This window comes from Aricia agestis, chromosome 2 (genome assembly GCF_905147365.1).
Source record: "Aricia agestis chromosome 2, ilAriAges1.1, whole genome shotgun sequence".
Taxonomy (NCBI): domain Eukaryota; kingdom Metazoa; phylum Arthropoda; class Insecta; order Lepidoptera; family Lycaenidae; genus Aricia; species Aricia agestis.
In genome coordinates this window covers 10,219,892-10,364,070 of record NC_056407.1, presented here as the reverse complement: position 1 = coordinate 10,364,070, position 144,179 = coordinate 10,219,892, and the positions used below count along the sequence as shown (strand labels likewise).

Here is a 144,179-nt window from a genome sequence, read left to right as displayed (position 1 = left end):
CCGATTTCACTCCAAAACTTCAGCAACAACTTTATCAACAAAAATTGTCACTTTTCTCATTGTATATGTACATTGTTAATAAATATTAAATACCTTTGTAATTTCTGTAATTACCTTTGTTTAAAAATTTTTTTATGAGCGGACCGCGAAGGTCATTTCATTCCTTAAAATGGACCCCGAGTGAAACTAATTGGTAACCCCTGGTGTAGACCATTTTAATTTTGCCACCCCTATGTACGAACTCTACCGCCATTCTAGGACGCTGCACCGCCCATAGGCCATGGCCTATGGCCTGATAACTCTCTGTCTACCTCATGATCAGCGTTGCCAGACGTCCTGATTTGGCGGGACGTCCTGATTTTTTCATCAAAATTAAATGTCCCGCGCGGGACACGCTCAGTCCCGCTTTTCGGGGAAAGCCCGAACGTACGTGCAGCGTGCTGAGAAAGAAAGGAGCGTAATGAAGATAAGAGTGGGAGGTAGAGGCGTGGATTTTCTTTGGCTACTTTTGCTATCTTTTGTCCTGTAAACATTATTTAATGCAAATAAAATGATAAAAATTAAAAAAAAAAACTTTCGATTTTATACCTTTTTTTTACTTTGTACTGGAGAATCCCGCTTTTTCACTCAAAAAGTTCCAAAGTCTCGACTTGGCACAAAAAAATCTGGCAACACTGCTCAAGATTGTCCTGGTCCACCCGAGGATTTTAATATTATAGGGCTTCAAAGACTCAACTTTACTGGCCAACGCATCTGACTCAGATGATCTGAGGGCTAGAAAATGTCTCTACAATTACATACGCCATGCGCAGAGCCTTCGCGCCGCGCTGTCTGCCGATGTCGCTAGAGCTTGGTAGTAAAATAGTTCTTTAGAGTGAAAACTACCTTAGCGTCAATGTGCACTTTTTTGAGATTTTTTGATCACCGACCTGATTGAAGAATTGTATAGGTCTACTAAAATCTGATGGCAAAAAGTGAGAAAATAAATTGACTCTAGCAATACCGGGGTAATTGGAATAAAACATTTCGATTTTTTTTTCTTATAGCGGTTGATTATGTGTGTTAAACATGCAAATATAAAAAAAAACATCCAATGATCAAGGATATTTTTTGAAAATCTGCTGTCAAAAATTGCTATCAGATTCTGGTAGACCTATAACGGCCGTTCCCAATATTTGATCTATCTCTGGTTTTGCCCTACTAGAGATAGGAATAGCTCACAATTGACATAAAATATATTATGTCAATAGAGAGTACGTACGGTGCGCGGCGTATGAAAGGCGTAAAGAAAATGTTTCGTTCTGTTTCGTTTTCACTAGAGATGTGCCGACTAGTCGCTGACTAGTCGGTAAAGCCGACTATCCGGCCACTTTTGTAGTCGGCGAATAGTCGGCAAAAAGCGCCGACTAATCGGCATTTTACTTTTTTGCTATTATTGAAATTATATTAAAGAAAAAACTTGATTATTATTTAAGTATAATGTGTTCAGATCACACTCAATCAGTGTTGCACATTTTAAAATTAAATGAAGTGTTTCTGAAATTACTTGCTAGTAAAGAAATTATTTTTGTAAATATAATTTTAACAACAAATTAAGTATGTATTATTAAATCGAGATTTCATGTACATGGAATATTTAAATATAGGAAACCATCAACTGTAGCTAAACAAAATAAAGTAACGTACGCGAAGTAAACATACTTAACACGATTCGACACGTTTGCAGGTGGCGTGTGCGACGCGAAACAGCAGTAAAAAAGCGTTACGGAAACTTCCGAAACCATGATCGGCTTGGCCGACTAGTCGGCCGATTAGTCGGCTTCTTTGCAGCCGACTAATCGGCTAGTCGGCTAGTCGGCCAAAGTCATGATCGGCACATCTCTAGACTTTTCATTTTTGCGGTCCACCTAAAGTGCAACCCGTTGTAAACAACGGGTTAGATTAAATAAATTTTAAAATTAGATTAAATAAATTTAATCTTAAAAATTCCCAACACACTAAAGTTTAACTTCAAAAACATTGGCAAAGCTAAGAAATTACGTCGACATCTGTGCCGGACTCCCACGTCCGGAGGCGAAAAGTGAAAAAATAATTAGTCCTCATTGGACAGCTGCCTGCTTCACCTCACTCAGGGTTCCGTGAGTATGTATTTCCTTATAATCCTGTTTAAATTAGGGTTACGCAATACGAAATCCTCATTTACTTTTATTTGTTTCAAAAGATGTTATTTTTCTTGGGTATCGAATATCGATATCATAATCATTATTTGCTTTGCGTTTGCTAATATAGTAGCTTATTTTGCTAATGTAGTAGCTTTTATTAATATTATAGGGTTATTCTTAGCAGAAAAAGATTTGGTGAAATAAATAATACGTCGGGTACGGTATTAAGTAAGGAACATACACAAAAAACTTGATGTAATTTGTAAAAGACTGTTATTAAAATTTTTAGTTCCTTCCAAATTACTTCTTCAACAACTCTCAGGCAAAAATTATGAAACTGCAGTCTCTGTTAGTATTTTTTTTTCTGTAAAATGTTTAATCTCACTAGAGTGCATTGTGCAGCCTCCGCCGTGAATTCAAAACTTCTAAAGCCTGTATTTAAAGTTAAGTTTACCTATAGGCAACCGTAATTTCTATTTCTTATTCCAGTTAGACTACTTTTTAAAGTTTAGACTATTGCTTTCTCTTACGTTCATAAGTCATAACCTATACTTTGTTTTCTATTATTAGCACCATATTTTCAAAGCTTTTCTTAAAATTTTTGCTAGAATAAGACCAAAAGAAGCGAAAAACCCAGAATATCTTATATATAAAGTTCTCGTGTCACAATGTCAGGCCGCGTACTCCTCCGAAACGGCTTTACTGATTTTAGCCAAATTGTATATGCATATTCAGTGGGTCTGAGAATCGGCTACTGGGTACTTATTATATTGGTAAGTGCATTTGTTGAATAAATAATAGTAAATTATTACGACTCGAGGCTGACGGCGACCATTGTTTGTGCGACGGGATAGCGATGGATACTTTTTAAGTCACTTCAATAAAATAATACGGGCGAAATACTTTATATGGCAAAAAAACGTTTGCCGGGACAGCTAGTGCCTGATAAATAGCTTCGAGCTCCTAATAAAAACAAATGAGGTCGTGAGTCACGTGAAAATTCTTATAATTATCGTCGAAGTTTAACTTTCGTCGTAAAATACCTATTTAATAAGATAAAAGCTCATATGGAGATAACCGTGGGTTGAAGTTATCCAACAAAGCCTGTAATTGGAGCTGGTACGGCCACTGATAGCGACTTTTCGACCTTAGGGCTTGGGAATAAGGTTTATGAGTGGTCGCATTTGTATCCTCCTCGATAAGGAACTCCGAAGATAAATATGCAACGTTTTAATTTGTATATTAATGTGCCTTATCCATGTAACGGTGAAGGTATCTAAGTCTTAAATCGACGCGAATATCTTGTTAATATACTGTTTATGACTCGGGGCAAATGTCTTATACTGGTAGGGGTGAGCCGTGAGTCCAAACGAACGTAATTTTTGAGTAGCAGGCTCATAATTTTACTGGCAATTTCTGCCGCTTTTAGTTTACAATTTTGGTAAGCCGTAAATATAATATTATAAATTCGAAAGTGTGTCTGTATACTCTGTCTATCTGTAACCTCTTCACGCCCAAACCACTGAACCGATTTTGCAGGTATGGAAAGGTATAGAAACGACAGAATACTTTTTATCCCGGAAAAATGCACGGTTCCTGCGCGATATACGAATTTTGACGCAAGGGAGTTGCGGGCGTCAACTAGTATAATATGCGACCGAAATCTGCGACTCTCGACTTAGAAAATTGCGATCGTTTGGCTTCATCCTGATTGTAATTTGTAGCGCACTTCCGCTATAGAAAGATAATGCTACTATGCTGATAAGTAGGTTGTACGCTACCTTAACTACCATATATATTTGCTACATAGAGTAAATAGTTCTTTCCCACTACACAATGTTACTGCTACGTAAGTAGATATCTACCTACCTAACTACAGCGTCCACCTACGTAGCAGTATCTATGTACTTAATGGTACTTAGGGTCAATTTATACTAACGCAGAGTCGAAGCGAAGCAAAGCGAATTCCCAAACACTGAACACAGTAAATTCAACCTTAACACTAGAGCGTAACGCATACATTACTTATGCGAGGCTAGTCAGCGTTGGTCGGGCGTATTCGCGCGAATCCGCGCGGATGCGCGCGCCTTTTTAAATTCTCAGAAGTAATAAAGTTCCTTAACGCTTTGGAGTTAAGGTTGAATTTCTTATGTTCAGTTTTAATATTTCGCTTCTCGCGACTCTGCGCTAGCATAAATTGACCCTTAGTAGTAATATTTTGAAGCGGCCACGCGGCATAGTGACTATAATAGTGGAAATAACAATAATAATCAATTAATTATTATTATTTCAACAGCGTTACTTTGTAAAAATCCACCAAAAAATTAATTTACTTTAAATAGACGCCAAGACTCAAGAGTCAAGACTTTAGAACATCGCACCGTCTCTATAGAATAAAATTCGACACAACATCAACTGTGAAATATCTTGAGGGAATATTAAAAAGAAAGGTATCAAATTAATTTTTAACAAAGCTGCGTAAATATCCCAGCTTTTCTTTTGTGATGCGTTACAATGAAAATTCGTTTTAAAAGAACGTTAAGCCTCTATCGCATGGAAAAATAATGATTTATTTATGTCAATGGCTGCGCCGAGGGCGGTATTTCGCTTCTCAAATTGGTTATTGTTCAAATAAACTCCTTTTATTACGTCATTGTTAGTAAGATGAGCAGGTAGGTCTTTTTTCAATTACCCTCCCACTCTAGATAATAGAGATGGAATCGGTAATCCGATTTTTTGGAATAACGACCTTTATAATTCAGCTATTACATAATAAATTCCATCATTGCTTTTGTATTTTTTTTCGATAAAGTTTCAAAGTTTACACATTAAATTATTAAATGTATGAAGTTATTAAATATTCAATTATAGATTTACTTATATCATTTAAATTATTATACTTATTTAACTGTAGTTTGACTAAGCTATTAGTAATAAGTAATAACTTATAAAGTATTCATCAATTTTTTTATATTATGTAGTTACACCAGCTGAACAGTAATCAAACTTTGGAGACATTATAGTTGGGTGTAGGCGTGAAAATTGCGTGTAAAGCTTCTCGAACATTCTCATTTTATATTTCGAAAGAAGATTAATAAAATGAAATGAAAACGTAACGTCTGAGTAATAAAACCGTTTTCTAATAAAACACCTGTACAATGTTTTTCTTCAATCAAGGCGACAACAAGCCGGAATTTTTATTAATACGACATATTTCGACGTCTAGACTAGCATGTGTGAACACAGCTAGTCCCACAAACAACACTAAAACGTAAATCATAAAACTAATACGCGAATAAACAAAGAAAATTACTTCGTATTACAAGAATGGATATGAGATGTGATATACTGTGATATTGGTAGTTTGGGAACTTTTCTATTTAACTTACAACATTATATTACGTTTTTTATGGAACTTAGCTCACTTGAGCATAAGGTCCTGTGCGCTCGTTATGTTATTGGTCGTAAAAGTCGTCCAGATTAGCCTCAAAATTAAGACGTTAATCACTTCTCTTTGTATTAGAAAAGTAGCTGTGTTCTGCCATTATATTATAAAGATGTTCTTGGACTTAATGATGCTTATCGTTTATGTTATATTATGAACATGTGTTTCTTGTTATTATTTGTAGTTGTGCAAATTTTTAATCTTAACATACTAGATATACTTACATGATAAGTAGAGATTTTTTTTTTATTAAATAAGGGGGCAATAAATTACAGTGCTCCCAAAGTGATAATGCGAAGAAATTTTTGTTATTTTTCGACAACGGTCGTATTTCCCGAGCGTCGGAACTCGGAAGATGTCGCTGGCTAACTATAAGAAAAACACCGCTTTGCGGCGACGTAGAGATGCCAGACGTTGCTTGGACGTTACCATGGTAACGTCGTGGCTTCTTTGCAGCCGACTAATCGGCTAGTCGGCTAGTCGGCCAAAGTCATGATCGGCACATTTCTATTAATAAGTAATAACTATTAAGGTAACCTACTTAAAGGCAATTTATTTAAGAAGGACAGTTTTGATCATTCGCAAATCGCAAAAGAACTGGTATACTTAATCTGATTTACTTACTGGTATAAATGAGTTCATTTGCGATGGTCGACGATGGTTTCAAACGCGAAACAATCCATTGTTAATTTTAACGCGTACGTGAATATTAACTTTTCTGCTCTAGTTGAATGAAACATCAAAAAACATGGGAAGGCTTATCAAGTACAAATCAACGTTTGCGTTTTGGACATGAATGGTATTGTGATGACATGAAAATATACTTGTATGAATATAGAAATAGTTGCAGCACGAACATTTTGTTAATAGCTCTTGACGTTTTGTTATGATAAAAATGACAGATGACTGTCTCACAGTGCTAAACAGTTTTGCAAGTAAATCAAAGATAAAGATTGAAATCAAAGAAATATAAACCTTATATTATCTTGCAGCCTTTAGATACAGTAACGGCCGTTCCCAATATTCAATCTATCTCTGGTTTGACATACAACCGATCGCAGCTAGCATTGAATTGACATAAAATATATGTTTCTAATGTCTAATGTGAGCTATTCCTATCTCTAGTAGGGCAAAACCAGAGATAGATCAAATATTCGGAACGTCCGTTAGACAATACATATAAGGTTTAATCCAAAAAACGTCGAGAAACAGTATGTACTCGTACTAGCATTACTCTAGTCGAATAAGTCGCGTTAAGTCCCGATTAATAAGTTTTAATTACATAATCCATACTTACTAATATTATTATTGATGCGATAGTGTATCTGTCCAAATGTCTGTTACCTCTTTACGCTTAAACCACCGAATTGATTTTGATAAAATTTGGTATGGAAATACTTTGAGTTTCGAATACCTTTAGCTTCGGAAAAATGTATGGTTATGGCACAATTAACGGATTTTGGGCACAACGGAGTTGCGGGTGTCATCTTACGGCGGTTCCCAATATTTGATCTATCTCTGGTTTGGCCCTACTAGAGATAGGAATAGCTCACATTAGACATTAGAGACATATATTTTATGTCAATTGTGAGCTATTACTATCTCTAGTAGGGCAAAACCAGAGATTGATTAAATATTGGGAACGGCCGTTAGTATCTTACAAACTTTTTACTGCCTATCGATATATAGTTTCTATAGCCCTCCGTGCACCACGTGGGGTCTGACGAACCCCAGACGTGCAGAAACTTTCATAACTTTTTACAAATTCGTGTGATTTTATTGACGCTTTAAGTAGCTGGAGTTAAGACTTTGCCCTACCGTTTGATGGCAGTGGTTTAGCATTTGTGTCGCCGATGCAAAGAACAGACGTGCACAAAGTGCGCTGGGGTCCCACAAACCCCACGTAGTTCAGGACGTCGTCAAAAAGTTACATAGTCATAGTATTGTGGAATTTGAAAAAATCTGTATTTCAGTAATATTTGAATTTGTTTCGACTTAATTAGCATTTCTGGTCAGGTTTAAGTACAAATTAGGTATGACTTCGATAGAAGAAGATTTAAAAATCGCAAAGATATAATCCATGTATAGTGAGAGGTTCCCATAAACACCTTCACGAATTTCATGGCAAAACAGCCCCTGGACCACCAAAAAGATTATCAAGATCAATAAAGAAGTAAGTATTTAAATTGTATCAGGAATATAAATTGAAAACTCAAATACGGTTGTGGGCACAATAATGTACCTATTTGCTTACACATACCGTGCCACTTTCATTGTAAAAAATGTACTGATTTCAACTTGCCTGAATATCGTGTAGACTGATTATATTAAGTTATTATTATTAAATTTATATTCTTTATAAAGTTAATTTTTAAAGTTAAAGCACAGTGGGAAATAAAAGATAACTTTTTCATTGTAGGATATGATCCAAAAAAGAGTCTATGTTTTACTTGGTAAAAGATTACTAAATTTACATTTTTGGCTGTAAAATAAAAAAATGGGAGATATTTAACTTGGTATCGTTTTGTATTACAATTAAATAGACAAATAATAGTCATTTCAAATAAAATAAAAAAATAAATACAAATTACGCATTCCTTGGCCAGATAAATTTCGGGGTTTGACAAACCCCACGTGGTGCGCGGTGTAACTTTTATCCACGTGGTGCACGGAGGGATAGATCGCATATAAAGTATGAACTGGTTCACGGATTGAAACGATCGATCGCAGCGAGTGGACGCAACTAAAGTAATGACAACAGACAAACAACACGATATCTCTATTCCCACAACGAAAGTGCCATCAGAAAAAGTTAAGGTGTTAACAGTAAGTGGTTATTTAAGTGGTACCAGTAAATAACACTTGAGGGACGCTTAGAGTAAACCTCTGAGCGGGACTTAGCCGGCTTAGCGCTTGTAATGGTCATCTTAGCGATATAAATGGCGAATCCGTGACTGCGGCTCTTTCATACATCGAGGTTATTTATTCATCTATACGTTTAAATATTACGATCTTTGCGCTATTAATTACCTTTGATACACCATTAAGTCTGCGATTAAAGCGTTAGATTTAAGTACTTATATCATTTTCCTATGGAATATTATAATAATTGGGATTACTTATTAAAAAAAATACCGTTCTTAGTTTTACCTAATAACGTTTTTGCGACAGGTGTTCATTTGTTATTCTGATGTTTTGTACTTTATTTTACTCCATTTTGTACTTTAAAAAGTGTCAGTCTTATAATAAGCTGTCAAAATATATGGATAGATACATATTTTAGTACGCGACAAATATATTTTCAGCTTGCTTGATACTTGGAATATATTTTGCAAGACGAAACTCATAAATATTATATGAGGAAATGACGAAATATTATGAAAAATTTATGAAAATGTTTGTTAAAAAAGCAATTTTGTAGCAGCGATGTTCAATTTTAAAATAAATAAATACTTACATATATCGCTGCATTACTTGATAATATCTAGATTAATACTTTGGGTACCGATAGATAGGTAGATAAAAGATATAACTAGATATATTTAAGACATATTTTAATCTGGAATAATGTGCCCAACTTATTGTTCTTTCTATTTAAGGGTTACATTACACGACATTCAAGAAATGTAAGCTCTGATATTGAGCTTTTCTCATAAACGTATTTGCACGTTTATGAGAAAAGCTCAATATCTGACAGAGCAATAATATAATAAATTCATTTATTTTATCGTTAATCCTTTGTGTCTCATTACCACGAATGCGCCTGTATTATACATTCTCAGTATCACCCTATGGTTGGTTGGTAGAGAATGCTACAAGGCATTAAGCCCGCCTTTGTAAATTTGCATAAAGTGTTAATAAATAAATAAATAATATAACATCCGCATACACACTGTACATCTTAGTATTTGTAAATTAATATTATTAAAAAAAAGAGATAATTATAGCCTTATAGATCTTTCGACTCTCCAAAAAGTTTTCGTATGTGACTATAAATGTATTATTGTATACAACATTGTAAACGTTCGCCGTCAGATGGCGCTACACTAATGACGGCGCGCCGACGTCGTGCCACTAAATTATTTTTACGACCTACCCTCGCGCAATCTACCGCAACCTCCCAAGATATAGCGCACTATTTTATACTTTGTACCCGTTAAACAGTATTGTTGTGATTTGTTGCGACTAAATACACTTGCTGTTGGCTAATAACTTCATTTTAAGTTGAAATTATATGAAAGTTTGAGTTTTATAACGTGTCTAAACTAAATTAAAATATATGTAGTTTTGCGGGATATATTTTCTAATTTCTACCTTGATACTTCTACTTTCCAGTTCGAAGACATTAGTTATATTAATATGAAACATTTTTTTTATGAAATAAGGGGGCAAACGAGCAAACGGGTCACCTGATGGAAAGCAACTTCCGTCGCCCATGGACACTCGCAGAATCAGAAGAGCTGCAGGTGCGTTGCCGCCCTTTTAAGAGGGAATAGGGTAATAGGGGAGGGTAGGGATGGGAAGGGAATAGGGTAGGGGATTGGGCCTCCGGTAAACTCACTCACTCGGCGAAACACAGCGCAAGCGCTATTTCACGCCGGTTTTCTGTGAGAACGTGGTATTTCTCCGGTCGAGCCGGTCCATTCGTGCCGAAGCATGTCTCTCCCACGCTTAAACTAACTAACTATAACTACTACTGCATATTTTAAGCACGACAGAAAGTATCTTATTTCCTTTCCCCGTAGTCTATTCTAATTTCTATATCTGTCGGACTGTATCATATAAATCAAATTAATTCATCAAGATTGGTCTAAGAGTTTTGAAGCCTTTTCCATGCAAACAAACTAATAAACCTTTCCTCTTTCAAATTTTAATCGGTTTTAGAGGATTTAACAATACGGCATACAACCTTAATATTCATGGTACTTAGCCACACAATTTAGTTCTAGCAGATAGTCAAATGTAAAAAAGTATATGTAATAGTGTAGATTTTGGATTTCAGACAATGGACATGCTATATATATATATATATATTGTCTGTCCCCACTTTTTAATGCTTTTAAGGTTTTTTAGTGCAGCGGCCGCACCCGTATCGGAGGCGACAAGTAACAGCATTAAAACGTCCGTAAACCATCCTCAGTCTAGACTCCGTTTAAACACCTCGCCAAATAGCGTCACAACTCACATACGAACATAACTCGCTAAGTGAACGTAAAGATATTATATTACACACATCATTATCAACACTGGTTTTCTTTTCTTTTAATATTACAAATATTACATCATAATGCTAGTTAATACGCAACGAGTATACGAATCGTCCCCATAAAATATGGAGAACGGAACAACATATTTTTAAGCTTTGTAGATTTGTAGTTTCTATATAATATTTTGAAGCTGTTGTGATTTTAATTGATTTTTTGGGTTTATAAAAAATAATGTTAGCATCGATAAAATCTTTGAGTTACACCTATCACTACTAGCACATTACATACTATCCTGCTGTATTGCCGCTTTATATTGATGTTGCAGGTGCCTAATCCAATAGATAGAGCTGTTATTTTGTATTCTTAACGAACAGCTATATACGCACAGAACAATTATTATATTTTGCTTTTACTGTTATTTATTTATTTATTATGAAGGCGTGTAAGGCTCTATCCAAAATTAATGTGTATCTCTTTCCGATTTAGATAGAGATTTTGCCCAACGCTATAATATTTCTGAGGAAATAAAAATATTTTAGAGTCTAAAATACAATTTATAACATGGTACTGATTTTCATAGCGACCGTGCTCACCTGGGCCCATAACCTAATATTATATTAAGCTAAATAACTATAAATAGTGGAAAGGGGTAGAAAGTTGCGGTGCAGCCTAATTAGCTTCACAAATGCCAGCTCGCTACAATATAAGGCTGCTTAATAATTATGATACGAATAAATTAGGACACGGTTACTTGGGAGCGGGTAATAATATCTAAGACATAATATCACAGACAAGACAAGGTAATAATATCTACACAGCAGTTTATCACTAATTCACTATACCTACACTGTAGTTATATCTATAAGCTACACTACAGTATTGGATTTAGATTTTACATTAGCTCTACAGTAAAACCTCTGAACTATTATTTATGTATATAACATATTTAATGCAAAATTTTTGGCAAAACTGATTAATCAAAGCTCAGCTCGAAAACTTACAGCTTAAATTTTATTTTGTCAAGATTGTGGAATCTTTAAAATATCATAATTACATATCTAAGTAGTTAATTAAAGGATTAATGTTAGAATGCCATCAGAGAGAAAAAACCGCAAGAAAACGCTAGTCGCTTTCAAATAGTCCAAGAACCATAAAGTATGATTTTTACTTGAAATTTAGAACTTGTAGATTTTATACTATAATGAAAACCCAGGTTATAAGAAGCCTGCTTTTACAAGCGAATAGAACAAAGTGCACGCTAAATAATTTGCACATTGGTGAATTTGCATATAATTCTTTGACTTTTAATATTAAAGAGACACTAAATTCTCATAGAGATCGACAGTGGAAATGACGATGATGAACAAATTGTAACAATAAAAAGCATTTGTGATATCAAAAATCGCAACACAAATAATTAACAATTTCCCAAGAAACGCAAAACAATAGTTATTTTGTAACGCAGCATAGACAATTTAGAAAATTTCTCACCAAGCGTAAACGCCTGGAGGCTTTCTTTGAACAGAATATGTAAGATTGCATACTTTGACACTGCTTATTTATATAGTTTTCAAGCAATATATTCAAAAAATCTTTATTAATTTCTCCCACAATACAAAAAAAAAAACACATATACAATCATTATGATGCTTAGTTAAAAATTATAGTAGGAGACTGCAGGTGCCCTTACTAGGTTGCCCTGTGTTAAGGGGTCACCAGGCCCCCCCTCAGAAGGTATTATTGAATCGTGTCTAACATCATTTATATTTTAGAGGTAAGTCACTAGTTGTGAGAGCATCTTCTAATGATATCTAATCATAAATCGTGTGTGTGTGTGCGTGTGTGTGCGTGCGTGCGTGTGTGTGTGTGTGTGTGTGTGTGTGTGTGTGTGTGTGTGTGTGTGTGTGTGTGTGTGTGTGTGTGTGTGTGTGTGCGTGCGTGCCCTACGACCCATATTATGTACCTATTACACGAAATACGGAATAAATACAATGTTACGTTGTAAACTATATTTTCAACACTTACGTGTATCATTTCCACACAATGTACTAACGACATCTTAAAACTTGCTTTATTTTACAAGATACAGAATACTCATGGGAGTTTTCTACTTCAAATGTTAATTCAATTTACTTGGTATTAAACGAGAGAAGTAGCGTCGTGGCGTAGGTAAGTCTAGGGTTTTTATTTCACGTTGATAAAACCAATAATCCCTAGACATCTCGTAAAACTACGGTAATATCTGCCATAAAGTGAGTTATTAAGTAGAAAACAGCTGTGTCCAGCTTTACGTACTTACGTGATCAACTTTAATGGTAATTAGACTTTCACGCCCATCCCTTTTAACATCGGACAGTATGGCGACGAAGGACGGTCTGACGTGAAAGAACAAAATATGACTGAATGAACGACGAACTGGAAAACCTAAGTGCTGCTCTCTCAACACTGGGCCGGGAATGCTTATGTTGAAAAATAAATAACATGTATATTTAAATAAATAAATAAACCAATTATTCGTGACTTTCTCCCTCTCGAAAACTCATTTATCGTGCGGGATCCGTACATTTTTCCGGGACAAAAAGTATCCTATGTCCTTTCTTGGGACTCAAAGTATCTCCATGCCAAGTTTCAGCAAAATCGGTTCAGCGGTTTTCGCGTGTAGAGGTAACAGACAGACAGACACACTTTCGCATTTATAATATTATGGATATGGATGGATGGATAAAATTCGAATCAAAGATCAACAGAACTTAAAAACTGCAGCAGCTGCTATTCGACTTTTTTCCAACCTTGTGCTCAAGTTTAGGGTTCAAAGGATCGGAATTCAGTTCTCCGCAACCTTTATAGCGCAATGAAAGTGTAATTAACGAAGTAATGTCGTGTTTGGGACGGTCGGTCGTAAGACTGCAGGAGTGCAATAAGACGACAATGGCGCTGCGCCACGAGATAATCGCAGCAATAACAACAAGTCCTGCAATCTAATTACAGCGAATTCAAATACCAGTTGAAGTTCACCGTCTGTGGCGCCACAGAGGTAGAGACAATACGAGAAAGCCGAAGTTCTCTGTTGTACAAATATGTACCATCAGAGAAATTAATGCATATTATACTATGAACTAATTCAAATAATATGAATGTCAAAAAGTCTAGAGGGATAGCTAAGTTCTTTGGTCGGATTATGACAATATCAGTCGAGAAATTATGTCGGATGCCGTTGACATATCCCTACCCAATGACGCGTAGGTCCACCCAATACAACATTTTTTTAAATAAATAAGTACCTAATAGAAATATTTTTCACGGTATGTTGGTACTCTGTGATCATTTAACTTATTAGCTGAATGTACTTCAGTAGGTAATAAATACTTCAGGCGGAAATCGGAACGCTTTATCGTTGAAAATTGTATTCCAATTTTTTGCTCCGACCAAGAACACGTGCAAATCATCACTCATAAAACAGCCTTGAACCTTGCTACACCGTCCACAGATATTTTACCTCCCCCAGGACCTTCCTGCCTACGAAATAAAGACCACCTTAATAGGAAACTCTGACCGGACTATACAAATCACGAATTGGAAACCTATTATTATATACGAAGCTTAAACGCGGAAATCATCCATAGCTTACCATCACATGCCAATAGATGTCGAAACAAGAGGTTCGTACTCTAATTATAAGTTGTAACAATGATACGAGATGTAAATATAATCTATTATAATTATACGGTACGTTATAAAAAGGTGGCGGCTTAATAGGTTTAAGGTTATTAAAATGGAGTCATTAGTGGTCTGCCCATAGAGTTCTTAAGCGGATTTATTAAGCACATTATAAGTACTAGTAGTAGAAGTCATATATATCATGTTGTGAATAATTGTGATTTTATTGAACAGCTATTAAAAGAAAGATTATAACAAAATCTCGGAATTATTTTTACTCAAGAATTTAGGATTGTTTTCCGGCCACATAATATTAGTACTTACTGAAAATTTAATATATTTTTTTTTTATGAAATAAGGGGGCAAACGAGCAAACGGGTCACCTGATAGAATGCAACTTCCATCGCCCGTGGACACTCGCAGCATCAGAAGAGCTGCAAGTGCGTTGCCGACCTTTTAAGAGGGAATAGGGTAATAGGGGAGGGTAGGGAAGGGAAGGGAAGGGAATAGTTGAAGGTAGGGAAGGGAATAGGGTAAGGGTTAGGGGATTGGGCCTCCGGTAAACTCACTCACTCGGCGAAACACAGCGCAAGCGCTGTTTCACGCCGGTTTATATTTAATTATATTTATCTGAAAAATTATATTCAATCTGAAAAATACGGCAAATAATGACATTGTTGTCCTTTCTTAGAGATGCTGAATGCTGATTGTGATGATGATGGTGAAACATGATATCAAAATAGTTTAATTCAATAAACAGTAATAATTACATAAAAATTGTAACATCAATCTTACAACTTGATCAGACGCACCGTGTACACATAACTATCATGCTTATGGTTATAAGCATAGAGCAGAAATTGCTTAATTGATTTGCTTATCATAAAATCAGTAAGCGGTAGGTCTTTTGTCTAATGATGATGTCAAAAATACGGTACGCTCTGTTATGTTCGCGTGTAATGTGATATGGTCAATATGGTTGACTACATTGATTTGGTTCGCTATTGAATTACTTAGCCGATTCTGGCTTAGGCAACGTTCACACCGAACTTCTGTTTGCCGACAAATGTGCGCAGCAGATTTGAGCTAGCGAATAGAACAGGGTTTCCCAATCTTTTTCAGCCTGCGGCGCAGTTGCTTATTATATTGCAACTGCGCCGCAGTACTCCAGTTAAATAAACTCCTGATTATAGTTAGGTTATGCAGGTAAATAATAAAAAACAAATATTTTCATCTACCTGCTTCACCAGAATTAATAATATAATATTATTTTTTTGATATTTGTGGTTTCGGATAAGGATGGAGGATCGACTCACGGCGCCCCACTTGCCTTTCCACGGCGCACCAGGGCACCACGGCGCACAATTTGGGAGCCCCTGGAATAGAGTAATTGCGTATATATTAACAAAAATGTGAATCAAATATAATATGATGATACTAGGTAACGCTCGCAACTTATTTGCGCCAAAATTAGTTTATCGCTGTGGAACATATTTCCGGGAAAAATGTATCCTATGTCCTTTCCCGGAAATTAAAGTATCTCCATACCAACTTTCAGCAAAATCGGTTCAACGTTTTGGGTGTGAAAAAGTAACAGATAGACGCACTTTCACATTTACAATATTAGTATAGAGACAGAATACATGATATTAGTATAAGGTATGAATGGAAAAACAGTGAAGTCCTGCGTTCGGCGTCTGTCAGTATGTTTGTTGTGAACGCAGCGTTAGATCTCTTCATATAAGGTAGGTCTAACTTGTTTAACGAGCATAAGCAATTAGCACACTTCACTTTTGGAAAGCTTGATTAGCTAGCAGCAATGCATATAAAAAAGTACTGAGATTAATAACTAATCAATCAAACATCAGCTATTTTAGGACACCTTAGATCCTAACTGACCTATCTGTAAACATACTCAATGCATAATTCAAAACAAACGCAAGGGACAGGAGTTCAAAAGTAAGCAGTGAAAATATTAGCTCTTAATTATTTAATTGTTTTTATTAGCAAATACCAATCCCCAAACTATCCATAGATCCATGGTGGTAAACTGTACAAGTATCGTCTATATGTACTATAATATTATTTTATATCCTGTATATGGAAAAATGTACGGTTCCCACACGATATTTCTGCGCTAAGGAGTCGCGTGCATCGACTACTTTTTTTTTTTTTTTTTCTTATTATTCTTAACAACTGTTGCTATTTTATATTGCAACAACTTTGCATCTCTACATTTGTTTGAATACAATATTTAAATAATTAAATACTATCCTAAATTATATTATTACAAACTAATACAAGGTAATACTACACTACACTACACTATACTACACTACACTATTACTTTTAACTAATATAGAAACTAATAATTAACACATGCATCGACTAGTTAAAGTATAATGCACGATCGTAATATTTTTTCATCCACGTCTCCTCAGCTCGCGGCGTCTACCAAGTTTTTATCGGTACACGTGGGCGCCACATTTTATATAAGTAATTACTCCCAAAATTCTCATAAAGGAAAATTCAGAGCATGTCGCTAATGATGGCCCTCCGTCATAAGATTGTGTAACTCCGCTCCTTTGTTCTGTACGATCATTTATTACTTGTTTTACTATACATTTTATTACTTGTTAAACATGTATATGTCGCAGCCGACTGGTTTAAATAGCCGTTCAATCAAACAGCTAGCCCTTTGACTGAACAACGCCATTCAATCACACGTCTAGCTTTTATATTGAATATTTTAGTCGCTCAAAACGTTCAACACTACAGCTGATTCAAAAGCCGCCGTCTAATTGAAGTAGTTCAGCGAGCACCGCTGCGGCGCTAGGTGCGTTTTATTTACAATATGGCGTCAACTGGCAGGTGTTTGTTGGTGTTTGTGGTTGTTTTTCGGAAAGAAAGTAGTTAATAAAAGTTACAGGTCTTATTAAAGAGACAAAAATTGTTGACGCACATACGAGTGAATTGAAATTTCAACAAATATTCGAGGAGAAATTACGGGATTACGAAATGGATGGACGCAGCCTCCAAAACAAGAACAAACACAATCCAGAAAGTCCAAAAGTTGGTTAGGTTAGGTTAGAACTTAGACCACAACACAGAGGGAGCCGAGCGAGCGCAGCGAGCGTGATGCGGCATCAGCCGGCGACCGCCGCCAAATAAAAGGGGGGCTCGGGGGCAGCCCCCCCCCCCCCCCCCCCCCCCCCCCCCAAAACAAAAATAAACCAGTTGGCTAAGCGTCGTCTAGCTGTAGTGTTGAACGTTGTAGTCAACAAGTCGGCTAAGCGACGTATAGGATTGAACGGCTATTTAAACCAGTCGGCTGCGACATATATTTGACGATAATATTAATTACAATATTGGAGCCCGCGGCGATGCGAAGACAATTTTTCTCTCGCGTTGTGGGCGTAACTAGGAATGGCAGCTACCATTTTTCTTGAGCTGATGGCATTCGATAACTTCGCGAAAAACTCTCAAGGTCTGAAGACGGAGTTTTGAAGGTGCTATTTCATTTAGTGTAGTTTATTTTATTGTACAATGTACCATCGAGGAAGTTGATTCCTATGCAATTGACAGACCAACGTTATTTGGTCGAATGTGTAAATTCAATGTTAATTGTGATCTGTCGGCTGGGTTTGATGTAACGCAACCAAACTACTTAGGTCCCCGATTTGCATAGGAATCAACTTCTCTGATATCCTATGTAATTTTCAGAGACTAAAATTTTCAGTTCCGCCATTTTGTTGTGGTTGATGCAATATTATGTAACGATAATATTGCATAAACCCCAGCAAAAAAACAAGGGGTGGGGATCCTGGGGGTCCGGATCCGGGTTTGGCTGCTGCAGAACCCTTCATGGTCGAGGCCAACTCGCACTTGGCCGCCATTACGTTACCTGGGCTTTTAGCAAAGCTATACAACGTGACATTTCAGTGGTTATTTTCCCGCAGCAGAACGATTGACAGTAGTATTTATACGTGGGAGAGCCATGCTTCGGCAAGAATGGGCCGGCTCGACCGGATAAATACCACGTTCTCACAGAAAACCGGCGTAAAACAGCGCTTGCGCTGTGTTTCGCCGAGTGAGCGAGTTTACCGGAGGCCCAATCCCCTAACCCCTACCTTATTTCCTTCCCTACCCTCAACTATTCCCTTCCCTTCCCTTCCCTACCCTCCCCTATTACCCTATTCCCTCTTAAAAGGCCGGCAACGCACTTGCAGCTCTTCTGATGCTGCGAGTGTCCATGGGCGACGGAAGTTGCTTTCCATCAGGTGACCCGTTTGCTCGTTTGCCCCCTTATTTCATAAAAAAAATAAAAATAGTACTACCGAATCATGCAAGTTATTTACGTACGTACGAGTACTATGACAACTTTATGCCGATAGGCGCGAGCGGCTATGACCCGGCCGAATTTTATTATTAGGCCCGGCCGGCCTAATTTTTGAATAAAAAAAAACTTCAGAAATCTATAATTGTACTGCATATAGAATTATTTTACTGCGGGAAAACAACCTTTAAAATTTCACGCAGTTTATACGCCCGCGACGACACCACACGCCTATCTGTAACAATGAACATTATTTTTCTAAAATGATAACATTGTACAACAAATAGGCATGACTTAAGCTTTTGCTCATAGAATTCTATTAAAATCTTTATGAGAAACACCTACGTGTCGACCTCAATCGGCTTATCTCTCGACGCTGGTCGCTGTGGTCTCCTCTTTACCACAAATATAATTATAAGAATAGTAGTGATTTCATTTCAACAATATTCTGTATCCAATGACATATCACTAAAGTGAGATTATTTTTGTTAGTCAGTTTTAACTAAATCTCATTCCTCTTTTCGGTCGAAGACGGAATCAGGTCACACCTTTTATTTCTCAAGAGATAAAATCGATAAGTGCCTTAGCCCTTAGCTTTAACGTCTTGAACTGTATGTTCAGTGACTCTTGTTTGTATTTGAATTTCGGCTCACACTGGTTAGGTTAATTTACTTAGCGAAACTTATTTCTACCGTAAAGTCTCGCCTCCCGATCAACCCAACCGCATCTTACCTTTCCTTGACCTTTACAATTTAAGGGTCGATAATATTTGATTAAACTAAGAAGTAAATCTAAATTGTAATGGTTTGGTAGATAGTATGGTATGAAGTTTTAAGCAGGTGAGATGCTTTATAAAGCTTATTAGTGTGTATAGTGCGACTACGTTTTTAGTTATTTTCGTAGACATGGTATTCTACATAGCTTAGGTAAGTGCATATTTCTATAGAAAGAATTACGAATAGATTTTATCGTAAAATAAAAAAAAAGAAAGTAATCGAATCAATGTATTGAAATAAAATTGAGCGGTAAAATAATAAAAAGCTAATATTCGTAGTCGGCGAGGCGCAGAATTCAATCCGTTAAGAGGGCCAGTCTGTATGAAGTATGAATGTGTGATGGGACTGCAATCATTCTAATGGCCCCGCCGTATCAACTTGCAGACCGAATTAGTTCTTTTCAAACCTCCATCATTGAATTGAAAACCCAGACACATGCTATCACATTATTAGATCTAACTATTGTGAAAAGTAACAGTCATTAAGGGTGTGTACATACTAGCTTGTGAGTGCATTGAGTAATGACTTCTTTTAGCGCCTTTTTTTTACTCTATTAGCTTTTACTAAGTGGGTATGTATTTAAATTGTATCTTAAAGTATACTGTATACCACAATAACATCTTGAATAACATCTTAAATAGCATTTTTATTAAAAAAGAATAGATAGGTCACCAAATGGCAAGCAAGAGGCTCCAAGTTCCAACCATGAACACTCTTAACTCTTAATTTACTACAGTCAATTCAAATTTTGCATGAAATAACCTCTTTTTTTGAAGTCGGTTAAAATGAATCGAATCGCCTAGTCTCGTCGATTAATTATTGTGTGCTGTCAACCAGACCCCTTAGTTACTAACCTAAATGTATTACGTAACGGACCAATTTTTAGGACTGCTTCGAGCCAGCTAAGTCGAAGGACTAAAAGATAATTAGCGAAACACTCAGGTCTTAGGTATTTATGATTTACCACAGAAAAGTTTATACCCAAGTCGAATCGAATTCTCAAAGGAGTTCCCTAATTGAAACCTTGTGATCAGAAAGACTAAAGATACTGCGGTGTAATATTATTTAGTCTGGCGCAAGGACGATCAATAATAGCATAATTTACTTTAAGTTCACTCCGCTTTTCCTAGAAACGAGCAATGGACTGTAGTTTGATAGGGTTGTGAAATAAAATCAGGTTTATGATACTGTTTTTATAATCGACCACCTTCGTATAGCTCGCTAAACACTAATTTCAAAACGATGTTGTGAAAAATCTTTTCAGTCCATATTTTTTCGTCTTTCAGATTATTCTACAAGTACCGTACCTAAGAGGCTATTTGCTCTGATTTTAGCACGAAATATTATTTTTAATTCAATGAAGGCACAATAAAATCTTTTCTTTATTAAAAACTTCTTATGAACCAACTTTTTAAAGGAAAGTTTGAAAATACTATGCAAAATTTAGTATCTCATGATGTTGTTCAATGATTCAACAGCCAATCTAAGTTGGAAATGCATTTGGTTATGCAATAGTGGCTCAATTTCAAGCGAGCAGTCGATAGCGCTCGCAAGGAGGTGTTTACATGAATTTTATGCCGGGAACACCGATTTTTAAGTAAAGAGAGGTGTTGAGGACACGGCGAAAGCAAAAGTAAAGCAACAGTGAATGTTGACAGCCTTTTAATGTGTATCTGATATCAGATGTATTATTTTGCTCTATGTTAATGCGGTATAGAGCTATTATAGGCTATACTCTATAGCTGTGGTTCTTAACCTTTTAGTCATGACGGACCAACTTACTAAATGTTTGTCTTGCTGGGGACCACCCTGTTGGTTTGATAAATTAGCACTGATTTTACATTTGCCAAAAATCTTAAAGATACAAATTTGATTGTGACTGCATAGAGCATACATTTCACTAACTTCTGAATTCTCACGAATTATTAGGATGGCTTCGCACCACCGGTTAAGAACCACTGCTCTATAGGATAGGGCATAGGCTCTATAATTTTAGTCAGAGAAATTATAGTGCAGCTACGCTATACTTTTAATATTATTTTGAAAATCGTTACAGTGAGTGCATGGTGACTGAATCTCACACGAAATTATCACGAAGTGTTTGCCTTTTATCGCGGGCTTTGAGCGCGGCGACCGAATCAAGACATTCCGTAACGAAAAACACCTAATATTCGTCTAACGTCGTTGGCTCGGTGTAGCTCGGGGTGTGGTAGGTATTTGCCGCACCATTGTGCCGATCGGTGCGACGTTGCCAGACTTCGGCACGGTGTTTGTGTGCGTGCGACTAGACTCATGGTAATTACAATTGCATAAGATGATAAAAAATGTTATGCATTAGCTTTACCGCGGCAGTCTCCTAGTGCCACACGTGTTTTTTTTTTTTGGTTTTCATAAGTAGACGGATTTGGGGCACTGGTGTTTAGTAGAATATTTACCCACGCAATGCCCTGTCCTTACGCCAATAACTTGCAGCGATGCGGCACTCTCTTATCAGGCACATTCGCCCCCGCAGGCGTCGTCAACCTTTGGAAAATATTCGCGATGTTATTCCCCGTACTTTATGTGCGACTTTAACTGCAGGTGAAAATTGAAAAAGTTTATGTTACGACTACACTTAACATCCCTAAAATGTGTTCCAATGTAATTTGTTTATAAGGCGCAGTTAGAGCTCCGGTCAGTTACTGGAGTTTGCATATTTTATGACGCTTCTACTGCTAGTACAATTTTAATATTTTATTTTGAATTTCGTTACTTATAAACCTACATGAGAATTTTATTTAAAGTAATAAAAGTTTTTTTTTTTAACAAAATAATATATCCTGATACGACAGCTTATAACTAAACCTTAAACTAAAATAGCAATATTTAAAGTAACTAACGAAACTTTATTTATAATATATATAAATCTAGTTTGAAAATTTCGATTTGTATAATAGTAATTATATAGCATAAAATTTATTTAAAACTTCGTCCATATGCTGTTCGATTGTCAACAAAAAAGTAAAGTAAGTAATTTAATAAGGCATAGACAGCACAAACACATTGAAAACATAAAACAATAAGCCAAACGCTCAATACTTATACAAACTACGCTCTAAAACGTTCCACATTGATATAAAATTATCGTATCATTGCCGACGATATATTATACAAAAGCTGAAAATTCCAGCACATTGGGTTGTTACCATAAAGGAGGACGATAATGCCGCTATTAGAACAATTTCTAAGGCGGAGTCGCAGACGCATCAGACGCGAGTCGCTCGTAAAAGTGAATTATTATAAAGCTGAGAGTTTGAACTATCGCCGGCTAAAGTTAGTTCCATCGTTAGCTATTTCGATATAGCCTCTATATGCTATGCGATAACGATGTTTTGAGTAGCTCTTATGTAGGAAATACCGGAGTTCGTTAAGACTCTACGTAAGAAGATGTAGCAAAGACACTCAGAATTTTTTGCCTTTCCACACCTTCGAGGTTTCTTGCGTCTTGTAGCAAATTAAAAAAAGAGACAGTTATAATGTGTCATATTGAGATTAGTGTTTATCGCATTATACCAAAAATTTTAACCTCAGTTGGTACTACTAATAATATAATATATTTTCTGTGCCTCAGTCAAAAAATTAACTTACCAAGGTACAGCTACAACTTTCTATTCAAAATTTCAAACCATCAAAATTGTCAATAGTAAACACACCACCGTACGAAATTGCACCTCCGATATTGAAATATTAAAGTACGTTCGGTCCCAAAAGTGTAGTACGCTTTTAGGTTTAAAATAGAAAGCAATAAGACAGCTCCCAACTTTAAGCTGTTTTCCGCCCGTTTGTTTATGTATTTAGTTCACAAACTGTGGAAAACTTCATCAAGAAATAAAACGGGAGAGTGTGAGGTGTAATCTGAAGCTTTTATCTGGAAAATGGCGCTCTAACAATTACTAAACAAAATGTGTTCTGAAGATACCTGTAGCGGGTATATTCTCACACTGAAATGTTTTTTATATTCTTTTCATTATAACGTTTATGCTCGGCTTAAAAAATTCAAGTAGGTATTAAAATTTACATTTATAAATGTATATTAGCTATAGCAAGAAGATTTGAAGGTTTTTATAGCATAAAATCCATTTACGAGTCACTCCCCGGAACGGAAAACGAATTTTCTTCACAATAAAGCACAGGTACGGTGATATTAAAAAGTTGAACAATTTCCTTCTTTAATTAATTTACGCTGGATTTCCTGATTACTAAATAAACGTAATTAAAACTTTGCGAATGAGATTTCTTTTTTAATTTGGAGCGGACTTGGCTAATTTCGTCAGCGCAACGGGGGATGACACACCCTCTATTCGGAGACCTATTTTTAAAAAACAATGAAGGGGTAACAGATATTACTTTTAGAGAGATTTAAAAACATTCTAAAGAATTTTAAAAATATAGAGACTATTGTAGAGAGACGGGGAATGCTTTTGAATATATTTTTTTAAATTCGATTGTTGGTTAGTGGAAGTAATTATTATTTTCTACATTAATTACTATTGGACTTATTAAAACATTTTAATATGTCGTGTGTTTTCACTCCTGTCCACCTATACATAATCCGTACTTATAATGAGAATTGAAAAATCCATGGTTGTATAACTTTTATCTCCACAAAGAGGTATACAATATACACTTAATGGTCTATATCAGGGGTGACCAAATGGCGGACCGCGATCCGCATCCGGACCTCCGGGCGCCGACCCATGGTGTGCGGACTGTGGACCAAGCATTTTCAAAGATGAACTTCGTTGAAATAAATATCGGTCTCGACTTACTGATCAACCTCTCCAGGATTTGTTTAATATTTTTTTATCAAATGTGCGGACCGCGAAGGTCATTTCATTTCTTAAAATGGACCCCGAGCGAAACTAATTGGTGACCCCTGGTCTATATACACCATGTTTATACCGATTCAGTGGCTTTACGAGAACTGACCGATGCATCATAAAAACTTTATAGACAAGTAGGGTTGATCAGGACGCGGGGTTTGCGGGCAGTTTCGTTCCCTGGTTTTATTGAGCGTCACGCGCCATAAAAATAGAGCACTTTTAACGATTATGTAAAGATTAATTTGCCGATTATATTAAACGGGTGTAAGTAAACATTTATTACTGTAGAGTCAGGCGTTACCCAGCGGAAATCCATGGCATAAAATTTTGCATGCATCCGTCCATTTGCTTACAGGCTGTAGTTATTTTTGCAGCTATAAATTATATTGTACTAATTACTATAATACTATGAGAATTTATGATTATCGCACTATAATTTCAATGCTTGATATTTAATTTTCAATGCTTGACGCAAATAACCAAGTTTACTTACGTACTAAAAATTACTAATGTGCTTACAACACGTATGACGTTTCATATTGTAGTTTAATGCAAGTTCTTTGTTCAAAATTCATAATGTCAGCATATTTATAATCTACCCTTGACATAATTTGCGAATACTGAACACTTCCTTTAGCACTGTATGTATATTTAATATAATTTCTTGCTTTAATAAAGAGTTTTAAGTCAATTAATAGAAGTAACGGTCTCGGTAACGAACCGAAAATATTAATAATAAGTCTCTCATATTTTGTGTGGAACAGACTGAAAAACTTGTAGGGTTAATTTCGCTAACTGAAAAAGTTAAATTTTCTAGAAGTTACGACGTATTTAGAAGAGTAACTGTAAATTTACAGAAATTTCTCATTTAAGATCTTTACTGAAAAAAAAAAGATAAAAGTGCTGAGAAATTTAATGAAAGCAAAAGATGTGAAGTTTTTGGGAGTTTCTTACGCAAGTTGAACCTTTACTTGTAATAATATTTATTAATTACGAAAATATTAAATACTTCAATTTATACGTACACAAAGGTAAACTCTACCTTTAAGAAAACTATAGAGTGATAAACATATCCAACGAAAAATAATAAAAATGTATCCACATAAAAACAGCACGAATTCAATCAAGTAAGTAAACATGACCGATGGCCAGTGCATAAAACGTTAATACACTCTACAACAAATGCGTAACTACGACCTTATTGCTATGAAAATAAGGGTCGAATGCGAGACTTACGTTCACGGCTGTGCATAGTAGTGTACGCAGTAAACGCGTTTACGTGCTCGCTAAGCCCGGGTAAAACAGTCCAAGGTGTCCCGTGTTTTATCACCGGTAGCCTAATGTAAATAATAGACAGTACTCCATATTAATGCTCGAAGCACGCACACATTAGCGTAATATCAGCTGACAACTTTAACTACTGCAGTCTCCTGCTAATACTACTATTACTAATTTATTTTCGGTCCCAAGACAGCTTTATCATGTCCCTCGGGCTCCCTGAGATCATGTCAAAGGGTTTTCGTGGTTGGAAAACGCTATTGATCACGGCGACACAGGAGATCCAGTGGTGGGAAAGTGTGATGAACCAAAGCTCGTTACAAAACACAAAATAGTTACAAATTTTAGGTAGAAACATTAAATGTACCGCAAGCCCGTTTTACTTATCTCTCTAATTAAAAATTTTAAGAATACGACCAAGTTACCCTACTGTATGATATTTATACTGTGGCGTGCTTTATGGTGCACAAATTTCTATACACCCCGCCTTTATTATTCATAAACGGGCAAATATCGGTGTCCACCGAATATCCACGCACTATATTTGATCCCATAATAAACTGAAAATACGGTAAATAAGTTCGGTTTTTATTTCCATTGAAATTGTAGAGCTTCGTATAAGCTCATTGATGTTGTTTCTACAAATCAGACTTTTATTTTGTTTGTACTCATTATTTTCGCGCTTTATGTAGCTTTGATCATCGTAAAATATTTTTGTGGCAGCTCGGGTATTATAGCTTACTTATATTAAGTCCATTTCTATTAATAAGTATAAAATTGCGAAAGTGAAATTATTTTCCGGATTTTTCAATATTTACGGTTCCCACGCTATACAAATTCCTTTAAAAACGAACGTAATAATGGAAAATTTATCGTAATAATTATTTTATAATCGTTATCTAGTTATTAATAACTAGTTAGATGACGCCCGCATTTCCGTTACGACAATACGTTTATCGCATGGAAGTATACTGTTTAACTTTATCCCGTAAAATGTACGGTAGTTTTCGGGATAAAGTTAAACAGTGTCCTATGTCCTTGCCCGGGAGTATCTCCATTCTCCATCTCCATCCAGGTAACAGACGTGGGAGAGCCATGCTTCGGCACGAATGGGCCGGCTCGACCGGAGAAATACCACGTTCTCACAGAAAACCAGCGTGAAACAGCGCTTGCGCTGTGTTTCGCCGAGTGAGTGAGTTTACCGGAGGCCCAACCCCTACCCTATTCATTTCCCTACTCTCCCCTATTACCCTATTCTCTCTTGAAAGGCCGGCAACGCAGCATTTCTGATGCTGCGAGTGTCCATGGGCGACGGAAGTTGCTTTCCATCAGGTGACCCGTTTGCTCGTTTGCCCCCTGATTTTCAAAAAAAAAGACAGTAATACACACTTTCGCATTTATAATAATATAAGTATGGAAGTACGGATTGTTAATTAGAAAAATATTTATTAGATGTTTAAAACGTTTACGTCTATTAAATTATCTTCGAGTGACGTCGTAAAATTATTATCACTGAAGTTTAATAGCGAAGTATTATCACTGAGAGTTTTCATAAAATTTTAATTAAGTGCACAGTTATTAGAGCCCATTAATCGTGTCTCAAGTCACTATCGAGGATGTTAACGACCGACCGTTTATGACCGCTATCCCCAACCTGCGGCCCGCGGGCCGGGACTTTTTCAGTGGCCCGCGTGTAGTTAAACCATTCAGAATTTCACCCCCACCAGCAAAATAGTGTATGTCGCGAAAGTCATGAAAATTTTGTCACTCTTTAATCGCTAATTTTCATCTTATAGCCCTAAAAAGTTTTGGTTGGTACGGCCCGCTACGCCAAGATCAAAACGCGTTTGTGGCGCCTGTAAAAAAGGTTGAGGACCACTGTTTTATAAAGTATTTTGGTGGGAATTTATTTCTCAGCACTTGTCACACGCAGACAGCTATAAACGTGATTAATCTACACTAATATTAGGAATGCGAAAATCTGTCTCTTCTTTACCAGTTCTAAATTGGTGAAAATATTACTTTTACCACTTCTAATTAAGTGAAACTATTGTTTTTAAGTGATAAAACGATTTAAATGAATTGAGCAACGGGATAGACTCAAGACTCACGATAAAAAGTATACGATATGTTAAGGCTACGGAACAAAATAAACCTAAGCTCAAAATAAATGTATACTAACCTATACTTACAGTACATAATGTACACTATATATTATACGAGCTTTTGCCCCCGGCTTCGCTCGCGTTAAGAAGTATTATTATATACAAACTTTCATCCCTTATTTGAACCTCTCGGGGTTGGAATTTATCAAAATCCTTTCTTAGCGGATGCCTACGTCATAACATCTACCTGCATGCCAAATTTCAGCCCGATCCGTCCAGTGGTTTGGGCTGTGCGTTGATAGAGCACTATGTCAATCAGTCAGTCACCTTTGAGTTTTATATAATATAGATTTGTTTGTTTTGCCTGTTTTCCTGCTTTTCTCTTGAAGTTTTCTGTGATTTTTTTGCTATAAACCTCACGGAGCCCGTCACCTTTCCAACGTATGCAAAACCGTGGAAATCGGTTCGTGCGTTCTGGAGTTATAGCGTAATGGCCTATAGACAAGTGGCAATGCGCTAACGCTAACGCTAGCGCTACAAAATGTATGCGATTTGACATAAATCATCGCTTCGCTAGCGAATACTAATGTCAAATCCATACATTTTGTAGCGCTAGCGTTAGCGTTAGCGTTTTGCCACTTGTCTACGGGGGCAGGAAGGAAAACCCGACTCATTTTTATATTATATTAGATTAAACAGGTCTACCAACCAATACCATCGAGGAAACCAACCAATTTCCTCGATGGTACTTAAATTATAGAATTTAAGTACGGTACCAACATTGAGGGAAATACAAATTTCAACGCGAACGAAGAAATGAGCATCATCCATCTATAACAATTATTGTGATACTCAATCTTAATCCCTTATTATTAACTTTCTTAAATTCTTCGTATAAAATGTATTTAACGTTTTATAAATAGTTTGCCTACGGATAGACAGGCGCCAATCAGTTATTCATGAAAATTAACATGCCACACACCATGCTACTACAAATTATATTGGGTTTTATTGATGTGCCATGGGCAAAGCCTCTACTTTCATGCCCTAGAGAGATACAAAAATAAGAAAAATTACCGTCACCTTTCTTGACCGTGGTGAAAAGGTTCTTGTCAAACTTATGAAGACACGAATACTACGGTTCTTATCTAACTTAGCTGTCCTGCTAAAACATAACAATTTTTTGTACGTCTTAATGTTATTGCTATCAAGATGCTTATTGCTTGTCGCTATCCCTTCTGTGTAGGTAGGATTGGCTGCAAAGTAAATCCTTCGAGTACCTACTTCAAGAAATCTCTAAAACTTGAAGTTGCACTGACAGCGACTTACTTTACTTTATAGTTAGATATTGCACGAAATTACGTCGTATAGTTATAAATTATAATGTTACAAAACAGTAAACGTGTGAAAAATGTGGCCATATCTATCAGTAGGTATAGTATTATTTACCTACCACAAATAGGTGTCAGAACGAGCACCTGTTATTTACTTTTTGTTACGGCTCAATATTAATAGTATTGGATCTGACCGTAAAATCCGGCAGAAATCGTTTTTTTCGATCAAATATATTTTAAAATAATCTTTAGAACGTATAGAATGGATTAATGTTGGGTTGCCTTGTTAAAAGTAGCCGCAAGTACCTCTAATTGACCAAAATGAAAGCCCGTAATACAAACTAGGGGATTGGGCCTCCGGTAAACTCACTCACTCGGCGAAACACAGCGCAAGCGCTGTTTCACGCCGGTTTTCTGTGAGAACGTGGTATTTCTCCGGTCGAGCCGGCCCATTCGTGCCGAAGCATGGCTCTCCCACGTATATACACATAAAAATAAAAACGCCTGTTAAATAGTCGCACAAGATTTAATAAAACTATTGCCTACACGCAATTAGTGAACTATATTATCTAGGTATACAACGAATCGTTATCAGTCAGGCTGTACCTCAATTTAATCCTTTGGTAAGGGTGCGTATCCACCAGACGTTTAAGAGGTACCATTACTTACGTAAGCGTTAGGTTGTTATATTTATTAGCCGACTGAACGTAAGCCAGCTTGGTTAATGTTCACATTAGATGGATAAACATCTTTTGATAAGCGTATAATATATCTTAGCGAAAATCAACATCCTTGTTATGGCTAATTGCTATGTAACATTTAAATGTGAGTAAAGAAGAGACCGCAACGTCTGCAGACGTGGAGTTACTTACTTAGAAGAAGTTTAAGTACGATTCCGCGGTGCTGGTTATTTTCATCTTAACAATTTAGGTTGCACCAACTAACTTTAACTATAACTGTAACTTAAACTATAACTTTAACTATAACTACAGTGCGAAATGTCAAATCTCTGGTTAAGGACGCCATATTTAACTATAACTATAACCGCTCATACCTACTTAAGTCGACATTTTTTCGTGAAAATGTACTGTGTTGTTATAAGAAATATTTTTCCTGTCGATTTTTACTGATAATAAAAAAAATATACTCTCAATCCCGTTACCTGTAGCTTGAATAAAAAAATAAACGCAACAGACATCTGTCAATTTCTCCGGTCAAAGTTAAGGTTAAAGCTAGCCTTAACTATAACCATAACTTTAAACACGCCTCTGGTATAGGGTACCCTAAGTAATTTTAAAAGAAACTTTCAGAGAAATTGATTCATAGGAAGATGACAGGCCTACATTATTTGGACGGGTTGTGTCGAATCAATCAAACATAATCAGACAAAATAACGTAAGTAGATCCGCCATCTGCCTCTGAAGATTTTTTTTACAGTACGCATGAAACGTGGAATACGCTGGGCTAACAACTGGGTAACATCACCCTATCATACATTTTCCATGTCCTGCATCTTATAAGGTCAGACGACCGGCGTCCAGCCGCTCGTAAAAGATGATAAATTCATAAATATTACCGTGGCGTGCGCTACTTTGCATAACCACATTGGCGAGTATGAATTATTGACTATGATAGCCAATAGCTAGCAGCTACGCCAAAGTGGGTGCTGGGTGCTTGACCTGAGCGAACTTTCTGGAATAGACTTCATCATCATCATTCCATACCTACTGCTGCTGAACGTAATGCCCCCCAATGAGCGCCAACAATCTTCATATGGTCAGCCCTCATCCATCCTATGCCCGCCTCCTTCAAATGGTCGGTCCATCGAACAAGCAGTCACATTCATGGCCAGAGTGCATGCATATTATCCAATGGCACGCAACATCTTGGTTTTTAAGCGGGAATCGGACCCACGTACTCAGAGTCGAGAGACATGGCACTAAACTAAGAGGACACAACGATAGAGATATTTAGTACTTCTTGTTTATTCCGACTCGCACTTTGCTACTTTCATTATTTTTACAGCATTTCTAAATAATATTAGCTTAATGTGCAATGCCTAACAACAATGGCAGCATTTGTTTTCTAGCAGAATAAAGGTGACATTTTAAACTGCCATTTCATGTTCAGGGAGCATGAAACCAGTGTCGTATGCTCTATCTCACTCGAAACTGCTCGATTTTAGCATAGTAGAATGTGCTTCAAAATCCAGGGCTATTGGTAAAAGTTTCAGCATTTCTGTATTAAGATTAAATCAATATTTATAATTACTTATATTGGTTATTTCTTCAGATTTGTTGGTAATCAGTTGCTCCAACCATATATGATAGAGCTAAAGGAAGAGGCACGTTAAAGAAAACAAATGAGTATTTTTATATTTTTTATTATATTTTTATAAAGGTTTCATTGTATTTATCGTAGGTATAGTGTCATTTTGAAATATATTTTAAGTATTAATTAGCTTTCATTTAGATAATGTGTAGTAGGCGATTACGTATAACAAAATTGTAGTAAATAAAAGTAACTGTCGTGAACTCGATACAGTTCACAAAGCAACATCCAATGCGCAAAACGAAAATAATTCTGAATACAAAGTAAGTCGGGTTAATTGTGCACTAACTAAATACAGGTAAAGTATTAAAATTATTCTAACTTCAACTAAAAGAAAGGTTTTCTATAAATAATGTATTTATTGCCGCGGCAGAACAGCTCATTTCAGCGAATCGTGGATCTATTTGAACTACGTTATCTAAGGATCGTCCCTGTCCGCGACCGTCGGCCCGATGTAGAGTTGTATACACCTTGCGTTCCGACGGCCGGACAAAGACGATCGAATCCAACCAAGAAGGTCCCCTCGTACACGCACGAGACCTATAGAGGTGAACTCTCTAAAATAATTTCCAGTCAATAACAGTTAAACAAAATTGGACTAAACAACAAGGAATTTGTACTTTGGGAGATGTGATATCATAGAGAATCGACTAGGTTCTCATCGAATGAATTAAATACTTAATGAACATCGTATCCATAATATATAATATAAGCAATATAAAACGTAACATAATCGGAAATACTAGACAATAATATAATTCTGCTAAATAACCGAAGTACAGATTGACGTGCAGCCAGCGAGGCGACGCGCGGGCTGCTTCGCGCGACGCCGCCACAGTATCGACTAGACGCGGCAGCGCCCGTCGCCCCCGGCACGACCCGGATTCTCTAACAATATAAATCGAATAGAATAAAACTTGGCTAAATTTTGTACCAAAAAACGTATCTATGCGTTGTCATAATTATTAAAATGATATGCTTGCGAACAGCGACGCTTTGGTAAGGATCACGCAGGAGTGCTGCCCGCTTCTCAACTAAACGAACGAAATGTCCCCGTGTACCCACTACACATTCTGCTATTGATCGTCGGCCGCTCGTTCGGGAGGTCTGATTTCTTCGATATCATATTAATTATAATGCCACAACATCAAGCCAGTATAAAAAACACTAAGCCTACTAAAACTACTACCTGCGAACTCTTTTAAAGAGTAAACTTACATCCTACTCGTGAAGTAACACAGGACCCGCCGCCCGCGCCGTCGCGCGCTCGGACGGGTAATATCAAGATCCGTATAAAATATAACACGTTTTTATCTCCTTAGTTTTATTACAATTTTCTGAAACAACCTTAAACACTAGCTCAGCACTTCCCAACATTACAAAATAGACAATACAACGTTCGTCGCCATGATAAATCAATAGCATTTTCTTTTCTTAAAAAATTGTTACAAATGGAACTTTTCCTTATCATAAATCTTTATACTCTTATACCTTAACCGCTATAAACACCGCGTGTGCCAATTCCTTCCGCGTCGACCGCACTACAAAAATATACTCGAAAGTCGAAACGTATCGAAGTACTTAATAAATAATATCATTTTCTCAATGGTATAAGTTACTTCTAATCTAATAATGTATACTTTTAAATGACTTTAGTATCGCGAACACTTACCCTTTAATCTTACATCGATTGGCGTTACGTTACCGCTTCCGACACGTTTCCATCCGCGCTCACCTTATTCCAGAAAAATTGTAAGTAAACGAGAGATCTTCGTAGTAAATACTAGAACACGTCGCGCGAAAGCACGCGAGACGCGCGGCGCGACGCGAGTTACAGTACACGACTAATTCACACATCCAAACATACGAATCGGGATTAATAGCGAGGATGCAAACGCAAAGTCGTATCTCGATTAAAAATAAGTGTAAAGTAAAATGCAAACAGGTAGACCGATCGAAGAGAACAATATAAAAGTATGTCATCAGAAACGCACGACAGGTAAGATAAACCTAGCCTTAACATAATGGACCGAGCCCCGATACCCGTCGAGGAGCGGTCCTCGTCGCGTCGGGTCCGTCCCGGCGACGCGGACGACTCCTCGACGACGGGCCGAGGTGGTCGTATACAATAACTATTATCGCTGTGATACACGTACTCGCGAGCTTATCTCGCCCTTATAAAAATACTACATCTACATATCCAGTAAAAAAATTGATTAATTACGAATTTTATATTAATAGAAAAAACTTTACCTCTAAATTACTCGTTACCGTTACGAAAGTACAAAAGTTAACGTTAGTTACAAGTTATGACACTCATACCCTGATACACCCCGCGCATCACGTTACTCTAATTGCCATGCAATAACTTAATTATTATCGTTAACCAATTCGTAGGATTATCACCAATTTTGCCGTCTTACAATTTTCATGTGCCGTGGAAACTACGAAGACGGATCGCGAAATTCTTTCCGTCTCCGCTCGCGAAGACATTCACGACGTAATATCACTTCGCACGCTCCACCGCGCCCGATTATCTGACACTACGTACAGACGTTACGTGAAAATGACGCGAAACGATGCTGCGCGATGGAGCGCCGGGGAGCCTAACTAGAAAAGTTAATACAAAAGATTAATACATCTACGTTAGTGTAGAAAACATCGAGTATCAAAATATAATTAACACATTGATCTTTCACTAACCAATAACAGCCGTATACTAGAATCAGCCAATGTGTTTGGAGTTTGAGCTGTCGCGGACTCTATGCGCCGGGGAGAATGGGGGGTAGTCAAATAAAAGTGAAACCCAGATTCATCGATCGCACCCTTCGCCGGGTCTTAATCGCTTCGATAATTAGATTCAATTTCATATTCGCTTGTTCTCGAACTCAATTAAACCAATAGAGATCGTTCAAGGTCCCCGAGTCGTCGGTCGAACAGATGGTTCCAGAAATGACATCTGATTTACCATTTCAATTCGGATTAACGAACAATTCGATTCACAGATTTTGATTTTTAGTGCTCAAGTTTTGTTTCACTCTTATTTGACATCGAGGTATTTATGTAGACATGGACTTGGTCACGCACAAACGAGAAACACTATACTCTAAGTTCCTTAGAATTCTATCCCAAAAATATACGATTTATTTTCAGTCTTTTCAGTCGCGAAATCATAGACGTCAGCTGCATAGAGTCGCACGGTATTTGCAAAGGAATTGACGAATTTTCAAATATTCATAACACCGTTATTAAAAAACAGTCTAACTAGCTACGTTCGGGCGACCGAAGTCTTATATCATATCACAATTTTGGGACTTCTATCAGAGACATTAATGAAGACAATTTTATGATAAGAAGCTTACGACCAATTTAAGCATAGTGCGCGACACGACTGGCCTAAAGACACGACTGGAATCCAGCGTGCTCGCGCCTTAATACTATGTTAATGATAGTGTCACTAGGGGCAGGGGTACTTATCATCGGAGAGTGCATTCGTAATATTTAATTAAAATTGAAGTTTCTTATGGAACGCCCGGGGCGCCGCCTATGACCAGAATGTACACGGTTTATCGGCCCTGCGCCGACGCTCGGCGCGAGATTAAAATACGAAAAACGATGACTAAAGTTAGGTTATGACCACGCATACTTCTCATTCACACTTTATAGTTAAATAAAATCTAAGATTCTATATGAGAACTACTGGAAGTAACTACACTAGGTTGGAAAGCGAGACGAGACTCAGTACGGCTGAGTCGCCGGGTCGGGTACCTACGAACTGCGTGCTCTACTGATCTATTCTATAGTATCCGATAAAATACGAGTAGAAATGCACGCGTAAACCGATAAAGATATAGTTTTATAATAAGTAACAACTTTTGCTCCTAAATTTACCAACGAAAAACTAAGTTTAAAAATAACGGATGGGTCACTTTTGTGAGGTGAAACGATCCCGCCCTATATTAGGATTTACAGTAACTATTACGTAAAGATTATATAGATCACTGTCACTTTATATGCATTCGATTTATAAAATTTGCAAAAGTAACAAATTGTTTGTTTGTACTTTTAAGCAATTCACTAAATTACACCACAACAAATTCAACATGTACACATTTGAATGTAGGTGTCTAAATAAATTGTCATTAATTACAAAAATTTAACAAATATTTGCAAATAAACTAGGAAGTTTGCAACGTTAGTGTACATTTATTCAAACTGAACAAATAACTAAGTGACTAAAATATGAATAATAAAACACATCTTACGATAATGATCTGCTGTGGGGCTACTGCTCACTTACTCCTATACAACCTTTAGCTTGAATTCTACTTCGGTAAGATCTAACAGTAGCTTTTCTAGAAGGGGGAAGAACTACAAAGTACGAGTAGGTAGAGGAGGAACCCAAAAGGTTTTAAATCTAATACACCTAAATAATTGTAGAGTAGACAAAAGTTTTTTAAGAAACCTTCGAGAAACCAGTTTTGTACAGTCGCTTTCCGATACTCTGTTGGAACTGAAAATACTTCTCGCGAATTTAGGAGCCTTCTACTATAATTTTCTATTACAAATCTAAAGAGGTAATGTTAAAAGATCTTTAATAAAATATTTACGACGTATATCATAGGAGGACCTCTGTAAACTCTGAATTTTTGTTCCAATAAATCGTTACTTTGGATTTGTACCGGAGGGGCCGCGCGTGACGTCCTATATACATCTCTAGATGCCTCTGTATTGACTATTAAACATTATGATTCTATAATCTGAGTCTAAGCGCCGCCTGTAATGCCGCCTCACTCTCTTTGTACATGGCCACCATCAGATGATCTGGTTCATTTTTTAATATTTTCCTAAATATACCAACAACAGCTCGTTAAATTTTTTTTGTAATTTTTTTTTCAAATATTTTTATGCGATACACTCATTAAAATGTATATTTAACTTTTAAATATAATTCTATATTCGAACGAGCAAACTTCGATAAAATTAAAATCGTTTAACATATGAGACGGCATTGCGGGCGGCAGAAAATAATTAGGGTTCTTTGATATTGTTGTTATTATGTACTATCGATTGACTGCTTAACTACGAATATGCAATATATGTCAATAAACTTTGTTTTGTAAGCATCTGTGTGTAGAGACCGCATTATTTACAATACTATAGTGCTATAATAAGGTAGTTTATAATAGATTTAATCTTAAAATAATTAAGCGGGGATTACGAATTTTAAAAACTTTTAGAGAGGTATCAACACTTGCAACCACACACGGCATACTGGCAACTATCAGGAAAAAAAACAAAATTTATTCTAAATTTAAATATTGAAGACTAAAATAGACTAGTACAAGTACTAATATTTTTATGCATTAGGCCTTAATTTTTATTTTTTTTATAAGTTTTAATTAAATCTTATACGCTAATAAAACCAAGTTATTAAATTGCAATAAAAATACTTAGGGTCTGTTTTCCACTTCCTGATAAATTGCCGGATAGGCTTATCCACAACTTTTTGACGGATTCTCCATATCTGTCAACATAAGTGGTGGATAGGCTATCCAGCACTTATGAGGAAGTGGTGATATAGGCCCTTATTATAATTTTTTATCATGTAGAAATTAGAATGTAGATAAACGTTATATAATCTGCAAAATTTTTCGTTTGATATAAAAAGCCCAAGAGCCAAAATGACAGCATTTTTTTTTTCTTATTATATTTGTGATAGTTTACCAGTATGCCTCCACTCAGACTGTGCCAGATGAAATGAAGAAGTGCTGTGATGCGGATGATAGCGTGATGACTTACGTGATAGAACGTGATGACTTACGTGATAGACGTGATGACCTACGTGATAGACGTGATAGACGTGATGAGCTACGTGATACGTGATGAAGTCTAAAACTACGCAACATACGAGCAACGCCGTACTCAGTCCAACACTAAGTTCAAACGACAGGAGTCGTTAGCTAAAAACCGAAGCATTCTATTTCGAGCTCAATTCCTAGATTTTTAAACCCGCCTTAATAATAGGGGTTGAAAATTTAAAATCTAGGGGGCAAACATTGAATAAACCACTTTAGTTCACTAAAAGGTAAATGGCAGTTAATTTTTTTTAGAAGAATGCAAAAATTTTCACCTATAAAATGTTTTAAAGTCTTTCTAGAATTATTGCCTAAAGTGAACGTACGTCCACCGTTATCACGTAACATTAATTACTGCCACACTACGTTTATATATGTTCATTTTCATGCATTGGTGTTTTGATTATCATAAGCAGTTCCTCTCCAAAGAGAATTTCAGCAAAATGTGTGGAAACATATTTCCTATATTATAACGGCGCTATTTCTGCTTTTATGCGCCTTTGTTTGTACATGCTTTAGACTGCCAATATTAACGTTTACTATATTGCTATTTCATTTTGCACACAATATTTTAGCAGAAAAATGTCGTCTATGTAAACGTAGTGTGCAGCCTCAAGCCTACCTATCCGCACCACTTGGTCTTTCGAAACACGCGCTAGCATTATTTTATCACTTTTAATCACTTCGTAGTAAGTATCAAATGTATCAAAAACCTTACCTAAAACGTTAACGTTAAATATTTTAATGAGTAAATGTGCATCACTTATACGCTTACAAATGTTAAAGCGATTCTTATAAATAAATAGACATTTATGATAATTATAAGAAAATCCTTAACCTAAATTATATTTAGCCGAAACGTTAATGAATAAACAAAAACAGTATGCTCCATAAATGCTATCAGTGATAAACGGTCATGATTCTGTCCAAATTTTTTCTTGATATGGCACGGTTCCAAAATATACACGCGAGTTGTCTTAACACCGAGTCCGCTGATCACTGAACGAATAATGAAAAAAAAAACAAAACAATTTGAATGCATTCGTAAGACTACAATAAAGATAATAGCTATTGAAACGCTAATTATTGGTGACACAGCAATCGCTTATAATTAAAACCACTACCATAATTAAGTGACGAATATAATGTAAGATAAATCATGAAAAAACAAACATGGCAATGCATGTCCTTTGCCGGATGTGAGTGCCATTCTGGTGGGTGAAAAAAGATTAGCATAAACTTACAAAAAAATATTGTATAACACTTAAGTTTAGTTAAAAATTTTGCTAAAATAAAACATAACTAATAAACTAAATTGAACTAAATAACACACCACTTGAATACCCCTATTGCATAGGGTACAAAATCAGTATCACTGAAAACCGTAGGTAGAATTTTAAAAAAATCTGGTCTCCTTCTAAAGGACATTCACGATCGAATCGAAACATAAAAAAATGCAGTTCCGGGCGTCTAACTACTAAACGTTACTTTCGATAAAAACAACATCTATTTTAAACAACAAAGTGCAGAATAAAATTAAAATAAAATCAATAGGACGATCTAAACCGATGCATAAAATTATTTTCAATAATACCAACTTAATTTTAACAAAAATTATTCCTAGCGCCTCGACGGAGGTCGCGAGAGTCCAAAACGCCACAGTAGTTGCACGAGCACGATTACGCGAGCTGGTTGAGATAGTCGATGAAGTCGTTGGAGAAGAGCTGCAGGTTGGCGTCCGCGGCGGGCGCGCGGCGCAGCGCTCCGCAAGGCGTGGGCGGCGCGCGCTCCACCGCCGCCGGCTTCGGCCGCAGAGTCGCCAGGTAGCGCTCCGCCAGCGACTCGCCCAGGCTCATCGCCAGCGTCTCGGGGCTCAGGCCGAGCAGCGACAGCGACTCGGTGATACTAGTCAGCGCGGGGCTCAGGAATTTCGACGCGTCCTCGACCGGCTCGGGAGCTCGGGACGCCATGCTCGTGTTCACCACGGGGCGGAGGGCCGGGGGAGACGCGCGCCGCGGGGGCGACGGCGCGGGGGCCCAGTCGGGGGGGGTGCCGGGGGAGTGCCCCGGCACCGCCGATTGTTATGGCCACTGCTGGAACAGCGGGAACGCCCGTTTCGTGAAGCAGTACGACAGCGGCTTGACGAAGTGCGTGTCGAGCACGCGGCAGTGCGGGCACGTCACCGGGTGCGAGTAGTCCGAGTAGTTCAGCCGCTGGTGCGGGTGCAGCAGCGGCTTGTAGCAGTTGTTGCACTGGGGGAAAAGAAACGCGGTCAGTATGATGGTTAAGCAAACACGACTCAAACAGTATAAGTTAATATTTTAAAAGATAAGTGCACTAAAGTCAGTGCAATGTGAACTGAATGCCTGTTTTTTTTTTTTAAATAATATATGGGGGGCAAACGAGCAAACGGGTCACCTGATGGAAAGCAACTTCCGTCGCCCATGGACACTCGCAGCATCAGAAGAGCTACAGGTGCGTTGCCGGCCTTTAAGAGGGAATAGGGTAATAGGGGAGGGTAGGGAAGGGAATAGGGTGGGGGATTGGGCCTCCGGTAAACTCACTCACTCGGCGAAACACAGCGCAAGCGCTGTTTCACGCCGGTTTTCTGTGAGAACGTGGTATTTCTCCGGTCGAGCCGGCTCATTCGTGCCGAAGCATGGCTCCCACGTATAAGTGATTCTGTGAGTCCTTAGATCCGCCACCTCACAATCCAAACTCATTCGTGCTATTAATGCCTGGTTATATCAAGCCCAGTACATATTGCCAATAAGACCACAGACAAAAAAACTTGTCATAACCCAACCAAAAAGCCTATCTACACAGATAACGGACGGCTTTTTGGTTGGGTATATACACATAAACCCTGAGAGTACTGTAATAGTCACCTTGAGCCGCTCAGCACAGCAGGGCGTGGCCATGAAGATGTCGTAGGAATACATGGTGCCCAGCACGAGCGAGGAGCCGTCCCACTTCTGTCCGCAGAACCGGCAGCGGATGGTGCGCTCGGGGTCGCAGCGCTCCAGGCAGCCCATACACACGCACGTCAGGTACTGCGTGCGACCCTCCACTTTCACCTGAATATGCAGATAAATTACTTAGAATTGTTGGATCCATGTATGTACCCATAATATTGCAAGAACTTTTTATACCACATTTATGCAATTAATTATTTTATTCTATTCTTGAATCGAAAGGAGCAGGAAGAGTTATTTGATCTGGTCTTTTTGAGTCTGAATATAATTATGCCCAGAACGTAAGGCTTACGAAATTTCGGAATTATTAGATTCCTAAAAGCTTGTTCAGAGTAAGCTTGCTTTAGAAAAGATGTCGTTGAAGCAATTTGTAGACATAACTGTTATGTTTAGGAGCCTACAGTTATATCGAAGCCAGTTATAAAATCTGCTGAAAGCACCCAATACACAAGAAAAATGATACAACCAATAAATAGAATGATATCCGCCTCTATTAAAACCTAAGCATATTAGTGCTAACGACCTCTGTTGAAACATAATCCTTTAAATATAAGTCACCTGCAGGTAAGAGGAGGGGACATGCTAATTCAAACGTCAAACAAACACGTAAGTATCCGAGTGCTCACATCTATGTCGTAATTCTGTGAGTAAACAACGCCAGTCGACAAGTTACAGCCTCGCGAGGGACGATCATGTTATTCTGTACGTTTGAGCAAACTTTTCGAGATCTTATTTAAGTTTGCGCTGAGTTTACTTTGCTACAATTCTGTCAATTTTAAATTGGAATAATGCTATTTATTTTAACAAATTGCTATTTACACGAGCTAATGTTTACATGGAAACGTTTTGTTTTTTGGCTGGTGTTGTTTGGCGAGTCTATTTTTGAAAGTGAAATTAAACGTCGCTCAGGCAAGATTTAAAGCAGTCATTAGAATATTCACTTGAATGTTTTTCTATCACTTTCGAACAAGAAATAGAGCATATAAAAATCCCTTGACTTTGACATTAACAAACAATACAAGAATTAACATGAACAAATATCAGCATATTTGTTCATGTTAATTCTGTATTATCAAGTTATCTGCCTCGTCTTAAAAACGACTAACACTAGACTGGTTCAAAATGCAAATGGGCTTAAACTCACCTCAACCGCGCTGCTCGTGTGCTGCCTCGAGCTGAGGAAGAAGGTGCCGTCAACCAGTGGATACCGGTCGAAGACGTGCAGGGTCTCCTTGCACAGCGCACACGACACCCGCGGCTTGTGCTGGCCGGCCAGCGTCGACAGGATGAACAGGCGCGTGTCGTCGTTGCCATGGTTACCCTCGTCTTCGATCTGTAACAATAAATACATTTTTGTTAAGAACATTCTAGATTCTATAATATTGCAATTCGTAAGTTAGGGTTTCCTAACTTTTTTCCACTCAAGCATGGAGCTCCTTTCAAATAGTTTTACGTCTCCTCCGAAGAGAATATAAACTATGGTCTCCTCTCTGATGTTTATCCGACTTGATATTACATGTATTTCCAAACAAATTAAGTAACAAAAATAATGATTGAAAGGCTAATGTAACACTGAAGCTTTAAAATCTACTAGCGTAAGTTTGAAATTAAGATACACTTTTAAGATATGCTCAAAGCGAATTATTGTTAACATTCATTTTATTTGCTTCGGTCAAACATCCATGAAGTTTTATATGGCGATGCATTACCGTCTGAGACATTAGCCGTGTCTCACGTGCCCGGAGCTCGGAGGAACCACGTTCGTAATTTCAATATTTAACATCCCCATTTACATATTACGATTAATGCATCCACCCACGACACCGCGGCTCTCCCTACGTAATAACCCAAGTAAATGACTGCATAAAGTTGAATAATGAAAGGTTGAAAGGCAATTACGCTGAATTCGAACTCCAACTCAAACAAAGGCCCTTCTCGGATCGATCGTAAGCAAAATTCGTTCGCGTACGAGTAATTTACGAGAGCTCATAATAAGTTTGACGAGTTACTTTTTGAACCTAATTAAACATGAATAGGTGAGCTTAACTGTGTTTCCGTTTGTTACGTGTACTCTTACGTATTTCTTAAACATATATGATACAAATGGCTAACATGTGGCTGCCATTTCTCCTCCAGATCTAAGCGACGCTAATTAGCAACGAGTTTCGTCATAAACGTCAAATGCAGAATCTGCGAGAGCATTTCGCATACCGAAGCGTTTTAGTGTTAAATTCCTATTATTCTATTATTAGATCGGCGTGACACCAGGAACACTGGCGGGGGCAGTGACCTCCGCGGCCTCCGCCAACAAATAGTTTGATTTGCAGCAAATGCACTCTGCCAAGCCCGGCCGACGGTCATCCGGCGTGATAGTACACCGAACGTATTCGATTAATATTTCATACTTTAATTATTACAAAATATTATGTACCTTTTTAATAACAGTAGGTATCTACTTTCTATTTTTTTCGAATAATACCGGAAGGCTGTTTTGAAAAACTAAGATATTTAGAACTAAAGTATAACTTATAAGTATCTTGAAAGTATCTAGAGATCTAGATGTATTGCTGTAGCCTGTATACACTTTTTTTCAAGAATAAATTGCAACTTTAACAAAAATTTAGACCATACTTTGAAAATATATGTAGAAGAAATATTCAAGCAAACACTTATTGTATTATTAAAGTAAAATCGATTTTAAAGCGATTATCGATTTATAAGCAGTAGCACATGTTGATATTGATAAATAGCCGTCTGGTGGGGACACGTGTGATTGATTTGTCGCACCGAACACCGGGCACGGCGCGAATGTTTCATCATTAATATTACAGCCTAAAATTGTTTTAGTGCTAGGCAAAATTGAAACAAATCGCCCTAATTTCCGTTTCACAAATCGATGTAACATTAGCGGGTTTAAATTATTCTGATGTTGCCCTTTACCGCAGATATTACATGTGGAGAGACAGACAGAGAGACAGACATTATCTATAATCTATAATAATATAGATTATAGATAAATAATAGACAGGCCGATATAGAGACATAATATCTTTATAATATTAGTTTGGAATAAAACAATATAACAAATAAAGCTAACTTATCATTATTTTAAGTCGACGAAAACAGGATACTATAATTTAAAGTACTAAGTACATACCTAGTATAGCATAGTAAATAGCACATTTAGTGCTAAATGTCAGATGTGTTTGTTCAAACGACTAAGCTCTTAGCTCGCCTCTAAAACATCCTGCATAAGACATTGTCATTGATCAGGATCTTAATGAAATCGGAAGTCATTCAATGCAATAAATCATATTTAAATTAGATCCGGTATCATTGAAATCGACGTATTAAAATATTTTACATTTTGTCAAGACGGTTGTAGCGTAAAAATCGTCAGCGACTACAATATTATTATATTTTGAGCAATGAAATCTTAATTTATTTTAGTAACTAGCTGTTGCCCGCGACTTCGTCCGCGTGGACTTCAGTTTATAGCGCGCGATGTCAACAAAATTGATATTTCATTTTTTAATTTAAATTAAACTTTATATTTTTAAAACTTATTTAGCCCCCCAATTACACAACTTTACCCATAAACTATTTATCATTGATAGGTTTAAGGTTACGTCACTGCATAGATAAAGTAATTAAGAAATAACAATCGAAAAAAATCGAAACTTAAGTGTAAGATGATACCACCTTTTATAGAAAGACTTTTGAGCAAGCGTCAGCGTGATGTAGGAGACGCAAGGCACCATCTATTATGAATTTTGGAACTAACTTAATTTGAACAAATTTACGCATTTTCACCCCCTTACAACCCTTTTTTCCAGTAAAAAAAAGTAGCCTATGTCCTTTCTCAGGCTTTAGACTATCTGTATACAAAATTTCATTACAATCGGTTTAGTAGTTTCGGCGTGAAAGCAAGACAGACAGACAGAGATACTTTCGCATTTATAATATTAGTATAGAGTTTTAATAACGACGTACTTAATAGGCAACGGTCGCATCTATCTTGCAGAATAAGAATTTGCTCTGTAAAATTGTGTGATTTGGCGTTACTACTTAGTACTAGATACGATATTATGCTTAGTAGCTGTTTAATGTTTATGTATTACATTATATAACGTGAAATCGTTAATTTTCAATACCAAGTGCAATGTTAATAGTAATAAGGTGTCAAATTAATTAAAACTGCCATTGCCACCTTCGGTCTAATGAGTGACAATAAAATTGTTAAGTGTCACGTTCTCGAAGTTTTGTGAGGTAACGAGTAGGTAGAGCAGAATCTGAGCAACTTGGAAACGTAGAACTTTAGGTAGTAATGGGAATTAATGCTATTTTCTATTAATTTCATTAACATGCTAATTTTGATGTCACAGCATGCTAAGTATTATTGCTTTGCTATTTGCTAAAAATGCGGCATCGTGAATTATCGGTTCGCATCGCACCGCTCGCGTCGTGTATTATTTCGCATCGAGTGAAAAATAGCAATTCATTAACAGTTAGCACCGCGTTGCGAAACAGCGCGTACGTGATTTTTATCATGATCGCAGACTGTTGCTGCGCACGATAATATTAGCAATCGTATTTTTAGCATGTACGATTAATTTTATTATTGCTAATAGGCATTTAACAATTAATTATTATTGCTAATGCTATTAGCAATAATAATTAATTGTAAAATATATATAATTGTAAAATAAATAATTATATATATAAAAATATAATTAATTGTAAAATAAATACCAACACTAACTTTAGGCGTTTAGTGACGGTTTACCACTTATAACATGTCTCTTAGAATTACTTATTTTATAGCAAATAGCAATTATGGCTCTTGCAATTTTAAATTAATAGAAGTGTAATGAATATAAATCAGGGATATTTTATTAATGAAGGCGTAGGAAATTTGTCAAAATTAAGAAGTTGCCAATAAATTAATTTGTTTTAAGAATATTTTATCAATAAGCCGTATATATTGTGTCAAAATTAATAAATTGGCAATAAATTACTTGTCTTAAAGGAATTAATTGACAAGCTTTGAATATTCCCAGAGTTGGTTTCTAGAGTTTCTATGCACGCCTATAAATCTGTGTGCGGCGTACGAGACGCTTGTATGAAGTTTCCCCTCTTCGCTAATTTATTCGTTGCCGCGAGTCGACGAACTGGATACTAAGGCAAATCGCATTGAACAGTTTTGACACCAAAGTTAGATAAAACATTTGTATGGGACTTGGCATAAGCATCACAGGCGCTTTGATATCTACGCGTTATATCAAGTCCCAAAAGTGTTTGATATCTAACTTGGCTCTCAATTCTATCGAATGCAACTTAACTAAGTACCCTGATGGCGCAAGTCGACGCTGCAAGATTGATGAGTAAGTTAAAAGAGACTATTTATTTAGTCAATCCGATCACGCTTTGTCTCGCAATCGCGGTCCTTGCTGTCTGCGACTCAGCATGACACCAACAGGTCGTTTATCTCGTTATGACACGTATAACTTTATCTAGGGTTGGCAGGTAATCGAAAACTGAAAGGGCAAAACAGGCAAGTTTAGCAAAAATCGAGGCAAAAGTATACAACCGAACAAGTATACCAAAAGGTTGCACAGGCATCCATCTAAGTTAGTCTAATGGGCAACTAAAGTGCCAGTTTTATCTAGACTTTTTCTATGCTAGTTACAACCCTAAATGTAACGACTTATTTCATTTTTCTTGTCGTACAGCTTACATAGAAAATCACCGCGCCCGTAGCACACCTTAGTTTCTCTTGTATGATAACTAGTTGAACGAGTTGCCCGCGTGGAAAATTATTAAGTGTTATATGTTTTATGAACTACAACGTACCGACTAGTTGCTAACTCAGATTTTATCTCTAAAATTATTAGTTAAAACACACCCTAATAACTTGCTCTAAATTTGTAGTGAGCTCGTATCAAGTCTTTTAGATTTCTCAGAGAACATGATGATATAATTATTATCTAGAGGACAGCAGTAGGAAATTTGCCAAGTAATTGTTTGATGAGTGGTATTACAATTAATTCTGAAGGCAGTCAATACTGAAAACAAATGAAAATACGTAAACTCGAGGCACGTCTTAAATTAAATCGTGCTATGTTTGTTTCGCAGCCCAAACCACAAACAAAAGATTCAAGTGCTCGTGTAAAGAGACTAAGAATAAAGAACGTTTGAAGTCGTTAGTACTCCCCCTTCGCGGTCTACGAAACTTCTTAAATTTAAAACGAAGTGACGTGGTGCAACACTTCTACTGAAGACTGTGGTTTCTGCCATTAAACCCCCTTATGCCAGTCCGGGTTAAATTTAATACTGGGCTAAATACTATGTTTCTCGTGTTTATGAAAACAAAGTTACAATATTGTAACAAAGATTTAACTCTCGGACTGTTTAACATAGTTTGCTAAGGGTGAGCTTAAAATATGGTTTGAGCGGGACGATAACATTTTGCACGGTGCAAGCATGAACTCATGGAATTGACCACCCAAGGCGAAATCTATACTAATATTATAAATGCGAAAGTATCTCTGTCTGTCTCGCTTTCACGCCAAAACTACCGAACCGATTGTGATGAAATTTTTTTATACAGATAGTCTAAAGCCTGAGAAAGGACATAGGCTACTTTTTTTACTGGAAAAAAAGGTTGTAAGGGGGTAAAAATGGGTAAATTTGTTCAAATTAAGTTACTTCCAAAAATTCAAAATAGATGGCGCCGTGCTTTTCCTACATCGCGCTGACGCTTGCTCAAACATATTTCTATAAGAGGTGGTATCATCTTACATTCAAGTTTCGATTTTTTTTCGATTGTTATTTCTCTTTTACGTTATAAATTAACTCAGTACTTTATCTAAGCACGCGGATTAAGTCGTGGGCAACAGCTAGTTTAAAATAAAGTATAAACTCCCAACTAAAAATAATTACAGTGAAACTAAAAAGATGCTACAATCACAGCTTTTATCTAGTTTTTAATTAGTAAAATGGATCTATTATGTTACTGCGGTGAGCGGGTAAAGATTAAATTCTGCAAGAGAAACGTAGACGCGACGTAATAGCATTGTACAAATCCAATTAATGGTATCAAGACAGCTTGATGGATCGATATCTATACTAATATTATAAAGCGGAAGAGTTTGTTTGTTTGTTTGTTTGAACGCGCTTATCTCAGGAACTACTGGTCCGATTTGAAAATTTCTTTCAGTGTTAGATAGCCCATTTATCGAGGAAGGTTATAGGCTATATTTTATCGCACTAAGACAAATAGGAGCGAAGAAACAGAGGAATGTGTGGAAAAAAACGGGGGAAATTATTTGAAAGGCCTTATCTCACGAACTACTGGAGCAATTTTTCTGTTATTTGGCACAGATAAGAAGTAGACCACGTGAAGGATCATAGGCTATATTTTGTAGACTAATTTGTCTGTGAAATATCTAATTTACGCGGGCGAAGCTGCGCGGAACGTTATATTTTGCGTAGTCACGACATCACGCGTAAACGGCTGGACCCATTTTGCTGAAATTTGGTATAAAGATACTTTGAGTCTCGAAAAAGAACATAGGATACTTTTATGATTTGCGCGTAAACTATTCAATCTGTTCTGATGGAATTTGGTATGGAGATACTTTGAGTCTCGAGAACGGACAAGGAATACTAATTTTGTCCCGGAAAATGTACGGTTCCCGCACAATTAACTTTAATTATTATCGCCTAAACTATTCTATCTATTTTGACGAAATTTGATATGGCAATACTTTCAGTCTCGGGAAAGGACAAGGATACTTTTTATCCCGGAAAATATATGGTTCCCTCACAATAAACTTTTATGATTCTCGCCTAAACTATTTAATCAATTTTGATTAAATTCGGCATGGAGATTGGAGATACTAATTTGAATCTGGGACAAGGAATGTTTTTTGTCCCGGAAAAATGTGCTGTCTCCACACAATATACTTTTCTGATTTGCGCGTAAACGACTCAATCGATGTACGGGAACAACTATAAATAAAGTCCACGCTGACGAAGTCGCGGGCAACAGCTAGTTAGTTATAAGTTTTGATAAACCCAGCCCAGAACAAATAGGAATGAGATTGAAAAACTAATTACTTTTTTTTTATTGAAATAAGGGGGCAAACGAGCAAACGGGTCACCTGGTGGAAAGCAACTTCCGTCGCCCATGGACACTCGCAGCATCAGAAGAGCTGCATGTGCGATGCCGGCCTTTTAAGAGGGAATAGGGTAATAGGGGAGGGTAGGGAAGGGATTAGAGAATAGGGTAAGGGATTGGGCTTCCGGTAAACTCACTCACTCGGCGAAACACGCTGTTTCACGCCGGTTTTCTGTGAGAGCGTGGTATTTTTCCGGTCGAGCCGGCCTATTCGTGCCGAAGCATGGCTCTCCCACGTGTTGCACATTACTTCAGCAGTTTCAGATGTACAGCTGATGTTTGAGATAAATTTCTTGAATAGGCTTTAAAACTTTGTCATAAAGGACTTCTTACCCTTCTGAAAGAAATGCCCTTCACAAACCTACAAACCTATCAACATCAGTCAGCCGAGAAAAACCGGCGAAACAAATTCGGTCGGAATTCGCCTTTCAAAAGAGACTGAACATTTTTTGGATATAAATCGAATAGATGAGAGCATAATATTTGAAAATCGTCAACCATTTGCTAGAAGGTGCGAATATTATAAGATTTATAAGCACACCATAATTTCTCGGCAGACGATAAACATAGCATTTCAATGGCAATCATATATTTTCCAAGTGTGTGGGTTAGCAATTTTTCTGGAGAGCAATTTCAAACAATGGGCGTACGTATTTGCGGGGTGCGGGACGGGCGGGGGACAGGCGGGACCGATACGCTTGCGTTCCTCGTGTTTGCTTTTGTCTGGCTCCCTGTTTGTAAGATTTTTTATTTTATATCGCAAATCGTTATAGTGTCATCTACGAATAATAAAAACTATTATTATTCGTAGAGTGTCATTCTTTTACCCGACAAATAAGTGAACAATATTGTTCGCGAATATGACGCGTGTCCCAAACTTAGTTAAGTACTTATATTTTGTTCATCAAGTTGGCCTATGAAGGCCAGTCTTGGTTACTTAACCAAGGCCTCTTGGATCAAGGCCTTTAATTAATTAAGAAATTTAAAAAAAAACCCGCCAAACAACTTTAAAAAGTAATTAAATAATATTATATTTTACTGACTTTAAGTTTAAATAATTCCTAAGTGTAAAGGGATATTTTAGTCCATAACTGTCACGGTGTGTCGGGGGACCGCCAACAGTATTTTCCATTTTGTATCGCCATGTCACTGATTGTCTCGATTCGGTTCCCTAAAATTGACCCTTAAACTATAGTGTAATGTGAAATCAAACATCTACATTAGCGGTCCCCCGATACACATATAAAAACAATTATAGACTAAAATATCAATTTACACTTAGGAATTATTTAAACTTAAAGTCAGTAAAATATAATATTATTTCATTACTTTTTAAAGTTGTTTGGCGGGGTTTTTTTTTAATTTCTTAATTTAATTTTATTTCAAGCTTTTTAAACTTGTGTTGGTTATAGTGCAGAATAATTCCTATCAACAGGATCATATTATATCCGAATGAATACAATCTAGGAACGTCCTTTTGGATGAGGCCGTCAATATGAGTCCAAACATGAAACCTCCACTTTGGGTTCATATGGAGCTCGACTCCTATAGAATCCAGGTGATGCTGCAGCAGCAACATACAAAAATTTATTGGTTATTTATGTCTTACTAGTTGTCGCAATTAAAATGAGCCCAAACACGAAACCATTGCTCTAAGTTGGTGAGGAGTTGGGTATCTTATAATTGATTACCAGGTGATGCTGCAGCACCAGGTCAACTTTCCATCATCGTGTAAATATTCATAAATGTTACGAACTAGAATGCAATAAAGCCCACCAAACGACTGCAAGTTGCTAATCGGCCCTTCACGAACCAGATGAACCGCGATTTTTCAGCACGGAGCAGGCTGATGATGATGAACTATAGCTAAGAACACTCTCAATTAAGTCAGCTTTCAAACAAAAAAAACTAGATCAAAGTCGGTCCACCCGTTTGGATGCTACGATGCCACAGACAGACAGACAGACAGACAGACAGACAGACAGACAGACAGACAGACAGACAGACAGACAGACAGACAGACAGACCGACAGACAGACAGACACGTCAAACTTATAACACCCCTCTTTTTTGTCGGGGGTTAAAAAGAACGCAAAAATGACTCGTGGCCCACATATAAATTTTATTATAGGTAAGTGACAAATGTAAGATATGCGACATACATAATATGTAATAAAGTTCACAGAGTGAAACATCAGCATTTATGATTTTAGCTAGGAAAGTAATTAAGGAATATGTACAATATATCAGTAAGTATATATAAAATTGTAAATCCTCAGTTTTACTGCCTCGTAAACGCATGAAGTGGAAAATATTATATCTAAAACTTCAGATATGTATAGTTCATTTTCTTGATAATGGCTAATGACTAATTTTAAATCTTTTCCTAGAAGATATTATTTTAAAAAATATTTTCTATTTTTGAAGACTTGAAAACGAAAAACATGTTCATTAAATTAAATAAAATCTGGGCTAAAAACAAACGCCTCCAATCTCACACATTTCTTTAATAACAGTCATTATGACGAAGTATTCGCGGCATGGCAAAATTTCAATGCTCAGGCATTTTCTCGCGTGAATGAGCCTCACGTCTTGAAGATTCCATGCTGCCGAAGAACTGGACTCGGGTTAAACATAGATAATTCAATTTCATTTAGGGCCTGTTTCACCGCTTTCTGATAAAGTACCTTATTAGGCAACACAACTTTTTTGACAGATTCTCCATACTTGATCTGTCAAGTTAATTGGTGGATAGCCTTATCAGGAAGTAGGGAAACAGGCCCTTAACGTTATAAAATATTAGATCTTTCCCGAAAATTTGTTTTGTTGTGTTTATCGGGAATAGTTTTTACTGAGATAAAAACTATGCTTTCCCGTTGATATCGTTGCTTTCCTGAGACTCAAAACGAGATGGAGATAATTGATAATGACGAATCAAAATCGATTTAGCGATTTAAGCGTGAGCAGGGCTGTAGCTAGAGTCAGGTAGGGCAGCATTGTTTACAGGTAGGGCGGAAGTAAAAAAAATCATAATTGATTGATTTTTTTGGATTTTGGTCCCCCCCCCCCCCCCTTTTTTTACGTAGAGAAATGCTGTGACGCATTCCGCATGGGATGGGGACTCCCGCTGCGGATATGTGGGACTCGCCGCGGGCGAAGATGGTGTGTGCCGCGGCCCTACCCACTAAAACTCTACGGTGCTCCTAGCCACCGCTTCCTGACGAAGTCGCGGGAACTGTACGACACCACCACTTCGTCAGCGGACGTCTGCTTAGTGGGCTGCAGACTCTTCTCGATGGGAGCGTTTTACTCGCTCCCCAGGCCAAGCATAGGCCCCAATGGGGGCTTGCTTCTAGAATCTAGACCATTCCACTGCGTTTTGTCGCGATGCGCAGGAGCACACTGCGCATCGCGACCCTCTCGGGGACTCAGTGCAATGGGCGACGGCATCCCTATACCGCCGCCCTGAGCACCCCGGTTATGGCGGGACGTTGTCGCCATTGTTGGCACGACGTCTACGCCTTTGCCGTCTTCTGGGGTCGAGCGCCTCCCTTTCTCTTATGCGCTCGGCCTACTCTTTGGCGGAGATAACTTCTTCGGCGAAGTCTTCCACCGCTTTCCAGTCCGGGTCGCCGCGCAGCAAGGCTCGCACCAATGCTGGCAGCGTGATGTCAGGTCCGATTGCGGCCGTCAGGGCCGCGCGTTGTCCAATTCAGGAGGGACAGGCCGTCACGGTGTGATCGGCCGTATCCCTGTCCGCGTCACAATGGTACAGCGTGTATTCTCCTCCCTTCCGACGATCTCGCACAGGTACCGACCGAAGCACCCATGCCCGGTCAGCACCTGCGTGAGGCGGAACGAGAGTGCTCCTGTCTTCCTGTCGAGCCATTCCTTGAGTACCGGGCGGATCGCCAGCACCAAGTCTACGCTGACTTGTGGGTTCTCTAGCCGCTCCCTCCACATTTCAATAGCCGTCTCTCTAGCGTCATTCCTCCACCGACGTACGACGTCCGGTGGGGGGTTGCTGCCCCCCGCGCGGGCTTCTGCACAACGCCAGAAAACGTCGGCGAAGGCACGCGTGTCTAAATCCCAAGGGATGACTCCCGCGAGCAGGCATACCGCATCTTTAGATGTTGTGCGGTAGCCACGGACGGCTCGGGTAGTCATCATCCTTTGTAGCCTGCCCAATGCAAGCCGGTTCTCTTGCTGCAGATGGTCTGCTCAGATCGGCGCCCCATACATGACCATGGAGCGCACGACCCCCATATACAATCGCCGGCAGCTAATGCTCGGGCCCCCGAGGTTCGGGAGCAACGAGGCCAAGGCTCCGGCGACCTTCGCTACCTTCGTCTGGAGCTTCTTGAAGTGCTCCTAAATGTCCATCGGCTATCTAGGACGAGACCCAGATACGTCATAGATGGTGTGACGTTAATCTGGGTCCCACCGACTATAATCGCCAATCCGGGGGGTGGAGAGTTCCTTGGCCCGTGAAAGCATATGGCTTCGGACTTCTCCAGCGCCACCTTTAGACCCAGAGCTCTGATCTTCCGTACGGTCTGAGCGACACCTGCCGTTGCAAGGATGACGGCCTCTCTGTATGTTATTGCACGGCTGACGGTGCAGGTATCGTAACATACTTCTTCCACGCCGGGTAGATTCGCGCATGAAAGCACCGGGTCGTAACCGACGTTCCACCGGCCCGGTCCCAGGGCTGAGCCCTGTGGGACGCCGCAGTCGACTGCTTCTTCTTCCCAGCCGTCTTGAGTCGGGAATTGCACTGAGCGTTCCGAGAGATAATCGCCGATGGTGATGCGCAAGTATCTCGGAACGCCGTGGTCCCCCCCCCCCCCTAGCTACGGCCGTAAGCGTAAGTTAAATGAAATGACTCACACTTATATAATCAAAAAAAAAACTGTATGTTTTGTTTCAGCAAATTATTTGCTATGTTTCTAATAAGGCCTTTATTACAATAATAAATCAAGAACATATTACTGTAACTAGCTCATCTAGTGTCTACTACATTATTTACTACAATAATAACCGAGTTAACAATAAAACTCATGAAAAACAACGTACAGGTTTAAGTAATTCTTTCCGTAGACGAGTTTTAGTGGAACATGAAAAGTTACTTATTCTGACTTAGTTTTATCGTTAACTATGTTGTTAGCAACGAGTATGTGACACGAATTAAATGTTACACATTAATCGTTCTGCAACTCAATTTGAGACGAGTTTGAGTTAACTTTGTTTATACGATAGGTAAAAATTTAGCCCTAAGGACTTAACATAAAGAAAGCCTAAAGAAATAATGTTCATGAAAAAACTTTTTAAATACACAATATTTAGATTAAAATTAATTTAAAAGGATTATTGATAAGTATTTATACATAATACTTAATAACTGTAGTACTTAATATTGATAAATCGATGACAAAGTATAGAATCATAATATTTAAACGATATTATTTATACTTTATCATCTATTTAGACAGAAGATCATTACTCACTTTAGTGCGAATTTCGCAAAACTGTTGATAACAGCTGTAATACGTGGTCTTTGTAATTTCAAAGAGATGGCGTAGCAGACAAAGAAAAGCATGATTTAAAATTTCGAAGAAAATATCAGTAGGTCAGTGAATGCTATAATGGAAAATCCCCTCATGTCAGAAGTCACAATGACTTCGTGTATGCACCGTTCATAGTTATCTTGCCCCTGAAACGACCTCTATGTTAGTGACATAAGGAGCACAAGCTATATAGCGGTGAAATCAGAGATATCTAGGGTCAGGAAGGTTTGTCACTAATTAAGAATTGAGTAAATAATAGAAATTCAAGATTCCAACTATATGTAGAGTTAGAACTCTACCAGGTATTTAAACTAGATTTTCCCTCAAATTCGTCCGTTTATACTTTATCGCGTGGGAACTGTACATTTCGTTAGTCCTTTATCGCTACTCAATGTAGCTTCAAGCTCCATCAAAATCGGTTCAACGGTAAATGTGAGAAAATAACAGTGAGACAGCAAACTTTTGCATAATAATATTTAGTATGAATAACATAACTAGGTATCTATATAATATTAATACGCGAGTGAAAATCTTTTTACGAAAAATGCGGAAATGGATATGGAGAAGGAGTGCATCGAGCTTACTTATATTGTTTTAAAAATTATACTTTTATCTATCATTATTTAATTAAATAAAACATTACACACGACACAATGTGCACACTACGATATTTTGAATGACAATCCTATACATACACACGAATTGTACTCTTTCATTTATGGTTGAAGTCTGTTGTCAAATTGAAAATAGATTTTAAAATTAATAAAGTCAATAATATTTTGACAATAGAATATCAATAGAAAAGCGTTGGAAACTTATAAGTAACACTAATTATTTAATTTTTTATTTGAGGTCTTTCGACCATTGGCGATCTCTAGTACCTGTTTATAAATTATCAATTTAATAGTATCCTCTACACGAAATTGTTGGCTGTCTAACTGAGAGAGTCGTTTACATAAACAATATATGTCACGAATTAACAGTATGGGTTGACGTTTACATTACACAGCACATGCATTGTCGCAGCGTAAAATGATACCTACATAAAATAATACATACATAACGTATGATTGGTGTAGGTCAAGGAGAGCGTGAGTAATGACAGTTACTCTGTGGACACGTTATAAAATATAAATAAATACAGTGGTTAATATAGTGTGATTCATATAACAACATTTTCTCTTGCGTTTTGAAGACCGTTCTTTCCTTATACTCACAAATATCTGCACACATAACCTCAGTCCTCACACAAGGATTTTGATGATATACCAGTCTTCTACATTGGTAGACGGTAGACCATCTGTATACTTGACGATATACATCTTTACTCTTTCAGTAGCAAAATAAGTAGTTGCTGTATTACGTGAGTAAAGCTAGTGACGTCTACAAATAGGTATATATTCTGTGGTGACATGAAGATGTCAAGAACGTATTTTGAGTTACACAGGCTACTGTATAAGTACCTACATAATATATAACAAGGTGTACCAAACCTAAGTGATAAAACTTTCAGGTCTGTATATGTTCCTTATATAGAGTTCACTGTGGAAATAGCAGTGCTGAAGGAGTATTTTTTGTGATTTATATTGGCAAGCAACCCCACGTCATGTATGTTTCCATACAAAGGCACAGAATACATAATTATTAGTAACAAACAAAGGTGAAAAAAGTTACTCTTTCAGCGCTGCTACTTCCACAGCTAACTCTATAATACAGGGGACTCATCCTAAAGTAGTTTACATTTGTCACTTGGTTTTGTAACACCCTGTATAATATGTTGTGTTTTGGCTTTAACAAAAACTGCAAAAAAAATACATTTTCAGTTTTCACGCTATAAAAAGGCGACCTACAAATATTTGTCACGTTGAGTCACGATTCACAATAGGTACAAAACAGTATAACTGCATAAATATCACCGCATTGGCGCCGCCCTTGGATCGAGTCAATTATGCAAATATTCAAATACAAAACAAACTAACGAGTTATCCGATTTGTAAATTTAAATACTGGTTCAGAGCGTCTTGGAGTGTATTTTTAACAGATATGCAATGTGAGACCACGTGTGCGTTTCAGCTGTGTCAATACCACTATTTACCTACGATAAACTGCTTAAGAAATACCTTTAAGTATATAAATCGGTTTGCGTTTTGAGTCTTAATAAAAGTATGTTACTTAAAAGTTAGCTGTTAGAGTAACAGAAGGACCCAATAACTTGTAATAAAAGTACTTATGTTAGTTAGCTGGAACGACAGAAGGACCCAATGGGAACGAAAGATAAATGACAAAAAATATACGATTAGAATTTAGAGAGAAAAACTACTATACTTGTTGAGTATTTAGAATAACACGTCTCATTATTTATACCAGTTTATACATAAGCCAATACACAACGCTATTGAAATGATAAAATTCCTTTAAAAAGTAAGGATCTGTTTCTAAACAAATTATAATACATCTTCACAGCACTAATGATTAAAAAATCTAGCCAATTTAAGTCAATAAATTGAAGATCTCTCCCAAATTGAAAACGAAATACTTGAAACGCTGAAGGTAATCTATTTGGTAAGATAAACACTGGATAGGTCTCGGTTCTGAATTAATTGGCTCAATATCTGCTATTTGATCCGACTCAAATGCAATATTCTCGTTCTGTACGCTGAATCAAATTGAATACAGGCTAAAGATTTAATTTGTCTACAATATCATTTTATATCCACTTAAATTTAGAGGCGAAATTGCACAAACATTGAGATTTTAAAAAGAAAAAAAAGAAAAATGTTATGTGTTTAAAAAAACAGGAATGCTGTTTTTTTTTCTTCAAAAATAAGACTTGATCGCATAATGTGATGAATTTTGCTACCATAAATTCACTTTTTGAATGCTAAATAAATCTTTTTGAAGGGGAAATCAAAGTGGTCAAAAATCTTTAATGCAATTTTCATTTTAAATATTCGAATGCGATACGATTCCAAAAATAAATGGGAGCATTTGACGTGTAGAACGATAAATCTGTCTAGTAATAATTTGCTCGCATTTAAAGCACAGATAAATATTTAAATTAAATTCGCGCAAGAAATAAATTATTGTTGTATGAAAATTCTAGGATATAAATAGCCATTTTGCGCTATAACGATGAATTGAACAGCTATTAAATCAATAACTCTACTATTTTTTGGAAAGTTCCTGTAGCAAATCTAGAAGATTTGCTACAGGAACTGCTTTCCAATCTGCGATCCTACAAAAAGAAACGTGGAACAGAAATTCGAACATAACATAAATACCTTTAAACCGATGAAAATAACATGAAAAGACTCGATGCGAAAATAACAAACAGCGCAGCGTTTTTATTGATATAAATAAATCTTTGTGTCCGAATTAAATTTGTATTTATAGAATTCTATGGCCAATTTAAATTGCTTTTGTAAGTAGGTTTACGAAACGCTTGCCGGTTTTTGTTGATCATCGGTATTAATAAAGGGCAGGAGTTTTTAGATAGAGACTCTACATAGAGTTCATTAATTCATTATATTACGAAAAAAAAGAAAGAAACTCTTGGATTCAATCTCCGAATGGAAAGTATAGAGTATAGGACTAATTTGGCAGAAATTCGACAATAAAGCGACGTCGGGAAAGATTTTTTTTATTGGGCATTTAAGTCACATAAGGCACCCGCTGATTTTTTGCGAGCTGCTGACATAAGCACAGAGCAGCTGACATAAAAGACAGTGCTGCTGGCATAAAAAACAGAGTGCTGCTGACATAAAAGGCACAATGCTGCTGACATAAAAGACACAGTGCTGCTGACATAAAAGACACAGTGCTGCTGGCATAAAAAGCACAGCGCTCCTGGCATAAAAGCACAGTGCTCCTGGCATAAAAGCACATTGCTGCTGGCATAAAAAGCACAGCGCTCCTGGCATAAAAGCACAGCGCAGCTGACAAAAAAAAAACAGTGCTGCTGGCATAAAAAGCACAGCGCTACTGGCATAAAAAGCACAGCGCTCCTGGCATAGAAGCACAGCGCTCCTGGCATAAAATATAAACTAAGTTGGCAACACAATAACAGTAATTTAAGTTGAAAAATAAATATGATTACACTATCACCATACACCGATACATGCAGCGCGATAACCCTGCACTCGAGTCACCTCTGTGTTATCTGTTGTTGCTCACAAATAAAGATTTATCTGCGCGAAAATAATACTGATAACGACATTATTGCATTGAATAATAGGCAGTTCACAGACGAGACGCGGCGGTGCTGTGTGGTTCAAATTTGAACTTTATTCACCAAGGATGTGGGCTATGCGGCTCTTGTGAATATTTCTGTAGAAATATGAACTTCTTAGACACCAGTTCTCAACAAACTTTTTTCATGAATATTCTTAAAGATCTGAAATGCCGAACGAAATCGTATTAAAATATCGTGAAATAAACTTAGGTTTTTTTTTTATTTAAATAAAATATATTTATCATAAAAATTGTTGGCGGGAAAAGTGGTATCAACAAGTATCAACTTATCGCCTTTAAACGCAATGAGCTGACATTTTAGTATAATTTATACTTTATTAAAAATATTGAAAGACGCTTTTCATGAAAATGAATTAAAATTACACCAAAACATGAGCGTGACATTTTTGCACAAAACGTGACACCTCTCGTCACAAGTGACACTTCGACACTTGCATGACGAGTTAGTGAATTTCACCCCTTGTAGGTATGTACGAGTCAAAGGTAAAGTTTTCACAAAACAGCCTCACAAAAAGGCAGATTCAAAAGCCACTTCACACTGCGCTGCCGACCATGGATGTACTTACTGGATGCGCTGACTACTATAAACTTTAATACTAGTATTTTCAGATATATTACTCCCACACCGGTTTTGGTGACGGTGGCCAGTTTCATTGAAACCAGGCCAGACACGCAGGAGTAATTTTATAGTGCCCAAGTGGGTGCGCATTTTTTGTAGTTTTATATTTTATTGTTATTTTGATTTATTGCTAGCCTTAAAAAAATATTTTGTGATGTCACACCTTTGGTCCCAGCAGAAAACCAGTGCAGCAGACTTGTAGTCGCTGGTAATGCTGAGCTGGGTCCAGTTTTGACGTCACACAATTTAATATTATTGTATTTTTTGTGTTCTTTATTTCTTTGTGTATTTTTGTAGTAATGTTATATTGTGTTGTGTGATTGTCAAAATAAACTTATTCTTATTCTTATTCAGTACACAAGAGCACTCTCTATTCCTTTACTCTCATAACCCAGTCGGACGGAAGACCGACACGACTGGCGAGAGATCAGGCGCAGGACCGACTTTTTACGTGCCCATCCGACGCATGGATCATCTAATACTTGTCAGACAATTAGGTGATCTGCCTGCATTGTCCTTACCAAACTTGGAAATAACATGTTTCCAACGCGGGAATCGAACCCACGACCCCCGAGTCAAGAGCCACGCTCTAAGCCACTGGACTACGGAGGCGTCATTAATTTTCATATAGAACACACATTGACTAGATGACGCCCGCAACTCCGTTGCGCTAAAATTCGTTTATCGCACAGTTTAAAAACGGATTTTCGGAAACAAATACTATCCTACTTCCTTTCCCTTCCCCCAAAGAAAAAAAATTGTATGTAGATAATACAAAATTTTATTTAAATCGGTTCAGCCGTTTAAAATCATGAAGAGGTAATAGATCATTGACATTGATTAGTGATTACATTAGAATCTGTCATAATTATTGTAGGTGTTATTAATCGTGTAATAATTAATACTTTTAGTACTTTCTCACAGTTACTAACCGGTTTAAAGATTAGTTTTTTCGGAAACATTAATTTTAAGAACCAATTAGTTGGAAATACGAAGTGGGTTGTTGAATTTAATCTCTTAACCTAGAGGTAATCGCCAGATTTATATGACATAAATTTAAAATCTAGTTCTATTCCTAGAAAATGTTTAGTTAAAAATATTTTGTGAGAAAGGAAGGAACGTAGTCGTGACGAAAACATGGCCAAAACATGGCATAGATGCGATGGATAACCATTGGATGGATTGCAAAGCAGTGTACAGAAAGCACAAACGAGTTCGATCATGTGAAATTGTAGACATCACCGTTCGTAAATCGTAATAGCACTATGGACCACTATCATGGGCCAAGAGACAGCATAACAGAAATCTATTGCGATTTGCGAGAAATCGTTCTGAATTTGAGGTAAGGCAACAAACTGGCATACCAGCGAACTCTACCTTACGCCGATCCAGCAACAGTATTTAGTTCTGCATACATTTCGTCCAATGTCGCAACTCGCAGGCTATGTTTGCAATTTACGTGGCTTGCGGCTGAATCGCGCTCAGAATAAACAACTCGGGCCCTAGGGTCAGATGTAATTCTATAAATCCATTCACCGACTGTCATAAGCGTTTTCAAGCATTACATTTGCGACAGACTTTGTTAATTTAATAAATTGTAAAGTGGTCTGCGCGGGAATTATTCCAATTTGCTTTGCTAATTTCGTCCTGTCTTGACCAACTGCTGGCAAATAGAGTTGTATTTTCGTTGCGTAGGTAAAGATTTATTTTATGCTGATCGTTAAAATATTATTATAGATTTCAATAAGAACATTCTTAAGCACCAATCACTTTCATAATTTACATGAATATTCAGATTCTCAAATAGTCAAAAGCATATTGTTATCATACTCTTGTAGTTACAAATTACACTGTTTGATTAGTATTTAGTACCCTACACTATTTCATACAATAAATCATTGTTCAAAACATAGACAGTAACTACATAGTAACTCATTTATGATTAAATACATTTTGGTCTTACATAAACAGAACACAAATATTATTATTATGTATCGTCATTCGTCAGCGGTGTACTTCAGATTTAGGTTATCTATTTCTATACTGATATCAAAGATTATGTTAAAATATCTTTAGTGCAGTTATGCACTTATCATTTTTAACAGATAAAATGCACATTGACAAATCATTCAAGATATGATGAGATAAACTTTTCATAAACATAAACTGAACTTCTACAACATGGAACTGAAAATAGTTTAATTTCTGAATTAAAACAAACTTGCATAATTATTCTAGTTTTTGATCTTCTGGTTACCAGTAACCACCCTATTATTCTTTATTATCTCACCGTTAGTTATTATTATTTTGTTATCTCTATTTATAAAAAATATCATAGATGTTTGTTTTTATCTATTTCTATAACTTGACCGACAACAAAAGGAGAAGTCTTCATCTGTTAATCATTATTTTTATTAATATATTTATATTTGCACTTATTTCTACATTTTCCTACATTTTCGAGTACAGAAATACAAGAATATATGGGTGTATTGATTGCAGGAACTTCCAGAATCGTCTTCGCACACGTTGTACAGTGATAAGCTATCGTTAAGCCAACACAAGCACACCCGCGCGTTATCGTTTCCTTGACAATTAGGAAACAAATACTGGTGGAACAAAATGAACTTATCAACCACCGATCGCTATTGGTGAGATTAATTCAATTTAGACTAGCGCCCGCGAGATACAAAACTGTCTAAACGACATTTTCTTTCTCGTACATCTCTATTGATATGATAAGGACGGAGAATACTGTTTTCCTTCGTATTTTTCATCGTGCACTAAATTTTAAGTCTGCAGCAATGAGAACGATATTAGGGTAAAGGTAGAGTATGGAAAATGTAAATGCCATCACAAAAACGGTTATAGCGGCTTAAAGGTGCGGTTTTAAACCTTTTAAGGAATACATTTTTAAACGCACCTAAGTGTTTTGTTTTTGTTGCAAATTTTATTGCACGTGTAATGTTTAATGCATATATATGCCTATCTAATCTCGAACATAGGCACGCTTCAGCGATTAGATACATGTTGTTTATTATATTATGTATTTATGATAAAAATTACCCCACCGCTTCAAGAGGATTGTCTTTTCAGTGTTTTTATGTAATGCTCTATACTTCTAAGAGGCCTGCGAAGTCTAGAGGGTGCGGAACTCGGAAGCCTTCTATACAGAAGGTTAAAGTCTATACAGAAGGTTAAAGTATATAGTATGCTTAAAGTATATTACATCAAAACAATGTAATACTTACTTTAAGCAGAAATGCGTAAGAACTTGGTACAAAAATCCGGTAACCAAAGTCCAAAATATAATTGAAGCAAACATCTTAATTGACTTAGTGGTTCAAGTATGGCAAATAAGCGAACTTTCGTTTATAATGAAGACGCCCGCAACTCCGTTGCGCCAAAATTCGTTTATCGCGCGGGAACCGTACATTTTCCGGGATCAAAACTATTCTATGTCCTTTCTCGGGACTCAAAGTATCTCCATGCCAAATTTCAGCAAAATCGGTTCAGCGGTTTGAGCGTGAAGAGGTAACAGACAGACAGACGCACTTTCGCATTTATAATATTACTATGGAAGTATGGATTATTTCAACTGCTCTACTCCACCTACCACCACTTGTACGTATACATTCTGCTACTACAATGAAACTACATAATATGCAAGTGTTGATACGTAAACAGCGATAACATACTATCGCAGAGGATAATGGCCGCGTCAAGGCGACTACACTATAAATACAACACAGAATGCTGTAGTAAATACTAAATAGGACGTATTTACTAGGTTTCCACGCGAATTCGGCATTGCCATATCGAGACAAGTAATTTGCTGCGTTAATTTCAATTAATCTAATTAATTTGTAGAATTTTGTCAAACACCTGATATGTTAGATACGTTTTAAATTTTAATATATACCACAGACTACTTAGGGATACTACGTATATCCATACTAATAGTATAAATTCGAAAGTGTGTATGTCATTTACTTACCTCTTCACGCCCAAACTGCGGAACCTGTATAGAGATTAGTATAGAGATACTTTTAGTCCCGGGCAACACATATGGACATAGAGCTTTTGTCTAAATAAACGAATTTTGGCGCTACGGAGTTGCAGGCGTCATGAAGTATGAAATATTTTACAAATGTACAGCGTACATTCTCTATCTATGCGAAACTAAACCTAATTTGATGCTCAAACTAAGGAATTCTACCATACAAAACCGCGTAGTTACGGGCGATGTCTAGTAAAATATAAATGTACAGATACATGTGACATATTAAATCGAGCTTGTGGATGACGACGATTTGAATTTTAATGGCACTAGAATCTGGACACCTTAGTGCGCCCCTCAGTCTATGGGAGCGATGGCGTTTAGTATTATTTGCCTCATAATATTTGTAATACAGTGGTCCAATTAAGCGTAAACTTCTTATTAATGTATGCTATTTGTAAACTTCTCGACATAATGATATGGTTTAACGTGGTCCGTGCATAGCATACATACTAACAAGACTCCATAAAAATAACGTTGACATTTGACAATAATATAAACGCTATAAAAATTACTGACATCATGTATTCAGCTGTCTTTTTTTTACTGGCTCTCACATACGTTGGTATTCACTTTATTTTGGATTTTGTGTTCGATTTTAAATATTTTATTAATGGCTGGATATTGTCCGTTATAGCACAGGAAAAAAAAACTACACTATGTCCTCCTATACCAGGACTAATAAGTATTATTTCATCTTAAAATTTTCAGGGAAAGGCGGGAAGAGGTAACCTGACAGACACACAAGCCAACACCTTTGTAACATTAACATTAATAAAGGATAAAGATTAAGTGCTAATTTCTAATAACATTCAAGGCTAAGAAGTCCGTTAATCCACATTCTACGCCATAATTCAAATGAGCTCTACTTATCACATGCATCCGGTCTTATTATATAAGGTAATAAATAATTTACACAAACCAATACAAATTACATATGCGTTAACATATTATATACCATGTCGTATATTTTATATGACATTATACACAAACACAGCCATGTCGTATATTTTATATGACATTATACACAAACACAGACAAAATACGAGCCTGTTATGAGAGCAATCATAGAGCAATTGGCTGGTGAAGTATCAACTGTGATCTTATTAGTTATTCTGATTGAAGTATCGCTGGCCGTGACTAAAGTATTAAGTGGTGTTAAGTATGTTTTGATATCTGATTAGTTACGTTTTATTTTGATATCGTTTCTTTGGCTTATGACTTTTAGAAGAAATGGAAATACGAGAGAATAACTCAAAAAAGTCTTTCAATGGAAAAATTGAAAACAACTTGGATTTTTGCGTTTAAGTCCGGCCGCAGATTATCCGAAATTTCTGATCAGAAAAATTCGGACGCCCGCCGGAACGCACTCTGTTCATACATTTTGTTGTAGACTCCGCATACTATCAGAATTCTGACGTGTTAAAATGTATGAGCGGGGCGGGGCGTCCAATTTTTTTCTGATCAGAAATTCGGATTATGTGTGGCCGGGCTTAGGCGGCTATTTTGACACTAGTGATATTATGTTACGTAGAGCGTTACTTAATTGTATGAAGACTTTTCTGTCATATATTGCCCATGCCTATATCCTGAATTCTGAAATCAAAAGCCGCATTTTGAGTCACCATTCTATTCATGTATTGTACATTATCTATAGGTCATTGACCGGAGTGTTATGTAACAAGTAACAACACTATCGTAGCTGGTTCATGGACCCGATAAGATCTATTGCTGTTCGTTAAACAGCCTCGGTAATTACAAAGGTGGGTTAAACCTTCCTTCGCCGCTACAATTTCTAAGCGAAATACCAATTTATTACTTCGATACTCTTCTATTTAATGCTAGATGCACTTATTTGTTTATCGCGTAAGAACCGCGCATATTTCCGTGATAGAACTATCGTAATCTTTATATCCTTATTATCTTTTTAGGGTTCCGTACCCAAACGTACAAACGGGACCCTATTACTGAGACTTCGATGTCTGTCCGTCTGTCTCCAGGCAGTAACTCAAGAACGGTAATAGCTAGAGAGTTGAATTTTTTACAGATTATGTATTTCTGTTGCCGCTATAACAACAAATACTAAAAACAAAATAAATTAAATGTTTAAATTAAATATTAATCCCATACAATAAACGTGATTTTTCAAACATTTTTTGCTTGGTATCAATGATGACAACATTTCAAGTGCCTACCGCACTTGAAATGTACACAAAATACTCAGCTGTATTTATACTTTAATAACTTTAATAATTAATAATAAAATTTAAATAAAATAAATAATTCCCATGCAAAAAACACATTTTTTACTATTTTTGCTCTATAATGATACGGAACCCTTCGTGCGCGAGTCCAATTCGCACTTGGCCGATTATTATAATATTATCCGACAGGCTCGAAGTTTCCTCTCCACTACTGCTACTTTATACCAAAATTCATCAAAATCTATTTAGCGGATTAATTCCCATTGATATCCATCGTTTCAATAAGACTTTAAAATACCAACATAACTTAAGCGTCGATGACATCGAGCCGATTTGCAGTAAAATTTTACGGTAACCGGCGACCGTGTTGATCATATCGGCGGTAATGCAAGTTGCAAGCACTAGCTTAAATCATCCCACAGCTTGAGCCTTGAGGATCATCTAACTAGATGCAGCCGGCAACTTCGTTGTGAGTTGTGACGACATTCACTTATCGCGCTGCTGGAACCTGAATTTTCAGAATAAAATCTTATACCCTTCCGGGAACTCTAAGGGTGAAGCCAAACGAGCGTAATTTGTGACTTGTGAGTCGCAGAATCTCGATCACGTAAATATCTTTTCATACAAATCATGATTCATGACTCACAAAATTACGCTCGTGTGAATCAAACAGGACTTTTGTATGTAACTGAATGCAGCAGAATTTCTGCCAGCCGGAATTCTGCGACTCAGAACTCAGAAATTACGCTCGTTTGGTTTCACCCTGAGTATTTCCATGCTAGAATTCATCAAAATCGGATGAGCGTGAATCGCGAAGGGTAAGACGAGCAGCGGGGCTAAAATGGTCACATTTAGCAATTCCTATCAATCAATTCAGCAAATGAATTGTCAAAACTGTCAAACTGACAAATGTCAAATCAGTACAAAAATACAGAAATGAATTGCAAGCAGAGTTGCATTTTGCGATTTTAGAAAACTGAATCATATTATGATTCATATTATCATGATTCTTCAAAGCGACCATTTTAGCCCCGCTGTAGTGAGAGACAGATACTCTTTTGTAGTATTTATATGCATAATATACCATGCAGATTGTATAAACAATATGTAAATTATTTAACAATTAAAATAATATCGCGATAAAAAAAATAATTACGACTATTGTAAGTCGCTAATTGTCTAATTAGAAGCGTCAGCAAGAACATGATTAGCCAGATCTGGGTTGGGAATTATTCATTTACGTTATTCAAATTGGCGCCTGATTGTTAGAATTATATATTCACTGTCGGTTAAAAAAATTAAATAGAAACGGGTTAACGACACTAATGATAGTCTGTCACGAAACAATAAACCTACACGAATTCCGATTCTGCAATAGTAATGGCTCAATCGACCCTAGATGTATTAGTTAAATCATAGGTTAAATGTAAGCTGCATAGACTTCGGATTATGATGTTTATCAATATCATTAGGAATATAGTATCTAGATTCTAGAATCAAAGATTGGAATTAAGTCCGCCTTTGCAAGTATTTGCATAGCGTTTTAAATGAATTATAAGCTGTCTAATACAATGGCGCTTCTTCAGAGGGTAAGCCTCTATTTAGGTAGAGATTTCGATGACGATCTTCAGAAAGTAAGAGTAAAGCCCATGAATAAGTATGGAGTTATAGCTGGAAGTCAACGACGCACCTACTAAAAGAGCCTGCTGACAAACCTGAGAGAGAGATTTTACTTAAAGATGGTATGATGTATTTTAAAGCATACAATTTTTCATTTCTATTAAAGAGATTATAGAGCAGGTTAGTTCTAAATATAAAAAATAGATTAAACATCAGTAGACAGTATAGTATCCTTTATTTTAGTAACAGAGGAGACATGTAACGGGCGCTTAACGGTCCTAATCCCGGTGTTACTGGGAGTCTGTAATTTATTATACTACGACAAGAGGTGGGCGAGTCGAGCTCTGTAGATCGCAATCTACTAATTTCATACCTGTTTTAATGGCACGTACTCCTAATTAGTAAGTATTATTAGCGCTAGTTAGTGATACAACTAACTATTCCTAAGTATGACATTTATTTAATGTAAATCGATGCTGAAATATAATGCTTACTTTGTATCATTTCTGTTTAGGTCCTGGGTACACTGGTACTTAAATATTTAATAGCATTATTACTCATAATGTTATTAAAACTTTAGAAAATTTAACCGTAAAAGTTCTTAAAAAGTTTCCAGGGAATGTTCAAAAATATCATCATAATCTCCTGAAAATTTTCTTTACGCTCTTTAAAATTCTTTAGAAGTGATATGAAGCAATTCAGTCTAACAAGATGAGGCGTGAAGGTTTAAGATTTCATCGGGCAGTCGTTGAGAAAAGTGTTTACAGGTCTCTTTTACAGTGTAAAAGGTTTGTAAGACAAAAACGCGGAAAACGAAGTAAACTCGACTGTACTTATGCCCGGTGTAAAATAAAGCGAAGATTTCCGAGATAGTGGGAGGTTTTATCGTCTCTACATTATCTATTTGTGCTATTTTAAGTGAGAGCACCAATCAAACTATGTTGCAGATACTAAAACCCGCGTGTTTAGCGCATAACCTAAAATAAAAAATATGTACTTAAAAAAATGTCAACCTATCGTGTCAGTGATTTCTTGTTCTGGTAAATTCGTTTCAAATCACGCTTCGACATTATCATTTTGTGTTAGATACCGATCGGCAATTGTGCAACTGCAAAACAAGAAACTAATTTCCAATAAATTACCAGTAAGGCGGTCGTGTCAAGAAAATCTGATCATTGATACAGTATCGTGTGCCGGGCTGAATTTAATAATGAATAAGGTCTACGACCTATAAGTAATTCATAGAATGGGCGAGCGAGCGAGGTGCAGCCCGATATGGCAGGTGGGTTATGTAAGCGGCGCGGGCGCACGCAGCAAATGCCAGCGGCGGCTCCCGAGCCGGTCTCGGAGTGCCAAGGTCCCCCAACAATTGAAAGTAGATAACCGTACACAACTAAACATACACACAAACACTAACTTCACCAGCGCTAGATTACCCTAATTGTGAAATATCCCAGCGCAATTTCCGTCCAACTTAGTTCAGCCGTCACATTACCGGTATCCCTCATAACGATATGCTCCAATGGGGGCTTTAAAAGCGCACAATTTAAAACATAAATTAGATAGTGCGATGTCTAAATACGGGAGGACACGGGAGGCAGGCGACTACCGGGTGGTTAGGGACCGGAGAGAGCGGGACGGGTATACGGGGCCGGCGGAGGTGGGAGCGGGAGGGATGACGGGCAAGTGCAGCAGCCAGCAAGTTGTGTGCACACAGACAGCGATCGATTAGTGGGCTAGCCCGCCGCCCGGCGCCCGCTGCGCCAGCCAACCTATCGACCTTTGCTTTCGTTTCTGCCAAATTGTTAATTTCATTATGAGGAAGCGATTACGAAATATGAGCTAAAACTGTCCAAAAGTTATGGAATACGTTGAACGCATGAAATTATAATGAGTGTTTGCAACGTTATTAAGAACAGTTTTACGGAAGTAGTATTGCTAGTACACTAGATTTTTTGTTGCATAATAAATACAAGTACTTTACCGTTTAATTTTTTTATCTATTAGTAATTTTTTTAAATATCTACCAGGTTTTCACTGTTTAACTTTTTAAACAAAATTAATAAATCTAAAGTGCAATTTTTAGATTTTTTTAAAATATACTTGGTGATTTTGAAATATACTTGGTGATTATTTGCAAATTGCACGCCACTCACGTATTCTACCGGTGATCACTTATTTAACTTGGATCGGAGATGTCGTGATTTTTATAGAAATGCATCGGATTTTTATTTATGAATTTTTCAATCATGGCACCTGAAGTAATGGAATAATTTCGTCTAATCAGTATTCAGCGAATACCTCGGTGTGCCCCCGGCTTTAGAACTTGTGGGAATATTTAGTTACATAGTTTTATGTTTATTAGGAGTTAGACACTCGAGAGATGAGGCGTTTAGATGAACAGTTTTATGACTAGACTTCCTATTACTACTGTATACTTAGACAAATAGTTTTATTTGGTGATAAAAAATCATCAGTGCAAAAAGTGATGCGTTATTGATGTCTTTTGATTTGACATTAATCACCTTTTTGATAACGATTCTTATATTCCAGAAAGATAGAACTTCAAGGTAGATAATGTTTGAGTAAAAGATAATGTTTTTAAACAGAAATGAAGAATTTTCCGATCGTTTGTCAAAAACACTGTCATTAGTTTATCGACGAGGTGCAGTCGTGCAGCGCGCAGGAAACGCGGACAAAGATAGGAAACATGGGTAGTTGAGTTAATGAACTAAGGATAAGATAGCGATACATCCAATAAAAGATAAAGTTAAAACCCGTATCATTGGTAATTCCAGTCTATTACCAACAAAATAGCGTGGTTTGCTTACCTCAGTGTTGTTAAGTCAACTTTGTGTGATTTGACTCTTGAGACTATATCATAGCCGGTAGTTCGGGGCTCGTGCATAATGTAAAAAAAATGTTTTATGATCAGCTTCATTTGTTTAGCGGGAACCGTTATACATAATATTTCATTTCAAAGCATCTTATGTAGATCCAAATCTCATCCGAAACGTTTAAGCTACAAAAGGACACGTTTTCGCATTTATAACATTAATATGATATTGTTCACAGACGGAACTCAAACCGGGAACCACAACTATCCAGACGCTCAAACACTTTCTTAAGAAGATTCAAGGAAATTGAGTGCGAAGTACGTCGAAGCCCCTGAGAACAAAGCCTCGCTCGCGTTAGTTTCAAGATTACAGCGATCCTGCTCAACACCTAAACAAGGTTTTCAGATAACATCCGAACTCAGACCGCACTGAATATAATGAGTAGCGTTTAAACGACCCGTGCATAATTACTTACTGACGGAAGATTTATGGACAATTACCTTTTTGGTTAGACGTGCATTGTGGTGCCGGCTGAAGACATGATTAAGACGGAAATTGATAGTACTATCTTAAATATTTACGATTAATAAAGGGAATTGATAGCCAAGGACTAGAGGGTTCAAAAATTTGTGTAGGTGGGTACTTAAGGAATCACCTGTTCTTAGAGTCACCCAAAGAACAGACGATTACAAATACCCAAATTATCCTAATAGAACAATAAGGGCCTGTTTCACCACTTGCTTTTTGACCAATTAACTTGACAGATCATGTATGGAGAATCTGTCAAAAAATTTGTGAATTAAGCACTTTATCAGAAAGTGGTGAAACAGGCCCTAAATATCCTATGTTTGCCGTCATTTATTCGGTTTACAAAGTTTTTTGCCGCATCTCCAATTCCCTAGGTCTATAATCGCGAATTTATAGCGCTTAGATTTTTTCGGATGAAATCTGGAGGGCGCCGACTCAGCGAGGGCGGCACGCACCCCAGCTGTTTGTACGATTTCAATGTCAAGTCCGATCAATAGGGGGATGTAAAATTTCGGGCGCGCTCGGCACTTTCCGGGGCCGAATCTACTAACCTACCGTAATGTGCGTACCGGATCAATAACGCTTAGACTTGGCTCGTTTTATAAATAGTCTTGAACTTTACCTTGGCCTTCGTTTTGGGCGAAAGTGTCCGTCGCGTGTAGTAGACTAGTAGCACGCTGCACGTGTATTGTTATATGACTAAATAGTGTAAACAATAAACATGTACTGATGTAAATAATGGGTTTAGCCAAAACCGTAATAATCGAGTAGTTACGGTTCCGTTTAAATAGTTTAAAGATTTTGTTCTAATATCAGAGCATTAGAGGTACATAATATTATGTAAAATATGAATATTATATTTGGTGTAATTAAGAGGAATCCACACCGCCCTTTTTTCCATACAAACGCTGTCCCCTGTTTCCTCCCTGGATAATGCTAGTAAAGTTATAATTTTTTTCCTGAATATCTACGGCCACTAATACAATGTCCCTATGTTTTCTTTTTTTCATAATTTTATTATTAAATAAGATATGAACGTTCAAAAACCCCAAAAAAAATGGCCAGATTTTCCGCTGTGTTCAAACGTCCAGAAAACAGATTTGACTAGATTATACAAAAAAAGCAAAACATAGGAACACAGCTCAAGCCTTATTTAATCTTTAGTGAAAAAAGTTCTTAAATCGGTTAAGTTTTCGAGAAGGAATCAGGGGACAACGAATCGTTGATTTTCTGCAGTTGTCTCTATCGTTTTCTGCGGTATAGGCTTGAGGTAAGGGAGACAGCTATAGATATTACACGTACTTTTTTTTCATTTCTCTAGCCCCTGGTGTATGCTCTTAAGTACAAAGGTATATCACAAAAAATACTTACAGGTAACACCTGCAAGTTGCAACGTCTTACTCAGTTTGAAACAAAGTAATATGCAAAACCCGCTAGAAAACTTTGAATATCTCAAATAGGACGTGACAATCGACAGCTGATGTGAATATCTCAAGTTTGTATGTAAATCACACGTCACAGGGCAAGAGGGTCGGTTTTCCGATGAAATCGCTTGAAAAATGATCAGAAATTCCATTTGGAAAAACAAGTGCGACGAATAAATGAATTCTCGAATCCAAGGTCTTATCCTATCGGTATGCATACCGCACTTGAATCTAAAAATATACAAGTATAATACATGATTTTGCCTTGTATCTTAATCATGCAAGATAAAGTTTCGTTGTTAGCTACCTACAGATTTTAACCCAAGTCTATGGCTCTACATTTCCAAATTGAATAGCGAATAATGCCAAGTTGGCAGACGTGAATTACGGTTAGCCGTAATGAAAGAAAGAGAAAGGATATTAAGGACGAAAACGAGTGTTTCATTACTGGAATGTTGGTAATAACAATACGACTAATGACGCTCCCACAATCGCCCGATTCTCGTTTGTGTTAAAAATATTCCTCTACAAATCTTTTGCGTCGGGACTCGGGTATCATTGTGGGATTTTATGGACTTTAAATGTGAAAAATTGCACAATAGGGCATTATTGTTATTGTATTTTTTATACAAATGAGGTTTTCTATACGAGTACTTACTCTATGTGTTTTATTTTAAGAATGAATGCTCATTCGTAATTTTAGGTTGGATAAATCATAGAGGGAAAGAGCAAGGAATAATGTTCGCATACAAAAGAGCCTCTTCGTTACTTGCCGTTCCGACATAAGCCAGTGAAATATTTTTAAGCAACATATTATTACAAAATAGGTTTTTTTTTTATTAAATAAGGGGGCAAACGAACAAACGGGTCACCTGATGGAAAGCAACATCCGTCGCCCATGGACACTCGCAGCATCAGAAGAGCTGCAAGTGCGTTGCCGGCTTTTTAAGAGGGAATAGGGTAATAAGGGAGGGTAGGGAAGGGAAAGGAATAGGGGAAGGTAGGGAAGGGAATAGGGGAGGGCAGGGAAGGGAATAGGGTAGGGGATTGGGCCTCCGGTAAACTCACTCACTCGGCGAAACACAGCGCAAGCGCTGTTTCACGCCGGTTTTCTGTGAGAACGTGGTATTTCTCCGGTCGAGCCGGCCCATTCGTGCCGTATGGCTCTCCCACGTATGATATCTCCCACGTCCCACGTATTTTAGGTACTACATACCCAAACCACAGAGAAGTCAATAATTGTAGTTTTGAAATAAAATCCTACTAAAATGCAGACGAGCTTCACGCGCGCTTATTATTTTCTAAAGTTATCTAAAATCACGCTTATGTATGCGTGGACTCAATTAATGGACTGACAAGAAGATTGTTTATTGTATTGACTGTATAATCTTTATACAGTGCCCAAGAAGTTGTATCGAGTTATTATAATATAGATTTTCACACAATGGGGCTTTTATTCCTGACATAAACCCATAAACCTTGACCCATTTCGAGAGTTTTTAAGCGAGTGAGTAATAAATATACTTCAACATTAATATTCATAACCTTGTTTACACACTCCGTATAAATTGCGTCTTAATACATACTCATACATATACAACTGGACGTAAACATACAACATTGTGAGTGCATTACGTATGACCTGACTATCACGATACTATGTGTAGGTAGGTCACGTAGGCGATTACCTAGGTAATTAGTTATTTTCCAACCGATTAAAATAACTACATCAGACGGAAAATCCGTAAAATGAAAAGATTTTGCCACTTCAGAAACTTGATCTCTCATTTCGATCTTTTAATACAGGAAGAATATAATATGAAATAATAGACCCAGCAAGGACCCATCGGCAAGCATTCACTTGGTTAAACCATAGCCTTTTAGATTTACCAAGTGCGCTATGACCAAGTGATGCTTTAGGTTCTAAGAATTTCCACTACAATTTACTAAAACAATTAGGAACGTCATAACAAAATGTTTAGAATAATAAGTGTCAAGAGTCTCTGGCGTTTAGACAGGCTGTCAGCTTTATTATGAGCCTCCATTTATCAGATCTGATAACGTATATTGTGAACGTTAGCTCATAGTATGTTTTTAACTTACGCGTGGTCTCGTAATTAAATACTTGACTAACATGGAGTATATTTCGAATGTTTACACAGATCCCTGATTAATTGCATGCGATAGACATAATATACACGCAAAAAGCGTGGTCGAATTGGCCCTACTGACGTGTTTGGGGCCATTTTGACATTTGAGGAATAAAAACTAGGCCTTTACATCCGTTGTGGATGATTTATACAATATTTTTCAGAGCGAAGTAACCACTCCTCAAATACTGTAGTGCCTGGGACAAGATTTAAATGTCCGTATGGTTGCCCAAGCGCATACGGCATTCTCGCATCATAGTCGGCCTAGTCTAGAGGAAAGAACTAGTCAATACGTCTGGGACCAACTATGTGCGGGTTTCCTCACGATGTTTTTCCTTCGCCGTACGAGCGTCCGTATTATGTACTTGAGATCAGAAAATGTCTCATAGGTACACGCCTCCACCCGGGTTCGAACCTGCACCCTCTAGGAGTGCGAACCGAAGGTCTACCCATTAATTTGAGGAATAGCACCTACAATAACAGGATAATATAATATTATGACGTAACCTACGTATTATCATTAGACTGCTAATCAATTTTCGAGCCCGGTTACTTCATTTGGATCATAACATTTAATCCGAAATCCAAATATAGACTTAATTGCTTTACTGTTTAAATGAGTGACTATATTTTATCGTATAAAAATACATTTATTAAATTAGACGAAACAACGTGGATAGTCGCAAGAAGCGTGAATACTGTGTAATTAGCGCCTCAGCCGCGACTTATATACTGGCTAGGGTTGCCACCAGCGAAAAATATTTAAAGCAAAGCTCAAACAACAATAAAAACGTGAGAACGTTATTTTTCGTGTTTAACTGTAATTAAACAAATTGAACGCAGTTATAAGTTATCTACGCCATTCAACTTGTGACGTTATAGCCAAAGTTTAATAGTGTTTTTATAGGTGTTTAAAAATACAATTTGCCTACGTGTATTGCCCGTACGGAAAACCGTAAAATTCAATGTCATGCTATTAATTCGGTATATTAATTTCATTTAATACTTCGACGAAGCCGGGTGCGGAAATTGATAGTTATGTACTTGTACGAAAATTAATAGCAGCTATAATAAAAACTTAACGAAAATAAAGTAACAGAAGTAGTAGCCGGCACATTACTAAAAGAGAGACAGGAAAGAAAATATATCAACAGCCGAACATATCATAACTTCTTTATTTTTTAATAAGCCGTTTAAAATAGCTTGTATTAAAAGAATCTTAGGCAAAATATTCATTTACGTAACTTTTTTTTTTAGATTTAGGTGTTAAATAAAGAAACGAAATATTTTACATAATTTTGTTGTTTTTTTAGATTTTAGGTGTTTTGGCAGCCCTGATCTAGGCGGGTAGTGTTACTGTGCGCTATACGCTATAAAGTATCAAAGACCGCACCTCGCTATTAGTTCTCGATACTATATCTTGTTTCCACCGCGGCATATAGATTAAGATATTATGAGAGCGTTTAACAACTAGACTAATTCTCCTATTTTCTGATTGGATAAGCGAATTTTCATGTATATTTGAACCGGTTCGCAATTAATAACGTTTAATAATAATCGAACCTTAGAATAGGTATCTCTATTGTTCATACTTGAGTTTAGTCTAGAAATAATCTAAATCATGACAGTGCCGTTAGAAAACAATAAGAGCCTAGATTATTATTATTAATTATTAAAACGTACATTCATACAAACATTATTATTTGAGTACTAATAATTGGATACTTAGACTTCTTAGATACGTAACTACGTACCTACTTCTAAGTTCATACAGTAATGTTTTCTAAATTAACTAATAAGAAAACAAGTATTATAGCAATTAGATTACTAGATTTCGTTGTAGGAAAATAATAATGTAATTGAAACAATAAACGACGTAAAATCTAGGTTAAGGTCATGGAAAGCCCCCAAGTAATCGATCACAATTAACATTTAGCCATAGAAAAAATTAACTGAGTTTTCATTTAAATTTTCGTGAGGGTAGCTAAGTTGTATTATTGTTTGAAGTTAAGTGTTAACGAACCTATGTCTTCATTCTCCTTTGCTTTGACACTTGCTAGATGTTTCCTAGTTTGCTAGGTTCACAAATTTTGCAATTGACAGTTCAATTCAGCCTGCCTGTCAAAACTAACGAGACTGAAGCCATTATTGCGATTGCTGAAATAGCAGACTTGGTTGCTGTCAAAATAAGTACCCATAACGAGGCAAATCGTAAGCAGTTGGCGATTTTCATGGGTAAACCCCATATGACTTATGTGGATTGTGGAGTATTTAACTATTACACTTGTATAGTTTGACAATATCGTATTATACAATATCTTATGTATGACAATATTGGTTATACTTCTATGGGAATTGACACGATTTACGAAAATCGAAAACTTTCAGAAACATGTTCGCATGCTGTACATTGCATGTTCCTATAAATGGGATAAAATATAACACAATTGATACAGATAATATCTAACTTGACCCTGTTGTCAATTACCTAGTAATTGTGCGGCATTTACTACGCATTAGAGATTTGCAAGCGACTGCACTGTAAGTGGGACGAGCGAGCGTCGACCTCGCGCCCGCCTTCAGGGTTACTAGCCAAGTTATATAACAAATATACAATATACTATGTTAATCTAGTCGGTAGGTTTGAGCCTATGATAGGTCTAGTTGATATTTGAAAAATTTCGAAGCGAAGAACCCACAGCGGCGAAACAATTAAAAATCCTGGGCCTTCCTAATGCTGCAATCTCTAGGTATGTGCTGTGAATTGTGATCCTAGTTCTTCTGTGTAGGTGACACATTTCAACATTTGAGGTACCTACATAGTATTGCAAGTGTCGTAAGTACTAGACAGGTCTATAAACTCATTCAGATGGCCACATGTAGCGAGATGTAGACATAGTCAACGTGTTAAGGTTTTGGCTCCCAGTCAAATCCGCGTATTGGTTATCGGATAATTTAGTGTCAGTAGGGATCAACAACCGCTCTAGTTACCGCTCACGACAACTATTACATTGTTTCTCAGAAAACTGATTATTCAAGTGGAAATTCGTACGAACACTGTCGCTCTACGGCGGTGAAAACGATGGGAAAAATGTCGCGGACACTAAAAGTAAAGACATACAGATAAAGTGCCATTACCGCCCGCAATGAGATTAAAATACTGACGGTGGACGTGAAAAACTTTTAAAGACTCCAGTAATTTAAAAATGTTCGAATAGAAGGCAATATCGAATGTATGCAGAGGAGACGGGCTCGCCGAGATTAAATTGAATTCAGCACCACAAAAACCCGCTCCGCTCGATACCCATGTAGGGATTAAAATTCTCCAAGTGTACTCGCAATAACTTTAAAAAAACTCGTTCGCAAGCACACAAATTGAAACCAGACTACTGGTTTGGCAAACTTACACCATTTATAGGGCTAATGGCTATAAGCGGTGTCGAAAACGCGCATTAAAGAAATAGGCGAAGCCGTTGCACCATAACGATCTCTCACAAGCTAAGGGCTCGCAGTATATGCCTGTATAACACATAATAGAGTAATTACTGTCTTACGAAACGATCGATATCTGGCTCCAGCATGGCACGTCATATTGCGAGTTTTTCTGCGTCAAGAAAGTTGCAGAGCGAGCCCAGGCATCTAGCCCTATTGTATCTATTAACCGTCTACTTTCTTATTTCTTACCATTTACTGTAAACTTAGAAAATGTGGCTCACATTTATTGCTAATTTTATGCGACCGTAACAAATGTAATAGAAACTGCGGAACGATTCTCTACATTTCAGCTGTTACCTACATTTTAGTGTAGGTAGATGTTACCTACATTCTATACCTAAATTTTAAATCCACCGCTTCCATATTATTTTTTTATGAAATAAGGGGGCAAACGAGCAAACGGGTCACCTGATGGAAAGCAACTTCCGTCGCCCATGGACACTCGCAGCATCAGAAGTGCTGCAGGTGCGTTGCCGGCCTTTTAAGAGGGAATAGGGGTAGGGAAGGAAATAGGGGAGGGTAGGGAAGGGAAAAGGGTAGGGGATTGGGCCCCCGGTAAACTCACTCGGCGAAACACAGCGCATGCGCTGTTTCACGCCGGTTTAAAGTTTACTTACTACTTACTAGTCAGTATAAAGTTTACTAGATAATAATTGATTCAAATAAAGTAACTATAGTTTTTATCTTAACCTCGCATCATAAATCAATGAACCAATGAACGGCTATCGGCAATTTAACGGAGCGGTTAGACATTAAAAATAAACCGAAAAATACAATTACCAACAAAACAAATTGATGGTTTATAAAAAAGCAATTTATCGCGTTTGAAGCTTTCAATTCGAATTGGAGTCGGAGCCAAAATGATAAAGCCATTATCTCATTGGAGCAAGACAGAAAAGAAACACATTGCTAATCCATATGGGAAGCCTTGAGCTGGAGATCGGATGTCCAGCTCGGGATTCAGTTACATGGAAGACCGCTCGCGGGCCGCATCTCTCTTACGTAAGTCAATCATTGTAGAATACATAAATATTCAATATACATGCAGCTTCGCTAATCGCTCTTCGATTCCTAATTCTTATCAATGAGCTATTTACTCGGCGAAACATGGCGATAGCGGTCATTGACTCCCTGTCAAAAACTTGTCATTTTCTATATAAACCGCGAATGACAGTGAAGTGTCAGATGTTGTAAATCGCGGCTTTGTATAGAAAATGACAAGTTTTTGCCAGGGAGTCAATGACTGCTACCGCCATGTTTCGTCGAGTACAGTATATCAAAATACGAAATTCTCATGAAATGTCAAACCACCAACATTGACATTTCATGGGGATTTCGTGTAATTTTTGAAAGGGAACGGAAGAGGACAGGAACAAGGAATAAAGCTGCATTTATGCTAAATTGAAATCTTGGTTTATACGACTGAAGAGTTGAGGACTTGAGGTCTAAGGACTGCTTCAACATTTACGAACGGTAAGAACATAACCTAAAATAATTGTAAAATTCAAAATGCAGACAAAGAGCGATTAATTCTTTCAATACTTTCTGAGTAACTTGTGCTTTATCCGTGTAAGCCGTGGGTTATCTGACCATTGCGAAACATGAAGGATGTATCACTGAATCACAAAGAGATAATTTACTTTTAACCATGACATAATTTTGTTCGCATTTCGATAATTCAACATGTAATCAACAGACAACAAGTGAGTTATCTTGACGATATTTTTTGTTCATTGTATTGCGAATTTATAAAGAAAACAGGCCTCTTAAAATAATAGAATAACAAAAACATTTTTTGCTGGTCCGTGTATTGAGGCAAGGTTCATTTGGACTGAACGTAGAGTCATAAGGTGGGTTAAATGTTATGTTAATTTTCTCCTTTCTCGTAATAATGAAAGAAATAGCATAATATTTTAAGACAGAAATAAGAGAAATAACATAATATGTAATAATAATAAATCTTTATTTGCACATACAAAAGAAAAGACATAAAAGCACATAAGAGACAAAAAAAACCAAAAGAAATAACAACAAAACAAAAGTATAAAAAATTACAAAATTGTGCAAAAAGGCGGTCTTACTGCTTTAAGCAGTTTCTTCCAGACAACCGAATTGTATATGTGTAGAATATCTGTATGTATGAGTGTACGTATTTAATCCGGGATAGCTTTTACCCAGACTGGCGCAATGAATAAATTTTAACCTCCCTTAGGTTAAATAGGACGAGCTCAACACGTGGACGGCTCGGAAGTCGGACCAAAACAACTTTATCGAAGATATTATATTTCTCCAACTTAGCACTGACACCAGCAACTATGTTGTTTACTACTTAGTTCCCGCAACTACTAAGAGACTATACTAAGCATTGAAAGGTACTCAGTGGGCAAGTAGATACAGACTACAGTCATGGTCGAAAAACTTTCGAACACCGCTTATGATCTTCGGCCTTCGATCACACATATATTATGTGATCGAAGTTTTCGGCAGTTCTCTTGCTTCTGCATTTCGTCAACATAACACCATTTAACAAAGTCGTCAAATAATAACCGAATATAAGCTACTAGAGTAGCAATTAAAATCGTGGTTAAATCACTTTTGAAATAAAAAATAAAAATAAAAAAATCTTTATTCCAATTTTTAACATTACACAACCACAATAAACAAAAAATACAAAAGAGAAAAAAAAGTGTACATGAGAGAATGTGAAAACAAAGAAAGCACTATCCTAAAATAAAAGTAACAAAATTTGCATATTTAAACAACATAATATTTATGGCAGTGCAATGCCAAAAAATAAGGAAAAGGGGATCGCTCAGGTTTTGACAGCGACAGTCGCCGCTGTCCCTGGTCTTCCGCGAACCCCTACCCCCATAAATCAAGTTACGGAAAAGAAATAAAATAGTTTAAATACAAAAGGTCGATATTAAATATAACATGATACAAGAACCTTAAGGTATTTGTTACAATATTGACATGGTGTAGGGAAATGTTTATGAATAATGTTAATTATCATAAAAATGTAATAAACTTATAAAAAAGAATGTAACGCATGTTAATATGATAATGTACATATAATATATAAATAGGAATAGTTTTTAATAGGTAGGTATATAAATAAAAATATATTTAATATAATATTGTAAACATAAACGACTATTTTACTAGGGCTGGACTAATAATAATTATTTTTTGTTTGCAAATGCAATAAGTGATGCTTGAATTTAAGCTTAAAGTTATCAATAAACTTTACGGCTCTTAGTGGAGGATAGGAGGTTATTCCAGACTTTACTGGCAACGTGTCTAAAGCTTCCTCGAAACGCGGCTGAGTGGTGAGATTGAGTGATAAGCAAGTAGCTCGAGCCCCTGGTGGTCATGGACAGCTGACTGTCACCAGCCCACTGCAATTTATTAAAGAGGTATAGAGGTGTTTTATGCCTGATAACCCCAAAAAGGAGCGTCGCAAAGTGCAGTTGCCTACGATGATCCATATTGAGCCATCTCTCGTTGTTTATGTAAGGAGAAACATGTGTTCTAGGAGGGATGGTCAGACAATACCTAGCACAAGCATTTTGAACTTTTTGTATCATTTTTTTAGATTTAGACATAAGACATGGCCCAGTAACGACATCCGCATAGTTAAGTTTAGAAAGGACAAGTGATTCGCAGACGGTTGTACGTAACTCTTTCGGTAAATATTTTCTTATGTTATACAAAAGTTTTAATCTAAAGAAGCAGCTGCTTACTGTATGCTTTTCAAAACGTAAATTTTCATCCATAACGATTCCTAAATTTTTCGCTTCATTGACTCTTTCAATTTCTTCACCTTTAATGTTCACTGAGAGTAACTGACTATCGCAAATTTTTTTAACTTGAGTTTTGGAACCGAGAACCATATACACCTTTTGGGCATAATGTAATCAATAGCTTTATATGTACTTAACGTTTAAATTAAAAAATAATTGCCACAATAAAAAAAATATTAAAGAATATAAAAAGAAATTTGAAATTGTGCATTGTAGGTAAAAAAAGTTTTTTTTTTAAAAAGGCCTCAGTAATCTCTAGATGTACTGAAACCTTTTTAAAAACTATATTTCCGATTGAAAGCCCCCGCTATCTGGAAGTAAATAAAATTTTTCGAAATGTTGAAAAAAGGAAATTCCAAAACATCGACAGGGATAATCTATAGCGAACCAGTGGTAGAAGCAATATCTTTCACCATTTAATCTAATACTCTTTTGAAAGGTCAAAGAAATTCTCTCTATACTATAATAATAATAATAATAATATCTATGGACGCTTCACACCACGTCAGTCTGGCCCCGTGCTAAGTACCTAAAGGACTTGTGTTACGGGTACCAGACAACGGAAATATATTTAATACTTTTATACTATACATATATTTAAGATTTTTATTAAATCATACACATATTTAATATACATCCAGACCCGGGAACATTGAAAACTTTTTGTTCCGTCGGCGGGATTCGAACCCGCGACCCCCGGCTTGAGCTACCGACGCGCTCACCACTGAGCCACAGAGGTCGTCAATGAAACTTCGCTTCCAAAACAATTTCAAAAAGTAAGTAAACAATAGAAAATTAAAATTTTATTAACTAACTTATCTTCTTGTATTTCTCGTGTCACAGTGTTAGGCCGCGTACTCCTCCGACACGGCTTTACTGATTTTGACCAAATTTTATATGCATAATATTCAGTATAAGAATCGGCTACTGGGTACTTTTTATATTGATAAGTGCATTTGTTGAATAAATAATAGTAAATTATTACAACTCGAGACTGACGGCGACCATTATTTGTGCGACGGGATAGCGATGGACGTTGCCATGGTGACATACTTATTTAGTCACTTCAATAAAATAATACGGACGAAATACTTTATATGGCAAAGAAACGTTTGCCGGGACAGCTAGTATTATAATATAACATCGTATAAAAGAATAAAGAAAGTTTTGTTGGTGAAAAATTCCGCACACGCTATAGAGAACATCGTATATGAGAATCGTTTATAATATGGATGTGACATGGAACCAGTTTGTGCAATCACCGGGGTTACCATGTACAGGAGGAGTCACGAATAATGACCACTTACGAAAACGTGCTGGGCTTGTCTCCGTTATTGATCACGTTGTTTTACTTCGTTATATAAATATAGCCGATTTCCACGACAGATAAATGCTAAGCGGGTTCAGTTTTGACTGTCACAGTTCCAAGGGTTGTATTAAGCTGTCGTTAAGCATGGCTACTACTTTAGAAAACTACGGACGAGTAGGTGCAACCTGTCTCAAAAAACTGTTAGTAAGAATTTCTATTCTCTCATATTTCTATTGTGGCAATGTCAAGCTGTATACTAATAGAGATTAGAGATATTGATAAAAGAAATAAATAATAGTTGAATTAGATCAGCAATTACTTATCAGTTATCACTTATCACCCTTCTAAATCCATACTAATATTATAAATGCGAAAGTGTGTCTGTCTGTTAACCTCTTCACACCGAAACCGCTGAACCGATTTTGCTGATATTTAGCATGGGGATACTTTGAGTACCGGGATAGGACATAGGATACATTTTGTTCCCGGAAAATGTACGGATCCCGCGCAATAAACGAATTTTGGCGCAACAGAATTGCGGGGGTCATCTAGACTCTAGTTAAATATAAATCCCAAGAACTGATGTCAAGAACTCGAATATCTTGTACATAATATTATGTTACATGCATTATCTTTACAAGAGCTCACCAGTTTAACCAAGTAAATGCATAAATATCAGAATGCCACGGTAAGAATCAGAATTATATATGGGAACGGAGAATTATGGAGTTTCCCCCGGTGGGGCACAAACTAGCTACCGACACGCGATGTGAAAGAGACGCCGAGAAAAGCGATAGACCACTTGTTCTAGAGCTAGACTGTTTTGCGTGCAGATGACGCTACATTCTATTACACATAGAAAACCTCCATCGTGGGTATCGCAGACACAATAGATTTTCAATTGTTTTGCGATAGCTGGGTGCCGCTTGGGGATTGATGGGTTAAAGAGAACCCTTAAAGTCTAAAAACAAGCAAAATGCATCTGTTGACAACGATAGAACATGGCAGCGGAGTAATGCAAACATAACAAGAATAAACGAATATGTAACTCAAAAGGACGTTAGTTTTGCAAAAGGGGCAAGGATGCTACGTTTGAGTTAAACTCAATTGGACGCCTACATCCTGGACTCGAGGGAACCGAGACCCAACGTGTTAGCAATTTTAAAGAATTTAAAGCTTTGCTATGTACGTACTAGAACCATTGCTGTTATTTACTGCACGATCCCAAAAAATGATTGTCTTGTTTTTAATTTTTTCGGCGTGCGACTTATAAAAACGGCGAAACTGGACTATTATTCAATCGTCACGACTATAAAAAAGTACTTACTGTAACAGGCGTTGGATCGTAATAAATATCAAACAAACGACGGGTAAAAATAGAATCAGGCACGGCGAGCGGGCGAATGACCGTCGGTTGACATACAGCGGACTCAAGGCCTGGCGGATTAGATGCTGCCAGCAGTGCATACAAATACTAAGCATGCACAACATGGAAAACATCACAACACCGCGGATTTGAATTTAAAACGTCGAATTGTTTTGTTTCCCGAGTAGAATGTAAATTAAGGAATATGATTTTGAACGAGGAAAACATCCCTCCTGAAATACTGAATAATATAAAATATGATAGCAATAGCTTTGCTACGAAGGAAATGAGTTACTTTACCTTATGGGCTAAAAAATACCTCAGAACCTAATTGCAATTTGAAAGAGGAGCAACCACAAATTATTATAATTATTATAAATAACTAACTGTCCCGGTGAACTTCGTGTCACTTTAAACCTTCCCTGGACTTCTACGAATATTTTAAGACTAAAATTAGCCCAATCCGTTTAGCCGTTTTCGAGTTTTAGCGCGACTAACACATTTGAAAATCCATTTTTATATATAAGATAACTAGCTATCTGACCGAGCTTTGCTCGGTATTCGATAAAACACGAATAAAATGACATTTTCTGAAAATGATTCCTAGCTAGATCGATTTATCGCCCACGAAACCCCGTTTATACTAAATTTCATGAAAATCGTTGAAGCCGATTCCAAGATTCCAATTATATATTTATATATATACAAGAAATGCTCGTTTAAAGATATAAGATAGGTCGAGTGAGAGACTAGAGAGCATTTTTGGAACGCACTCACAAAACATTTTACCAACAATTGTCAAAAGATGGCCGTAAAAAACGTAGTGACGCGATTAAATTACGCGAGAGTTACTTTTATTCGGTACAAAATGTCGAGGGTGGCGGACTGGCTGGTCCCGCGGCGGCGTTTTATCGCGAAGTGTCGCCCCTGATATATTTATAGCACTCAGACTCACCCTCGTAAATATTTTGGAAACATTATCATGTCGCGCACTATAAAAAGATGAGATTACAACTGATTTACCTATCTTGAGTTTTATGACAACGGATAAGTGATGACTTAGATCCATCATCTATGTTAGCACAAAAAGACGTGTATCAAAAGGATTGTTTTACTAGAACTCAACCGTAGTAACTTCTAGATCAAGGCACAAGTCTAAATAGTACAACTTCGGCTAATATAAAAATTAGCCTAGGGCTTATGCAAAAAGCCACCAATGTTGATAATAGTGACAGTAAAAGTAGAGTTGTCTTGAGTAAGAAATGAAGACAAACCTATTTTACAGTAACTGTAGCAAAATTAATAATTATGCAGATTAAAAAATTATGATTAAATAGTTCACATTTTCTTATAAGCGAGGGACTCTCCTTTCTAAAGGATGTATAAGTACCTTACAGATAATAGTTTAAATGAAAGTACGTTACAAGATAAGGAAGTCACAAGTGGAGTAATTTTTCTTGTTACAAATCGATTGTAATTGCTGCAATTGAATGTCATTATTTACTTACAATAAATTTAGTATAAGACGATGTTACAAAAAGTGTTTGAGTCGGGCAAACAAATGTGGTCTCTATAATCGAATTGTAGAGTCTAGTTTACGACGCGCGAACAAATTATAGCTTGACATTGTAGTAGTTTTTCTAAAAGAATATGCTCGCAAGTGATGATTCATATGCAGATGTTCTTCCGATGGATCTTAAGTTGCCTTTATTAATAAAAACAGATGTCGTTCAAAACTTGTTTTTTTTTAAATGAAATAAGGGGGAAAACGAGCAAACGGGTCACCTGATGGAAAGCAACTTCCGTCGCCCATGGACACTCGCAGATCAGAAGAGCTGCAGGTGCCTTGCCGGCCTTTTAAGAGGGAATAGGGTAAAAGGTCAAAGGTAGGGAAGGGAAGGGAATAGGGGAGGGTAGGGAATGGAATAGGGGAGGGTAAGGAAGGGAATAGGGTAGGGGATTGGGCCTCCGGTAAGCTCACTCACTCGGCGAAACACAGCGCAAGCGCTGTTTCACGCCGGTATTCTGTGAGAACGCGGTATTTCTCCGGTCGAGCCGGCCCATTCGTGCCGAAGCATGGCTCTCACACGTATAAATTTAATGTAGTATTGAAATTTTATAATGTTGTATTGAAATTTTAAAAGACGTACCTTAATTTGATATGAGTTGACTTTGTGCTTCGGTAGAAGGTTGAAGGTAGAAAAGTCCAATCTTCTAGAAAATATCCCATTCGCGCCAGCTCCAGCTCTACAAAGATAAGAAAATAAATAAATTAAAGAAAATATAATGAAAGAAAATCGGCCAAGTGCGAGTTGGACTCGCGCACGAAGGGTTCCGTACCATTATAGTGCAAAAATAGGTAAAAAATGTGTTTTTTGTATGGGGCTCCCATAATTATTTATTTTATTTAAATTTTATTATTAATTATCAAAATGTTCAACTGCCTACCCATTGCCATTATTAATATGGAGCAAAAAATAGCAAAAAAAATACGTTCGTTGTATGGGAGCCCGTAACAAATATTTATTTTATTTTGTTTTTAGTATTTGTTGTTATAGCGGCAACAGATACTCACAATCTGTAAAAATTTCAGAAATCTAGCTATAGCGGTTCTTATGATACAGCCTGGAGACAGACAGAGGGTCAGACAGACGGACAGACAGCTGACATTGAAGTCCTAAGACTTAGTAATAGGGTCCCGTTTTTTACCCTCTGGGTACGGAATCCTAAAAAAAACCACATAAAAGTAGAATAAATAGTAGCCTAAAAAGCAGATGTTTAAGTTCACGCAGTAAAAAATATAAGTTGTTGCAATTTACTACATAATATATTCGCAACAATGTCTTTTACAATGGAATATCTGCTAAGTCTTAGTTTACGACTTCGCCATCCTCCTATTTCCCGTCAAAGACGTGCCATCCGTCAGGAAAAAGAGTAGTTATTATACACAAATGCTGTTCATGAGTCATTTCGACGTCGCTAAAAAAATATTGCTTAGTTGCAAAATATGGTTTTATTAGGATTTATTTCCAAGTTTAAAACGATTTAACATGAGAAGCAAATCAAAATTTAATGTGTTGTGTTCTATAAATTGAATAAATTCTGACAATCATATTACTAAGAAAGAAACAATTGAAGGTTGGACTTAAATCTAAAAAAATGTTCAATAAACAGTGCACGTAGTATCGAGTAATGGTAATTTATCCACGTGACGTGACTCTAAATAGGGTCCAGGCGTGGCCAAGTTAAATATATTGGTTGTAAGCAAAATTAAAAATAAAATATGTAAAATCTTCAACCTACTAAGTACTAAGGTAAAAGCACTAATGGCAGACGCTTTAAGGAAACATGGAACATTTGAATGTTGTAAAATATATATTTATGAAAATAAAGGATTGATAAATTCTTCCATGTCTTCAGTAACTCTTACAAAATAAAACTATTATGATTATTCACTGACAAATCAATTAAAAAATAAATTATTGGTCTTTTTGTAAACTTAATAACAACTAATAGATGACATCACAGAAAACGAACATCACTAATAGTAGACACCAATATGAACTAATAGTTGACATAGAACTTAACATTACATTTAACATTTTTCCTATTATTAGGTCTTTATTTGCCGTTTTTTCAAAAGATTTCATTTACTTCATCATAGTAACTATGTGTATATGAAATATTATCCACGTTGTCTCCAGATTCTATCCATTCTTCTTCCATGCTGAAACTATCTTTCTTTTATATTTTTATTTTTCATATATTTTTTCCTAGCAAATTTATTTTCAGTCTTTACCTCTTCTTTTTTCTTCTTTATTTTCTCAGCTCTCCTTTTTCTTCTTTTTACTGCTAAAAAACTAAAGCAATCGATTTTTAAGATCAGACAAGGTCTAATATGTCAATTTTCAGGTACGGTAGTTTTAATTTGTTAGCTTGTTAATAGAATTATATTTTCAGAGAATATTGATGATATTTGCAGTAGAATAAACTACAAAATAACTATAGTATGTATTGCAAAATGATGATATGAGTTCCATGTCATCTATTAGGTTTTTTAACATTTTCAAGAACTAATAGTAGACACCCTTTATATTGTGAGGGAAAATGGATAAAAAATCATAAATAAACATTAATTAGTGTAAACAACATGACCATTAATCCAATGAAATCAATAGAAATTACAAAAAATCAAATAAATGTATTCAAAACTTACGTGCAAAATTTCGCCTTCCATAACCTATTTGCTAAGAAATTGCCGAGCGCGAGTTGACGCGGTCACATTTTTTACGAAAACTGATCCCATTTTAAAATTTTGTTCCCGAAGGCGTCCCTAATATATTTTTTCACGTCAACAGATAGCTTGAGAAGCTTATAAAATTTACAGTGTTGAGAAAAAATTAGACTAATTCTTATTTTTATGGTATTTTTGTCGTAAGTGTCATCTATTAGTTCCGAGTCTACCATTAGTGCTCTTACCTTAATACTTACTAAAAAAAAGAAAAAAAAAAACACGATGTGATTTTCGACATGTTAATTGAGGAATAAATGAGGAAAAATCTCCAAGAATCACTCTACTTAACATTAGTCTCGTATTAAAACATTTACATTCACCGAATGCACTTAAAAACGTTAAATAAGTAGAGTAAACAGTACGCGCAGCAAAATAAACTTCAAGGTTGCGCGAAAAAACTTGTTTTTTCATTGCCAAGGCCAGGCGAATTAGATACCGGCTCTCGTATCTGGTTGGGGCGTGTCAACAGACCATTGTGTTTACATTTTAAACGATAAAAAATATTACTTTATCGTCGTGAATATTATATATTTTATGACTTTCCAGAAATAGTTTCACGACTATGATTTTAAATGTATATTATATACTTTTAGGCAAGCACATTATTAAAAATCACATATTTAAAGAACCAAGAGACGATTTAGAATATTCTGGTTCCTTTTTTATTTCCTCACACTCTCTGATCAACTTATGTATCAGACAAAAGTTAATTACAAAGTTTCTCTACATCCTCTAATCGATTTAACTAAGTGCAAAGCTTCCCAGTTCATAAAATAAATATTATTGTTTTATCCATAGTACTACAAACTGCTAAGTAGCAAACAGTACAAAATTTCATAGAATTAGCGCTTTGATAAATTGAGATCTATTCTCTAATCAAGGTTAGGTAATAGGCTCTCTGTAAGTCTAGTTGTAAAGAACCTAATGAATTCTAATCAAACGACAAAGTCACTAGAAACCTCTTGACTGGCACAACGACTGGAGATCAACGATTTGCATACATAATTGAACAGAATGAATTGCGATTCCGAGAAGAAATAATGGATTTCTCAGAATACCTACCCCAGAAGTGTCAAAAGTTTCAACCGCACACAACACGATTTCAACATTTTTGTTTTTCATTAATGAGGCTGTCAAATTTAATAGTGATTCATGTATAGTCGTTTTACAAATTGTCTGCGCTACGAAAACAAAATTAATATACAATTCGTGTATGTGTGAGTGAGTACCCAAGACGTGACCAACGAAGCACTAAACTACGCAACTAATTTCCATATAAAAATTAGGGGAATGCTCGGACGCGACAGGAAGTGCGCCCGACGTAATATAGGTAACCTTGAGAAAACAATGCTTTGCTTATTCTAATGATAAACACCAAAAAAACAATGTCCCAGTTCCGCTCGTGTGTATTTCGACGTTACTACTACCGACCTCGGGCCGAGGCTTGTGGATTGTGATTTTAATCCAGAAACGTAAGGCCAGGGGAGATATTATCTCGATCATGTTATTAAGCTCAACACGACGTCCGTTTATTTATAGCTCTCAAATGTGAATTTACATAAAACACAGTATTCGCATTGATTTAAATAAATTTATTTATTAATAAACGTGTGAGCGACGCCATGGTTGTGAATCGACGATAACAAAAGCTCACTATTTATTGAAACGACGTAATTTAACCAGCGGAATAATGCCGGAGCTTTCAAAACCGAAGACAAGCAACAAGCGTGGTCCTATCGGTGATCACAATCAGGAAAACGAGATGCAAACGAAATAGAGCGATCACGAAGCGAGTCCATGAAGTTTCAAATGCCAAACAAAAAGGTTGTTTACTAGATTTTTTTGATCCAATAGTGAATGCAATATGGAGGAAATGGCCTTGAGCGCTAAACAAAAATAGCGATGTTTGTGTCGACGCGAATTTATGCGTGGTATCAGTAGACGGGTCGCGTATTATACAATTTATATAGCGTTGTTTACGATTCTGTTGTTTGTGCCTTGTCTTTATTATAACTTGTTGATAATAGCGCTGGTTAGATTTTTATTGCAAAATGTAAATTATGTCTGCAACGTGATTCCCCGAGCGACACACAATCTGATACTGACATAAACGTAATAATATTTATTTAGAGCAGTTAGGTAAGTGTCATAAAAATCTGACTAACGTGCAAATATGACACTTAAAAACTTGTCTATCGCCAATCGTCATCAGCGTCGTGTTAGATTGTGTAATGTGGCCTGTGGGGTACACTTTGCTAAAAATTGCACGTGCGACCTTCCCATGTTTCAATATCTTTTATCTATCAGTAATGAAATTACATTTTAATATAATAAGCGCTTAATATTCATAGCGATTGTATTTAAATTGTCTGGCGAGCGCCAATGGGTATCATTGTATTGAAATATTTCACTATTATAGCTGTCCAAACTATCGGCTATCGACGGAGGGAGCTTAACTGCGTACAGAAGCCGTCTGGTAAGTTGGCAGATAAGCTGGAAGTCTATTGTGATTTGAAAGTAGACACCTAGTCGTAGCTGGGAACCGGTCCCAGACTTTCTCATTCAGTTCGGCCCACGATAACCGGCTTCGCTCTTGGACGGATTGGGATCGTGTTTCGTTTTGTACTACTATTTGTAACGAGCCATTGTAAATTGGTTTTCCATCTGCAAAATTATACTCAATTTCGAGCACACATTTTTCGAGATAGGTTTGGTATTACATTTTATTTGCTGTTTTTATTGAGCAAATATTTTCATTTTTCTGGCTCACAGTTTTGGTTAAGTATGTGATTTCAAAGCCATTTCGCTAACCAAATTACTTTAGTGCAAAATTCAGGTAGAGCTAAATGCTAATATGAAAATTTAATTTAAAACCCTCTTGTAAAAGTGACCCTTTAAGTCCGCTTGGAATTTTGGGACTGCGGTTTTCATTTTAATCGACTTACACCTAATTTTATTCAGGTCCCACCATAATGTAGGGTCCAAAATCCAAATTACACGACGTTAGAGAATTATAGAGAACTTTTGGGATTATTCACAAAATTATGGAGATCACTTTGTATTATAAGTTAAGTTTCAATTAATATTTTGAACTTTTAAGACAATTTTTGTTCTTTTTTGTTGGCACAAAAAATCGCTAACTGATAGATCTTTATTTCTGTTAACCCTAAGAAGCTCCATGGATCTCTGTGACCCGCGCCTACGTAATTAGAAGGTAGCTCGTATTTACCTGTCAGTTGTCACTGAGTCAATAGGCATTGAGTTATCGCTCCGTCTACCGAGTAGGCTGTAACTTATAAATGTTAAGCGCAAATAATTTAAATCCATGCTTTAAATGCCGTAGAAAATGTATTAATCAACGTGCCTCGCCAGTCACCAACTCACCACTCACTGTTAGAGATTGTTTTAAGGGTTCCGTACCCAAAGGGTAAAAACGGGTCTGTATGTCTCCAGGCTGTAACTGAAGAACGGTAATAGCTAGAGTTCTGAAATTTTCACAGATTGTGTATATTTGTTGCCGCTATAACAACATATATATAAAATATAAAAACAAAATAAAATAATATTTAAGGGGGCTCCCAAACAACAAACGTGTTTTTTTTGCCTTCTTTGCTTAATATCAATAATAGTAACAGGTAGGTACTTGAATTTTTGACACAATCCTTAGTTTTATGTATACTTTAATAATAATATTAATATTAAATAAAAAATTAAGAGGGGCTCCCATACAAAAAACACAAACGTTGGCCTAATTTTGCTCTATAATGGTACGGAACCCTTCGTGCGCGAGTCCGACTCGCACTTGGCCGATTATTTAGATTTTGACGTTGGTATATTTAATATAGCTAAGGATAAAAAGTGTAATAATACTATAAAAGTAACAATTAAGTCATTAGAAGTGCATAGCTAAGATATATTGATCCAACTTCAATAAAATATAGAGTTCAGAGGGGTAAAAAATATTATTTTAAACGAGAATTCAAACCGCTTTGGTAACAAAAAGAAGTAAGTGATGCATATAAAACTAGTTCTAGTGCACACATAATTTAACAATACATTTAAAATGATGACAAAAACGTGTTTTAATTAAAAAGTTTTTATTATTCATATGCAAATTCTCGTAAGTGTTACGTAACATTAAACGTAATTATACTGCACAGGTGCTTTGGAAACTAGCTTAGTAAACAATTACAGGTTTGTTTACAGGAACTCACCCGCGAAATCCGAACGTGTGAACATTGATGGAATATATAGTAGATATAAGGAGGACCATCTCCAGGATAGAGAAGTCTCTCTTGTGCACGTAACTCTCTTCTTACCCTAGCTTGGTACTACTAATATATATTCTGTGCCCTAGCGCCCCTTTGAACGGTTCTCCGTTAGTAGTCCTTACTTCTACGCTCCATACGGCACACCTGATGCTGCTTGATGTAAATTACAATAATAAAGCTATTAATGCGATTACGTGATATATCGCAAACGAGATCCGGACAAAAAACAATTGGAACAAGTTGAGTAAATATTTTTTGTGCCTCATTTTTGTCTACCCATTAAATCGTATCTGATAAAACAGTACCCTATAATTTAATATTTCATTTATATTGTTCGTTTTGAAGTTCAAAGATAACTTAACTGCTTTTGTTCTTAGATCGTAATTAAATAGCAGTTTGATCTATGTTAGATGAGATTTGTCTGATACTTATTTAATTTTCAATAATATAAGTACTTAACGAGGTTATTTTTATAAGATACGTATAATATTAGATATTATTGAATATATTTTAAGCTAGTACCTAATTGTACTAGCTTAAAATTTATCGACATAAAATAGCCTGGAATAATATAAAAAAAAATAAAATACAAGAAAAACTGCCCGAACATAACAGCTCAATTTCAAAATATCTAGGGTAATATTTCTTAAAAATATGGAACAACATGATTGTAAGTTATAATTTTATGATTTATGAGTTGTGAATCATATTTTATTATATTTACGAACATAAATGCTAATAAAATACTAAAGCAATAATAATAAACACCTCAGTTTAGTTTCGGCGCCAAATGTTACAAAATGCGTTGTTAAATATCATTTTTAACGGCCGACCGACGGAATTAAGTTATTCCGGTTTCAGTTCGGACCGGGTGAGATAATCCAAGGTTCAAGATAAAGGTGTACTCGAGATAAACCGAAGTTGAAGAATTGAAGTTATTCGTTACAACGTCTGGCACAAAAATGAGTAAGCCTAGAATGTAAACAATATAGACCTTGGCCTCGAGCACACAATGGGCCCCACTAAATTCGATTACCTAATACGCGGCGCGGCATCGCTCACGATTTTTTACCACCACCGCGGTACGTTCACTAGTTCACGGTTCGTCAGTAACTCAGTACTGAGTTAAACATTTTGCGTTAACCTCGTAAATAACTTTATTTAGGAAAAAAATTTGGTTTTGCTGTCACCAGTACCTAATAATTATTGAGATACAAGTCTGCCTAAAGTCTAAAATCTAAAGTAAAATTATAATTTCCAAAGAAAAATATATCTTCGATTAAGTACAAGTATCTATACATAAAAAAGCAAATTTTTGTTAATACTAGATTTATAAACCTATGTTATGCTAATTAAACAAAACTGCTAACTACATAACAAAAATTAGATCTACGCTACAGCTAGCTGTAATCTTGTTCAATCAAGCATTGCAAGAATAATCTATAAAAAGCGATCATTAATTAAACGACACTAAAAATCTTTTAACGGGGTCATTTTAATTAATGGAAGGTTAGAAACTCCGAAATAATTTGAAACGTATTAAACCATAATTAGAATTCCGAAAAGTGTACAGTATCGACAACAAAGCGCCGATGTTCTAGGGTTATCTCAAGGTAAAATTCCCTTTATTCATTATGAGCTTCCAAATATTTCTTTGAAGTTTGATATTTATGCCGGACAAAGAACATAATATTATTTTGATATCGTTTTATCCAATGTTCCGTGGATTTTAGATCTTGTAATAATTTGGACGTAATCTGCCTTAGTTGACGACTTAAGAACCGGAGTAATCCAAATTACATTTTTGGTGTAGGTACTTACATGGATTTTATACACTGACTTCAAGTAAAAATATATATTTTTTTAAATTGTGTATGAAATCCATTTGGCAAAAATGTCACTTACATCACTCTGGTTCTAATGTTGGGCAAGTCTCGACGAAAATTGTTCCCGTAACTAACGGGTAATAAAAATAATTAGGCAATTTGGAGAATCGCGCGGAGGCGTGTTTTACAATCTTTAACCATCTTGAGTGCTCATTGTATGTAAAAGTATATTAAATAGAGCGTATCTAAATTATGATCGTGATTATTTTTTATATATAACGATATCGCCTCGTTTCTTGTAGGTTATTTTAATATTAATATTGTAAATCTCAAAATAATCTTAGTAATACAAAAACTATCATCGCACCTAAAGATTTCATCTAGATTTTAAATCAAACTGAATAAGATTTATGCCAATTCCATGCAAATAAACGACGAAGAAAATAACAATTTTCCGCGCCCGAAGAAATAGTATAATCTAGCTTGTTATTCAGAACGTCAATTAAATAGAACCGTTATCGCTTTATAGCAAAATACATTTAAATTAGATGATATCCTGGGTGAAGTAGACGAACCAGTTTCACGCATTCACTAAACAACATAATAGAACTCATTTTGCCAACGTGTTTTACACAAACCGGAATAATTTTCATAATTGTATGTAGATTATGTCTTATATGCCGGCTACTATAGTACCTACATAAGGTTTTTCGAAAATATTTAGAGCTCCAGAAAAAATAGGTGTAGATAAAACCATAACATAAATAATTTTAATTTGTAGAACTTACAATTCAGATTACATACAGTTGGGATTAAGAGAAACATCAAATGTTGCTAAACTGGCTAAAGTTATAGAAGATATTTTGAATTAAGTATAGATGAGAATTATAAGTGAACCAAAATCCTAAATATGTTGTCGAAAAAACATTTTAAATTTAGATATTGAGTATACAGGGTGTAACAAAACTAAGAAATAATACATTATGGTGTGTACTGTGTTACATCATTACATGTATTCCTTGTGGAGAGTTCACTGTGAAAGTAGCAGCGCTGAAAAACCAAATTTTTTATTACTTTTGTATGGGCAATGCCCCAGCGTCACGAATAACACCAGAGATTCCCCGTGTAGTTAATAATCAAAGGATTCCCCATACAAAACTGAAAAAAATGTTGGTCTTTCAGCACTGCTACTTTCACACTAAACTCTCTACAGGGAACACATGCACACCCTAAAGTATTATCACTTAGTTTTGTTACACACTGTATATCCATCCATATTCAGCTCTATTGACAAATCAAACGCATGCATTTATCTGCAGAACTAAACAGTTGTAAATTATGTTAATTTATTATCATCTATTATAGCCGTCGGATGACTGTACTAGTCTGTACCTAATGGATCTATTATTAGCTCGTAGTTCGTACTTGTAGGGCGAGGCGGTTATCTAATAAACTTTATTTACTTACGTGTAGTTTAATGGTAACATAAAAATATTTGCTACGCAGTTATCGCTATATCCCCTTATTACTAAAAATATTTACATAGCAATACCAGGACTGCTTGTCTTTATCTGGCACGCTGGAAAGTAACTGGCACACAAAGACAGCGAACATTGAATAAGCTATAGCACGCTGTGTTTTTATAAGTGAGAGAGATAGAATACACCTGACATTCAAATAATCGGCCAAGTGCGAGTTGGACTCGCGCACGAAGGGTTCCGTACCATTATTGAGCAAAATTAGGCCAAAATTTGTGTTTTTTGTATGGGAGCCCCCTTTAATATTTTATTTTAATATAAGTATTAAAGCACACACAAAGACTTTGAGAAAAATTCAAGTACCTACCTGTTGCCATGATTGATTTAGAGCAAAAAAAACCGGCCAAGTGCGAGTCGGACTCGCGCACCGAGGGTTCCGTACAAACCTGCAAGGTTTACAAAGTTCGTTCATTACGACAATCGAGTCATAACTATGGTATTTTTATTGCAAAATGAAATTCATAACATTACAATGGGGAAAGATGGAGGAGCATAAATTTAAGACAAAGATCTCTTTATCGTTTAAGTAATAGCTCTACGCGTTCATGAGGAAAAAAGTAATAAGTTTATATTTATTAAAAAAAAAATATTTTGTAATGTAACTAAAAATTTAAGGTTTTCGGAATTTTTCCTTTATGTGTGCTATAAAAAATTGCTTCATGCCAAATTTCAAGATTCTAGGTCGACTGGAAGTACCCTTTAGGTTTTGATTCCCTTGCGAGTACTTGCGAGTTTCAAAATATGCAGCTTAAATTGCTGTTTCTTTTGATTGCGTTGACATAGAAGTTTGATTTTGTTACAGCTTAAAGGTATTATAGACCTGAGTATTTGGTATGAATTTCAATTTAATACCTCTACGCGTTTATGAGGAAATGGGTAGTAAGTTTAAAATTATTTAAAAAATATATATTATGTGATGTAACTAAAAATTTATGGTTTTCGTAATTTTTCCTTTATCTATGCTATAAGACGTTGCTTCGTACCAAATTTCAAGATTCTGAGTTCACGGGAAGCACCCTGTAGGTTTTGATTCCCTTGCAAGTGTCGAAAATTTGCGGCATAAACGGCTGTATCTTTTGATTGCGTTGGCTTAGAAGTTTGATTTTTTCACAGCTTCAAGGGACAGTAGACCTGAGTAATTGATATAAATTTCAGCTTCATACCTCCACGCGTTCCTGAGAAAAAGGGTCTTGACAGACGGACGGACGGACAGACGGACAACAAAGTGATCCTATAAGGGTTCCGTTTTTTCCTTTTGAGGTACGGAACCCTAAAAAGGCCAAAAAAATCACGTTTTTTGTATGGGAGCCCCCCTTAAATAATAATTTTATTTCGTTTTTACTATTTCAGAAGTCTAGCTATAGCGGTTCTTGAGTTACAGCCTGGAGACAGACGGACAGACGGACAGACATTGAAGTCTCAGTAATAGGGTCCCGATTTTACCCTTTGGGTACGGAACCCTAATAAAAGGGGTTTCGAAACCTACCTCCCACTATCAAAGATGATTCGATCATAAAGAATACTTGTAAAATGCCTGATTTTAACAAATACATAATATTTCATACAAAAATGTTTTACGAGCGTTACTTTGTGCAAAAATAATATTCCACAGACACGCCAACTGCATGCGCACGGCACGTCAACAAAAACAGGTACATATAAAAATGCATACTAAAACTCACGTATGCAGGTGTTTATGTGTTTTCAACCAATAACATATAGCTGGCAGTTGTAAACAAAGTCAAACGTGACTGCGATGCAGTACCTAGGAACACATTGAGTGTGGTTAGTGCTTGGCACGATAACGAATAGATACTTAAAGATAGAACACATTTTGTACTTGTTGGGTTTGCGTTAGTCACATTATCTTCGTCATGTCTCTAGTCTAATACTCTACATAATAATATCTACGTATTCTAGCACAGAGTCATAGATGTATGGAAAGGATAACGGTTACAAAGAATCGTAAGATTAGAAGATGGTAATTTATCGGATGCCAATGAATACAATCAAAAGATAGCATGAAGCATTAATTAAAGCAAATTGCAGCGTAAACATATTTGTTTAAGTTGCTCAGATCACATCTGATTTCTGAACACATACATATACAATATGTACAATATATGTATATGAAGAAAAGACAAACAAATTCGCAAAAACTTTCAACTTATGTAGTTCGCAAATGGCACTTACATTTTTATTTAATTCTCGAACAAATTACTTAGTCATCTTGTACCTATTTACAATTTACAGTGTGTCCGTTGTAATCTTGAATTGGTAGACACGTCGTGTTCAATTACAGGCTGCAATAGAATTTCACAACACAAGATGCACAGAAATCAAGGACATGTAAGGCGCAGTGTACATTGTATCATTAAACGCACGCTCCAGCGACAAGTCAACGCAACTATAAATCAGATATGTAATCTAAACGTCATTCGCAGCCTATTGCGAGATATATTTCAAGATTTACAAGCGCCGGTGGCATCTGATATATGCATCTGTAATTGAGCGTATACGTTTACAATTACAGTTGATAATTCAAGTCTAGACCACGGAGATTTAGATAGGTCTGAAAACTAAACTGTAAATTATGTGGCAACTGGCGATTGACAAAAAGGACTTACAAATGAATTTGATGCAAAGACTGCTATATGAGCTAGAATTGCGGGCTTAATCGCTACCTAAAAAGGAAATGTGAAGGGGACAGAATAATGAATATCAAATGACAACTGATCCGAAACTCATGAGAGGTATTACATTACATTAAAGATTGACATACGTACGTTTGTAACGTTAATCAATTTATTAGCTTTCAGAGACAAATGTAGCAGCAAAAAAAAACATTTGAGAGTGTTGGATCAAGAGCTTTAAGCCGCTAAGAGTATGAAGGTGACATTTTATTTTTTCTTTTGGTAGGTATGGGCTATAATAAAAAATCATTTATTTCGGGCATCAGAGGCTATAGCCTATTTGGAGATTCGTTCACCTGGTAGTTTGTAGAAGTAATGGGGTGATCCTTCTTTAGTGAAGTCTAGGATATGGTCTACGGACTGTAATTTTGTAAAATGCAATTGGTATTCTTTAAAATGTGTTCTATTGAAATGTTATTGAGTATTGACAGAATAAATCAATAAGATGGTTAGGAAATCGTTTGCAGTTCTGTTCTGAGATTTAACCTTTAGATTAACAAAACTGAGTTTTGTCTAATGAACCAGTGAACTTTGTATAGACGTTACAAAACACAGTAGGTACACTCCTTTGTTTGGATTGTCAGTAAATATTGGTTCTTATTCATCATCAGTAAATTCTTTTATAGTTCCTGTACCCCATAGTATACAAATACCTGAAAATATGACTAAGCTGTTATTGAGGTTAAAGTTGACACGAAACTTGCAGACTGCGAGTCTCATAAGTCCTTACGTCTTGTAAATCAAAACAAACGTCCGTAACATAAAACGCGTACTAATACGTACCTACGTTCGTCAATGTATTATATTGCGAGTTCTTAAATAACAGTGAAAGTCCCTTGTTCAATTTCAATAAGTGGTTAAACTTGAATTTCGACGTGGAACTGCATTGTGAGTGCACGTGCGTTAAGAAACAAATGAAAGCAATCACCTATGCGCACCGAAATGCAAACAGAAAGTGCCCTTTGACTTGGCAACGTCGCGCGGCGCTCGCCCCGTGCTCATGCGACCGAAACAGCGGTTACTTTGAATTATCGTGCTGTTTGTACAAAGATATCGGACTTAGGAACTTGTTACTAATCTAAAAATATGGCATTTTTAAAACTATTTCCTATCAAATTGATTCAACTGATTTGGAAGTACTTTTTAGGGTTCCTTGTTGTCACGAAATTGGGCATAAATCGAAAAGCTTTTTTCGTCCGTCCGCTGCGTTCTGGAAGTGCAGGACGAAAATAGTTGGGCAAAACATTGTTTGCGTCAAAATCGATGTAGCAATAAAACGCCAAGGGCAAGCGCGGTACCGCGGTGGTAGCAACGTGGTATATTTAGAGCACATAAAGCTCTGCTTGTAATTGCATCGCCCGCCGCGCGCCGCAAATAGCACACCCGGCCCTGAACCTTACCAAACTTTCTCTCGTGTTTTTAAAGGCTAGGGAAAAACTCATGATAATGATTCTTTCTACGAATTTGCAAAACATTAAACATGTGATTAAACTATAAACTAGACTTTAATACATGGTAAAAAGGAGTGATGGAAACAAGAAAATGTTAATCAATAGCTGGCCAATTAATACTTAAATGTGCCTATTTGAGTGGTAGAGAAAAAACTCGCTCAAGCCTATTACGCGTCTATCAAAATTATAGCCTCTACCTGCACGCCTCTTCATAGTACTATAATAATATGAGTGCATAATATTATGTCTACCACTATGATTATATTACAAACATTTGAGACGGTATAGTACACGTAAACAGTTCTTTGTATATTGTAATTTTATTATTGTTCTCACGCTGCTTAAGTCAATGAATATAAAATTCTGCCCTACATTAAATTCTGAGTAATGTTTATTACAATTAAAGTTACATTTACACCGTAATGTGAGTCTTGACCTTTTCATTAATTGGTATCACTTGACATAGGACTCCCAATAATTACTTGCATTAAATACTTATTTTTTTATTTCAGTTGTACTTGTACCTATGGGGTACCCCTAAAATTTTTGATATCTTTTTTCCATTTCAGTATCAAAATCTTAATGAGGTTCACAGACTACATATTTTACTTACCAAGTTTCAATAGTATAGCTCTTATAGTTTCGGAGAAAAGTGGCTGTAACATACGGACGGACAGACAGACATGCCGAACCTATAAGGGTTCCGTCTTTTGCCATTTGGCTACGGAACCCTAAAAAGGTACCAAAAGAACAATGCACGCATTTGGCTATGCACTGGCACAGGGAATGCGTGTTCACACAACAGGGGAGGTGCGTGCTCGGCCCACACAAACTGGTACACAATGCACACATAAATATTGGTTATGCATAATTACACACATTTGCAAGTTAAACACATAATATTTAAATTTGGAATTGTTTTGTCCGTTGAATTTGCGCCGAAATCGTAGCAAGGTCGAGAGTCGGGGAAAGAGATGCACGTAGAGAGTCTGCAACATTGTTCGCTGCAATTTATGCAGGCATGCGCCGTTGCACCGATCACGCCCTAAAAACTACGGTAACAGCTTCCCCCGTCCACCGCTGGCGGCGGAAATCGTCTTTAAAAAACGCTGACATTGAAAGATAATTCAATAGTTTATAACGAGTTCAAATCAATTCCAACGAATCCCTGCGGGGTTGAAAACCGCGTCTATTTTATTGGACGAGCGAAATTACTTTAGACTTTTAATATTATGTTTATTCTTGTAATATCTCCGATAGCTTTCTTGTTATTTACAAACAGTTAAATATAGGTGGATTATTTTCTGTTGCGTTTATTTTTGTTCTGTTTTTTTTTTTATTTCTTTTGATTGAGTTACATTTAAATGTTTATGTCAGTTGATTTAGAATTAGGTCATCAACACTCCATCGTCCGTTATTTGATATGTCCCTAATTATTTTTGGCGTGTAATGATGTAAGTAATCGATTGATTTTACACCTACTTAGTCAACAAGTGAATAAAATAATCCGCCAAGTGCGAGTCGGACTCGCACAAGAAGGGAACCCTTCTTGTGCGATTCCGACAGCAACAATAAGGTTTATTTTTATGAAATTAAAAGGATTTTTGATTTATTTTTATAACAATATAATAATAATAATAATATCTATGGACGCTTCACACCACGTTTTATATTTTAGTTGATTTAATGAAAGATAAATTAAGGTTTACCATTTATGACGTAAGTATAAAAAACTACTTGCTAGATCTCGTTCAAACCAATTTTCGTTGGTAGTTTTTATAGTAATATTAAAAAAAAACATTTTCAGTAGTGTTGTTGAACTGCATTTAATAAATTGATAAGCGATTAGGTGTTCAGATACCTGGATACCCTTTACGGCCTCCCCTTGTGTTGAGTTCACGCACCAATAGCGGCTGACTCATACTCGCGCCTCAGACGGCCAAGAACGGAAGTCGGAAAACCGACTTACCACAAACATTAATTTAATCATTAATGCACTAAAGACCTCGGTGGACTAGTCTTATATAAAAATATGTAATGTCCTGGATATAAATTTTGAAAGGCCCTGCTCGTTGGGCGATGATGAAAAACCATGATTTTGGCAGCTCACTGGAACGAGGACGTCTTCTATCTATTGTGCATGAGAAACAAATAATTTATCAAGAAATATTCGACATAGAAGTCGAAAATATCCTAAACGAGCTTTTGCCCGCGGCTTCGCTCGCGTTAAGAAGTATTATTACATACAAACTTTCATTATTCCTATTTTAAGCCCTTGGAGGTAGAATTGATCAAAATCCTTTCTTAGCGGATGCCTACGTCATATCATCTACCTGCATGCCAAATTTCAGCCCGATCGGTCCAGTGGTTTGGGCTGTGCGTTGATAGATCACCATGTCAGTCAGTCACCTTTGAGTTTTATATATATAGATGTGTGTTCAACAGCCTGTCAGTATTATGTATACCAACCATTTAGTATGACTTAGTTCTTGGTTTTTGTCGTGGCCCGTGGGTACGGCGACGTATCAAGGCTTATTATACGACGCGACGTGATCAGACTATTTTGACGAAATTGTTATGATTTAGATGACAAGTTATATCACCACGGATCTCCATAAATATGGAGTTTCCTACATCCGTGTGGTAACTGGTAACACAATATGGGTTGTAAACATTTCAGTAGTGTGTTGTTTTGGAAAGTGATGAAACTTAAAAATGTTGAGTTGATGGTTGGAATACAAACCGAATGTAAATAATGTTGCAACTTGCACAGCAATTCAATTTATAGCCCGTAAAAATTGAGAAGGTACACGATTCTTATCAGCGGGGCTAAAATGGTCACATTTAGCAATTCCTCTCAATCAATTCAGCAAATGAATTGTCAAAACTGTCAAACTGACAAATGTCAAATCAGTACAAAAATACAGAAATGAATTGCAAGCTGAGCTGCATTTTGCGAGTTTAGAAAAATGAATAATGTTATGATTCATATCATGATTCTTCAAAGCGACCATTTTAGCTCCGCTGATCTTGTTCACACGAGATGACAACGCGCGCCGCGTTGCAAGTATAGTACCAACAATTTATAGAAATACATATTTAAGTGAACAAGATGAGCACTGGAAAAATAATTTCCATTAATTAATTTCCATCATGCTATGAATGAATAATAGCCAAACGTCCTAATATGTGTAGTTGTATAGAATACATAATTATGCCTAAAGCTGTCAACACTCAAGACTATGCTATTGTTCTTGACATTTCAATATTCAATATTGTAAACATCCTGCGTCTATTCAATGATCTGAAGTACATAGTTTATGCAAACGTCCTAAAAAATTAATATTATGTTGGCCAATGATGGAGACTGAGAGAGAGCGAGAGAGATGGACATCGTGTACGCACTACGCACTACTTCGCAATCTTGGTATTCCATCATCGCCCAACTTGAAGAGGGGTCTTAATATACAATAATAATCTATGGCGAATACGTCGAAATAAATAAGAATAATATTTTATACTTACCAAACTATTGCTGCTCTAGGGCCCGTACTTTTGGTCAGTACTCAAGATGCGACCCGGTCTCAAGTCGCGGTTCGGCTTTGTGATTGGTCCAAATTTGGACAGCCAACCAATCACAGAGCCTGAACCATGTCTTGAGACCGAGATGCATCTTGAGTGCTAACCAAAAATACGGGCCTAAAACTATGACTTAAGGCGTTCCCCAGTCCCCCTACGGAGATGCCGTAATTGACCGTTTTTAGCGTGTTATTATATTTATTACTTATTAACTCATAATTTGAAAGCTACAAAATTATAATAAAAATACAGCAATAATCTTCAGCATATGAACATTCCTTTCTCCGTTATTAATTTCCTATTTTTGTTTATTATACTTATGATATCGGCTTCCAAAATCCAAAGTAATACCAATTTATTTAAATTCAAGCATACATTCAGTATCTCCCTAGTATTTACAAATTACGTTTACATATAGATCGACAATTTCAGTAACTACATATATGCCGTTTGAATTATTTAGGTCAATTTTAAACTAAGATACTTAAGTAAAAAAATAGGATTTTGGTGCGATCTCTTTTCGAGATAAAAAGCACCCTTTCCCGAGAGTCGGGACTCAAAATAATTATCTCCATGACTTTCAGCAAAATCGGTTTAGCGGTTTGGGCGTGAAGAGGTAACAGACAGGCAGGCACACTTTCGTAATTATAATATAAGTATGCTGTATGGAAGTATGGACAATACACACAATATATTTTGTGTCTGTCTGTAGGTCGATACAATTTTATCATGGAGGTCTGCGGACTGCGACTGACATGATAGTCGTTTCAGTTCTCATGAAATATTTTGTTATCTGTTGACATCCTGAAATGTTTAAAATGCTATTTAAGTATATTATGTTGTTGTTCCACGAACTTATATTAGGCGATTTTTTTCTCAGTTTTACTGAGACTAGATGAGTGCATTTTGATTCTGTTTGATTACGATAAAAAGTCTGATAAGTAATCTAACCAAAATTGACATCTTTAGTACAAATAGAGTACAAATAACTCTATATATTCATATTATTGTAAATTACATTTTATTCCTATATAATAGACGAGTTACGTGGTATCTATAATAATATTTCTTATAAATTATAATTAATTTAAACATCAATGTTGCACTTTAATGGTTTCATGTTTACTGTGTTATTCTTTAGTAATTAAACTTAACATTATATTTATATAGCAAAAAAACAAAGTAATTATCCTGACAATGATATAATAATAGTATTTAATATTTATAAATGTAATACTGTGTCTAGGTTGGTGTTAGGTAAGCTGTTAAACGTTTAAAACAACCTGGGTATTAAAGTTTCCCAGTCTCAAGTCCTAAGTCCTAACCTAAACTAGAAATGGGAAAAAATAGAAAAATTCGAATATTTCGAAATAAAATCTATTTGTTTTCCTATTCCTTAATAAAACCTTGAAAAAAAATCGGCCAAGCGCGAGTCGGACTCGCGCACGAAGGGTTCCGTGGTACGGATTATAAAGTATAAATAAGCCAAAAATATTGTATCTGTGAAAATTTCAGAAGTCTAGCTATAGCGGTTCTTGAGATACAGCCTGCAGACAGACAGACAGACGGACAGACATCGGAGTCTTAGTAATAGGGTCCTGTTTTTACCCTTTGGGTACGGAACCCTAAAAAATGACAAAAAATCGGCCAAGTGAGAGTCGGACTCGCGCACGAAGGGTTCCGTACCGCTATAGAGCAAATAGGCCAAAAATTGTGTTTTTTGTATGGGAGCCCCCCTTAAATTTTTATTGTATTTAAATACAATCGTATTTAAATATTATGATTAATTATTAAAGTACTTACACATACATTTAACCCTAAAAAATAAATAATTCAATAATAAATATTACATAATAATTATTATTGAATTATTTATATATACTTATAAATGTAGTAAATATTTCTGAATATAAATGTAACAACATTCACATAACTAAACAACGACAAAGTCACCTACATCAATAAATAACAATTGTCATTTACCTTAGTATTTATTCATCTTAGTAATGCCTTTTAATTAAAACAAAACTAACCTGGTACAATATAATACTTAATATATAACAAATTATTTATTATCGTATTGTTATAGAACTGGTTTTAATGCAGTATCATAATAAATGATGTAATTCATAACAGAATAAAAAAAAAAGTATAATTGACGCAGGCACACGAAGTGCTTAAGGCGAATATGTTGTTTTTATGCGGCCTCTTAACTTTGGTCAATGATGGACAAATATAACAGAGGATTACGAAAATATTATATTCGTCTAAGATTGCCCATTACCGGCATTGATATTGCTGACAGCTATATCACGTTTAAATCCATTATACTCTTAACGTGTAGAGGGGCCTTTAGCCCTTTACAATAATTTTTAAAATGCAAAAATTCAGATACTATCACAAATATTTCGAAATCAGTTATTTTCTGAAGTGTACAAATAAAGAACGTCTCAGAGCTGTTAATTCGAGGATGGCCATTGAAGGAGCGGACCCGAGGTCATAAATCCGAGTCATCTTTATAGGTCAACTTGAGAATAAGCTGTCGGACGTCATATCTACGCCCACGATTCAATAAAGAAGTATAGTAGGGTTCTCAGCGTGGATTAATTTTAAAATGTTCATAGATAATCTTAACAATAAACAATAATATTTTTATTGGTGAAAAGATGGAAGTTGATTCCTGCTTTTATAGGTATTCATAATAATTAAATGGGATTCAGGAGCATTTTTACTTAAAAAATTAAGAAGAGGCAGCCCTATACAATACTTAGATCCATAATATTATTATCCCACCGCACCTACACATCTCGATGGAAGATCAAGCTGATTGCGCGTCATTTTAATAGTACTGAATACTGATAACACAACGTGACTTAGTCATGAATAAAACGTATTCAATTGTGTATTATTAGCATTAGCAAAAAATATACAAATTCATTTTTTATGTGTTATGAATCAGATATACAGTTTGATACATTATGCTAATCTCTATTACAATATTTGATTTATGGACTTAAAAGTTTTTTTTTTTCATAACAATATTATTATTTTTTTGCAATGTAGTTTCATGGTTGTCACTTTGTAAAAATTTGCAAGATTTTTTTCAGTGAATGGTTGGTAAAAAACAAGTGCAATTATTTACAAACAAAAACGTTATCTATGTTGATTCATTTATGTTTTGATAAGATAATATTTGTTTGCTAATAAGTCTAATAAGTTAATTAATAAATAAAAAGTAATAACTCATTAAAGTGAGAACCGGCTGATTAAAATTCTGTAATTTTAGCGCCAAACAGAAGATAAAAGAATAAAATAGACTTAATTCATTTCATCCTTCTCCAGAAGGATTTTGGATGTTCAAATTGTAATTATAGCCAATAGGAATGGTCGATGGAGTTAACTTAGATGAATGATTGGTCTCGCGCTCGGTCGAGCGCGCGCGCGAGACCATTTATCTATGGGAGTTAACGTGAACCTAACGCTAGTGCTATTTTTTATTAAAAGACCAGTGGCTATTTACTGCGATATGCAGAATTTAATAAAACTTATGTCCTGCAGGCTGCATAGTGCATTTTTTAATCGCAGACGATTGCAGTCGTTGACCGCAGTAAGACACTTGTCTAATGGTTGGAATTATGGAATCTTATTAAATTGATGGACCCAATAAATTGTAATATAAAATTATGAATTAGAATTTTTTGTTTATTTTACCTACTTGTTTGAAATAAAATGTTAGGTTTTTCTTCTCTTTTTGCTTATATGTTTAAAATCAAACACTACAATGTTTGATTTTAAACATAAAAAAAGCAAACTGTATGTAAAGCTTACTGCAAAGAAACCACAACAATTTGGCTAAGGGGCAGCTGTTGCAATTTGGGGAAATGCATTTTTGTCAGTAAGTGCGGACTGCGGACGGGAAACGGAAACCAGCTGCGCAGCGAAGCGAAACTAATGTATGTGACCGACGAAATTGCATTTTTAGGGCTCCACCAATTTGCGTTGCACTTTTCGTGCGAAATGAATATAATACCAGGCAGGCCGAAAACCGAGTATTAGTTTACTCGCAAAGCGATTACTTTTTCACTCGCTGTATTGCTAAGTACTGACATACGGTTTTGCTCGATAGTTTTACTCCAAATCGAGCAATAACCACCGTGTGGACCGCAAAACTGGCAGCTCGAAGGCTCGCTTCGAGCCGGCCTCGATGGAATTAAATACCTATGTCAAATATGTAATTTCCTTCGATTCGGAGTAAAACTATCGAGCAAAATCGTATGTGAGTACTTAGCATTTGGGTGTTTACTGTGCAAGTTCTACTTATTTCAAACATCTTACTACAATTACTATTGTTTATAAATATTTATATTTTATGTACTTACCTGTAAAAATTAGTACTTACATACATACATAAATTTAATCAGCATTTGGGCTCTACTACTTTGCGGCACCGATTTTTATATTCAGAGTGAGACTAATATTTTGTAATATTGTGTTACAAGTATTCTTTATTACTTATACTTAGGCTTACGTTTAACTAGATTTTGCGTTTTTCATATGTGGGTTGCTCGGGGGATCAGATCAGTGACCACTGTGAAGAAAATAGCAAAATAACTGGAAATAAGGTCTAATTTTTCAAAATCATCTTTTTTTGTTTATGATATTTAAATACTTATTAATAAGCAATAAAAATAATTAAAATTCGTAAATATTAACTTAGCAATGAAATAAAACACTTGTAGAACTAAGAATTTCCAAGTTATCATTCGATAGTTTACTTCTCCTTTTGACCATCAGAAAATGACTAGGGCTATTCAAATTTCAAATGTTACATGTTAGTTTCGTTTATTTTAATACAAACTTCAACCAACATAATATTATGTCGCTATATCATAAAACGCGCGAATAAATAGGTGGTTAATTCTACTGACCACTATGAAGAAAAGAGCTAGGCAAAATTACAAAACCATAAATTAACTTGTAATAATGGTAGAAAAGTTTTTAAATGTATGCCGTTGAAATTTGAAGCAGAAACGTCTTTTATATTTATACACTTAAGTTAATATAATATGTATGTAGAAAGGTACCTGCAAACCTCGTAATAATATTAAACATGAATGCCATCTGGACTTATAACACCTTTGGAATTTTTAAATTACGAAAGTATTAAAAAATAATCGGGTAAGTGCGAGTCGGACTCGGGCACGAAGGGTTTCGTATCGTTATAAAGCGAAAGTTGGCAAACAGACAAACAGACAGACAGACAGACAGACGGACAGACGGAAAGACAAGTCTTAGTCCCGTTAGGGTCTCGTTTTTACCCTTTGGGTACGGAACCCTAAAAATGAGCAGGTGAATTATTCAAAATACCAATGCTCCAGTAAATACAAACTCTTATTACCTACACATAATATTGTAACTTAACTTGATTGACAAATAAAATAGTAAATTGATTAGATATTAGGTAGTGATCAAAACCAAGAGGATTCCACACCGCCATTTTTTCCATACAAACGTTGTCCCCTGTTTCCTCCCTGGATAACGCTAGTAGAGTTATAATTTTTTTCCTGAATATCTACGGCCACTAATACAATGTCCCTATGTTTTCTTTTTTTTCATAATTTAATTATTAAATAAGATATGAACGTTCAAAAACCCAAAAAAATGGCCAGATTTTCCACTGTGTTCAAACGTCCAGAAAACAGATTTAGATAGATTATACAAAAAAAGCAAAACATAGGAACACAGCTCAAGCCTTTTTTTAATCTTTAATGAAAAATGTACTTAAATCGGTTAAGTTTTGGAGAAGGAATCAGGGGACAACGAATCGTTGATTTTCTGGATTTTCTGCAGTTGTCTCTATCGCGTTCTGCGGTATAGGCTTGAGGTAAGGGAGACAGCTATAGATATTCCACGTACTTTTTTTTCATTTCTCTAGACGCTGTGGTATCCTCTTAAATATTAAGTACTTACCTGGATGACCGAGCTTTGCTCGGTATAGCAAACACTCATTGATTTCGTGTTACTTAATAACGCCATCTGCTGGTCGTTAAAACAATTAGTTGCTCACATTATAGTATTATTATTCGCCAATAGATGTCAGGAAGAGTCATATTTTTCAATTTATCGATTATCGATAAAACACGAATAAAAAGACATTTTCAGAAAATGCTTCCTAGCTAGATCGATTTATCGCCCTCGAAACCCCCTATATACTAAATTTCAAAAAAATCGTTGGAGCCGATTCCGAGATTCGAATTATATATATATATATTAGGTATATATATTAGTGATGTAACGAATGTTGAATTTTTTACATTCGCGAATGCGAATATTTATCTTCAACATTCGCGAATGCGAATATTTGAAAATTTAAAAAAAAAAAGCGCTCGTAAAATGTTCGACAGGTTTGACGTTTCGTGTCGGCCATGTTTAAATTGAACATAGCCGAACCGATATTGCTTATAGTCTGTCAAGAAAGTGAAGAAATTAAAAAGTGGCAACATCGTAGTGTCTCCCCTTTTTTCTAAGATTGATTTGAAATTGAAGACACTAAGATGTTGCCACTTTTTAATTTCTTCACTTTCTTGACAGACTATAATTGAATGAATTTAGTCACAGAAAGTTCATTCTAAAAGTTTTATTTTGTAATTGTTTAGTTTTAGTAAATAGAAATTATAAACTTTATTTAAAAATGATAGTAAAGTAATAATATACTACTAAATGAATGCAAACCTTACATAGCATACCAACAAGGCTGATTAATGTTAGATTTGATAAGATCTCTGAAGTTATTTTTTCATAAATGACTAATGAGGCTTTAATTAAGAATGTAGAAGTGTGATTTAATAAAAAAATCGAAGTGTTATCTATTGTATTATTATATTATTTAAAATGCATGCATACAATAATTTCCTTTTTGATTATTAAAACATTCGCTAAATATTCGCGATAATTTTTGCGAATGCGAATGCGAATATTGAAAAATACGCGGATATTCGCGAATGCGAATGCGAATATCTGTTACATCACTAATATATATACAAGAATTGCTCGTTTAAAGATATAAGATAATATCTCTTGTCAAATTACTTCAGAAACCGTGCAAAACACAAACTTCCATTAATTTCAGAATTAGTACCCAAAACCTATGTGAAGTTAGCAACCGAGTTCAAGGTAAATGATTTTTATATATGTCATTCGATTGTACCCGGAGTGTACCCGATTGTACCGCAATTAAAATCGTTTGTACCTCAATAGGGTAGAAATGGGGGGGGTGGTAAAATTTGCTTAGCAACCGACATAAAGATACCGGAATTTTAATGATGCCATCTGGAAGAGTATCGTTTGTACCGGATTGTACCCGTTTTTAAAGTTAATTTTTTTTTTGATTTTACGAAAAAAAAACAAAAAAATTTTTTTTCCCTAAAAATAAGGCTTTGTACGGAGTAGAAGGAAAGAAAGTATATAAAGCAGTTCAAATGTGTAAAAGAAGTTATTTTTTGAGGTAGATTCGTTCGGTCTTGACGAATTTTCCAATATCAGTATATAAAAGTCGGAGTTATATTTTGCAGTTTTTTTGTCGTTTGTACCTCGCTTAAACAGAAAGATTATAAAAGAAGATACTATTCACTTTAAATTCACACAACATTTTTTGAGACAACAACGACAGAAATTCGATCGGTCTTGACGAATTTTCGAATATCTTACTATAAAACTCGGAGTCAAATTTTGCAACTTTTGTCGTTTGTACCTCGCCAAAACAGAAAGATTATAAAAGAATCTTTCTGTTTTGGCGAGGTACATTAAATTCACACAAAATTTTTTGAGACAACAACGACAGAAATTCGATCGGTCTTGACGAATTTTCGAATATCTTACTATAAAACTCGGAGTCAAATTTTGCAACTTTTGTCGTTTGTACCTCGCCAAAACAGAAAAATTATTAAAGAAGATACTATTCACTTCATATTTACACAAAAAAATTTGAGGTACAAACGATTTTTCATATAGTAACAACGTCAGAGATTCGATCGGTCTTGACGAATTTTCGAATATCTTACTATAAAACTCGGAGTCAAATTTTGCAAATTTTATCGTTTGTACCTCGCCAAAACCGAAAGATTATAAAAGAAGATACTATTCACTTCATATTTACACTAAAAAATTTGAGGTACAAACGATTTTTCATATAGTAACAATGTCAGAGATTCGATCGGTCTTGACGTATTTTCGAATATCTTACTATAAAACTCGGAGTCATATTTTGCAACTTTTATCGTTTGTACCTCGCCAAAACCGAAATATTATAAAAGAAGATACTATTCACTTCATATTGAAACAAAAAAATTTGAGGTACAAACGATTTTTCAAATAGTAACAACGTCAGAGATTCGATCGGTCTTGAAGAATTTTCGAATATCTTACTATAAAACTCGGAGTCAAATTTTGCAACTTTTATCGTTTGTACCTCGCCAAAACCGAAAGATTATAAAAGAAGATACTATTCACTTTATATTTACACAAAAAAATTTGAGGTACAAACGATTTTTCATATAGTAACAACGTCAGAGATTCGATCGGTCGTGACGAAGTTTCGAATATCTTACTATAAAACTCGGAGTCAAATTTTGCAACTTTTATCGTTTGTACCTCGCCAAAACCGAAAGATTACAAAAGGAGATATTATTCACTTCATATTTACACAAAAAAATTTGAGGTACAAACGATTTTTCATATAGTAACAACGTCAGAGATTCGATCGGTCTTGAAGAATTTTCGAATATCTTACTATAAAACTCGGAGTCAAATTTTGCAACTTTTCTCGTTTGTACCTCGCCAAAACCGAAAGATTATAAAAGAAAATACCATTCACTTCATATTTACACAAAAAAATTTGAGGTACAAACGATTTTTCATATAGTAACAACGTCAGAGATTCGATTGGTCTTGACGAATTTTCGAATATCTTACAATAAAACTCGGAGTCAAATTTTGCAACTTTTGTCGTTTGTACCTCGCCAAAACCGAAAGATTATAAAAGAAAATACCATTCACTTCATATTTACACAAAAAAATTTGAGGTACAAACGATTTTTCATATAGTAACAACGTCAGAGATTCGATTGGTCTTGACGAATTTTCGAATATCTTACAATAAAACTCGGAGTCAAATTTTGCAACTTTTGTCGTTTGTACCTCGCCAAAACCGAAAGATTATAAAAGAAAATACCATTCACTTCATATTTACACAAAAAAATTTGAGGTACAAACGATTTTTCATATAGTAACAACGTCAGAGATTCGATTGGTCTTGACGAATTTTCGAATATCTTACAATAAAACTCGGAGTCAAATTTTGCAACTTTTGTCGTTTGTACCTCGCCAAAACCGAAAGATTATAAAAGAAAATACCATTCACTTCATATTTACACAAAAAAATTTGAGGTACAAACGATTTTTCATATAGTAACAACGTCAGAGATTCGATTGGTCTTGACGAATTTTCGAATATCTTACAATAAAACTCGGAGTCAAATTTTGCAACTTTTGTCGTTTGTACCTCGCCAAAACCGAAAGATTATAAAAGAAAATACCATTCACTTCATATTTACACAAAAAAATTTGAGGTACAAACGATTTTTCATATAGTAACAACGTCAGAGATTCGATCGGTCTTGACGAATTTTCCAATATCTTACTATAAAACTAAGAGTTAAATTTTGCAACTTCTATCGTTTGTACCTCGCGAAAACCGAAAGATTATATAAGAATATTCTATTCACTTCATATTAACAAAAAAAAATATATAGGTAAAAACGATATTTCATATAGTAACAACGTCAGAGATTCTATCGGTCTTGACGACATTTCGAATATCTTACTATAAAAATCGTTTGTACCTCAAATTTTTTTGTGTAAATATAAAGTGAATAGTATCTTCTTTTATAATCTTTCGGTTTTGGCGAGGTACAAACGATAGAAGTTGCAAAATTTAACTCTTAGTTTTATAGTAAGATATTGGAAAATTCGTCAAGACCGATCGAATCTCTGACGTTGTTACTATATGAAAAATCGTTTGTACCTCAAATTTTTTTGTGTAAATATGAAGTGAATAATATCTTCTTTTGTAATCTTTCGGTTTTGGCGAGGTACAAACGATAGAAATTGCAAAATTTAACTCTTAGTTTTATAGTAAGATATTGGAAAATTCGTCAAGACCGATCGAATCTCTGACGTTGTTACTATATGAAAAATCGTTTGTACCTCAAATTGTTTTGTGTAAATATGAAGTTAATAATATCTTCTTTTGTAATCTTTCGGTTTTGGCGAGGTACAAACGATAAAAGTTGCAAAATTTGACTCCGAGTTTTATAGTAAGATATTCGAAAATTCTTCAAGACCGATCGAATCTCTGACGTTGTTACTATATGAAAAATCGTTTGTACCTCAAATTTTTTTGTGTAAATATAAATTGAATAGAATATTCTTTTATAATCTTTTTGTTTTCGCGAGGTACAAACGATAGAAGTTGCAAAATTTAACTCTTAGTTTTGTAGTAAGATATTGGGAAATTCGTCAAGACCGATCGAATCTCTGACGTTGTTACTATATGAAAAATCGTTTGTACCTCAAATTTTTTTGTGTAAGTATAAAGTGAATAGTATCTTCTTTTATAATCTTTCGGTTTTGGCGAGGTACAAACGATAAAAGTTGCAAAATTTGACTCCGAGTTTTATAGTAAGATATTCGAAAATTCTTCAAGACCGATCGAATCTCTGACGTTGTTACTATATGAAAAATCGTTTGTACCTTAAATTTTTTTGTTTAAATATGAAGTGAATAGTATCTTCTTTTATAATATTTCGGTTTTGGCGAGGTACAAACGATAAAAGTTGCAAAATATGACTCCGAGTTTTATAGTAAGATATTCGAAAATACGTCAAGACCGATCGAATCTCTGACATTGTTACTATATGAAAAATCGTTTGTACCTCAAATTTTTTAGTGTAAATATAAAGTGAATAGTATCTTCTTTTATAATCTTTCGGTTTTGGCGAGGTACAAACGATAAAATTTGCAAAATTTGACTCCGAGTTTTATAGTAAGATATTTGAAAATTCGTCAAGACCGATCGAATCTCTGACGTTGTTACTATATGAAAAATCGTTTGTACCTCAAATTTTTTAATGTAAATATGAAGTGAATAGTATCTTCTTTTATAATCTTTCAGTTTTGGCGAGGTAAAAACGATAAAAGTTGCAAAATTTGACTCCGAGTTTTATAGTAAGATATTCGAAAATTCGTCACTACCGATCGAATCTCTGACGTTGTTACTATATGAAAAATCGTTTGTACCTCAAATTTTTTTGTTTAAATATGAAGTGAATAATATCTCCTTTTGTAATCTTTCGGTTTTGGCGAGGTACAAACGATAAAAGTTGCAAAATTTGACTCCGAGTTTTATAGTAAGATATTCGAAAATTCTTCAAGACCGATCGAATCTCTGACGTTGTTACTATATGAAAAATCGTTTGTACCTCAATTTTTTTTGTGTAAATATGAAGTGAATAATATCTCCTTTTGTAATCTTTCGGTTTTGGCGAGGTACAAACGATAAAAGTTGCAAAATTTGACTCCGAGTTTTATAGTAAGATATTCGAAAATTCGTCACGACCGATCGAATCTCTGACGTTGTTACTATATGAAAAATCGTTTGTACCTCAAATTTTTTTGTGTAAATATAAAGTGAATAGTATCTTCTTTTATAATCTTTCGCTTTTGGCGAGGTACAAACGATAGAAGTTGCAAAATATGACTCCGAGTTTTATAGTAAGATATTCGAAAATTCGTCAAGACCGATCGAATCTCTGACGTTGTTACTATATGAAAAATCGTTTGTACCTCAAATTTTTTTGTGTAAATATGAAGTGAATAATATCTTCTTTTATAATCTTTCGGTTTTGGCGAGGTACAAACGATAAAATTTGCAAAATTTGACTCCGAGTTTTATAGTAAGATATTTGAAAATTCGTCAAGACCGATCGAATCTCTGACGTTGTTACTATATGAAAAATCGTTTGTACCTCAAATTTTTTAATGTAAATATGAAGTGAATAGTATCTTCTTTTATAATCTTTCGGTTTTGGCGAGGTAAAAACGATAAAAGTTGCAAAATTTGACTCCGAGTTTTATAGTAAGATATTCGAAAATTCGTCACTACCGATCGAATTTCTGACGTTGTTACTATATGAAAAATCGTTTGTACCTCAAATTTTTTTGTTTAAATATGAAGTGAATAATATCTCCTTTTGTAATCTTTCGGTTTTGGCGAGGTACAAACGATAAAAGTTGCAAAATTTGACTCCGAGTTTTATAGTAAGATATTCGAAAATTCTTCAAGACCGATCGAATCTCTGACGTTGTTACTATATGAAAAATCGTTTGTACCTCAAATTTTTTTGTGTAAATATGAAGTGAATAATATCTCCTTTTGTAATCTTTCGGTTTTCGCGAGGTACAAACGATAAAAGTTGCAAAATTTGACTCCGAGTTTTATAGTAAGATATTCGAAAATTCGTCACGACCGATCGAATCTCTGACGTTGTTACTATATGAAAAATCGTTTGTACCTCAAATTTTTTTGTGTAAATATAAAGTGAATAGTATCTTCTTTTATAATCTTTCGATTTTGGCGAGGTACAAACGATAAAAGTTGCAAAATATGACTCCGAGTTTTATAGTAAGATATTCGAAAATACGTCAAGACCGATCGAATCTCTGACATTGTAACTATATGAAAAATCGTTTGTACCTCAAATTTTTTAGTGTAAATATGAAGTGAATAGTATCTTCTTTTATAATCTTTCGGTTTTGGCGAGGTACAAACGATAAAATTTGCAAAATTTGACTCCGAGTTTTATAGTAAGATATTCGAAAATTCGTCAAGACCGATCGAATCTCTGACGTTGTTACTGTATGAAAAATCGTTTGTACCTCAAATTTTTTTGTGTAAATATGAAGTGAATAGTATCTTCTTTTATAATCTTTCTGTTTTGGCGAGGTACAAACGACAAAAAAACTGCAAAATATAACTCCGACTTTTATAGTAAGATATTGGAAAATTCGTCAAGACCGAACGAATCTACCTCAAAAAATAACTTCTTTTACACATTTGAACTGCTTTATATACTTTCTTTCCTTCTACTCCATACAAAGCCTTATTTTTAGGGAAAATTTTTTTTTGTTTTTTTTTTCGTAAAATAAAAAAAAAATAACTTTAAAAACGGGTACAATCCGGTACAAACGATACTCTTCCAGATGGCATCATTGAAATTCCGGTATCTTTATGTCGGTTGCTAAGCAAATTTTACCACCCCCCCATTTCTACCCTATTGAGGTACAAACGATTTTAATTGCGGTACAATCGGGTACACTCCGGGTACAATCGACTGACATATATAAAAATCATTTACCTTGAACTCGGTTGCTAACTTCACATAGGTGTACCCAAAGGGTGAAAATGGGACTAGTCATGAGACTTCGATGTCTGTCTGTCCGTCTGTCTGTCTCCAGGCTGTATCTCAATAACCACCATAGGTAGCTAGAGTTCTGAAATTTTCGCAGATTGTATCTGTTGCCGCTATAACAACAAATACTAAAAACAAAATAATATTAAATTTAAGGGCTCCCATACAACAAACGTGATTTTTTGGCCCTTTCTGCTCGTAATCAATAATGATAAGTGGTAGGTACTTGAAATTTTCATAAAGGCCTTAAATATATTATGTTTACTTTAATAATTAATAATAATATTTAAATAAAATAAGTAATTAAGGGAGAATCCCATACAAAAACACAATTTTTGGCCTATTTTTTCCCTATAACGGTACGGAACCCTTCGAGCACGAGTCCGATTCGCACTTGGCCGATTTATTTTGTGCAACTGCAAGAAAAATTAAAATAACATTTCTGGACACATTCGAACGTAAAAATATTATTTATGTACCTACTTAATACCTACGTTTATCGTATTGCCAAAATATATGACACATGAGCAATTCAATGCGCCCACCTTGATTCCTTAATTTATTTTCTGTATGTAAACACGTCGCAATTCACAGAGAAACCTATTACTTAAAATAGTTGGGTACCTATACACTGTGTAACAAAAATAAGTGATAATACTTTACTTTTACAGTGAACTCTCTACAAGGAACACGTACACACCCTAAAGTATTATCACTTATTTTTGTTACACCCTGTATAATAATATGCTGGTTCGACAGTTGTTTTTGCATAATTATTAGGTGTTGATCTTAAATCCTAATAATCAATGCAGCATTTTCTGCCGGTTTTGCTTGTCTTGCCAGTTCCCGTCTTGCGGCTTGTTCCAAGTCCAAGAACCGACCAGTTTTGCAAGACATAAGTTGCCAGTTGCCACAATCTTCGATAAATGCACAGGTAAACAATATTACGAAATTATTTTTATAACTTATAAGATTAAAATATAACTATCATCGTATCTCAGGAAACGACGCTCGATAATTTATTTTAGGCGTGGCGTTTGTTTTGCTACGAATGTTTAAAAGCTGTAGGTAATCATTTTATTTACCATCCTGGTATTTTTATTAGAAATTATTTCCATGAATGAAAAAATAATGCTCTTACCTAATACGATCTGAGACGAGTTCAGTTTTGGAGTTCCTCTTGGCCGGTGTCATGGTATGAGGCGGTGCATGGGTGGGACTGGTGGAAGGCTCGGAAGATGCTGACGGCGGGGAGCAGGACCCAGAGCTGGACAGGCTGAATGCTCTCGACCGCGTATCTACCGCCGCCGGCGTGCGACCGGATCTCGCTCGTCTGCGCTTCTTCTTCTCGTCGTCCGATCTCACGGCAGCACAAGGCGGTGCCCAGTCCAAGTCTTTCTTTAAATGCCCGCGGCCGCAGCGGCACCCGCAAGCTTTGAACGCCAGATCGTAACCCTTTTTTGTCCATAAATTTTGGTGTCTCTGCCGCTCCGACCAGGATCGCGCTCGGCCACAGGACTTGAGATAGGCGAGCACTCCTCCTTCCCATTGCTCGAAACATTCTCGGTGCATGTACCGGCCGGCGGCGCACGTGTCGTTATTGCAGAGTACGCGAATAGCATCTTCCACCCGCACCGGCTCGCGAGGGCGAAGACATTCCCCGGGTACGCAGCAGCCGAATGCGTCCTCCGCCTCGCGCTCCCCGGTGGCACCCTGCCGTCGCGGAGCCATCTCGCACCACGATCGACTCGTCAACGAAATCGAACGTGCCGCCGCGAAGTAGCGAAGCGCGTCACACGAAACACATGCTCGTCGGAGCGCGCGCGGCCGACTAATAACCGCGAGTGAACGAAAGCGAAATTTCAAGAGCGCAGCGCGTTGCCGCGCCGCCGCCGCGCCACCCGCCTGCACGCGGGGCTGACCTTGCGGCGCGCAGGGGGTGCGGGGGTGCAGCGAGGGGCGGGGCGATGCGGCCGACGCGCGACAACCGGGGTGGGGAGAAAGTGCCTAGCAAATTTTCACTTTCGCGCGCTAGCGGACGCGGTGGCGGTAGCGGTCAATGGCAAATTGCAGTGCAGATTGCAGAATGCAGTCTAGTGACTACGAGCCTACCACTAATAAAATTGTCTGCAAACACACTGTGTAATGGCATTATAGGTTACATCCAATTACAGTCGTCTGGCCGCTAATCACTACAGTAGCGCTCAATTGATCACATTTCTATTTATATGGTTGGTGGATACGATCCAGTTCATTTTAGGGTTCCGTAGCCAAATTACAAAAAACGGAATCCTTATAGATTCGTCATGTCTGTCTGTCTGTCTGTCCGTCCGTATGTCACAGCCACTTTTCTCCGAAACTATAAGAGCTATACTATTGAAACGTGGTAAGTAGATTTGAAAATTGGTTTGAACGAGATCTAACAAATAGTTTTTTTATACGCCATTAATGGTAAACCTTAATTAAACTTTCATTAAATCAACTGAAATAAGTATAAAAATAAATCAAAAACCTTTTAATTTCATAAAAATAAACCTTATTGCTGCTGCGGAACCCTTCATGGGCGAGTCCAACTCGCACTTGGCCAGTTTTTAATTATTAAAAACGTATAACACCCCTCTTTTTGGTCGGGACTTGGGGGTTAAAAAGAAACACTACAAAATTAGTCTACATTCTAAACTAATCCATACTAATATTATAAATGCGAAAGTATCTCTGTCTGTCTGTCTGTCTGTCTGTCTGTCTGTCTTGCTTTCACGCCAAAACTACTGAACCGATTGCAATGAAATTTTGTATACAGTTATTCTAGAGTCTGAGAAAGGACATAGGCTACATTTTGATGTGGGAAAATATCTTATTTCCATGAAAATTTCGATGAAAATGAATTCGCATTGCGCGTGGCCAGCGCTCATCCCGGGGGTCCTGGGTTCGAGTCCCGCAGGCGGAACAAAAAGTTTTCAATTTTCCTGGGTCTTGGATGTGTATTATAATAAAATTTCAAAAATCTTAAACATATTTTATGTATAATATTATAAAAAATCCAGAAATATATCGATGGAATGAACATTTTAGTTCTAATACGATTCAACAGATGGCGTTTTATTTTTTACTTTATTGTAACATAGAACTAATCATACTTATTAGTTAGTATGTTTTTGTTTATAGTTTTTAATACGTTAGAATATGATGTTTAATCCATACTAATATTATAAATGCGAAAGTATCTCTGTCTGTCTGTCTGTCTGTCTGTCTGTCTGTCTGTCTTGCTTTCACGCCAAAACTACTGAACCGATTGCAATGAAATTTTGTATACAGTTATTCTAGAGTCTGAGAAAGGACATAGGCTACATTTTGATGTGGGAAAATATCTTATTTCCATGAAAATTTCGATGAAAATGAATTCGCATTGCGCGTGGCCAGCGCTCATCCCGGGGGTCCTGGGTTCGAGTCCCGCAGGCGGAACAAAAAGTTTTCAATTTTCCTGGGTCTTGGATGTGTATTATAATAAAATTTCAAAAATCTTAAACATATTTTATGTATAATATTATAAAAAATCCAGAAATATATTGATGGAATGAACATTTTAGTTCTAATACGATTCAACAGATGGCGTTTTATTTTTTACTTTATTGTAACATAGAACTAATCATACTTATTAGTTAGTATGTTTTTGTTTATAGTTTTTAATACGTTAGAATATGATGTTTAATCCATACTGATATTATAAATGCGAAAGTATCTCTGTCTGTCTGTCTGTCTGTCTGTCTTGCTTTCACGCCAAAACTACTGAACCGATTGCAATGAAATTTTGTATACAGTTATTCTAGAGTCTGAGAAAGGACATAGGCTACATTTTGATGTGGGAAAATATCTTATTTCCATGAAAATTTCGATGAAAATGAATTCACATTGCGCGTGGCCAGCGCTCATCCCGGGGGTCCTGGGTTCGAGTCCCGCAGGCGGAACAAAAAGTTTTCAATTTTCCTGGGTCTTGGATGTGTATTAAAATAAAATTTCAAAAATCTTAAACATATTTTATGTACTAGCTGTTGCCCGCGACTTCGTCCGCGTGGACTTCAGTTTATAGCGCGCGATGTCAACAAAATTGGTGTCAAAAGCTTTTATAAAAAAACCCTGGTACCCCTTAAATCAATAGAGCTGTGCAGTGTGCACACAATAAGTATTTCATTTTTTTTATATTAAACTTTATATTTTATGCCAAATTTTAAAGCTTATTTAGCCCTCCAATTACACAACTTTACCCATAAACTATTTATCATTGATAGATTTAAGGTTACGTCACACGCAGATAAAGTACTGAGTTATTTAATACCTCAGAATAGATATAACAATCGAAAAAAATCGAAACTTAAATGTAAGATGATACCACGTCTTATAGAAAGACTTTTGAGCAAGCGTCAGCGCGATGTAGAAGACTCACGGCGCCATCTATTATGAATTGTTGGAACTAACTTAATTTGAACAAATTTACGCATTTTCACCCCCTTACAACCCTTTTTTCCAGTAAAAAAAGTAGCCTATGTCCTTTCTCAGGCTTTAGACTATCTGTATACAAAATTTCATTACAATCGGTTCGGAAGTTTTGGCGTTTGGCGTGAAAGCGAGACTGACAGACAGACAGACAGACAGACAGACAGAGATACTTTTGGCGTTTGGCGTGAAAGCGAGACTGACAGACAGACAGACAGACAGACAGAGATACTTTTGGCGTTTGGCGTGAAAGCGAGACTGACAGACAGACAGACAGACAGAGATACTTTTGGCGTTTGGCGTGAAAGCGAGACTGACAGACAGACAGACAGACAGAGATACGTTCGCATTTATAATATTAGTATAGATTATGTGCACACTGCACAGCTGTTTTTGGGTATTTTGATTAATTAAGGGCCGCGCTACACCGGAATAGCAGCGGCGAGGCGAGCACTTTCAGCGCTGCCATTCCGGTGTAGCGCGGCCCTAAGAGGGTACCACTTGCCAGGGTTTTAAAAAGTTTTTAAATTTGACAAATTTTGTTGACACCGCGCGCTATAAACTAAAGTCCACGCAGACGAAGTCGCGGGCAACAGCTAGTAATATTATATTTTTAATTATAAAGAGGAAACTTTGTTTGTTTAAATTTTGTAATAAAAAGGCTCAAAAACTACTGGACCGATTTTGAAAATTCTTTCACCATCGGAAAGCTACATTATTCACGAGTAACATGACTAAATTTTATTTTGGGAAAAAAATAGGGTTCCGTAAGATATTTGGGTTTTTCTACACAAGGTGTAAAAAAGCGGCCAAGTGCGAGTTGGACTCGCCCATGAAGGGTTCCGCAGCAGCAATAAGGTTTATTTCTATAAAATTAAAAGGCTTTTGATTTATTTTAAATTTTTATATTTCAGTTGATTTGATGAAAGTTAAATTAAGGTTTACCATTTATGACGTACAAAAAAAACTGCTTGCTATATCTCGTTCAAACTAATTTCCGTTGGTAGTTTTTATAGTAATGTACATCATATATATTTTTTTGAATTATCATACTTTAGGGGGGGGGAGCACATTTTACCACTTTCTCTCGCAAACTATTCAGGTTAGAAAAAAATACATTAGAAACCTTAGTATGATTTTTGAAGACCATAGATACCCCACACGCATAGGTAGATGAAAAAAACAATTTTTGTTTCAGTTATACTTATGGGGACCCCTAAAATTTTTAATAATTTTTCCATTTTTGTAACAGACTTCATTCAAACAAACAAAAACTACTTGCTAGATCTCGTTCAAACCAATTTTCGTTTTTAGTTTTTATAGTAATGTACATCATACAATATTTTTTTAAATTATCATTTACCCCCCCCCTACTTTAGAAGTTAGAGGGGGGGGACATTTTACCGCTTTGGAAGATCTCGCAAACTATTCAGGTTAAAAAAAATGATATTAGAAACCTCAATATGATTTTAAAGACCTATCCATAGATACCCCACACACATAGGTTAGATGAAAAAAAAAATTTTTAGTTGTAAGTATCTACGGGGACCCCTAAAATTTTTAATAATGTTTCCATTTTTGTATCAAAATCTTAATGCAGTTCACAGACTACATGTAGTTTACCAAGTTTCAATAGTTCAGCTCTTATAGTTACGGACGGACGGCTAAGAAGACTTCATAAGTTATTGAGTCATGGGCGTACCCAGGTTCTGGGCCAGGGAGGGGCAAATTACCCAGGTTCTGGACCAGGGAGGGGGGCAAATTACGCAGATTCTGGGCCAGGGGAGGGGGGGGCCAAATTACGAAATTACGCGGATAAGCTAGAAATAAAGAAAGAATTAAAAAATAATAATTTTTAGTTGTAAAAATATTGTATTGCAAAGAAATGGCAAAAATTCGTTTTATTATTTTTATTTTTATAGATGAAAGTACTAGATAATATACTTAGTAGGGACGTCAACATGATCCAGGTGGGGGGGGGAAGCTGCCCCCTAATGCTAAGTTTTTGTACTCTGTCATCAATAGCGATAATGTCTTGACTCAATGTGTTGTGGACTGACCAGCGGGGCTAAAATGGTCGCTTTGAAGAATCATGATATGAATCATAATGTGATTCATTTTTCTAAAATCGCAAAATGCAACTCTGCTTGCAATTCATTTCTGTATTTTTGTACTGATTTGACATTTGTCAGTTTGACAGTTTTGACAATTCATTTGCTGAATTGATTGAGAGGAATTGCTAAATGTGACCATTTTAGCCTCGCAGTAAACAATAAGGTAGGTGCACTGTGCAGTCAAAAGCGCCATATCTACATCAATTACCTACTAATGTTATATTATATAGGTACCTAACTTATAAGACGTCTAATAACGTCAACGGAAACCAGCTGAAGGCTGAAATATTTGTCATTTCATATGATTTCATGTAGACTTTTCGAGATGTTTGAAATATGCAACAGTAACTTTGACACACTCCAATTACAATAAAATGAAGTGTGGTGTGTACTGTGTGACCAGTGGTGTCAGATACTTTCTGTTCAGCCTTTTTCAAAGCAGCGTCATGCTTTTTGGATCAATGCGCCATGTTCGTTTTTATATCCATCTGTGAACTTAAGGATTAATCCACGATTATTCCCATAACATTGACCAGTCTTGTATAAAACCATTGCCATTCATGTCAGCAATTATTCTCGGCGCACGTGTGCTAGGGTGAGTTTGAAAGAGCCACACTGACGCCTCAAGACCGGTTCCAACTTCCATCTCAATTCTCAAAGAAGTTGCGAATCGCTCCTATACTATAGTAACCCTTTGTTATTGTAATTTGCATTTAAATTAAACCGTGGATAAGATGAAAATTCGCTTTATAAGCACTAATATGCATAAAAATACTTTACTTGTATGGTGCTGTGATTCTTAATGAATCTAGAATCTGGAAAAATACATTTTCATGTTTTTAAGACTATAATATTTAATCAAAGCTCAGCCCGACCAAACACAGAACTTAAAGCAGGTCTAGGATTTAAAAAAAAATTGGTCTAGGATTTTCGACTATACGGTGATATAAAATGTCCATATTATTATATTTTACTAGATGTTCCGCGCGGCTTCGCCCGCGTAATTTAGGAATTTCACGGAACCGTACATTTTTCTGCAAATAGCCTATGTCCCTTCACGTGGTCTATTCTTAATGTTTGCCTACATGTTTGCCAAATAACTTAAATAATATAAAAATCGCTGCAGTAGTTCTTCTATTATTAAGCAATTTCATATAAATATAGCTTATAGCCTTCCTCGATAAACGGGCTTTCTTAACACTGGAAGAATTTTTCAAATCGGACCAGTAGTTCCTGAGATTAGCGCGTTCAAACAAACAAACTAACAAACTCTACCGCTTTATAATATTACTAGCTGTTGCCCGCGACTTCGTCCGCGTGGACTTTAGTTTATAGTTGTTCCCTTACATCGATTGAGTCGCTTACGCGCAAATCAGAACAGTATATTGTGTGGGAACCGCACATTTTTCCGGGACAAAAACATTCCTTGACCCACATTCAAATTAGTATCTCCAATCTCCATGCCAAATTTCATCAAAGTAGATTGAATAGTTTACGCGCAAATTATAAAAGTATATTGTGCAGTAACCGTACATTTTTCCGGGACAAAATGTATCCTATGTTCTTTTTCGGGACTCAAAGTATCTTTATTCCAAATTTCACGAAAATGGGTCCAGCCGTTTACGCGTGATGTCGTGGCCACGCGAAATATAACGTTCCGCACAGCTTCGCCCGCGTAAATTAGATATTTCACAGATAAATTAGTTCACAAAATTATATAGCCTATACAGGCTATATAATTTATAGACAGATAAATGTAATTTATAGATAGTAGACCACGTGAAGGATCATAGGCATAGGATGAATATCCTATCCTATGATGGATGGATCATAGGCATAGGATTATGCCTATGATCCATCTTATCCTTATCCTTATCCTTCTTATCTGTACCAAATAACAGAAAAATTGCTCCAGTAGTTCGTGAGATTAGCGCGTTCAAATAAGCCCTTTAAAAAAATCCAATTAAAAAAAGGTTATAAGCTATATTTTATCGCGCTAAGACTAATAAAAGCCAAGAAATAGAGGAAAGTGTAAAAAAAACGGGAGAAATTATTTGAAATGGCTTATTTGAACGCGCTAACCTCAGGAACTACGGGTCTGATTTGAAAAATTATTTCATTGTTAGATAGCCTACTGGCTATAGGCTATAGGCTATAGGCTATATTTTATCACGCTAAGACTAATAGAAGCGAAGAAATAGAGGAAAGTGTGGAAAAAACGGGGGAAATTATTTGAAAGGGCTTATTTGAACGTACAGCGGGGCTAAAATGGTCACATTTAGCAATTCCTCTCAATCAATTCCGTAAATGAATTGTCAAAACTGTCAAACTGACAAATGTCAAATCAGTACAAAAATACAGAAATGAATTGCAAGCAGAGTTGCAATCATATTATGATTCATGTCATGATTCTTCAAAGCGACCATTTTAGCCCCGCTGGAGCAATTTTTATGTTATTTGGCACACATGAAGACGTGAAAGAACATAGGTTTCTTTTTTTGCGGAAAAATGTACGGTTTCCGTGACATTCAGTGAATAAGAAATTAACTATACTTAATCCATATTTCCATAATAATATTATGTGTAAATACGAAAGTGTGTCTCTCTGCCTGTCTTTACATCGTCACGCCCAAACTGCTGGACCGATTTTGCTGAAACTTGGTGTGGGATATTTTGAGTCCCGGGAAAGGACATATTACTTAGGCTACTTTTTATCCCGTAAAAATGTGCGGTTGCCGCGCGATTAACGAGTTTTGTCGCAACGGAGTTGCGGGCATTTATTTATCTAGTTACTTATGGACGATGGTCCACAGACCACTCACCACAGACAATATTAAAATAACAAGTGCATGGCATTGAGATATACGAGTAAGCACTACGTAGTACTTATATGTCTCAATGGTGCATGGTCTTTAAAAACAATCCAGCCCCGTCTTCCACTCCGAAGTTCAAAACACGTAACTGAAAATGTGTGGAAGTATTTCAATTACCGTCACAACTCACATCTCAACTTCTGCTGCAATACTGAGGGAAATGTTTCTTCCAATCTTCACAAGTTTGAAGTTTCTGGTAGCTTTGGGTAGAACACGAAACGTATTACTTAGAACTTAGAAGGTAGTCAGCGTTTGATATTTTATTCTCAATTTTTTTTTTAATTAAAATTTAAAAGAGACTGCAAAAGTACCATTTCAATTTAAGATAATTTTCTATTTCATCTGAGTGACCGTATAAATTTCAAATAAGTAAGTACTTAATAAATATTTAAGCCTTCGCAGATTTTTTCAAATTTAAAGACTACTTATTTGTGTACTTACCTACTTGTTAAAACATTCATTTAATTTTTTTAACATTAAATAGCTGAATACATAACAATAGTAGGTACTATGAAAATAAGTATGAACTAAAAAGTAACCTGTTAGATCTGAAAAATTTCCAGAAAGAAGCACGACGCAGAAAACGACCTGTATAGACCAGCATAAAGGAATAACCAATAAGTAATGAAAGAAACTAGTTCGACGTGTGACCCAATTTATTTCCATGCCAGGTGATATGTGCATTTCGGAGGGGAGAGCTCCACGTGTATGATACGGCCAGAACAACTTTCTCACCATTTTCCTCCATGAAAACTCAAAGAAAACTGCACCTTAAAACCAGGGGTTAAGAATTAGTGTCAGTGATTGACCAGCACATTAAGTTTGTAAAGGAATTGCGTCTCAACTCGTTTAAATCCCTCGATATTAAGGCTTTTGTCTGAATTCAGCGCATCTGTGTGACCTCTTAAGAGCACTCCACAAAGAATTTTGACTAGCTCTTTGTCTTGTGGTCAATCGTTTAGTAATCTTTTGTATACACATACAGTACTGAATTCATAGTTTTGAGTACTTACTACGCTTTTATGAGTGCTTACTCCTGGAAGTGACCTCCGCCTCGTATTTATTAGTAGGGACTTTGAAGCATATAGAACTTTGTGACCTCCAAATACGCTGTAGGCCTACTACGAAACCGTTTTGAGACTCAAACAATCGGACGAGAATGCCGCGTCCTGCTCTGACAACGTCATTTCACGTTTTGTTAGAGTAGAACGCAACATTCTCGTACGATTGTTTGAGTCTCAAAACCATTTCGTGGTACGGGCCCTGGTCCCCCATGACCAGGTTTATTCTCTTTGCCTTCGATATCTATGGTATTGAGCGAGTCGGTTGTAAAATGTACTTAAATAGACTAACGTACCTCCCAATAAAATCCTCCTTAGTGCTGTATAAATGGAGAAAAGCTAAACAGGCTTAGCTGGTCATATTATTCAATTCAAAGACATAATATAATTAATAATATAAATAATATAATATCTTATATCTTTAAACAGCCCCGGATCTAGGGGGGGGCAAGCCGGGGTCTGTACCCCGGGCGGCAAATTCAGGGGGCGGCCAAATTCATACTTCACGGACCAATGGACAACTCATCATTGACCACGTAATAAAATATAATATAATAGCACAAGTACAGCAATTTCATGGCCATATCAACTTGACCGATACCCTGAGCGCGGACTGCGGAGTGAGACGTGCTGCACGAACATTAATTATTATATACGCGAGACGCGTAGGCATTAAGAGCGAAGAAATAGAGGAAAATGTGGAATAAACGGGGAAATTATATGAAAGGGCCTATTTGAACGCGCTAATCTCAGGAACTGCTTATCTGATTTGAAAAATTATTTCAATGTTAGATAGCCCATTCATCGAGGTAGGCTATAGGCAATATTTTATCACGCTAAGACTTATAGGAGCGAAGAAATAGATGAAAATGTGGAAAAAACTGGGGAAATTATATGGAATTGCTTATTATATTATGAACTACTGGAGCAATTTTTATGTTATTTGGCAAACATGAAGAATAGACCACGTGAAGGGACATAGGCTATTTTTTGCTGCAAAATGTACGGTTGCGTGAAATTCCTAAATTACGCAAGCGAAGCCGCGCGGAACATCTATATATAATAAAATCGTAGGAAAGTCAATTCTGTATATTGAATATTTTTGTACAATAAATAATACTTTGGATGTGAACTAGTATGGTAACGCGGACGAAGTCGCGGGCAACAGCTAGTTTATGTATAAATAACGAAAAATTAACTAGATCAATATAATATTTAGGTGGTAACTACATTATTAATTAATCTTTCTAAAATAAGTAATAGTTATCCATGATAGCACAACAATTTTATCATGAAAAACTTACCTGAAAAAAAAATAACTTTAGGGCCATTGCTACTAAACTTACCTTCAACAGAAGGTAAGTTTAGATTTACTGTAATGCGACAGATATATTTAGTCATAAAATACATAAGTACTTACCGAAAAAACCACTGATAACATTATATTTTATTATGAACATTTGGCACTATACATGACATTCGGAAATTAAAAACTAAGTATAATAATATAAATGTACAGTGCAATGAGCAAAGTATAGAAAAAGCAGATACTATCAAATTCTTGGGAATAACAATAGATGAAAAATGCAACTGGGAAACACAAGTAGATATTACGTGTACAAAAATAAACAGATTCGTACATGCGATCACGGCTTACTATGGATATGTTGAGTCCATTTTGAGATACGGCATTATACTCTGGGGAAACTCAACACACATATATATTTTTTTTTTAATGAAATAAGGAGGCAAACGAGCAAACGGGTCACCTGATGGAAAGCAACTTCCGTCGCCCATGGGCACTCGCAGCATCAGAAGAGCTGCAGGTGCGTTGCCGGCCTTTAAAAGGGAATAGGGTAATAGGGTAGGGATGGGAAGGGAAGGGAATAGGGGAGGGTAGGGAAGGGAATATGGTAGGATATTGGGCCTCCGGTAAACTCACTCACTCGGCGAAACACAGCGCAAGCACTGTTTCACGCCGGTTTTCTGTGAGAACGTGGTATTTCTCCGGTCGAGCCGGCCCATTCGTGCCGAAGCATGGCTCTCCCACGTATAATATATAAAATACTCTTAGCACAAAAGAAGTGTGTACGCGCTATATGCGGCGTTAATTCTATGACGTAAATTTGTTATACAAAAATCCTTATCAAGACATAAAAAATAATCGGCCAAGTGCGAGTTGGGCTCGAGCACGAAGGGTTCCTTACCGTTATAGAGCAAAAATAGGCCAAAAATTGTGGTTTTTGCATAGGAGCCCCTTTAAATATATTTGTAGCTAGTAAGCTAGTAAAACTTTATCTTAGCTACCTAATTAATTACAAAATCGACTAACATCAAGTTCTCTTTATCAGCTTTACCAAGTTTCACATGCATGTAATATCAGCGTTAAAAATGTTTTGATTCAAGCAATTAGTGTATTTATAATTACGGTACGTGAAATTCCAAATAGCTATAAAACTATGTGCGTACACTGGAACGTCTTACATAAAAAGCAGACAGTAAAATTTTACATAGGACTTAGAACCCCATTTCCTTTGCAGACGAATGTACAGAGCCAAGCGGGAGTTGGATTCGTGCAAGGGTTTCGTACAAAAATACTAAAACACATTAATTATTGAATGAATGAATGAATGAATGAATATTCTTTATTGCATTTACACATAGGTACATAATTTATAAAAATTCAAATAAAGTTAAATAAACACAAAAGGCGGCTTTATTGCTATGCAGCAATTTCTTCCAAGCAACCGAAAAGCAGGAAAATATTATTTTATATAAAAAGCAAATAGGCAATGTGCAATAAACAAACTACAACTAATTACTTACATCTATAAAACTAGAAAATTTCAAAACATTTATAATAACAATCATAATTAAGTATTTATTATCTAAACGAATAAATATTATATCAATAATAATATACTTACTACTTACATATAATACAAATATACTTAATATTACTTATTAAATAATATATTATTAAATACTATACCAAATACATATTATTGAGGGGGCGACTAACCCTAAAATGTCGATTCTATAATTCATTTTTATACTTACTTAATTGAAAATAAGCCCCGAATTGTTTCATTTTCTAAAACTAGATACTACATTAAATTTTTGAGAATTCGATCTGAGCCAAAACACGATATCTTAAAATTTTCTCGATAGAAAAAAATCACAAAGATGCATCTAATTCTCACAAATTTTTCATTTATTGCCGTAACCGTGCATTGAACTAAGTTAATATTTTAACACATTGTATAAAATTTTATCATTGAGAGATCGACATAGCAGATTTTTGAAATGTTGTATATTTATCGAGTTATTGAGAAATAACTAATTTGGCGATGAATCCGCGTCGTTCTTTTTCACCTGGCATATGAAAGACGGGCGTGAGTGTGAAGAGAGAAGGACGATGTTTGATTTTTGGGGTTAGTCGCCCTCTTAATATAAAATTACTTATTATTATTAAGATAGTAGTCTTTGACTAGTTTTTTTAAATACGTCTACACTTTTAGCTTGCCTTGATTGTTGTTATCTAATTAAAATGTTGTATTAATCCATAAAAAAAAAGGCCTACTTCTACCTACATTTTTTTGTTATGAATATTAAATAACTTAAAAACTTATGACAGGACCAGAAATGCAACATCAGTAAAAAATATAACAAAATATACTTTTTCACTTGTCTAAGTGAAACTTTTTTACAAAAGAATTATTGGGGCTGATATGGATAGTTTTAATCCTTCAAGTGCGGAACCCTAAAACATATACGTTACAGAGTGTGACTTCGTTAGCACATAATACCGTGGAATGGCAGTGAGATATGCCGATGTTTTGTCGATGAGCCAAGTCTAGCCTTATTATGACGGCTTTCAGCTATTGTTTTAGATTAGTCATATCGGCGCACGATCGCCACATTTAACATTCTAGACACTAGAAATTTCTATTGACATACATGCGTTAAGAAAGCTAGCTGGGTTTTGTTAACGAATTTTATTCACGGGATTCTTTTTAACCGACTTCCAAAAATGAGGAGGTTATATTATATTCAGCTGTGGATTTTTTATTTTTATTTTTGTATGTGCAACGATTACTCCACAGTTTGTCAACCAATTTTCTCTTATGTTGTATAGGGTTTTTTCCCAATTTGGTACCATGTTCACAAAAATGGTGACCTGATGATGGGATCCATGAATAATCCTCAAAATTTATATGGAAACATAATAATAAATGGTGATTTCGTACGCACTTAGCCGATTATTTTTCTTTACGAATTTTGCACTGGAAGGAATACCTGAGTTAGCAGATAATTTATTAATTATTATTTTCTAGAGTTATAACTTATAACCCAAATATGTAGGTACTTAGACATCATTCGTGAATCGTAATATTTAAAAGCGTTATTTATGCTCTTGGGATCCGTTACGATTAAATGCGAGAAAATTACCCGAATATTTCGACGTACAAAAGTCTTCAAGACGAAAAATGAGAATGAGATTTTGGGCGATATTTAAAGTAAATGGCGCGACGGGCACAGAACAATAAATTTTAATTTATGATGAGTTATGAGCATCATGCATATAGCAAAATTCTCGTCAGGAGAAAACAGCTGCTGGCATTTATTATACGAGTTAAGTATAAAGTTATTACTTCATGATGTCTCGAAGGCCACAGATTAATTTTATTGGAGCTATGTAGAGGTATAATATATTATGCTGTTACATATTTAGCGGTCAAACATTTTTTGGATTAATACTGTTCCTGGCAAAGACTACACAAAACGGTACCTGCAGGTTGATGCAGGTTAAGTAAGGACAAAATTGAATAAACTTTAAATATTATAATACTACTTTGTAGAAATGTTCATATTTAAATTCTGTGTAAGTTTTTCGAAATTCATCACCAACTACCAAGTACCAATGTACTAGTAAAACCGTCTATACAAATAAAGATAATGTTCAAATCACGCCCCACTTCGAATAAAATATAAAATTATATTCTCGACTCAATAAAATATTAATGTCCCCATTTGGTAATATTTCACAGATAAAAATATAATTATCATGAATTATAGTCCGTCTGAAAAGTTACACCAACAAATTTAACTTTTCAGACTGAAGTTAAAAAACAAAGGTAACGGATTGGATTCCAGTGATTACAAAGTTAATTTACGACTAAGCTGCAAATTATATCTACTTTGCTGAAATTCAATTCGAACCTATAGTAATTATACCTTACGAAGCTGCAGCCTGCAAGACACACTGGACATTCCATGAGTAGATGTAAATAGCATAGCAGGTACAATGCAAATTCTAAATGTCAATGTAAGCATTTTTTTCACGGTTAGCCATAGACCAATGTTTTACATAATAGAGAAATTACCATAAACAATTTTCAAATAAGCATTACAGTTAAACGAGCATTCGTGCTAATTAATAAAACGCTCCCTTTATTTGACCCACATCTAAGGGATAATTGTTGGGAAATAAATTATTTAATTATTACTTTTATAGGTCACTGCATATAGCAGGTGCAGCGGAGCGTACACCTGCCGGAGGGGTTCTTCAAGGCTACGTTGTATGCTTTTTTGTTTTCGTATTTACAACTTTGCGAATGAAACGCGATAAGCACTGGTGCTTTAAAACTTTAGTGTGGAACTCTGGTATTTTAATTGTTATAAGTGATCAATTATAATTAAATGCCAGGCAATTATCTGTTGAAATAAAGCTCTCGGATCTCGATAACGTTCAGTAAACAAACAAATTAATGGGCCCAGAAAACTCTGAGAACATATTAAAATTGTGAGTGTGTGTGACATTAAAAAAACGAAATAGTTGCCAGATCTAATAGGAGGACGTAGACAGTAGAGCTAGAAGCTCGAAAGATTCTAGATCTGCGTCTTTGCCCTAATTCTAAAAAAGTCTAATTCACAAACTCTAATTTCACTAACAAGATACTTTATTTTGACCTAGTTACTTTTTCACATGGGTGTAAAATGGTTTTTTATGGAGGTTTCTTTTTAAATATATGCCAAAGGCTTTGTTGTTATAATCCTTACTACCTACCTAATAAGACAATAACAAAATCCAAAGTTTCGAGTTTGCACTAAACTAATATTGTAAATTCGCAAATGTTGTTTTCTAAATTATATTTTATTAAAATTATTACATTTTGTGATATTTAAAATAACAATAATTATTTTAATGAGGTCTATCCTTATGACATAACAACTGGTCTAATAGCGCATAACATCAGCTCACGAATTGTTGCTGCAAGTTGTTTTTGTGCAGAATCCAGACCCAACCATACGTGCCATTTCTCTATACGTATACTTGTTTTCGTACAAAATATGTGGCTACGGCTAAAGGCATCCCGCAAAACTGGTAGACCTTGATCTCTCAAAGGGACCCCTCGGCGATACTCGGCCAGCTAACCTTGGGTTATTTTTAAACATCGCCTGCATACGAACCCCGTCGGGCAGCTCCTTCCGTCTGTTACATAATGCGAAATTATAGTTTCCAATTTTTTTGCTCCCCATCTCTGTGAAAACCGTGTGGCCCTGTCATTTCGATTTTATTGCCTTTGTTTTGGATCGCACATACTTTATTTCTTTTCGTGGAACCGTAAAAGGAAGAGGCAATGAAGGGTTAGTCGTTTTTGTGTAGTGGATTGGAGTTATGGTTTGGAATAATAGCCGGTCGGCACCGAAATATAAAGACAGCTGCGTCTTTCAAATTGCGAATGGTATAAGACTTATTATTCAGCTCATTTTACTGCGAGCATTATTGAGCAATAAAAGTTTGTTTATCTTAATTACTATCTCTTATTACTTCCAACGTAAAAAAGTTACTTATTTAATATTTAATTAAGTGCCATGCCGTGGATAAAAGACACTATTTTGATTTCTAGCTTCATTACTATTATCAATTCATTGCTGGATCGTCAGTCCTTTTACTTCTACAATAAATTTTACATTTTATTGGACATCCAGAATTTAGAAATTTAGGTGTCAGACTGTTAAAATTTTCTTTGATGATACAAAAATCTTCTTAATCCTTCTCTCCTGGCTTGGTGTCCTTTTCTCGGTGTGCACTTGTGCTTGTACCCCATTATTTCTTTGTGTACACCTCAACAATATTATCACGGTGCCTTGCGTACATCCCCTTTATAGTGTTATTAGTGCTTTGAGAGAAATTGTGAAGCAAATAAGAGGCACTTTAAATACCTAGGACCTGTGGAACTTGTTTGGTTCGCCTTTGTGTGTCCTGCTCCTTTCACGGTACAAATTAAAAAGCCACCTCGCGGATTTATGTTATGTACTTGTCAAAATTATTTATAACAAGGAAGTAAATATGGGTTACAGTTTAAAGTAAAATCACTAAAACGGCTTTCCAATGTTTTGGTATCTTTTCTGTACGTGAATACAATTTTTTTTCAGGATCAGGATAGTACTTAAGTAAATGTTTTGTATCTTTACGGTTTCTTGCCAGTTCGTCTGACATAATATTCAAGAAAATATTATGCGCAATGAGCTTTCATTGAAAAAAAGTCTCATCCTTTATAAAACCTATTTGAAATTCAGGTTTATCCACCCGTTGTTTAGTCGAAAAAATCTTTAGCAAAGTTTACTTAAACTATTGTACTTCTATTTTTTAAAAAATTCCAGGAAATCAGTCCATTAAGTTTTACTAGTCACGTAAGTAGTTTCGGGGAAGCCGAAACATCGTCGTTTGTTCCCAATTGATTGCTTTTATTATTTATGCTCGTCCAGATAGCCGTAACGAAATCCCCACTAATTACAGTTGGCCTATTTCAACAAACTGTTAAAGCCGAAATCTTTCCCATATCGAGTTCGTATCGATAAAGCATCGATGTTTTTCTACAAAGCACGTTTCTTGGAACGGTTTATATTCCTCCTCGAGTTTCAACGCCCTCTTGCATAACTTCGACTCCAAAACACATTATACACGCCCGTTGACCTGACATTATTTATGTCTGTTGTTTTATAAAAATAGTGGTACCCTATTGCGTGTTTTGAGCAGCTGTTTTGCCAAGGAATAGCAGACAACGAGCGTCGCCACGTTTTTCATTACCTTAAATATTTCCCAAACAAAAACAAGGTGATTCGAATTTGGAATCATAATAGTATGTATCTTTTTAATTATGCGAGTACTAACTACTAGTTCCCCATTTAGGTAATATGATACGACATGTTTTAAGGAAAATAAGTCGGTTAGTTAAGAAAACTTTTAATTAGTGTTAATGTAGCTGCCAATATAACTGTTCCTCGAAGCGATCAAACTTGGCGAAGCACTTTTTATGGCATACGTTAAAAATTTATACTCCATCCATAATTTTGAGTGGCAGCTGTACTAGCGTCAATAAACACGACTAATTCGGCAAGGTGCAAATTATATATTGCCGAAAAGAAAGTTCTATCTATATCGGCTTTATTTGATACTTAGCTATTAATCATTACTAAATTCACAAGCTGCTCACTTGCTTTTAAAATAATATTTTGAATAATAACTCCATTAGGAAGCACATGCAGCATGTGTCCCAGAATATAAAAGAATTTTTATATTTTAGGATTTCAAAATACTGTTTCTTGTAAGTATTAATGGCATGTATTTAAATCAATATCTGTATATTCCCTTTTCTCGATCAAAATATTTGAAAGTTTCACCAAAAATACTGACTTGCACACTAATTATGCACCCTAAATAATGCGAATTCAGCATACTATTTAAAGTTATTTGCAAAACTGTTTTACTGAACGAATAACTATTATTAAAATTGTATATCTAACAATTCCTTAGTTCAACAAACATACTACAACTTTTTAAAGGAAAACCATCACCTAAATTACTGTTAGGAAAATCATTTATTCTAAATAAAACCCAATTTAATCTGTTATGTTCATATAATTAAGAACACATAAAAATCATCAAGTGCTAACTTAACATGGATTAAACTTTGGCACAGTGAATGGTAACTCAGTTTATAAATAATAATAATAAACAATCGGCAAAGAGCGAGTCGGATTCGCGCACAAAGGTTTCCTTACCGATATATTGCAAAATAATTAAGCCTCCGGCTTAGGAATTGCACTCTAGGGGTTGACGCTTGAAGCTACTAAAGAAAAAAAAAGAAAATAACAACTGGCTTCAATTATGAGTCGACGGAGCCCTGCTACGCGGGGCTCCTACTTCTTGGTGGTTCACAAAAAATAACCACGATGGCTAAGGCGGTTTAGTTTAAATTTTAGTTTTTTTTTATCAGCATTAGGTTTTCTGGTATGCATTCAGTTAATTAGCGGAGTTAAGGTAGTGTGCTGCAAAAATATTCTGATGTGCATTTAATAATATCCCCTTATTAATTATGATATAATTTGACGAAAAACAGTAATTAAATATAATACCTATATTATTATGCTTTTTGAAAACACGTCTCGAAAACACGTCGCTTGGGAATTGTGATAAAACGTCTGAATGGTACAAATTATTTATGACTAGACGTTTCCTGAGAATCGAACTGAAACCATCCATATTTTTCCCATAAAATATAGTGGTCTACACTAGTGTAATTTCTAGTAGAATAAGTTTGCGTATTATTGTAAAGATCTTATCTGAAGATACAGTAGAGTTAATTAAAAGAACCTGTATAACATGTAATTCGTACAACGTACTGTTTCGTAAATAAACATTGTCTCTTTATTAAATTGGTCCATGTTCTCACGCCTCGCACCACATGTTATTTCTTGCGTATTTTTTATTCTTATTGAGCATTACATTACACATTTATGTCCTAAGAACAGGCCTTACTGATAAATAAAGTGTCTCCAACGTGTCTGACTGAATGGGGCACTCCCACGGCACTGCAGCTGCGGCTACTGCAGACTGCAGTCTATGCTGGCTTGTCCTCTTTATTGTACAATGTTCGTCTATGAAGTGATTTTACTGAAGTATCAATCGCACTAGTAAACGCCAGCACCAGACAGGACCTATTATTATTATTAAAAGAGATATTAAGTACATCATTCTTTCCTATTTTAACTAAGCTCTCATTTCGTGTTTGATACGTAAGGAGGAAAAAAATGTTATGCTGCCCGGTCACCATTTTGAATACTTGGCAAAGGTGGTGTTATTTTATTTATTTTTTAGAAATGTTTCTAGGAGCCTGGCCTTAACTTCAAAATCATTGGTACTGAGTTTCAATTTTTTTCATGACATCAACAGCAAATTAGAACGATTTTTGATACTCGTGTAGGCAATAAAATAAGATTAGTTTATTTTGTTTTATAGCTCATTATTAGTAATAGATCTCTGGATGTTTTTATTGGTTTTATTAAAATGTATTAAGCGGATAATGCGTAGCGTGTGACGGATGTTTTTGCCGTCTGTTTTTCCAAATTAGGACAGGGTTATATAAAATTAAGTCACCAAATGTTTGTTGCGACGGATTTTCGAATTAAAAACTATCAATTTTCTTGCCCGAGACTCAGTGCTGGAAGTTTGAACTTTGTTGTTATTGCGAATATTCAAAATTTCACTTTATGTAAGGTATTTCAACGTTTTAAGAATGAAGAGGCAATAACTAACAGCTATAGTCTAGACATAAGCTGATAATGTAAGTAAATACTGATTACCAGTAGTATAGTATATAAAAATATTATGTCCGATAACTGATAAGGCATCGTCTAGCTACGTGATACGTTACTCACGGTTTATAAACTAATACGTACACATAAGGATAGGGTGGGTTGCCATCACCCAAATTCCCGTCGCCGGTCAGGCACGACAAAATTCCCGGACATTTGGCCGAAATGTGGTTATTTCCCCGGACACCTCTTAAACAGTATTTACGATAACGTCTTGCCAATTTTTGCTTTTCCAAAAAGAATTCGTAAAAATCTGACTAACTCAAGTCCATGCAAGAAACCGTGTGTATGCTTAGCGAGTTTTTATCTTTCGTTTATTGCTGTATGACTTAAAAGTTAAATTTCTCTCATCAAAAGTGTTTGGATTTCACCCGGACGCTTTTCAAAAAACCGTCCGGACGCACCCCGGACGCCCTTCAAACTAGGACAAATCCGGGGAAATCCGGACGGATGGCAACCCTACATAAGGATAAACCATAAATGGTTGTTTTTGTCCTATGACCTATCATAATAACATCAAAACTGAAAATAAATTACGGACTACTAAATAGATTAAATCTAACACAAAAGATCACATAACACGTTATTATAATACGCGTATTAAAGTTGCATTATGTAGATTCAATACTCGAATGACATAAAGGGTCGCCGAAAGGCGGTGATTAAAAAGAAATAACAGTTTTTTATTAAAGCATCTTTTGAATACCGTACATAATCACGGCGGGAGAAATATGACATCAGTAAAATTATAATGGGCCACCTCGTAAAACCGCTTTTTGAATAGAAAAGTAACATATCAAAAATTTTCAGTGATCCGTGTTTTACGAGTGCCTCGTAACCGTGTACTTAGCCGAGAAAATAAAGGGGCCTTTAAAAATCTATACGAATATGTTGGGGGAATCAGTTTCATAGCTTCGCTGTATACTAAAATTATTACAGCGGAGAAAATTACCTACTCACTATTCTCTTTGTAATACTTTATTCAAATCGAACAGTTTACGACCGCGGAAAACGAAAATTTAATATTTTCGACTTACGATTACTATAAATTCATGAAAGCTTCTTTTTAAAGAGCCGTAAATAAAGGCTGCGATAAAACTATGCGATAATCTATATATATAAAACTCAAAGGTGACTGACTGACTGATTGACATAGTGCTCTATCAACGCACAGCCCAAACCACTGGACGGATCGGGCTGAAATTTGGCATGCAGGTAGATGTTGTGACGTAGGCATCCGCTAAGAAAGAATTTTGATCAATTCTACCCCCAAGGAGTCAAAATAGGGGATGAAAGTTTGTATATAATAATACTTGCTAACGCAAGCGAAGCCGCGGGCAAAAGCTCGTATTATAATTACTAGCTGTTGCCCGCGACTTCGTCCGCGTTAGCATAGTAGATCACATCCCAAGTATTATTTATTGCACAAAATATTCAATGTACAGAATTGACTTTCCTTCGATTTTGTTATATATAGATGTTCCGCGCGGCTTTGCTTGCGTAATTTAGGAATTTCACGCAACCGTGCATCTTTCCGCAAAAAATAGGCTTTGTCCCTTCACGTGGTCTAGTCTTCATGTTTGCCAAATAACATAAAAATTGCTCCAGTAGTTCTTAAGATAAATAATAAGCAATTTCAAATAATTTCCCTCCGTTTTTTCCACATTTTCCTCTATTTCTTTGCTCTTATTAGTCTTAGCGTGATAAAATATAGCCTATAGCCTTTCTCAATAAATGGACTATCTAACACTGAAATAATTTTTCAAATCGGACCAGTAGTTCCTAAGATTAGCGCGTTCAAATAAGCCCTTTCATATAATTGCCCCCGTTTTTTCCACATTTTTCTCTATTTATTCGCTACTATTAGTCTTAGTGTAATAAAATATATCCTATAGCCTTTCTCAATCAATGGGCTATTTAATACTGAAAGAATTTTTCAAATCGGACCAGTAGTACCTGAGATTAGCGCGTTCAAATAAGCCCTTTCATACAATTTCCTTCGTTTTTTCTACATTTTTCTCTATTTCTTCGCTTTTATTAGTCTTAGCGTGATAAAATGTAGCCTATAGCCTTCCTCGAACAATGGGCTATCCAACAGTAAAATAATTTTTCAAATCGGACCAGTAGTTCCTGAGATTAGCGCGTTCAAACAAACAAACTCTGCAGAATTATAATATTAGTATAGATTAATAGAGTAGTATGTCCATAATATAGAGTTCACGGTAAAAGTAGCAGCGCTGAAAGACTAGCTTTTGATTTCGTTTGTATGTATGAGATGCCCTAATGTCATGAATTGGCCAACAATAACTAGCTAAAAGCCGATCTTTGTGAGGGCTCGCGTCGTCACACCTTGACTGTCTGATGATAACACAATATCTACAATCTACATAATTATAAATAAAAATTACTTACAGACAGTTTTTCCCTAAAGTGTACTAGATGTTGTGGGAACCACTTGAAATGTTCAGGTGGTGGGATATAATAATTATACTAGGACTCGCTTCGCTCGCCCTGATTAAAAAAAGTAACTCGCGCTGAGCGCTGTTACTTTTGTACTAAAATCCATATAAGGGACGTACAATACACACCCTAAAGTATCGGTTTGTTTTGGACACATAGTCAGTACACACACAATATAGTCAGTACACACCCTAAAGTCATAATCTAAAGTCATAGTCACCCTCCGTAATCTTCACTCTGTATATAAACACAAACCTAGGTCCTACACTGTCCAGTCAGCACAGATAAATAGGATTTGTCATGTGAAAAGGCTTTTGGTCGTGCAGCGAAACTGCACAGAGGCGAAGTTCGAGTGAACCAACCCATAAATACTCAATGAGTTTCCCTCGGGTAACTTGACTCCCATTCACGAAAATAATAATAAGATTTACTCATGTTGAACATTCAAAGAATGCAGGTGGAGTTACAATGAGGTCCCCCGGGAGACCCGGTTGACTATTTTAATAATAAAATGGGATTTTTTTCACGTGGCCTCTTTCGAGAAATTACTTTGAAACGAACAAATGAACAAGAGGATCAGAGGATTGAATTAGAAAAGTATTCATGTATAATAAAGAGGTCCATTCAATGACAAAAGTTTGAGGGGTGAGATACGGCTGGCCGGAAAAAGTTCATTTTTATTTGATGTTAGGTAATAAAGGTAGCGGGGATATCCGACAAAGGATAATTGAGGGTAATAACAATAAGCTTATTATATTTTTATTAATATAATATCAAGCTAAGGAAGCTAATGGCCGTAAATCGAGGAAAATCTCCCAAACTTGAGGTTGAAAAACCAACCAATAAGTTGACAGGTCTAAACTGAATAGTGCCACTATTCAGTTTAGACCTGTCAACTTATTGGTTGGATCTCTAGTAAGTATTTTATTATATTTTTACAATCTTCATTCTAGTCAGAGGACTATAAAGTACGTAAGAATAAAATATAGTAGAATGAAGATTGTAAAAATATAATAAAATACTAGAGATCGCCCAATGGTCGAAATTCGACCTTAGTTTCAATAACATTAGGACTACTACCTATATTTTGTTAAAATATTGTATTTATCATATTTTTTTTAACCCTTGTCTCTGGGACTTAGCTGATCTCAGACTGGCCGTATAAGCATTGTCTAATAGTATCTTAGATTCAATAAAAAAACTAAAATCCATTTCCAATTTGTCAACTTGTTGTCAACAAGACGAAAAGAAGTTTGACGACCTCTGTGGCTCAGCGGTGAGCGCGTTGGTGGCTCAAGCCGGGGGTCGCGGGTTCGAATCCCGCCGACGGAACAAAAAGTTTTCAAAGTTCCTGGGTCATGGATGTGTATTAAATATGTGTATCTTATAATAAAAAAATCTTAAATATGTGTATAGTATAAAAGTATTAAATATATTTCCGTTGTCTGGTACCTGTAACACAAGTCCATCAGGTACTTACCACGGGGCCAGACTGACGTGGTGTGAAGCGTCCATAGATATTATAAAACAGACTTAACCATAAATAAAAGAGTATAATTCGTATGTATATGCTTGTCACTCAAAAATCTGTCATTTCTCATGTGTGTGTGTTGTAGTGTGTGTAATGTTTTATTTGTTAAAAAATGTATGATAAAAGCATAATTTCAAAATATTATTAGTTCGATGCACTCCTTCACCATATAAACTATAACTGTGCCAAATTTCATGCACCTGCGTTTCCCCATCTTACGTAAAAAGGGTTACAAAGTTTTTCGTTCGCGTATTAATATTATGATACTTCATTTTATGATTGTTGTAACTTGTAAGTGTTAACTAAGGGTAAATCCAGACCGCAAAGCGACGCGTAGATGCATTTCTTTTGTATGGATTTGACAGATTTGCAAGACGTCTTACGAATTTGAAATCTGTAATTTCAGTACAAATTTAGAAATGCATATGTACGCGTTGCGTTACGGTCTGCATTGACCCTAAGTGCGTTTGTGCACTATACGGAATTTTACGGTCCGGCGTTCATAACTTTCACGTTTGCCATATCAAAATGTAAGAAATCGGAACGCCGGACGGTAAAATTCCGTGTAGTGCACAAACGCCCTAGGACATTGATAAGTTTTCAATGTCGAGTCGTCACGTCGTCAACGTACCGTGCCATGTTACCACTTACCGCACGGCGCACCGTTCCACGTTGACAACGTCGCGTCTTGACATGGAGATGTGGACAGGCCCTAAATGCTGTGAATCAAACTAGCCTAGCTCCTCACGCATCCTTCCGTGTGGAGTGCGGACTGTCCGCAGTCCACACGTCACGGTAGTTTTTGTGAGTCACGCCGACAGCAAGCCGTCAGTCCATCACTATCAAATATGTAACATTATTCAACCGAAACGCATGCGATTTTTCCGCGCCATAAATTATGTTGAGGATTTCATTAAAATTAGTATATAATATTTTTTGGCGAGTCTCAAATCATATTTCCACGCGAGCTCTCTCCTCTTTACGATTTTTTCATTGCGGCCACTTTACGAGCCGGGATGGGCGGCACTCTCCTCTTTTATAACCGAGTAACAGTATCCGAAGATCGCGTGTTCGGTCCTAATTAAACTGTGTACGTGGTGTCTGGGTGTGGTGAATGCTTCTTACGTACTTTATAGTCGCATTTCGTTGCTTCAATCTCGCGAACGTGCTAAAATATTAAACTTTTTTCGAAGTTCCAACAATAAAATACAAGATTTACCGTCATGCGATCAGTTTGAAAAATCACGGAGCTCCAGGCTTATTTATTGTGGAGTGTCTGAAATAATTGCCGCAGTTAGAAAAGTTGTCCGACGGTTTATGTTGAAAGTTAACTAAATAAAACACATTTTCTGCATGACTGCCGCTATGTTCTCCTGATTCCAACCGAACGATGTTTTCGGCAGTAAAATGTTGCATGCAAATGTAACCGCTTCAGAGAACGCTTTCAACACGCTCAAAATAAAGACATCCTCTCTAATAAGGGGAGTAATAAATATTGATATACTTTGACACGTACACTTGTGAACGATTCGAGTGTTCGTAAATATAGCCCCTTATGTCACCGAGATCTTTTTAAATGAACTCTGATTGTAAATCTCGCTGCAGATGTCGTCGCGTCGCCGTAAATTGGAAACACCTCGGATTCCGACTTCTTTTCGACTCCTAAATCTTTGCACATGATTCTAGGAACACATTAAAGAATTCCAGCGAACGTCTAGGTAAATTGTCGCTCTAGGACAAAAAAACGTTTATAGAGGTAATTTATCGCTGCAGACGGCGCATTTAATTGAATTTATATTGAAATAAGTTTTGCGATTATAAATTTATTTGTTAATCGCTTTATCTATTTCATGCTGGTGGGTTGTCGATTGTATCTGATCTGAAATGACATTGATCTATTGGTTTAGAATTTAGTTTATCTTAAAACCGCTATACTACATTCTAATTTCTATCATAGATGATTTAATATGAGCAAGTAATAATATGCAGTATACTCTCTGCTTTAGTTTTTTTTTTTTGTTGAAATAAGGGGGCAAACGAGCAAACCTGAAGGAAAGCAACTTCC

At 36.1% G+C, this 144,179-nt stretch overlaps 2 protein-coding genes and 1 long non-coding RNA gene across 3 annotated transcripts; all 3 read right to left on the bottom strand.

Moving 5' to 3' along the window:
- Nucleotides 1–28,031: 28,031 nt before the first annotated feature.
- On the bottom strand, nucleotides 28,032–37,079 carry LOC121735526. The gene is made up of 4 exons (XR_006036873.1): nucleotides 33,581–37,079; nucleotides 30,927–30,929; nucleotides 28,811–28,814; nucleotides 28,032–28,045 (listed from the first exon to the last, which is right to left on the bottom strand). It is a non-coding gene; the product is annotated as an uncharacterized LOC121735526 (long non-coding RNA).
- A 122-nt stretch (nucleotides 37,080–37,201) lies between these two features.
- On the bottom strand, nucleotides 37,202–39,415 carry LOC121735513. The gene has a single exon (XM_042126358.1). The coding sequence runs from the start codon at nucleotides 39,319–39,321 to the stop codon at nucleotides 39,031–39,033; it is 291 nt and encodes a 96-aa protein (XP_041982292.1). The 5' UTR covers nucleotides 39,322–39,415; the 3' UTR covers nucleotides 37,202–39,030.
- A 13-nt stretch (nucleotides 39,416–39,428) lies between these two features.
- LOC121735502 (headcase protein) lies at nucleotides 39,429–118,768 on the bottom strand. The gene is made up of 5 exons (XM_042126352.1): nucleotides 118,061–118,768; nucleotides 85,892–85,988; nucleotides 41,471–41,659; nucleotides 40,240–40,428; nucleotides 39,429–39,603 (listed from the first exon to the last, which is right to left on the bottom strand). Exons 1-5 carry the CDS (start codon nucleotides 118,648–118,650, stop codon nucleotides 39,433–39,435), a joined length of 1,236 nt encoding a protein of 411 aa, XP_041982286.1. The 5' UTR covers nucleotides 118,651–118,768; the 3' UTR covers nucleotides 39,429–39,432.
- Nucleotides 118,769–144,179: the final 25,411 nt, after the last annotated feature.

What these genes read in the sequence shown, in the direction of transcription:
- LOC121735513 (XM_042126358.1), bottom strand. Translation starts at nt 39,321, where the DNA reads ATGGCGTCCCGAGCTCCCGAGCCGGTCGAGGACGCGTCGAAATTCCTG.
- LOC121735502 (XM_042126352.1), bottom strand. Translation starts at nt 118,650, where the DNA reads ATGGCTCCGCGACGGCAGGGTGCCACCGGGGAGCGCGAGGCGGAGGAC. An exon ending in CTCGTCTCAGATCGTATTAG is followed by an intron (nt 85,989 to 118,060) that starts GTAAGAGCATTA and finishes TTATCTTTGTAG; the next exon opens with AGCTGGAGCTGGCGCGAATG. An exon ending in TCAACTCATATCAAATTAAG is followed by an intron (nt 41,660 to 85,891) that starts GTACGTCTTTTA and finishes TTATTGTTACAG; the next exon opens with ATCGAAGACGAGGGTAACCA.